Source organism: Chenopodium quinoa, unplaced genomic scaffold, assembly GCF_001683475.1.
Source record: "Chenopodium quinoa cultivar QQ74 unplaced genomic scaffold, ASM168347v1, whole genome shotgun sequence".
Classification (NCBI taxonomy): domain Eukaryota; kingdom Viridiplantae; phylum Streptophyta; class Magnoliopsida; order Caryophyllales; family Amaranthaceae; genus Chenopodium; species Chenopodium quinoa.
The window spans coordinates 820,827-965,005 of NW_018744662.1; the positions used below are offsets into that span (position 1 = coordinate 820,827).

At 35.9% G+C, this 144,179-nt stretch overlaps 12 protein-coding genes, 1 long non-coding RNA gene and 1 other non-coding gene across 16 annotated transcripts; 10 read left to right on the plus strand and 4 right to left on the minus strand.

The window, feature by feature from the left end:
* The first annotated feature begins 14,166 nt into the window (after nucleotides 1–14,166).
* LOC110701841 (putative B3 domain-containing protein Os03g0621600) lies at nucleotides 14,167–17,117 on the plus strand. The gene is made up of 4 exons (XM_021879458.1): nucleotides 14,167–14,354; nucleotides 15,581–16,058; nucleotides 16,382–16,497; nucleotides 16,612–17,117. Exons 2-4 carry the CDS (start codon nucleotides 15,677–15,679, stop codon nucleotides 16,855–16,857), a joined length of 744 nt encoding a protein of 247 aa, XP_021735150.1. The 5' UTR covers nucleotides 14,167–14,354; nucleotides 15,581–15,676; the 3' UTR covers nucleotides 16,858–17,117.
* A 5,799-nt stretch (nucleotides 17,118–22,916) lies between these two features.
* Nucleotides 22,917–24,770, plus strand: LOC110701902 (protein DGCR14-like). Its single transcript, XM_021879508.1, has one exon. The coding sequence runs from the start codon at nucleotides 23,077–23,079 to the stop codon at nucleotides 24,580–24,582; it is 1,506 nt and encodes a 501-aa protein (XP_021735200.1). The 5' UTR covers nucleotides 22,917–23,076; the 3' UTR covers nucleotides 24,583–24,770.
* Nucleotides 24,771–32,387: 7,617 nt separating this feature from the next.
* Nucleotides 32,388–34,886, plus strand: LOC110701903 (probable serine/threonine-protein kinase WNK11). Its single transcript, XM_021879509.1, has 3 exons — nucleotides 32,388–32,570; nucleotides 33,177–33,735; nucleotides 34,195–34,886. The coding sequence occupies exons 2-3, from the start codon at nucleotides 33,232–33,234 to the stop codon at nucleotides 34,627–34,629; spliced, it is 939 nt and encodes a 312-aa protein (XP_021735201.1). The 5' UTR covers nucleotides 32,388–32,570; nucleotides 33,177–33,231; the 3' UTR covers nucleotides 34,630–34,886.
* Nucleotides 34,887–36,169: 1,283 nt separating this feature from the next.
* Nucleotides 36,170–38,288, minus strand: LOC110701904 (thymidine kinase a-like). The gene is made up of 4 exons (XM_021879510.1): nucleotides 37,780–38,288; nucleotides 37,266–37,410; nucleotides 36,903–37,024; nucleotides 36,170–36,814 (listed from the first exon to the last, which is right to left on the minus strand). The coding sequence occupies exons 1-4, from the start codon at nucleotides 37,941–37,943 to the stop codon at nucleotides 36,538–36,540; spliced, it is 708 nt and encodes a 235-aa protein (XP_021735202.1). The 5' UTR covers nucleotides 37,944–38,288; the 3' UTR covers nucleotides 36,170–36,537.
* A 5,788-nt stretch (nucleotides 38,289–44,076) lies between these two features.
* Nucleotides 44,077–51,567, plus strand: LOC110701905 (heterogeneous nuclear ribonucleoprotein 1-like). The gene is made up of 5 exons (XM_021879511.1): nucleotides 44,077–44,625; nucleotides 44,764–44,894; nucleotides 45,151–45,376; nucleotides 45,600–46,800; nucleotides 50,892–51,567. Exons 3-5 carry the CDS (start codon nucleotides 45,155–45,157, stop codon nucleotides 50,903–50,905), a joined length of 1,437 nt encoding a protein of 478 aa, XP_021735203.1. The 5' UTR covers nucleotides 44,077–44,625; nucleotides 44,764–44,894; nucleotides 45,151–45,154; the 3' UTR covers nucleotides 50,906–51,567.
* A 1,721-nt stretch (nucleotides 51,568–53,288) lies between these two features.
* On the plus strand, nucleotides 53,289–53,369 carry TRNAL-CAG. The gene has a single exon. It is a non-coding gene; the product is annotated as a tRNA-Leu (tRNA).
* Nucleotides 53,370–53,836: 467 nt separating this feature from the next.
* On the minus strand, nucleotides 53,837–55,351 carry LOC110701906 (cytochrome b561 and DOMON domain-containing protein At2g04850-like). Its single transcript, XM_021879512.1, has one exon. The coding sequence runs from the start codon at nucleotides 55,180–55,182 to the stop codon at nucleotides 53,974–53,976; it is 1,209 nt and encodes a 402-aa protein (XP_021735204.1). The 5' UTR covers nucleotides 55,183–55,351; the 3' UTR covers nucleotides 53,837–53,973.
* Nucleotides 55,352–59,296: 3,945 nt separating this feature from the next.
* On the plus strand, nucleotides 59,297–64,201 carry LOC110701907 (N-acetyltransferase 9-like protein). The gene is made up of 6 exons (XM_021879513.1): nucleotides 59,297–59,567; nucleotides 61,666–61,737; nucleotides 61,826–61,913; nucleotides 63,112–63,244; nucleotides 63,352–63,390; nucleotides 63,808–64,201. Exons 1-6 carry the CDS (start codon nucleotides 59,393–59,395, stop codon nucleotides 63,886–63,888), a joined length of 588 nt encoding a protein of 195 aa, XP_021735205.1. The 5' UTR covers nucleotides 59,297–59,392; the 3' UTR covers nucleotides 63,889–64,201.
* Nucleotides 64,202–64,295: 94 nt separating this feature from the next.
* On the minus strand, nucleotides 64,296–65,303 carry LOC110701908 (cytochrome b561 and DOMON domain-containing protein At5g47530-like). The gene has a single exon (XM_021879514.1). It carries the CDS (start codon nucleotides 64,880–64,882, stop codon nucleotides 64,319–64,321), a length of 564 nt encoding a protein of 187 aa, XP_021735206.1. The 5' UTR covers nucleotides 64,883–65,303; the 3' UTR covers nucleotides 64,296–64,318.
* A 278-nt stretch (nucleotides 65,304–65,581) lies between these two features.
* Nucleotides 65,582–71,064, minus strand: LOC110701910 (26S proteasome non-ATPase regulatory subunit 11 homolog). Of its 2 annotated transcripts, none has more exons than XM_021879516.1 (2): nucleotides 70,922–71,064; nucleotides 65,582–67,294 (listed from the first exon to the last, which is right to left on the minus strand). In XM_021879516.1, exon 2 carries the CDS (start codon nucleotides 67,261–67,263, stop codon nucleotides 65,998–66,000), a length of 1,266 nt encoding a protein of 421 aa, XP_021735208.1. In that variant the 5' UTR covers nucleotides 67,264–67,294; nucleotides 70,922–71,064; the 3' UTR covers nucleotides 65,582–65,997. The 2 variants fall into 2 exon arrangements, with proteins under 2 accessions (XP_021735208.1, XP_021735207.1); XM_021879515.1 differs by having other exon boundaries at nucleotides 65,582–67,297.
* A 26,449-nt stretch (nucleotides 71,065–97,513) lies between these two features.
* Nucleotides 97,514–104,251, plus strand: LOC110701911 (cytochrome b561 and DOMON domain-containing protein At5g35735-like). The gene is made up of 4 exons (XM_021879517.1): nucleotides 97,514–98,049; nucleotides 99,185–99,415; nucleotides 100,946–101,200; nucleotides 103,739–104,251. The coding sequence occupies exons 1-4, from the start codon at nucleotides 97,666–97,668 to the stop codon at nucleotides 104,048–104,050; spliced, it is 1,182 nt and encodes a 393-aa protein (XP_021735209.1). The 5' UTR covers nucleotides 97,514–97,665; the 3' UTR covers nucleotides 104,051–104,251.
* Nucleotides 104,252–104,820: 569 nt separating this feature from the next.
* LOC110701795 (F-box protein CPR30-like) lies at nucleotides 104,821–111,994 on the plus strand. Its single transcript, XM_021879422.1, has 4 exons — nucleotides 104,821–104,853; nucleotides 107,140–108,521; nucleotides 109,103–109,173; nucleotides 111,598–111,994. The coding sequence occupies exons 1-3, from the start codon at nucleotides 104,821–104,823 to the stop codon at nucleotides 109,140–109,142; spliced, it is 1,455 nt and encodes a 484-aa protein (XP_021735114.1). The 3' UTR covers nucleotides 109,143–109,173; nucleotides 111,598–111,994.
* A 17,485-nt stretch (nucleotides 111,995–129,479) lies between these two features.
* Nucleotides 129,480–134,421, plus strand: LOC110701912. Of its 2 annotated transcripts, none has more exons than XR_002507425.1 (3): nucleotides 129,480–130,652; nucleotides 131,218–131,299; nucleotides 132,454–134,421. It is a non-coding gene; the product is annotated as an uncharacterized LOC110701912 (long non-coding RNA). The 2 variants fall into 2 exon arrangements; XR_002507424.1 differs by having other exon boundaries at nucleotides 134,031–134,421.
* Nucleotides 134,422–140,893: 6,472 nt separating this feature from the next.
* On the plus strand, nucleotides 140,894–142,370 carry LOC110701913 (F-box protein CPR30-like). Its single transcript, XM_021879519.1, has 2 exons — nucleotides 140,894–141,554; nucleotides 141,741–142,370. The coding sequence occupies exons 1-2, from the start codon at nucleotides 141,014–141,016 to the stop codon at nucleotides 141,776–141,778; spliced, it is 579 nt and encodes a 192-aa protein (XP_021735211.1). The 5' UTR covers nucleotides 140,894–141,013; the 3' UTR covers nucleotides 141,779–142,370.
* The last annotated feature ends 1,809 nt before the right edge of the window (nucleotides 142,371–144,179 follow it).

A 144,179-nucleotide genomic window follows, 5' to 3' on the forward strand; every position in this document is an offset into this window, starting at 1 on the left:
ATGTTATTGAAAATTGATGAATGAATGATGTAGATGATGAAGAGAGTTGAAGAACGATTTATTAATAAAAAGAGTTGATTAATGGTCAATGAATATTGATCATGGGTAATTGAAAAAAGTGATTGTTGATGATGAAACCGGAGTTTTAAATACGATATTTATAGAGAAAAACATCCAAAAAAGATAATTTATAAAATAGAGTCTGAAGATCGAAAAACTAACTTGGCGCCTGCCCTGGCTCATTGGCGCCAGGACCAGTGGCTAGCGCCACGCGCCAATGGCTGGCGTCTGGCGCCAATCCTGATTCCAGGAGCCAAGGCCTGGGGTTGGACGCCAAACCGGATTTTAACGCGTTTTCGAAAATCTGATAATTTTACTGTACTGGAAGATAAAATAATATAATTTCAGTCGAAAATGCTATTTGATCTAATTAAAACTCTGAAGAGTCCTAATTGAATTAAGAATGATAAGACCTTCTAGAATGTTCTAGAATACCAAAACCATTCCTAATTGCATTAGGAATGATAAATCATATTAGGCCTTCCCCTAGATCATTGGGCCGTACTTAAAACTCAAACCGGGCCCAGTTTAGTAAATTAGCCATAAATTCCTCAATATTCATCGGAATTGGGCTTATAATATATCGTTGGAAAGGTCTTTGCAAGCCCCATCCAACTACACCACTATCGGACCCATATCATGGACCAACCAAACTGGATTGGCTTTTTTCTTAAAATAAAGTTTTCAAAAACAGAGAGAAGAGAAAAGAAAAGAAAAGAAATAAAACTTTCCGCAACACTAGACCTTTCCACACTTTCGTTTCATTTGATTATGATTCGACGTGAAAGGTACTCATCACTGGGTTTGGTTTTGGGGAGACACAAATGGGTGTCTACACCCTTCGTCCCACATCTTTCTCAAATCGTCAATTAGTGGCGCAAGGTAAACATCTATGTCATTTCTAGGTTGTCTAGGCCCCGTTATAAGCAATGAAAGCATTATATACTTCCGTTTCGTACATAATCAAGGAGGCAAATTGTAGATCACTAAACGAACCGGCCAAGTGATGTGTTGGGTACTAAGAGTGTCAAATGGATTCATCCCGTCTGTGCACAACCCAAGTCTTAAATGTCTGACTTCATTACCAAACTCCAGAAACTTCAAATCAATGTTCTTCCATTGCGGGGAGTCACCCGGATGCTTTAGCATTATGTTTTTCTTCCTTCCCTCGGCATGCCACCTCAAGTTTTTAGCATCTTTTGGTGTTGAGAATAGACGCTTAAACCTTGGAATAATAGGAAGATATCACAACACCTTAGTAGGAGGTCCCTTCGTACTAGGATTATTGCAACTCATGCGCTTGTAACGCAATTGCTTGCATCGTGGACACTCCTCCAATTGTTCATACTCATTACGATACAAAATACAATCATTAGGACAGGACATGTATCTTCTTATACTCTAAACCAAATGGACACATGAGCTTCTTTGCATGATAGTAAGACTTAGGAATTTCATTCCCATCAGGCAACATCTCACTTAATGCGGTCAACAAAGAAGTAAAACTAATGTCCGTCCACCCATGCTTCGACTTAATGTTAAAAAGTGTTAGCACGGCAGAAAGTTTGGAGTATTTTTTGCACCCAGGGTACAAAGGCTTTTTGGAAGCCTCCGATAGTAATTCAAACACATCACCTTCGACATTATGCAACATCTCATCCACGTCCTCATCCTCGACCTCATCCACTCGATGATCCTCAAATCCATCCTCACCACTATCAATAACATATTGCATTCCTCGTCCACATGAATCTCATTGCTTCTATCATGCACATCATTCCCATCAAGATCCCCACTATACTCTCCACTTTCACCATGACAAATCCACACATGGTATTTAAGTCTAAACCCACGACAAAGTACATGATCTCTAATGATTTCAACACTATTGACCACCTTCACATTATTACAATCAACACAAGGACAGTATATGCCTTCCTCACCAATTTTGCGCTGATAAGATAAAGCCGTCTCGCAAAACTCTTGAACCCCATTCCAAAATTCCATTGTATCACGTCTACCATACATCCAACCACGATCCTTCCTCATTTAGTAAAGTGTCTCTAAACAAATATAGCAACATATTATCAATAATGTACAATTGCTACATATCTTATGTAAATCAACTTCAAGTACACACCGTGAATATACCATTCATATAGTGAAAAATGCATGTTTCCAAAGTATCCTTATCACTCCAACCTAACCCATCCTTGAATGTCTACTCTCACTAGTGAATGTATGTCAACTTTCCAATTTTAAGGAAAATCCGGCAGCACTTCCCCCCAGTTCTCCAAGTACAAGATGTAGATAATTACTTACCCACATATGTACCCAGAGAACATGGAGAAGAAATGGAAAGCCAAGATGTTCCTTAAAATCGAAAAAAAGACATACATTCACCACCTAAGTGAGAGTAAACATTCAAGAACAGTCCCAACCGGGGACTATTCAAGACTTTCTCCTAATGAGAAAGCCTTGAACGGGTATCTAGGCATAGCAAACATTCAACATATTATTGTAATTATTTATAATTAAACAAGACACAACTTGTAATATCATGAACAAACTTTTATCAAATGGATAAATAGAAAGAAATATAGCTCCATAAAGTTTATAGTTCATACCAATATATCAATTACAATGGATGTAATGTCTAGAACTTCCCACTTGGATAGCTAATAAACTTGTGCTTCACTACATAATATGAATCTACAAAAATAAAAAAATAAAACAAAAAATAAAAGTTAGTAATTTTGTCAAGAACTATAAAACAACCTAAAATTACACATTAAAACATAATACCAAATTCAACTAATTAAGTAACCAGGTTACTAATAATCTCTAATTTATTCAAAATTTCCTAATAAAACCTAACAATCAATTTAACACCACTCCAACATATCAAATTATACTCCATAATCCATATATTTCCTAAAAGCATTTGGAAAATCATTATGTAATGTAATCTAAAATGGATTACTCCTCAATCTAACTCCAAAATAATTCAATTCATACTATAATTAACCAAAAATTAAGCAACAACAACAAATTGATAATAATAATAATAATACAGTGAAAGAAATTAAAAAATTATTCAAAATAAATTTTCGATGATACTGTTAATTCATGAACAATTAATCAATTTCTTGCATTCTAAAGATACACACAAATGAGGAGATTATTGATTAAATATTGATTTTTAAAAAACACAATAAATTCTCTCAAATTTTAACCCTACCAACAACAAAAAAAAACCAAAAAATGATTAATCAACAAATTAATAAAACAGGGATGAAAAGTTCAACCAACCTTTCAAAAATCGCTGACATACGACGACGAGTCGGCGAATTCGAACACCAAATCACCGAAATCTTATCTTCAAAGAAGTTGTTCTTCGTAAATTAGGGATTAAACCTGCCGGGCCGGGCCGCCGCGGGCCGTGCCTGGCGTGCCACGGGCTGGTTCGTGCCGTGCCCGTCGTGCCGGCGGGCCCAGGATTTCGTGTCGTGCTGTGCCGGTCATTTTCACAGGCCAGCCCACGGCACGTCACGGCCCTCGTGCCTGGCGGGCTCGTGCCGTGCCGGCCTGCGGGCTGGTGCAGTTTTCAAATAATTTATTTTTTTTTTTTTTTTTTTTTTTTTTTATATGACAACATTATAAATTAATAAGTTTATAATGTATATAAGTTATAAAATTATAATTATAAGTTTTATAAGGTTATAACTTATAAGTTTATAACTTATAAGTTATAAGTTATTAAGTTATGAATTTTATAATTATAAGTTGAATATTTATGTTTTATAATTTGTATATTCAATATTTATATTTATATATTTACTTTATACTATTACTTTAAAATTTAATGTTTATGATTTATTAGTAATTGGTATAATTTTATTTTTTTTAATATGAATTTACAAATTGTAACAAAACGGGGAAAAAAGGCAAATTGGACTTTGGATGTGAATAATGCGTACTTTATATTATTATTACTTGAGTTGAGAAAATTGTACAATGATAACAATGATAAAAATCATACAATGATGGTATTAAACAAAAATTGGAAAATGATAAAATTGATATTTTTAAAATCGTACAATATACAATAATTGTCTATTCTTCTTCTCCTTCTTCTTGCTCGTCTTCGTCTTCGTCTTCGCCTTCGCCTTCGCCTTCAAGGTCATCGGCTAGTTGCATAGATTGGGAACTAGCCGAACCCGAACCGGAAGCGGAGGTTCCTTCTTCGTTGTCGTTGTGGTCGTAAGAACGGTCTTGTGAGCGATTTTCCGCATCCAACCAATCTTTGAAACACACGCACATTTCTAGTGTTTCGGGTTTTAGACTTGTTCTTCTATCGTCTAAAACCCTTCCGGATGCGCTGAAAGCTCGTTCGGAGGCGACGGAGGAAACTTGGATAGCAAGAATGTCTCGTGCCATTGCCGCCAAAGTTGGATGCTTCGAGCTTTGTTGTTTCCACCATGCAAGGAGGTCAAGGCTGTTTATCTCATCGTCGTCCATGCCTTTGGTGAAGTCGTAACTCAGGTACATCTGCAACTCCGAGACGTCGCTTTGCGTTCTCCTGATTGATGAATCACCTGAAAACCTTGAAATCAAGTTAGTAGCTTGTGAAAATAAATGTTTGGCCTTCTTACTTACGTTTTTGGATGATTACGAACTTTTTAATTTTTTCCGATATTAGGAAAATAATTAGAGAATTTAAGAGAATAATTAGAGAATTTAAGAAAATAAGGATTATTAGAGATTTAGAGAATATAAGAGATAAGAAGAAGAGATTGTGATTTTGTGATTTGGGAATGAAATGGAGGTGAGTACTTATAGAATTTTTGGGGAGCAAATTGGCAAAAAACTAGCCGTTTTTTAGCCGTTTTTTTGGCTTATTAAGGAGCTAGAATAAACGGTAACATTACCGTTGGCCCGCGGGCCGTGCCTGCGGGCCGGCACGACGGGCCAGCACGGCGGGCCATGCCCGTGCTCGTGCCGGGCCGTGCCTGGGAATTCTCAACCCTGTCCGTGGCACGGCCCGTGGCACGGGAGTTGAACGTCGTGTCGTGCCGTGCTTGAATTCGGGCCGTGTCGGGCTGCGCCGAACGGCGGGCCGTGTCGGGCGGCACGCGGGCCAACCCGGCCCGTGCCCAGGTTTATTAGGGATTAACACCGAAATCTCACCGAATGAGGGAGTGCGATGGCTGTGGGATGGTGGTGCGGTGGCTGTGGCGTCAGTGGTGACAGGTGGTGGAGGGACCACGCACGCTTCGACCCTTGCTTGCTGCTTGTGCTCAGTGGTGAAGGGAGTTCGGAGGTGGCGCATGTGGTGGCGGGAGTGCGGAGGTGGTGGATGGTGGTGCGGTGGCTGTGGGTCACTGGTGGAGTGTGTGGTGATAGGGTTTGAAGGAAAGATTCGTTACTGCTCGTGGCGTTTTGGTCGAAAATAATGAGAAGTGTTAATAGAGAATGGGGAAAGAGAAGAAGAGCCGCGTTTTTTTTTTATTCAAATATTGCCACCGGTTCAAAACCGGTGGCCTTAAACATTTTTGCCACTGGTTCGGTTTGAACCGGTGGCAATAATATTTGCCTAATGCCCGCCCATTTTTTAAACCACCGGTTTACAAAAACCGGTGGCCTTTTAGCGGTGGCATTTTCAATTTTTCTACTAGTGAATATGTAAAATCAAAAGTTTTTTTTCATCCAAATCAATCAAATTGGGCAAATTATAGAGTTTGAAATTTCCAGGAATTTTAATTGAATATAAGAAACTAAATAACAATTCATATGTTTTTGTTACCTTGGAAATCAAGAATAAACTTATTTCGAATCAATTCGTTGTAAAAATCGAATTTCAATTCGTGTTTAATATTAACGAATTATGTTCTAAAAAATTTAAGTATGTTCTAAAAACTGTTACATATGTTCTAAAAAATATTGCATATATATTCAGATTTGTTTTTGAGTTCAAGGTCTTAAAATTTGAGTATCATGTTCCAATTAAAACTATATTTTGAAAAGTTAAGTTTATTCTTCTAAGAACTATTACATATGTTAAGAAACATTGAATCTAGGTTCTAAATTTCTAGGCATTTTGTTCTAAACGCTATGCTACAGAAAGTTAAGTATGATGTTCTAAAATTTTACTCACATGCTCTAATTCTTAAATACGATTTTCTAAATTATTACTCACATAGATGTTCTAATTAAATTATTACTCATATGTTCTAAATTTTGATTTGAGACACATGTTCTAAATTTAAAATCTGTTCTCATATAAGTATGAATTTTCACTTATGGGTCTATTCTTACTGATTAGTATATTTAATCTTTATACGATTTGCTAGATTGTGAAGTATATTATTTTAACCGATTAGTATATATTATAAACGTATGTTTTACGCTTTGAACTACTTCCTTCGTTTAAAAAATATTATGATATAAAAAATAATTTATTTGATAATTTTTTTAATAAAATTATTATTGAATTTGTACATTTGAAATATTGGGATTTTATCGAAAATGAAACTAATTTTATCCTAAAATTCTATCCAAATAGAATTCTAAACTAATTCTTTTATCTTATGAGGTCTATTTAAATCTATCCAACGTGGTGCGACACTTGCCGAAAAATTAGAACGTCAAGTGTCGATGCCTCGTAACCTGGCTAAAAGTTTAGCTTTATATATTAGTTATATGATATATATAGATTTTATTAACATCCACTTTTTATAATTTTATAATGTTGATAATTGAAGTTATTAAGCGTTAAAAACATGTGTTGGCAAGCGTGCTAATAGAAAGGTGTCAACTAAAAAAACAAAGGAAGATAAGTTATAACAATATGATTACCATTGATAATATTCCAATGAGCTTATTACAGCCAAGTGGCCCACATTATTATATTAACTAACTAACAATCTCTTATAAATCCTAATTGTCTAACTTGTTTATGTAACCAGACTTGCAATTGTGCCACTATTCTCGTGATTGGTTTAATTTGGTGAAGTTTCATGTTGGAGGTATTATTGTTAGCACTTACTTTAAACTTTACAGAAGCTTATCAAACCTTTACTGTAGTACTTAATTAGACTGCACCCATTCAATCTATTCGCTTGTTAGACAAGCAAAAGGCAAAAGAGTACATGTAAGAAACTAATATTTGACAACAAAGATTACGACTCTGATCCACTATTGACTTAAAGATCTTAGGTGAGAAAAGTGGATCAATTAGATGGAGTAATTTATCACCAATAAAATTTTAAGTAAATTTTTGTTATTAGATTAAATGAGACCATACCAGATCAAACTAGCTTAAGGCTCGTGCCATGCACGGTAAGGGCCTGTTCTCATTGAATGAACTCGGCTGAACTGAACTGAATTGAGCTGAATTGAATTGAACTAAACTGAATTGAACTGAACTGAGCTGAACTGAACTGAACTGAACTGAAGGAAATTAGGAGCTGAACTGAACTGAACTGAACTGAGCTGAACTGAACTGAACTGAACTGAACTGAACTGAACTGAACTGAATTTCAACATAAGAGAACAGGCCCTAAGTCTAATTTTTTTTTAAGAAAATTAATTATATCCAACAAATAAAATTTGATAAAACATACAAATCAAATACATAGAAATTATAATGTCATAATATATATTAATAGGCAAAGCAACAAATTATCTCAAAAATGGATTTTTTAGTCTGCAGAACTCCAGAATTTTTCAGGCGGGACTTGATTAAGTGTAGTGGCCATATTAGTGAATACTTATTTATAAATGTAATTTTAATAAACATAAAAAAAAAAAAAAAAAAAAAAAAAAAACAATCCAACAACAAACTAAAATCCCCACTAAAATTATTAGCAAAAGTGCAAACATCCACAAAATTACAAATAATATACCACCTTTATATCTAAAAAATCATTTGTCAAACACAACATTTATTCTATAGCTATACTATAATATATAAATCAATTTATGATAGTATATAGGTATAGTAGTAAAATTTCATTAAAAAATTTGTAATTAACTTGAATATATAGTTATATTGAATTGCAATTGAAATAAAATATTAGCTAAAGGTATTTGAAAAAAAAAATTAAGTGATGTTTTAAAGTAACTTCATTAAATCTGTTATATATATGAATCAATTTAGGGTATGTTCACATTTACTGAACTGAACCCATTGGAGCTAAACTGAACTGAACTGAGCCGAGCTGAGCTGAACTGAGTTGAACTGAATATTTTATGAGAGAGAGAAATTAGGAGCTGAACTGAACTGAACTTATTAGAGCTGAATTGAATTAAACTGAACTGATTGGAGCTGCATTGACCTGAACTGAAATTAAGTAAATGTAAACAGACACTTATTATAACTTTTTTTGGTAAAATCTACTCCATTTAAAAGATATTTAAAAAGGAGTTGAAATAATAATTTTTTTAAGAAATAAAATAATTATTTAGGTAAACATATATAGAATAATAATGAACACCAAATAAAAAGAAATATATATTTGTCATAAAGAAAATATATAAGATTTGGAATAATATTATTATAGAATTAAATATTAACAAAAGAAAAAGGTTAAAAAGGAAAAGGGGTTTGGAGTGAAAAAAAGGCACCAGGATGTGACACGTGTCACTTACGGTATCTGTTTTACTATTAAGTTATTGATTGATACGTAGCGGGTCTTTTTATTTATAAATTATTGTTATGTAACTTTCATAGTTATTTGAATTAAATTCATTAAATGAATCCAATGACACCTCTTTTGTTATATAAAGCTAACTTTCAAATAAGGGCTTGTTCTCATTGACTGAACTCAGTTAAACTGAACTGAGTTGAACTGAACTGAACTGAATTGAACTAACTGAAATGAATATTTTATAAGAGAAGGAAATTAGGAGCTGAAGTGAATTTCAACGTATGAGAACATGCCTTAACATTCATAATTATTTGAAAACTATACATTAAATAAATTAAATTATACATTAAGTTTAATTTTTGTTAATTTATTTGCGATTTTGCCACTTGATAAACAAACTCAAGGAGTCAAGGTAATAAAGTGGGGCTTCTTCCATTTTCCCTCAATTCCCGAAATACTTGTAACACGTGTCCCATTTATCTGTATACTTGCAAAACTTTCTATTTTACTTCATCCGTATTTAATAAGTGACACATTTTTCTCAAATACGTATGTCAATGTAAAATTTTGACTGAAAATATCTTTAATTATCAATTAGTAAAAATTATAACAATTATATATTAATAAACAATTTATTAATTGAGACAATTCCAACAAGTACTCACAAACTATATTTATTTTTATGTTTAAAAATCACAAACATTAGTCAAATTGAATTATATAAATAGTGTAAAAAGTTAAAATGTTTCGATTATTTAAATATGAAGAGAGTATTTTAAAACATGAGGATATCAAATCTCGTAAAATTGTATTTGCTGTGGCTAAGTGGTACGAAGGGTTAGGGACATGACGGACTGACATAAATTGTACTAAGTTTAGCATTTATGACGAACGATGACATACTTTCTAATCTTATACTACCTTAGTTTTTTAATTGAGAGCATTCTATTATCACGCTTGTAAACACATGTTTTTAACATTTAGTATATATCTAATTATCAATATTCTAAAATTAAAAAAAAAAAAAAAAAAACCCGGATATTATTAAAATATATATCAAGATGATTCAAACAAGATCTCACATGATCATATTTTATCGTGTATATAATTCGCAAAAGTGAGTCAAAGTGTAGTGTGTGAATAGTGTAAAAGTCAAACGGTATCAACTGAAAAAACAAATGTAGTAATTGCCTTGGTTGTACTGTACACTACTTCATAATCATCCACAAACAACTCTCTTTCTTAAGTTCATATCTTATAATTGCCTTGGCTATAACTATAATAACTAGTGTACACTACTTCATAATCTACCAAATGGAGGTCCTTAAAAACGGCAACAAAAACAAGGGTAAAAAGATTGCATCAACAACATTTCCAGAAATAATCCCTGACAATTTGCATGCAATTGAACCTTGTTTTTACAAAATTTTTGTAGCTCCTTCAACTCAAACTCACAAACTTGTAAGTTCATTATAATTTCTCTTTTTATTTTTATTTAATGTAATAATTTAGCTTAGGTTTCATACAAAATTATATTGTTGCTAGTTTTTAATGATTAATTATCTTATAACTGACATATTTCTTGCTACTTCATTTTATGGGAAGCAGAAAATACCCGAAAAATACGTGAAGACGTATTATGAAGAGCAATTAGCAAATGACTACGTTACACTAAGAGTAAATGATGGTAAAATTTGGAGAGTAGAGTTGTTTAAAGAAGGTGGCAAAGTGTGGCTTAGCAAAGGTTGGGAATGTTTTGTGAAGAAATATTCACTTAAATATGGTTACTTCCTTCTATTTAGATTTGATGATATTAAGTATGAATACCATGTCACTATTTTCGACACGACTTGTTTCGAAATAGAGTATGATCAAGAGTTCGATAATCATACTAAGGGTCAACAATTGATAAAAATTTCATCACAAAAAGAAGGGGTGGATCAAGATGACAATAATGATCATGGTGTCATTTCAACCGGTAATGTGTTTTATTTCCTCCGTTTTTTATTAGTTGCGAGTCTTGCATGTGACATATGGTAAGACCACCCTTAAGGGCCTTAACATTTTCGTATCGTGTCTAAGTTTTTTTTTTTTTTTTTTTTTTTTTTTTTTGATGTAGATGCAAAGGGTGTTGTGGATTTTGATGAAAACAAAAGTATTATAGAAAGTCTTGAAGCTTTCAAATCAGAAAATCCTCATTTCAAAGTTGTCATGGAATATCAGAAAATGAAACTTGTTACAAGTAAAAGTCCAATATTGGTAAGAGAAGCAAGTAGCAGGTTAATTTTTTTTATTTTTTACCTAATTATAATAATTAGGGCTCGTTTGGTTGAATGTAGGAATTGCAAATTCCTTGGAAAATTGATTTCCCATGAAATTGAACTTCCTAGGAAATTCTAAAAAGTGTTTGGTTAACTAAGGGAAGTGGGAAGTTCCACTTACCTAGGTCCCCCTAGGTAATTAACTTCCCCCATTTTGTGCGAAGTGGAAATTCATGGGAATTTCTACTTCCCATGAATTTGTCAACCAAACAACTTCAAAGAATTTCAATTTCTAGGATTTCCAACTTCCCATGTTTTTATTTGTCAACCAAACAACCCCTTAGTATATGAATTAATAAGATTAGTTGATGATTCATCATATATATATCCTTATTTGTGTGTAGGGTGTTCCATTTGCCTATGCCAAAGTGTTTTTTAAAAATAAACATAGACGGGATTTGATTTTAAAAGGACATGATGATGAAAAGAGCTATAATTTAAGGTCGTATTATTACAAGTTCAGTACATCGGCGAGTATTGGTGGATCTGTATGGCGAACTTTTGTAAGGGACAATAAGCTACACGTAGGAGATGCTTGTGTTTTCGAGCTCGTCGATCTTAAGAGCAATACCTATAAGGCTACCATCTTTCGTCATCCGAACCACTAAAGTATTTTCCTTTGAATATTGCTGGGTCATTACTTGTATTGACTTGTTATGTACTCGTATTGTATTATGGATTAATTAATTAACTATTTCTCCTCTTTAATTTGATTTCTTAGTAGATTTCTATTAGAATTTGAAATTATTTGAGCATTTAAAAGTTTGGTTATTCTTATATGAAGCCAATTGGTAAGAGATGATGTATCTTTTGAGTCTCCCTATCGATTACTATAATGCTATCCGCCTTTTGTCATTCAAAGTTAGTAGATCGAATCTGGCCAACTCATTTTAGATATTACTTTCGTTAAATGTTATATACAACTTTAGAATATTTTATATATCACAAATAATACCCCAAAGTTGCACATAACATTTAAGGAAGGTAACAACTAACTTCATTTTCATTTTTTAATGTGCGTAAATAGATATAACCAAACGGGTAGATGTAGTAGTCTCCGAACGCAAGATCCTGATTGCGGAGCTGAATCAGACTTGCAATGTTACCCTCATCAATTCTTGTTTTTTCTCAAGGTATTGGTTAATTGATGGTTGCATGAAATTAAAGTTGCCTAGTTGAGTAACACTCAATTCTGCCCAAGACATTTTATTTGAACAATAATGAAGTAGGATTGCATCACATCTTCTTATGAAATTCAATTTTCCAATATACTGCACGAGTGCATGCAACTAATAATGATGAGCTAGCTAGGAGTATTGTTGATATTTAATATATTAAAAATTGATGATGTTGTCTAATACTCTAATATAATGGAGAAAATTTTGAACTACCAAGTCACTCAATCAACAACAATTATACACTATTATATGTTGAAGAATCTATTTACAACATTCTGATTGTTTCTATGGGCGTACAAATATACCCAGAATCGTTCCATTTTTTTTTTTATTTTTTTTTTTTGTAACATTAAGAAATGGTTAAGAGGTTATGTTATAAGTAAGTCTTATAAGGGCTTGTTTGGTTAGGGATGTCAGTGGGGCGGGTCTCCTCCCATCCCCGTCCTAATGGGGCGGGGATGGGTCTCGGTTTGGCGGGTGGTGGGGATAAAAACCATAACCGCCATGGGTGATGGGGCGGGGGTAGATTTTAAGTTGTACCCGCCCCATCCCCGCCCCGCCCCACTTCGCACCCGCCCCATCACCACCTCATACTCACATTTATATATCTTTTAAAGCAAAGTTACATACTTTTATTCTATTTATAAAATAATTACATGAAATACAATATTAATTATAATACTTTGTACGACACTTATATTATAACACAAAAATGTGTATAGAATGTTTTATTTTATAATTCGTATTAATTATGTAAGATTGTGTATTTGAAATACGGATATTAGGTGGATCTTGGGTGGGGATTAGGCGGGTCTTTGGTGGGGATTAGGTGGGGATGGATATCCAAGTGGGGGGTAAGGCGGGGATGGTTTTGGAGTTGTACCCGGTGGGGCGGGGATGGGGATGAAAATTGGACCCGCCGCGGGGATGGGGATGGAAATATTAGGTGGGGATGGGGATGGGAATGCCAACATCCGCCCCGCCCCGCCCCGCCCCATTGACATCCCTATTTGGTTCACCTTAGTTTTGCTTATTTGATCTAGTATGATCTGATTTGGTCTGGTCTGATATGATATGATCAGATTTGATTGTCTAATTTGACTAAAATTTGACCTTAAATATACGATAATCTATAAGGAAAAAATGTATCAAATGAGATCTTGTTAAATTCTTAATAATGTGTATTTATTAATGTGTAGGTTTCACAATTTTTTTAATTACAAAATTAAAGATATTTAGCGATAAAAAACTACACATAAAACGATGATCTGATCTAGTTGTCTTATTTATTTGATAGTGTCCTAAAATTTATCTTCCTTATTTTTGAATTTTGATAGTGACCTAAAATTTGTCTTCTTTATTGTTTAGTTTTTTAAAAAAAAAAAAAAAAAAATCAAAACACACCTACGTACTGCACAATAATTATGAAATAATGTTCTTAATATCAATACAACCTATGACTCATTCTTTTATAATAAGACAATGTTTTGATTATTTTTTAATAATACAAACTTTAAGGAGTGTTAATTTTCAATAGGACAAAATTAGATAGCGGTGGATTTCGAGATTATGAAAGGGGAAGGGATAAGTTTTTGGTGGTGAAAGGGGATATTCCCTCCTCTTCTATCACCAAAACCCCACTGAATATCCGATTTTAACTTAGTTTAAAATTAATACCCCTAAAGATTGTATTATTCGAAAATTATCAAAAGATTGTATTATTAAAAATAAATGGGCCAAAGATTGTATTAGCAATGACCCATTTTGTTATTAAGACAGTATAATACACATTACGGAGTAGTAATATTGAATATTGATTCATTTTACAGCTAAGTATTAATAATATTAAGACAGTATAATACAGAATAACAGATAAAGGAATACTAAAAATTTTGCCATTCAGCCGACCTTTCAAATACACACTACTCCATAACTCCAGTACTAGTATATAATTAGTCCATATAATTCTTTTAATTTACGGACAAAAATAATAATTAGTTGAAAATCATGAGAAGTAGTCGTCTAATTATGATTAAGAAAAGGCAAGCGCTTGAAGAAAGTAACGCTACAAAAACAGGGTTTGATTCACAGAAAAGAAATCCCTATTTCTTCAAAATCATTGTTTCTCCCCTTGCTCAAAAATCGTAAGTACTTATTTTTATCCATTTTTTTTTTTATTACTTTTAATTTTGTTAGTATTTTTATATACCATTTTTATGTTTAAATTTACTAATATTATGATCTTGAATGTATAAAGTGTGTTTTTTTGTTTTGGGTAAATAACATTAGTGCTGTGTTATCAAGATTAAAGCAAAAATTGCTGTTATATTGACTATTAAGTGTATATTATATGATTTTCTTGGCTTTTGGTTGAATTATAATCTACTGAAATTGATTTACTTCATGTGGGTTACTACATTTTGCCATAAATTCAATTGGGGTTTTACTTTGATGATTGTCGATTTTTTAGAGGTTGTTAAATATTTTGGGGAGTTGAGTGATCCATGTATGATTCTTGGGTTAAAGTGATCCGTAATTCCAAATAATGTAGCACGAAATTCGAAAACGACTAACCCTAAAAAATCAGCCTTTGAAACGATTGGGATGTTGAATTTTGAGACTTCATGTAGTCCTAGAAGTTTCCATGCTTCATGGAGCGTGTCCTAAAAATAGGAGGACAAGGAAATATGCTTAATTTGAGAGCCGCTTTTCTGTTACCAAAAATTGACTAGGATAAGGGATAACCCTTTTTACGCGAAATGATTTTGGTATATGCCTGTGTGAGGAGAGCATAGAAAATTGTGCTCTTACAATGAGTGTGTCAAAAACAATTCCTCCTTTTTACTCATTTTGAAATTAATGGAAGTGGGTGTACCTAGGTAGACGTATGAGAAGTACTTCTAGTAAGATTTGATCTAAAATGTTAGGATCGGGTGTCTTCCTAAATGTACCCTCGGTGGAGAGTTGGTCTTAGTATTGATAGAATCGGGGGTGTCTTTAAGTACTATAATCCATGTATGAGAAATGAGGTGGACTGATTGAATCATTGAATTAAAAACAAATGCTAGTATTACGAGTAGGACTGTAGGAGACTGATGAAATGTTGGTGCTAGAGTGCATTGTTCTTTTTTGTTACTTCGTATTATGCTGATGTTAGTGAATCAGTACAATCTGTAATTTTCCCCTGTATTCTATATAGACTTTTTGGTGTAAATTATGTAATCTCATCTTCTTGTGTGTATGCATGTTGTATTGCTGTAATGCTGTTAGCCTGTTAGACTACACTTGCCTTGCATGATTAGCCAGATTAGGAGACGGTTTTTAATCTTAACAATAATTGAACATGGTCATTGTTTCACCCGTATGACAGAGGATTCCGGTGGTGTTTGTGAAGAAATATGGAGAACAATTATCTGATGACGTGTACCTTAATGTGCCAAATTCTGAAAAACCATGGAAAGTGGAAATGAAGAAAGAAAACACTGATATGTCCTTAGGTAAAGGTTGGCAAGATTTTGTGGAGTTCTATAACTTAGAATATGGGCATCTCTTGGTATTTAGGCTAGATGGGGGTCTGCAATCACATTTTTATGTCGTTATACTTGACAAGAGTGGTACGGAGATAGACTATCCTGTTCGAAACTCTCATGTATCAAAGAGAAGTGCTGACAGTAGGGAGCTTAAGAATGGTGTTAGAGAAGATCACAGCCATCACACTGAGGAGGCCGATGATGTCTCCTTGGAAACGTTTGATGAATCCTCTCCAAAACTCAACACAATCGACTCAGTTATAAATCTTGATACATCAGATTCAGATGATGTAGAAGGTGTAAGCTTCAATAGTAAAGGTATATAGTATGCAAAATTTTCTCATCTCTTTGTCACACTCAGTATACACTATACTATTACAAGCAGTATCTTTTATCTAATACCAAGTGTTTTAACTATCTGCACTACATAGGAAAAGTAGAAGTTTTGTCGGAAAATAATAGTTACATGTACTACTGATTGGTACTGTCACGTTCCTGTCAAGGAACTAATAAATGGTTTCCAAAGTAATTAAACCCTTGTTAAATCCTCAAATACGATAAATTATGTCAATGCAACAAAATCAATTCAGCAGTTGATGTATATTTAAATTATTCTTTAATTTGCGTGTGATTATGTGAAGGGAATGATGAAATGAGGAAGAAAAATCTCAAGAAAAAGCTTGATGGCTTAAAATCACAATATCCTCACTTCAAATCCATTATGTGTCCTTCACATGTTCGTAACAAATACACCCTGGTAAGATTATTAATCTGTTTTTTTTTTTTTTTTTTTTTTTTTCCTTTTTGTGTACACTTTTGTAAAATTATTATAATATCTCATGATTTTAAGTCTAGTCTACATGATGTGTAGAGTGTTCCATTCAACAGCCATGCTTCAACTTACTTCCCGAGTGATAAATCTGAGAAGATCATCTTGAAAGGGCCAACTGGTAAAAACCATGCCGTCGGATATTATTTAGGGAAGAAACATGCACAACTTCTGAGCGGATGGAAGCATTTCGTGTGGGATAATCATTTGAAGGTTGGAGATGCATGTATGTTTGAGCTGGTCAGTCGTAAGCCCAATTTTTACAAAGTTTCTATACATCGTGGCTAGCTAGCTAAGTAGTAAGGCAGGTTAATTTTTGACAATGTAGTCATGTAGAGTTTTTGTGTATATTGTAGTTTGGTAAAGTTCTGAAGACCAAAACAAAGGGCATATTCAGACTAATGTAAAGAAGTTGAAGAGTCTGAAGACTATATAAATCATGAGTCTCAGTATATTCAAAGTTCCCAACTATGTTCCTGATGCTATTTGTCAAACGTACTTTTGTACATTGTTAGTTTTTGTATGTTATATACAAGTATATATGATCACTTGAAACTTTGAAAGTGATACTTATCAAGCTTTATTCTATATATTGTATAAAGTGAAAGGGCTCCAAAAATAACACCTCTCATTTTTTTTTTTATAAAAAAACTACAACTAAGCTTAATAGATACGAGTAACTTACATTCACACGTATGAGTTTTCATACGTCTTTTAGCATTATATGATTAAGGTATGACATTGCTTATTGACTTCCATTATTCTAGCCCGTCTCTAGCTGATAGGTGTGTCGCCTACCTAACAAAAATAACCTAACAAGACCACTACTATGTAGATAGGCAAGGAAGGATTGACCAAAACAATAATGATATTAAAGCGATTAAATTTTAGTAATATACTTCTTTAAATACAATAATCAAGCTTCCTTTCGTGGAATCATATAAATTAAGGAATTCAAGCATATTACTCTAACTTTCCAATCATCCATTTAATTACTCCCGTGATGAAATTCAAATCTTTAATTGATTTATTTAAACCCAACTTCAGTTGCAATAAAAACAATAAATTAATAAGGCCCTGTTCTTTTGAGCTTCTGGGCAGAGCAGAGCAGGGGTCAGCAGAGCAGAGCATATTAAATTTTAGCCGAGCAGAGCAGAGCAGATTTCTTTTGAGTAGAGCAGAGCCGAGGCGAGCAGAGCAGATTTCAACATTATTATTAATACTATTATTAATGGTGTTATTATTAATACTATTATTAATGTTCTTTTGAGCTTCTGCTGCCACTACTGCTGCCACTACTACTACCACTACTACTACTACTACTGATATTATTATTATTATTATTATTATTATTATTATTATTATTATTATTATTATTATTATTATCTCAAAAACAAAAGTCATACAACCTACAATAAATTAGTGGGAAGCCGAGATACAATCTGGGCCCCCACTCCTCTAGCTATTGCAAATCCTACCCTAGTGAAGATATGAGCTGCAGCACGAGCCCCAATATCTTGCGTCGTCGAGAACCTCTGAATCGGCTTCAGTAACGCAACAGCCTCTTTCTCTAATTCCCCAAGCGAAGAAAAGGAGAAGGGTATCTCGAACAACATTATGCCGATGTTTAATACCCACAATACCAGCACAAGACACCGCGTGATCACCGAAAATATCTCCAGCAAAAACCGTCGAACAAGCAGAGCACAACATCGAGATAGAGAACAATGGAACACCCAACCGATAGGACAACACACAGCGATAAGTCTTGGCGTTCATCGTCTGACCCAACCCTGAAATAGGAACCGCCCGAAGCCAAGCAGAGGTGTGATCACCCTGCTGTGATTTCCATAATGCTGATTGTCGAGGAGTTAAAGAATAAGCAGATTCTGCAGAGGCGGTAACCTTTGTGAAATATATATCTGCCAATTTCTTCATGAGTTTAGGGGCAGCGATCTCACTAGGATTACTCAAAATGTCAGACTCCACTGTTCCATTAAACAGACTCAACGCATCCTCAAAGGCTCGTCCAAGACCAACAATGCCAGCATGCCGAAGAAGTTGTGTCTGCAACCCAGCTGACTGTAACCGAGAAGCAAGAAAAGCATAGTGACGAACATCACATGCAGAATAAACACCAAGCCCTCCAAACGCAAATGGTAAGGTGGCAAGTCGTCAGTGCCAATCACCAAACCCAGGCCCCGAAGCAGTAACAATACGCTCCAAGGAAGATCGAAGAGCAGTATCAAAAGTGCGCTGAGCCACCTCAAAAGTACTAGGAGGACAAGTACGTAATGCAAAGTAGAGTTTTGAAACTCCGGTACATGCCCTAAGTAACAACAGCTCACACTGAGGATCATCGAGCATAGCGACCTTATCCATAAGGGCAATGGTCTTGGTCACCCTCTGCATCACAAGCTCACCACTAAAACCAGAATCGGAACTAGCGGTACCTCCAAGGAACCTTACACCACGCAAAGGTCGAGCAATATTAGGTGGAAAGACACCTACCAGCCTGCTTCGAGGGTCTTCTGTAGGCCAGAAAACTTCAGTTTTTTCCACATTAAGACATAACCCAGAACGAGGTCCTTCCTTCATAATCAACTGCAGAACTTACCCCACCACCAAAGTGTCACCAATAATCGTGCCGTCATCTAAATACCAAGCCTGAAGACATACATTAAAAGTCTCTCTGATTTTACACACCAGGGGTTGTAAAACCAAAGAAAAAAGCAAAGGACCAAGGGGATCACCCTGCTGCACCCCTTGAGATGACCATAAGGTATGGTCCCTGTTTAGGGTAAAAATTACCCATGACAAATGGACCAATCCGGACCTGCCACGTGTCCACCACGTGGGCCAATCAGCGTCCGCCATTTGTCACCCTAAGAGGTCCAACATGGATTAATCAAGCCACGCCACGTGGCCTCCCATATGCCAAATAGGCAAAATGGCCACCAAGGCCCAAAGTCCGAGAGAAGCCCAATTTGCCCTGGTTAACCTAAACCTAAAATTGGCACGCTTCTCAAGACTATAAATACTTAATTAATCCTTATTAAAGGGGATTCAGCAAAATGACTCTCACCTAGAGAAAACCAAAACACATTGATCACTCCTCCCCTAGAGGAACCAGATCTCCCACCTTTACTTTCCGCATTTATCACTCCTCAAACAAGTACTAACTTGACCGTTGGAGGCGGAGCTCCCACCACAAGGAGTCTCCGTTGTTTTGCAGGTACAGGCGCAAGGATACCAGTCCCGGAATTGTAACTATCCGCAGGACATCAGAAAACCCCGAAACAGTCCCCATAGTACAACCTGGCTGGATTAGAATAGCAGAATTCTACCCATCGCGAAATGCCCGGACAACGACGACGTACCTCACGTAACATGACCGAACGATCAACCAGATTGAAAGCATTTTGAAAATCCACCAACAACATAGATAGACCAACATCAGAACCACGGTCCTCAATCAACCGATTCATCGCATGAAGAATTGCCTCACCACCTGAAGAAACCCCAACACCAAATTGAAGGCCATCAAAGTAACTCCCTAAAGACTGACCAACCATAACAGCACCCACCTTCGAAACGAGACGCCGCCAAACCGTACCCACAGCAATAGGACGGATACCACCACCGGGCTTGACAAGTGGCGTAAGAGGAGCACTAGCAATGTACTCTCCTAATTCCATAGGACATCTCCCAGCTAGAAAGAGATTAACCACCCCAGTAATAGAGTCAACCAACTCATCTGAGACTGCCACAGCTGCACCACTCAAGCAATCCATAAGATGTTGAGCACGCAAACCATCTCTACCACATGATGTGCCACGAGGGAAACTCCTAATTCGATCCAAAACAACAGCAGAAGTCGTAACGAGATGAAGCTTATCAATAGGTATATAAGGCAAGGATGGAGCTGGAGATGAAGGGTGCTTTGACTGTAAATCTGCAAGAGTGACGTCATTATAAGGTGCAACGCCTGAAGAAGAAAGAACCCGAACTGCAGCAGTGTAATGGCCATCGCAAATCTTCCTACGACACTGCTTAATATTACGCTCTTCCAAATTAATGTCCTCATCATCAACCGATGACAAAGTAGGAGAATCCTCTGCCAAAATTTCCCTCACAAGCTGCAAATTACCACCCGCTACACTCCAAGAACAAATAGCACGGGAAATACTCTCTTCTTGATGTCGACGTCTAACCGAAGACCGAGACTCACGACTACTCCGCGGGCGAAAGATTTTAAGGATGCAAAGAGGTAACACCAACAAAGAGACCCAATTAGAAATGTCATCAGGCTTAGAGATCACCTTATCAAGAGCACCTTTCAGAACCCGAGAAAACCCCAAACGGCACTTGGGAGGGATAGACTTAACAGAGCGAAACCCCTTAGAGAATAAACAATCAAGGAGAGCAACATCAAAACCACTGCTATGATCTCGCACCAATCCATCCCTACGATCAACTCGAGCAGGAGAAGAAGGAGATTGCGGCTTGGTGAAATTATGAAGCACAAAACGAACAACACCATCACCTATATCAGGGGGTGACACATCCTCATCCCCATCATGACGCCACTTAATACGTACCGTGTGCGTTTTATAGCAAACTCCACATAACCAAATCCCCATACGCCTAAAAGTAACTTATGCCTCATTATAAACAGCCAAATTAGAAGTAAGAGAATGTCGGGTGATATCTCGCTCACCGATACAACAATGACGATCACTAAGATGTTTGATTAGAGAACGTCGAGTAAGGCCATTTCCACTCCCATCTTGACAACCACTAAGTCCCACAAAGGGACAATGAAACTTCACAACGGCAGCCGACATAACTGACTTGAACCACCCAAAACAACACCCAAAACTGCACCCAAAACAACACCCAAAACTGCACCCAAAATTGCACCCAAAACAGCACCCAAGAGCTGCCGAAACTGCCGCAAAACAACACCCTTAACTGCACCCAAGAGCTGCCGAAACTGCACCAGAAACTGCTGTAAAAACAGCACCTGAAAATCGCCTAAAATTGCACCCAAAAACACCCCAAAACTGCCCACAAACAGAAAAAACAGCCGCCTGAAAAAGCATGAAACCAGCCTAGAAACTGCCAGAAACCAGCCCGGAAAACGCTTGAAAACTGCCCTTTGCACGCCTGAATTACACCCAAAACTAAACCGATTGCTGGCAACCAGAATACTCCCTGAACACGACCAGAAAATTGCTTGAATCGAGCCCTGAAAACAACCTAAACTCGCCTAAAAAACAGCCCGAAACACGACCACTAAAGGCTCCCTGAATTATTATTATTATTATTACTATTATTATTATTATTATTATTATTATTATTATTATCAATGTTGTTGTTGTTGTTGTTATTATTATAAATAAATGTGTATCATATTTAACATATGTTAATAGTAGAAAGATAAAACAGTACAACTTAACATTTTCAAATGACTACAACCGCATATCAAAATAGGAATATAATTATATTAGCGTCTAACATCGTGCATAATTAACCATCCACTTCCATATGATTGGCATTCTCATCATCTTCATTGTTGCTTTGATCTTGGTTGTTATCACCTTCATTGTCGCTTTCCGATCGGTTAGCCCTCCAAATTCGAAGTGCTATATCATGTCTCACTATGTCCATACTATCTTTGCGCCATTGTGCATACATAGTTAAATCTGCAGCTCCTATATTCGCATCATGTTGAATGATTGGTATGCCAAGCTTATGCATCCGAATAAAATTATGTAGTGTGCATGTGGCAATAATAATTGACATTTGACTCTTTTGTGACGCCTCTGGCATGTTATGTAATATCCTCCACATTTTTTTCAACTGTCCAAACGAACATTCCACCTTCATTCTTAATGATGAATGTAGCCTATTAAAATGTTCTTTTAATCCTCTAGGTGGCATTGTTCTAAAATCAAGCATATTGATTGAAATTAATAATAATAATAATAATAATAATAATAATAATAATAATAATAATAATTTATAATCAAAATAATTAATAATAATAATAATAATACCAACAATAATATCAATCATAAAAATAATAATAATAAAACATTAATATTGATTGAAATTAAAAGTAGAATATTGAAATAATTATTATTATTGAATATTAATTATTATTATTAGTAATTATTATGTGAAAATAGAGCAGAGCAAAGCAGATTTCTTTTGAGCAGAGCAGATTCGATTTGAGCAGAGCATGGCTCAGCAGAGTAGAGCATAGCAGCTCTAAAGAACGGGGCCTACAATACTAAGATTTTTCACTAACGCTCATAAATAAATAAAAAGCAAAAATAAAATAAATAAATCCTCACCGACTTTAACCGCGTAACGCCCCTGAAAGGGCTAAAACCACCGTTACCCACCAATTCAATCACATCTCCTCCATCTTCTTCCCCAATTTTCTCTGATCCCCAATTTTCCCAAAACCCTAACCCTAATTTTTCCCCCAAATTCGCCATGCTTCTCTCTCCAGGCCACTCCCCTCGCCACCTCTCTACTCCATCCCCATCTCATTCTCTCTCCTCCGCCGATCCCCCATTTTCTTCTTCCTCCCAACAACAAAACCCCCCTAAAAAATCTGCAACAGTTCTCGACGAAGACAGCTATGTCGCCGCAATCGAGAAGATCATCGAGCGTGACTTCTTCCCTGACATTCCGAAGCTTCGTGATCGTATTGATTGGCTTGAAGCCGTCAATACTAGGGATCCTGTTCAAATTCGAGATGCCCAGTTGAAGATTCTTGAGCGTCGTCGAGGTTTGAACCCCACTGATGGAGGTAAAATTCGAACTCCTGGTTCAACTTTTTTTAAGAATTCTGTTACCCCTTTTGATTTTGATCGAACCCCTTCTGTAATTGATGGGAATTTGGGTGGTGGGGAGGTGGTTGGTGATGGGAATTCTGTTAATGTTAATTTGAGTTTGGATCAGTTTTTTAGGAAGTATACTAGTGAAGATAATGATAGTTTTAATAGAATTATGGAAAAAGTTAATAGGAAGAGGAAGGAGAGATATGGGTATTTGTTGGAAGGTGAGAAGGAGGAAGATGATGAGGTTAAGGGGATTGAGGATGTGAAGAGGGATAGGATTACGGATGGTTATGGTACTTCCGATCAACCGGTGAGTACGTTGGAGGGTTGGAAGTATTGTGCTAAGAATTTGCTAATGTATCATCCTGCTGATAGGGGTGAAGCTCCGTTGACGGCGGATGAGAGGGCTGAGAGGTTGAAGGGTTTGACAAAGGAGGTTGATCGGTATAATACGAGATTTCATGGGAAGATGTCGGATTCTGGACCGAAAGAGGAGAATGAGGTTGAGGTTCTTTATAACATGGTAGCGGGTGGTACACCGGTGATGTCTGACAGGAATAGGGATAAGACCAAGAAGTATGATTTGGAGGATTTGAGGAAGTCTCCTAATGTGTTTTATGTGGAGTCTGAGAAAAAGGCTGAGAATGGTTACAGTTTTGTGAAGACTCCTTCACCTGCTCCTGGTGGAGATGAATCGCCATTTATCACTTGGGGTGAAATTGAAGGGACACCTTTGAGGTTGGACAACGAGGATACACCACTTGATATTGGAGGTAGTGGTGATGGGTCGCGTTTCAAGATTCCATTGCCACCTACACGGGATTTGAAAGCTCATTCTTTGTCGCGTGAGGCTGCTCGTAAGATAAAGGAAAGGTCAAGGATGTATGAGAAACCACCCCTGCCTTCACCTATGAGGAGTGGAAGTGCCAGTCCCAGTGTGAGAACTCTTTCCCCTGCTGCTCAGAAGTTTATGAGGAATGCAATGGCAAAATCATCAGCTTCCGTTGATGAATCTCTGCGTGCTAGTTATCGAGGCAACAGCCCTGGCCCAGGTACTCCTAAGCCGGGAAGGAGCATGTCAAAGCTTGCTAGAGATGGAACCATTGATTCTGCCAGGTCACCTTCTGTGAGAGAAGGTTTTAATCCTCCTTGGTAATTGGTTTATTGGCTTGTAGGAACTACAACTTAGGGTAACAAGTTCCATTGTACATTAATTCTCGGGTATGGATCTCTTTGTTGTACTTCAGCATCTGTATCTGATAACTTATGTTTCCCTATGGTTTCATGAAATACACGTTATATCATCTTGATCTCTTATTTGTCTATTTTATCTGTTTCTTTGTATTTGCTGAGAGTGCTTGATGCCTTTGTACCTCTGATATATCATCACAAAAATGTATACCTGTTTTCTACCTTACTATGCGTGGTGCTTTAAAATTGTATTATTGTGCTGTTTTCAATTTCGGTCAGCCTTCTGTTGTTTTTCATATGTTGTGTATTCAAGTTATGAAAGTTCTTAACAGGGGATATGCTACAGACTAATACGAAGTATAAAATTTGGTTTCCTTCTCATATGAATTTTTTATTTAACTTGTTGAAGTGACATTTTAATTTCATGCAGTAGAAACTATTATATTTTAAAGTATGGAGTAAGAGCACATTATTCCGGCTATTTACCTATAGATCTAAGGCTGATATTGGCAACCCGGCAGTCATCTGGGGCTGTGGTGGGTGCTGTTAGATAGGAGGTCTCTATGCCCTGATTCCTTTATTAGAACAGAACTCTGCTTACCATAAAAAAACTGTGTTGTTGACCTGTGGTGCAGCGAGATAGTAATGATGTCTTGTTAGTCTAGTACTGTTGGACTGTTGGTTAGAGCTATACTGGAATGTACATGTGTGGCCATATCTTCTTAAGAATGTATGCTATTATTGCAGTAGAGCAGAAATTTTTAAACTGTCTACATTGATCACTTTGCAATGTTCAGGCTTAAGAGGTAATATACCTCTTAAATAGTTTAGTTATTTATCTATAGATCTAGGGTATTGCCAACCTGGCAGTCATCTGGGCCTGTGGGGGTGCTGTTAGATAGGTCTCTATGCCCTGATCCTTTTATTTGAGCACAAAACTCAACTTACCATAAAAATATGTGTTGTGGACCTGTGGTGCAGCGAGATAATAATGATTTCTTGTTATTCAAGTACTGTTGGACTGTTGGTTAGTGCTATACTGCTATGTACATGTGTGAATTTCCTGGGCCGTTTTTTCTTAAGAATGTATACTAGTATAGTAGTATTGCAGTAGAGCAGAAATTTTCAGCCGTCTACATTGATCACTTTGCAATGTTCAGGCTAAGAGGTGTCTAATATGCCGCTTAAATAGTTTAATTTTGATTCCTTTTGAGGGATTTTCATTCTTCAACATTAGATAGAGAACTAACAAAAGGTGAGCGAAAAATTTGGAGGTTCTCCTGCTTGTCAGATCAAACACATCAGGAGCTGGCCTGACCCCCACTTCCTGCATTGATGACCTTGATGACAAACCAGGTAGAGTTGCTGTTTGCTGCTCCTGGAGTTTCAATCTGATGATCTTTTGATATGTTTTTGCTCCAAGATATGTAATCTTCTTTCTGTCATTTTATGTGGCTTCCAAAAAATGATGATAGTTCTAATGCAAGTGCTTGTGGACTACACTGACCGTCCAACACGACTGCTTCAATAATTTTGCACTTTGTGCTAATTCTGCCTGCTTTCCAGTCATATGCTCAGAGTGTCTTATGTGCTTTTATAGATATTTTGCATGTTCCTGTGTTAACTGGGTGTTTGTTACTCAGTTTTCTTTTTGTAAGCTCTGAGTTTTTTCAGGGTTCTGGCTTTTGACAGTATTCGTTAAAGTAGTTTTATAGAGGAGTCAGCCTCTTTAGAGAATATCCACATAAACTTGTTGTAGATTTTAACCTTTATTAGAATTATGATTTCTGCTCACTGTGGATGAGCTTTTACTTGGAGTGAGACTCTGAGACGCCAGTAAACCCATGGAGATTGGATTTTAGGATCTCATTTCATGTCAAGGGTAGTGACAGGCTGCTGTTCTCTAGAACCTGAGGTCAAATTTGGGTTGGGACTATTCTCTCCTCCACCAGTCAGTATCAGGTTAGGAACATGTATGATATATAGTGAATCAATTGTGAGCTGATTGTTACCTAACTCGACTCAATTCGAAATTTTAAAATTTCTCACCCATTCCTTGCCTGACTCCTCATCAAAGCTTTCTTCCTTCTAAAGTTTAAGTGCTTTAAAATATCACGAGCTTATTGAGTTGAGTTAGAGCTAGGCAGCTAGCTCAACTTGTGCTCATTAAAATTTTGAGTTGTGTTCGAGTCAAGGCAACTCAATTACCGAGTCAAGTTCGAGTTGCTTGTGATCTTCTCAGCTCGACTAGCACCTTAACTCTTGACTAATGTTGCAACTTCTTTACACAACTTACCTATGAAATTGTCCTCGTTGGAATCCTAGACCATGAAGGTCCATTTGGAGGATATTATAGCATTGAATCATTAGTTACAACTCTTACAATTCTCCTTGGATTACTTTGTAATCCTTAGCAATGTTTCTTACTGAATTATGTGGTTAAAATGCTCTGCTGATTTAAGGATCGTTGCTCTTTTTATCCTTGTTATATTTTTGTCGAAATATAGAGTACCTAATCATCATCAACTCTGATGGCCTTCTCTTACCTTAATTGTCATTTGTTACTTAATACGTAGTACATGTAATATCACTAGACGCAACCTCTGTGGCTCTGTTTAGATTCAGAAAGAAAAATTATGGAAGATTTAAGCTGTAGTTCCTGCCTAGCATACTTGTGCTTGTCACTGTTGTTTACAAAAATACTCCGTTGTCCCAATTCTATTTTCAGCAGAGACCCTCAGCCATATCCTCTGTAGCTTATATGTGAACTGAACAATATCCCAATCAGGATTCAGAGTGTATGAGATAGCATGCCTTGAGCTGCGCCTGTTTAGATTACTGCTGAAGTTTCATGAATAAGAGTTTCAGTGTTATGTCTGTATGATATTATATTTAGTTTTTATTACATGTGATTCTCGATAGTTTGTGAATGACCTTAACTTCTTAATAATATTGGAAATGTCTATTGTTACATGTGATTCGCGATAATTTGTGAATCACTTTAACCTGTTAATAATATAATAAATGTCCATCTTGCTTTAGCTTAGACGTGCAGTAACCGACCTAACCGCCAGCTTCAAGACCTTTCTCACTTCTCACTCTGTCCAATATAGAACTCTGGATTTAGGAACAAGCAAAGGATAAGTGATAAGTCATTAAGTTGTAGTGGACTGTTTTCCAATTTTCTTGTGCATTTAAATATTTATTTAGCATTTGAGTAGAAATGTATTCTATTTTGAATGACAAACAGTTTCGATATTACTGTCCTTTGTTTATAGATAGATATCCTGTGAGTAATGGCGTATTATTGTATTAGTTGGGTCGGTGGCTTGAACTCATCAATCCGAAATTTCGGGAACTAGCAAGTCAGAGGAACTAATTTAGTATAGCAAATTCTCATCGGGTAGGAAAAAAACATGTACAGCAGGAGTTGAGGAGATTGGGATTTGCCTGGGAAATTCCTTAACGCAAAGAGCTTATTTGAGAGAGGTTGCCATTTTTCTGGAACTTGTTCATTTTGCATGCTGATATACTAATTGTGCTTCTTTATGATTGCGGGTTTTCAGGAGAGTATTAGGTCTTCAAATTACTGATTTTACTACATTCATGAGTGACTACCGCCTTTTATCTTTCATTGATCATGTTCATTAGATAACTCATGTATAATCAATAAACCTGACTGCAGAAATATACCTTTGTGATTCATGTGAAGCATGAGTGTAGGAAATTCAGAGAGTCCATAACCTTTGAAAAGCAGTTTTTTGTGCCCTCAGATTTCGTAGTTGGACCGCATTAATCATGTAGAGATTATCATGGCTGGCTCTGCATATGTTATGTTTCTGTAGTTTGTTTGTTCAATAGCTGGCAAATTAATCAAAAGATTATGAGTTCTAGCTTCCAGTGGTGTTGTACTGTTGTAATTCGTTTCGAAAAGCAGTTAGTTAGTTACTCCATTTCCTGCCTACTTGAGCAGTATCAGTAACTGTTTGTCACTTTACATTTCGTTGTGAATCACTTTACAGTGACAGGTACTGCTAGCTTAACAATGGTTTGTTTAAATGCTCATGATTCCACCCAAGTGGATTGAGGCTTAACTACTTCTTTTACAGTTGTAGTTTTGATCTTTAATCGTACTCTCTACACCCCTAAATATACTAAGACAGAATGTTGTTTACGTGATTCTAATTCATCTCTAAACCAGTGATGAGAGCATATCGACACTATTCTTCAGAAGTTTGCTTTGATCTTCTTTTAGATTATTTTTCAAATATTTAGAGTTAATCAATTAATTCATTCATGCTTGAAGGGGGGGTTCAACTAAGGAAAATCACATGATTTCACATGTTTTGCATTTAAGTTAGAAGCACTTGGACAGCACAATCTCATAGTTTGGTTGATTGCTGATATCTGGGCTTTGGTTTACTTACTTAAGCCTGAAAGTATGGATACATTGTATCTTGTTAATTAGCAACATAACCACGGAAACTGATTCAGTTTCACCTAGATATAATTAGATACAGTGCGTGACTTTGATTTTTGCTTTTTAAGTTGCTACTTTACATGTTGCCACAATATATACCTAGTCCTAGACTTGATTTTGACCATGTTTGAATCAATCATGATAGTTTCAATTAGTTAATTTAAATATCAAATCCAAATGAGAAAATAAACAACACATATCTAGCAACTTTTGTGTGTGTGGCCAGCTAATACACGAGTAACTGGCCGAGTAACCCACGACAGTAACCTCTGACTGCAAAAAACCTGACCAAGTGAGTAACCCTTAACTAACCGAGTAATGCCCAACCAAGTAACCCAAAATTATGTGGCTGGCCACATAGTATAGCCAACCACAAGAAGTTTGTGATCAATTAATGTTGTATCAATCTTTAAAATTAGATTAGTGTTCTAAAAGATGAAGTTTGTTAATCATATAATGCATTCTATCATATCCTATACGTAAATATAGAATTAGTAATAAACTTTTAACCGGCATTTGGAAATTCTCCGAATGCCCATGTAAAAATTTATACACCCAATCTCGATTTTTTCAAATAAACATTACATATATATCCCAGACTCTCCAAATGATCATACTTAACACTAAACTTTCCACCTCTAATTACTAAAATAGTCTTTACTTGTAGATGCTTGTGCGCATCATCACGAGTACACTCTAGCTCTACAAGAGGAAGAGTATACATACATAAAAATCAAAGAAAATATATAACAACAAATCATAGATTAACCCAACTAACCAATTGTAGTACTTGTAAACGTACATTTGTTCACGAGAATTGAAGGTTAGTGCTTTATAGAAAGTTGAAGTGTTTCCAGAGAAATCAATACTGAGTACTGTTAATACCTATAACACAACAAGTAAGAAAGAAAGTCGGCAATTGATAAAATCACAAGCTATGTAATGGGTCTTCAAGCAACTTGTATTTGTATGCCCTTTTTTACTTCTTCCCTTTCTTTGCATCCTAAATCTTGCCTCATGCTAGTACTTCATAAAGAGGATTCTGCGTGATCTTACCCTATATCAAATCTTCACTTTCTACCTTTTTTTTTTTTTTTTTTTTGAATGGATTCACTTTCTACCTTATTAGAACTTTACGATTAATATTCTAAGTATTGATTAGCTAATTGCCTAATTAACATAGTCATAAGCAAAGATGTTCCATAAGAAATTGGCTTACGTATTGAACTTAAAATGTACTGTAGAATTTTATCATCATTAAGAGTAATTAACCAAGAAATGTTGCCAATTAGTACACAATTAACTTGGAATTATATGGCCTTTATTTTTTTATATCATTTGACCCAAAAAGCTCTAACAAAAGATGGGGGAGATGGGTTCATTGTACGAAAAAATTATACTTGGAGTGATGAACTAAACCCTTATAAGCTCTAGCTTAACCCAAAAAGTACTAAAACTTAATTACATGATAGTACAAAAAATGACATGCGGTGTTTGAGACATGGGTAGAGATTCTCTTACTTTCTCCACGATTTTTAAGTGTCTAACTTGTATATGCTATGTGTACAGTCTTGAAATATAACAAGGGTTGAAGTCTAGTATGAAATCCTTCCTAATGGAAAATAAAAAATGTAGAGGCCGTGTATGTACACCAACTCTATGGACTATGGCAAACATAAAATTGGGATTATTCTTATTCCATAACCTCAACACATGGCAATGATGGCATCCTTTAGTATGCGATGATGCGACCTATTATCATCCAAGTTTAGTGTTACATTGTTGTGTAGCTAGGGCTCGTGTTACCAAAACACTTTTTAGCTAAGATGAGACTAATGCTTTCACATCTCATAAAGCATAAGAAGCTCATTTGGAAACAACAACAACGAAAAGAATAATACTTGTAATTCATTGGTTGATTTCAATACCATATCTTGTAAAAATAATGAAGCAAATATACAATATATAAGAGTAACACATGTGGATTGGCAATTCAATCCGGATCCGACCCTACTCCGCCCTGATTCGAGGTAAAAAATCCACTCGAGAAAAAAGTAATTCGAGTTCGACTCCGTTAAAATAATTTGACTCCAAGTTGGAGGAAGGTCGGAGTCGGATCTTTATAAAAATCCGAGAAAAAAATCCGACTCCAATAAAAGTCCGATTCTGACATATTATCGGACTCTGACTCCGATAGATAGTGGATTTTTGTTGGGTCATGGTGGCATTGGGTGTGGGTTGTAAAGGCCCAAATAACCCAATTTCTCAAAGTATGTTGAATAACGAAAAAAACACTCGGAGTCGGATTTAGCCTCTGACTTCCTGTAGGATCGGATTTAGCATAATCTGCTTCGAGTCCGACCCATTGTCATCCTACTTTATAGTTTATACTACTCTGAAACATATTATATCTCATAAATTATACCCCAAATTACAAATAATACTCCCTCCGTTCTTAAATGTAGTTCTCGTTTGACTTTTTACGGTTTTCAAGAGCTCTCAGGAGCTTTATCCGATGTTAAAACGCCTATATCTCTATTTTCATGCGCGTAAAAATTATACTTGATATTATTAATAAAATATACAATGTGACAAATCTAATGATCTCACATGAACCTATAATCACTTACTCCCTCCGTTTTTAAATACTTGCTCCACTTTCCTTTTCCGGCCGTTTTTAAATACGTGCTCCATTTCTTTTTTTAAAAAAGGTTTTATAATATTTAATTCATTTCTCACACTTAGTGGACCCAACATAATACTCTCTCTTCTTATTCTTCCACTACTTTTGCTTTTTACAATTTTTTATTCTCTCAACTACCCCATTACCTCTATATTTTATTACTTTCTCCAATTTCTCCTAAAACTCCGCGCATGGAGAAATGGAGCAAGTATTTTAAAAAGGAAGGGAGTATATATGAACATTTAAATATAATTAAAGTTTTCAAAGTTTGACTCAAATAAAAACTATATTTAGGAACAACTCGTCTTGTGTGTGGCTAGCCACTTCGTGTGACCATTTAAAAAAGTAAAATAACCCTTATAACACTGACCAAGTAACCTTATAACACTGGCTGAGTAATCCCTATAAGTATTATAACACCGACTGAATAACCCTATAATGCTAATAAAGTAACTCATTTAATCCATATTATACTAACAAAGTAATCCTTTGACCAACCATCATAAGAATTTGTGATTTAGGAATGAAGGGTACTCCATATTTTAAAGGATAAAAGAATCCCGAAATAAAGGGGTTGGTTTTAAATACGGAGGAAGTATAAATCCAAGTCTCAATTAAAATTTAAAATAAAAACAACCTTTGTCAGATTGTCACTCTATACAAGTCTATAAATACCTCGGCAGTTAACACGCCTTGTTTCTTCTACATTCTACACCCATCACCCTTCCGTTTCTCTCTCTTCTTTCTCTCTCTTCACTACGTAACAGTATTCTTCTGCCGCCGCCTTTCGGTACTCTTTCTCTCTCCTCTCCTCAATTTCATCATTTTCTTTCTGCTATTTCCCATCATTTTTCCGATTTTTTTTATTTTCACTATTTCGTTTTCTCAATTCTGGTAATTATACTTGTGTTTTTCCCACTAATTTGCTCGTAATTACATTTTTTAAAGATTTTTCTGCATGTTTGTAGAATTTTATTGTGGGGTTTTGAATTTTGATTTTGTTATGAGATGTTGTGGGGTTTTGAATTTTGACTTTGTTCAATATTATCTGTTGACTGTTTATTGTTTGAATTTTCATGTTGTTTGACAATTTTAATTCATTTCTTTGACTTTTTTGCCATAATTTTAGCCATCAATACTACTACAATGATTTTTTCTAGTTTTAGTTTTTATTGCTGTAAAAGTTACATGTATGTTATATATGTAAAATACATATATGGGCATGTGATGATTTTTTATATGAAAAGAGATTATGTGAAAAAGTATGGTAGCTCTAAATTTATGGGATATACCAAAATCCTATTAAACTCCGACTAATCTGGATTCAAACCGCTACCCTTTTGTCTAAACGAGTTGAGCAGTTATTAATGGACCTGTTTGTTTGTGTTTCATGTAGGAGAGTTGTGTGAGAGAGCTTGATATTTTCATTCCAACAATCACATATTTCTGAGATGACTTGTGAGAGTCTTGACCCACCTGAGGGTGATAAAGAACCATTCGAGGAGCTTGATCCTACTGCCCGGTTTGGTCGGTATCCTGACCTTCTTGGAGCGGGAGCTGTGAAGAGAGTGTATCGAGCTTTCGATCAGGAGGAAGGAAGAGAGGTTGCTTGGAACCAGGTGAAGCTAAAGAATTTCAGCCAAGATCCATCAGTGATTGATCGACTAGTGAAGGAAGTTCAGCTGCTGAGCAAGCTGAGGAACAACAATATCATCACCTTGTATCATGTTTGGAGGGATGTTGAGCATAACACATTGAACTTCATTACCGAGATTTGTACTTCAGGGAACCTGAGAGAGTACCGAAAGAAACACCGTCATGTGTCGATCAGAGCTTTGAAGAAATGGTCGAAGCAGGTGCTCAAGGGTTTGGAGTACCTGCATACTCTTGAACCCTGTGTTATACACAGGGACCTTAACTGCAGCAATATATTTATAAATGGGAACGTTGGCGAGGTATATAGTCTATCCTGTGATCCTGTCTCTTAAAATTTTGTTCTGACTGCATCTTTCTGAGTTTGGTCCTTATTCCTGTGTTTTTAAGCTAGCCATACTGCTATATGCCCATAAATAAGCATGATCATTGCTTCATAGTTGTCAGCTGTTCAATGAATCTTGTGAATTGTGAATGGAAGATGCAATACTCTCTGTGTTGGCCCCCTTATGATTGAAATAACCACTATCGAATCTGCTATCTAAAATATGATCAAATGACATATAGCACATGCATAGAAAACTGATCGAATTAAGAAACTGTACCATAATTTCTTCATTAATTTGTCCTTTATGTATATTGATTTGGGGTTAATTGAGACTATTGAGTCAAATTATTGGCCTGTTATGTAACCTTTGATGTAACGAATCTATGTTAGTTTGTGTTTCCATTGACCAGGTTTTTGCTGCTTGTTTATGCAGGTGAAAATTGGTGACTTTGGCTTGGCAGCAATAGTGGGTAAGAGTCATGTAGCACACTCGATACTGGGTACACCAGAGTACATGGCACCGGAGCTGTATGAGGAAGACTATACAGAAGTGGTGGACATATACTCTTTTGGGATGTGTTTGCTGGAGATGGTGACTATGGAAATTCCTTACTGCGAGTGTGATAGTATTGCCAAGATATACAAGAAGGTGACTACTGGAATTAAGCCCCGGTCTTTTGACAAGGTGAACGATCCAGAGGTGAAAGCGTTCATTGATAAGTGCATCGCAAAGCCTAGGGAAAGACCCTCTGCCTCTGAACTCCTCAAGGACCCTTTTTTCGCAGAAGTAGATGATGATGATGATGATGATGGTAACAACTTCGCAGAAGTTGATGATGATGATGCTAGTAACAATAGCTCGTCGTAATTTTACAACTTAGTTGATCAATTTGTCAAAGCATGTATATAAAGTCAAAGTAGCCAAGTGTCTCAATCTATGGATTGATGACCAATAATGTTATTGTTCATGTATGCAGCAATTAATCACAGTAGGATTTAACGATGGTATAATACCAGAACAAGATCTGAATAGAAAATTAGAAATGCATTTTTCTGTGTTGAGTGAATCATAAGTTCAGGAAAAGGCAGATATTACTTTGTATATACTTTCATTTTATCAATCAATCAAATTTAGTGCTATACTTCGTGAATATGATATGTGCTATCTCTTGATGAGCACATAAAGGTTGTTGCTTACTTTGTACTCTAATACTCAACCTTAGCATAAGATTATCTCTACAAGACTCTGCATCCATGACATCATAATTCGTAAGGCCATAAACGTCGTATATCCTATCAATTATCAACCTCAATGCATTTAAGACCTTCTGATTGAGGTGGGAAAGACTAGCCTTTATCCATCATAGTTAGGCTTAGGTTTGAGATCATTTATTAGAGCATTAGTTTCTGTTTAATTAGAACCTACTTAACTTTATCTAGGCCTAATTGTGGGTTTTAAGAGTTGGATTAGGTTTGAACTCCTAATTTACATTAATTAATATTACTTGTAAGTTTTATTTTATGGAAATTTTTGTGATTACGTTTGTGATAAGAGTGATTCTAATTACATGTGTTCAAGTAGATCATTATTAGGTTTCTATCTATTAGTTTTACTTGGTTGTTTCTCCTAGTCATCATAACTCACAAGGGGATTAGAAGGTAAGCATTTGATGGTGTCATGCTATTAGTATTAGGCGGTATGGCCATGTCCCACTGCCCATCGTCAAATAGTAGCAACAAGCAGGAACTTGAAACAATCTGCACGGGCATGCCACTTATGAATCAGGCTTGGTATCCTCCTTTCAGCTTTGACTGTCTCGTGTTCTGACCTTCTGTTACTTGCTATGCGCGGTTGTGCATACAAGCGTGTCTTTTAGCTTTAAGGCCTTTAACCCAAGCCAAAACACCTCATGGCTCCATCACTCCATTAAATTTACGTTTTTGGTGGCTTAGAACTTGGAATTGAACTGCAAACAACACTTAGCCTATTAGACACTCCAAAGTCCAAACTATACATATCAGAGTTCCAATTTTTCTTCTTCTAATATCAGGTTGAATGTTAATTTTTTTTATTTTATTATCTGCAACTTTGTTATGTAGTTAATCTATTAAACGCTGCAACTGAACTCCATATATCTTCCATCTTAGGCTCCAATTGTGGAGCTAGTGATGTAGTTGCCAATTTAGTGGACTGAAATGTTGGTTACCAAAAGAAAGTTTTAAATACTCCGTACTTGAAAGTTAGTATTCCGTACTTCATATTATCTTTGAACAAAATTTGGCAACTTATACATAATTCTTTGACTGCAGAAAAGATCATTTAAAGGTACTCCATAATATTGTCTGCAATATACAAGTACGATCACATTTGAACTCTCAGTAGACAGAAGCAAAAGTACATTAAAAAGGAGAGAACAAAGCAATAGATAGATACTAGATAGAGAGTACTCAGTATTATTTATAACTATTAGAAGTAAAACGGGCACTTCTGCAATTGGATCATCATCTTAATGTACTGACTTCGTGATTTAAAAAGTGAGACAAAAGCTACATACGAAGTATAAGGCTTAATTTAACAATATAACATTAGCTGCAAATGCAATGTGATTAAGAAAGATGGAAGTACTAACTACTTAACCACACAAAAGTAACTTTTCTACTATATACACCGAACTATGAAGAATACTCCACTAGATCAGCAATAGCCGAGATAGCTAGTAGATGCACGCCTTCACACCCTTAAAGAAAAGGGCGCTTATGAAGATGCTTAACCAGATTAGGAGACACATGTTTCTTCCAGAACTTCTGGAACTGTAATATCCTTCTTAATGTGGCTAGTTTCGAGCACAGCTCCAATTACTGCCTGCCCGTTTACATAATGCTGGCGGCAAACAGGCATGTATGACTCAGCTCCGCCTATTAGTTCTGTCTGCGTCTCCCCTACCTTCCGCAGTGTGAAGAAAGCACGCTTCCCACACATCTCGCACCGTGCTGTCAGCTTTGTTACAGTATCAGCAAGCGGTATAACATCCAGCACAGATCCAAAGCTCCTCCTGTATTAAAAAGAAACAGCATTTACATCAGAATTTCAGATCAACTCGAGCACATTATACAGAAAAAATGTTTGACAGACTTTCACACCTCAAGTAATCACCATCTAGCCCTGCAATCACAATGGTTTTCCCATCTTTCTCAGCTGCCTTACAGCAAAAGTCGTAGAGGTCATCGAAGAATTGTGCTTCGTCTATGCCAATTACATCCAACTGCAAACAAACATAAGCTTAAAACACAAATACAATCTAGCCAGTAGCCACAAAGCATATGATATAATAAAAGATTTCAGATATTGCATCAGTTCAGTCATATAATTTCAGGGGCTAACATAACACTTTCATAAAATAGTGTACATAAATATATTCATGAACTATTTAATTGTCAGGTTACTAATTCAAATTACACTATCAACGCAACAATTAATCCAATCGGAAAGAGACAGGAGTATACCTTATCATAAGCATCAAATCCGAATTTCTCTTGGAAAGAAGAGAGATCAGGCAAAGCCCAGCAAGGGAATCTCACTCCATCATGTGTCACAACTGAATCTTTCGCATATCTCGTATCCTTGCTTGATTTAATCATCGCCACAGTTCTAACAAAAATAAAATCAATCAGCAACCAATTTTTTTCATTTAAAATTCACGCTTAAAAGATACACTCTCGATTTTACTTATATATAATCAACACTCTATTAAAAAAAAAAAAAAAAAAAAACCTTATTTATTAATTGAATTACCTAATTCTCTGTTAAATTTGATACAACTTAACATCAGATCTCTGCCAAATTCACATAGAATCTCCATAAATCCCAATTTCTATCATAATTTAATCCTTAACCCAAGAACCCTAACATAAATTAAATCCAAATTCACACAAAATTACAGAAATTTCTAAAATCTAAACTAAGATCAACCCACAAATATAAACTAAAGAAAATAAAAAGAGATGAAAATAACAATACCTGCCATTAGTGCTTTCGGTTTTAACACGACGAAGAAGGGCAGTAGATTTACCAGCAAACATGGGACCCACAATAAGATGAATCTCACCAGGAACAACATTAGCAGAAGCAGCATCGCCATTAACGGCGGAGCTGAGAGAAACGAATGATTTAGTGGAAGACATATTCGGAGAAGAAGGCAAGATGAGAGAGAGAGAGAATTGGAGAGGAGATGGAGGGAAGAATGGAAGAAGATTTGAAAAATAAATAGAAAAAAGGTGTTGGTGTTCGTGTTGGTGTGCTGAGGAAGTTTTGTGAGAGAAGTGAGTTTTTTTTGGGGTTTTGAACGTTTGAAAAAATTGGAGCGATTTATGAAATTTTAATATTTGGGTTTTGGAGGGAATTGTATAAATTTATGTGAGAAGCGGTGAGGTGGGATTTGGGCTTTTTTGAGTCCATTTTCAGCGCCAACTTTTTTATTATCCGTTTCTTTTTTTTTTAATTAAATGCAATTAGTTACAATTGTGTGCTTTCAACAAAAAAAAAAAAAAAACTTTTGTATGCATCCGGTTTACACTAATATTAATGTATATCGAGCAATATAAGGGTAACTTTTAGCTAGTTTTAGGGTAACTTTTTGTCTTTTTTTGGATAACTTTAAACATAATACAATTTTTATATAAATCAATAACAAGAAAAGTTTTATAAGGGTAATTTAATTACATTCAATCACTAATAATTGATTTTAAGTCATTTAAAATTTGATTCTTTACTAATGAAGCGTAGATAATTTTTATTTGAATTGGGTTACTTTAACTCATATTGGGGTAACTTTTATTTATTTCAGCGGTAACTTTTAATCACTTTAGGTTATCTTTATAATGGATGTACAATAATTATTGTACACACGATTTTTTTAAAAATTTTGTGAAAAAAAAAAAATTCAATTGTGTTAATTTAGAATTTGTTATATACATCCGGGTGTAGGGTACACCCGGGTAATTTGCTTATTCAATAATTGAGCAAAAAAATATGATGCTCATTTATTCAATGAACAAAAATTAATGAGTAATTGTCAAAAAAAATTATTAATGAGTAAATTACTGGAGTGTGTAGAACAAGCTTTGAGTATCTGTTATCAGGTGGATTGTTCTAGTGTTCACATTTTCAACATATTCAACTTTTGTAACTATCTATAATTGCAACATTAGAGTAGGTACAGTGTTTTAGAAACATAATCAGGTTTAGATTAAAATGAATTATTAATAATATAAGGTATAATAGTAAGAGGAAATATACTAAAAAATAAATAAATAATGTAAGTTGAGAATTTTAAAACATTTGTGAGTCTTCTTAGACAATTGAAACTCTCAAAGCTTCCTATGAGTCTTCTCAATAACACTCAAACTTTACTCAAAGGCTCAAAGCCTAAACTCAATACAAAAGAACTCCTTATTCACTTGAGTTTGTAGACAAAACTCAAGTTCCATGTCGAAATTCACGAACTTCCTTGAAGTCCTCTTAGGGCATGTTCATATTTACTGAACTGAGCTGAGCTGAGCTGAACTGAACTGAACTGAACTGAAAAATTAAAATGCATAAAAATATATGGAAATGTTCATGAAAATTAAGAACTGAACTGATTGGAGCTGAACTGAACTGAACTGAACTGAAAAATTAAAATGCATAAAAATATATGAAAATGTTTATGAAAATTAAGAATTGAACTGAACTGATTAGAGCTGAACTAAACTGAACTGAAGTGAACTGAAAATAAGTAAATATGAACAGGCCCTTAGTCACACTCAAGCTTCACTAAAAGCCTACACTCAATACATAAATAACTCTCTCGATTAGTTATTTTCAAAACTAAAAGCTTACTACTACCATTTCGTAACAATTGCAATAGAAGACTTTGCACATAGTTTTAGGAAATTTATAGGGTAGGCATTATAGGGTGAATTATATAATATAAAGTTTAGTTAGTGGAGATATATTTAAATGTTACGAGAAAAGAGAACTAATAAAAAAAATACGTAGTAGTTTAGATGAGGTTAATATGGAAGTTTTTTTAGGGAGAGGGGAGATTTTATGGGTGGTTTGCGGGGACAAGGAGGTGCAGCTAAGGAATGGAGAGGGGCGGCATGGGAGGCGGTGGGGTAGGTGGGTGGTGTGGGGTCTTCAAGGTGTCAGGAAAAAAAAAGAAAGAGAATTGAAGAGGTGGTCGATTGTGTGTGGTGGATCCATGGTGGCTCCCATTCCCTTTGTTATTTAAAATAAATAACATTGAAAATCAAAGGGAGTTACATTCTATTATATTATTCTTCTCCTTTCCGTTTGTTTAAATTCCTTTGGTTGAACCAAATGGCCCATAAGTGTTCTAGTAAAGTGGTGATTTGCAGGAAGGATAGAGGAACTCTATTTAAAAACTTGGATCCCACTATCATATTATCAACACTCGACCTTAAAAATATATATATCTCTTCAAAAGGTAGGATCCTTCTACATACTTAGTATCCTAAATCTAAGAAAAGCAATCTTCCTTGCTTCACAAACTAAGCTAATCACTCCAAGCAAATGAGATCCCAATTGTAAGGGAACTCTCCTTACTTTAAAAAAAATAAAAAATTAATAGAATAATGAAAGAGTAATAAAGAAAAAAAAAATCAGATTTACCAAAATATATATATATATATATATATATATATATATGTGTGTGTGTGTGTGTGTATATTGGTAAATCTGAATAATATTGAATAACATCTCCAAAATCCGACTCAAAGTAATCACTTTTTAATTTCTCTCTAGAATTTTATTGTGCTTTATCTTCATGGAAGCCATGATTCATTTAAGGTAAGGAGAAAAGATCTCATTAAATCAATACCTCTCATTGTCTCACATGTTTGTCAATTTAAATACAAAGTCATTGTTTGAGAATATGGCATGGGGGGGGGGGGGGAGATACGAGAATCCACTTCCACGGAAGTTACATGGGAGAAAGGTTAACAAGGAATTAGGTTAGAATGGTATTTACACATTTGGGAAAACATAGAAGTGAAAATAATTTATTGGAAGTCAATTTTAGAATTGAAATGGCATATAACCAAAAGCAAAAGAAATTCTAAGTGTTTCAACATGAGAAACAAAAAATATTTTTCAAACGGTAATATCGTAAATAAATGCATTTTCTTTTTACTGTTCACTAGTAAAACTGCTACTTGAAGTAGTGGTTTTACCCTAATTAAGTTGCTACTTTAAGTTACAATTTTCTCACAATTGTGATTTTGCCTGTAATTTTACAAATTTAACCTTTTGACAAAAAAATTGTATTTCATTTTGAGGAATTAACTAGGGTGACTTCCAAAGGCATTTGTCGTTTGGTAGATTAGTTACTTTTGCAACTTCAATTCTGAATGAGCTTCTAAATGAACATGTTGGCTCTATAGAGTTGTTGAAAAATGTCATTACTTCTTCTCCACTTCTATAATTGATTTCGTGATCATTTATTGGAAAATTATAGAGATAAGCTATCACACGTCACTTGAACATCAACATATAAGTATATCACACTCACTTGATCATCTTTATATAGGTCAAGACTGAATAACAAGAAACAATTGTTGACAACGACAACGACGATAGGATTAAATAGCGAGGTTGCAATGGAAGACGGGAATGGGATTAGAGAAGGTTGGAGGAGTAAAACTGAAGAAAGAACAAAGACTGAAGGAGATCGAGAAAATTGAGGGAAGTTGAGATCAAGGAAAAAAGAGTGAAGATTCGAGGAGGTTAATAGCTTAACTTGATGGTATCAATAGAGACGGAGGAGAAAGAAAAGGGACATAATAAGAAGAAATTTAATAAATAAAAAAAGGACCGAAGATTTAATTTGACAAAGTAGTGAGGAGAGAGATAAAATTAAAAGAGTAACAAATGGATTTGAAATGACAGTTTTTCAAGTAAAACTAGATTAACCCCGTGCGATGCACGATTTTAAAATAAGAATTGAATTATAGACTTTTAACATGTACTGAAAGAAAATAACTTCCTCATTTTTTCTAACTAATTTGTTATTAAATATGAATATACAATTCTCGAAAGTGCATAATTTTCATATTTAATTAAGAAATTTCAATTAAATTATATTATTGACTATTGTTAACAACTCGTAAATAACTAAATAGCATATTATGCGTTGAAAACCCAAAATTTAAAATTTTAAAATTTAAATGGATTATATTTGCAAAGTTATGTTAAATAGGGTAGCTTAAAAATAAAGTTAAAAAAATGACATCATCATTGAATTTTAGAGGGAAAAAATTTAAATAAAAAAGTGACACGTAGACAATTGTGACATCAACGTTTGTTATTTTAGTATATATATAGATTGGTTTTTGGACCGGGCGATGCCCCAGATTTTGACATGGAACTGATCACTAATATACATTGTAATTTATGACTCAATTTTCTTGTAAGTAAACTTGTTGTTCATATTGTCATTTGCTACATGTTAATATTTTGTATTAAAAAAATTGCATAAATATCACAAAAGCTTAGTGGTAAGGCACTTAGTTGTAGAACTAGAGGTTGCATGTTCAAATCTTATGGAGTTTTTTTTTTTTTTTTTTTTTTTTTTATTTTTTATTATTATTTTTTTAAATATAATGATGAGTGCATGAAATACAATGAAAAACAAATAGAAGGAGAGCCACGTGGCGTAATGAGTAGTTGAGTGGTTGACATGGCGTAATGAGTAATTGAGTCGGTGACATGACGTAGTGAGGGGGATTTATTTAACACATGGATTTTGAAACCTCTTAATAAATTAAAAAGATTACAAATTCTTTACATTGGGCTTATTCCCATAAAGACTTGGATTTGTGCTTAATACAAATCCAAATTATTGGGTTAGCTGAACAACCCATTTAGTTCAATTTTAGAATTTCAAATGAAATCCCAAATTCCAAACAAGCCATTATTTAATCTAAAAAACAACCAACAACTGAGATCCATGAACACCAAATCTTCCTTCCACATATGTTCCCCTCATCCTAATTAACAACACAGCCAAGTCCACTTACAAAGAAAAAACACTATTTCCTCTAAAAATTTGACTTTTAGCAAAAAAAAAAAAAAAAAAAAAAAAAAGTTTTTAACCACCAAACTTCTTAAAGTTTATTTTACTACAAAAAAATTTAATACATTATTTTTCACCACATGCCATAAAAAAAACATTAAGTTTAACAGAATGTTAAAAATTCTTTGATTTGATTTTTGTGACAAAGACATGCTATTGTTGGATTGTGGGGGTCATTTTGGTCCTTAGGATCCGATATAAGGTTGAATTGAAAAAAATGATCGTAAATGTCATATTTTGGATGTACACGGTTGTAAACTTGTAACTGGGCCGAAAGAAAAGAAATGATAGAATAATTTTTTTTTTCCATTCACATCAACACTAGAGAAAGAAGATTTGGTCGGGCTAATTAGGTAAATAGAAATATACATTCTTTTTATTTGTTTTGAATTTGGCATAATGATTTCTTTAAATTAGTTCGGAAAGCCTATTTAATATTGTGTTATTTTATCATGAAACAAATCTCATAAAGTATATATTATGTATAACATTATTAATTAAAACAGTGTTTTAAAGAAACCCTAACTTCCAAATAAATGGTAAAAGGAGGATTTCTAGGGGTAAGTTTACAACATTGAAGTATATATTATGTATACTTATACTTAGTTCATTCATCTGATTAGAATATTTAAGAAACATAATATCCTTTTACTTCAATCGGTAGATGTATACACTTTCTTTTTCCATGTATCATCTTCCTCTATTCCATTCGAAGATATTCATATACAACGTTTTTGTTACTAAAATTGGAAACTTTTCACTTTCAATCCATGTGAGGTGGACACTGTTGTTAACCTATATCTTCTCTCACATCCATCCCATCCTATTAAATTCCTTAATATGTATGTCTAAATCTAACAGGGTTTTTATTTTTATAAATATTATTATTATAATAAGAATGGATTATATACATACACAAGCGAGATTTGATCTCATGTTTTGAACAGTACACTTAAATCAACTCCTTTTTTGAACGACCACTAATTTGGAAACCTAAACCCTTATGCAAAGAAAGAGGGCCAATACTAAAAAAATGGGCCAAAAAAGGATGAGCGAAAACCAAGCAAAGAAATGGGCTAAAACAATAGGGATGATTGTGATGGAGCAACATAAGAGAAGGTGTAATGTGTACTATTACAATGGTATGAAATTGCCCATAAGTATATAAGTAGAAGAATGGGAGGACAAGCAATCTTCCCCCATTATCAGATCGAACGTCCCATTTTTCACATCACCTCTATTTCTCTCTCCTCTCTCTTCCTCCTTCTTTCTTACTGTACAAAATCATTTCTTGTTTTTTTGATTTTTTTTTTAAATACCCATTTTCACCTCAAAAACTTCAAAAAAAACCCCCAAAATATATATTTTCATCCACCATTTTTCATTTTCCTACACACAAAATATCCATATTTTTGTCTGTTTTTTTTTTATATTTATTTTGGTTGGCTGTAAAACGCTTCAATCGTCAGTCCAATCTTAATATAATTTTTTTAATTTTAATTAAATTAATAAAAATAGTTGTAGACATTTTTAGCTAATTTTGAATCAAAATTATTATTTGACTTAAAATTGGAAAAAAATAAATAAATTTATAAAAAGGGGACTCCATTTTAATTTTGTTTGGAGTTTTGTATTGAGGAAGATATGCTTAACATGTCCTCAATCTTTCCTCTCATCAGATCTTAGCCTTATTTTTCTCTCAAATTCCGCATCCGGGTCATCTTCAATCGGTGGGTAATTTAATTTGATTTAAATTAGTCTATGTTCATAATTTTGATATGGGTATTTGATCTTTGTTGAGCTACCTGATTTTCTTGATCTGGGATTTTTTTTATATAATTGAAATGTATATGATCGGTAATTTTCAGGGTATTATTTCATAATTCTGGATTTTATTGATCGAATGAAGGATCCGATGCTTTTTTGATTGAATCCGAGAACATACCATTTTGTAATTCGGCATTGTATTTTTGTTGGGGTTTGTGATTCCTTAGGCCAGGTATGCTTCTATTGCATTTCAATTCATTTGCGTAGCAGAATTGAATTTGGTCAATGATAAATGTTGTTTATTTGAGTTTCGAAACTATGTTAGTTGCGGATTATAGCTGAATTCTATGTAAATGTATTGGATCCACGACGAAAGTGTGCTTAATCTTGTTTAGAAAGTTGTGTGCTTGTGTTGGATTGACTTGTTAGCTGCTCGAGTTTGAAAATTCTGTGAGGTTTAATGAAAATATTCTATATTTGGTTTGTAGAAATATGCAATCCGACCTTGGTAAGCTATTTATTGGTGGAATCTCGTGGGAGACGAATGAGGAACGTCTTAGGGATTATTTTAGCACCTTTGGGGAGGTGATAGAAGCTGTGATCATGAAGGATCGGACCACTGGCCGTGCTCGGGGCTTTGGTTTCATTGTCTTTTCAGACCCAGCTGTTGCTGATAGAGTTGTCCAGGAGAAGCACAACATTGATGGAAGAATGGTAATTAACTGGCATATACTTTGAGCTTTCTATACATATTTTTTTTTTGTTGTTTTTTCAATGTATTTTGCAATTAGAATTTGTGTTTTGATGTGGAGGCCAGCTTCTAAGCTTCCAAGGTTTGATTTTTGTCAGTTAATATCAATTTTGGATGAATGCTTAAAGGTTTGCATATATGTGTAGTGCTATGCTTTCATGCTGATTTTGGTTTTTCGGACTTTAGGTTGAGGCAAAGAAGGCTGTTCCTAGAGATGATCAAAACATTCTAAGTAGAACTAGTGGCAGTGCACATGGCTCTCCAGGTCCAAGCCGCACTAGGAAGATTTTTGTTGGAGGCTTGGCTTCCACTGTTACCGAGAGTGATTTTAAAATTTACTTTGAGCAGTTTGGTACAATTACAGATGTTGTCGTGATGTACGATCATAATACACAGAGGCCAAGAGGTTTTGGGTTCATTACTTATGATTCAGAGGAAGCAGTGGATAGGGTTTTAATCAAAACATTCCATGAACTGAATGGTAAAATGGTTGAGGTCAAGCGTGCAGTCCCTAAAGAGTTATCACCTGGTCCTAGTCGTAGTCCAATTGGTGGTTATAATTATGGTCTAAACAGGGTCAACAACTTCCTAAATGGCTACACTCAAGGATACAATCCAAGTGCACTTGGAGGTTATGGAGTAAGAATGGATGGCAGATTCAATGCAATTGCAAGTGGACGAAGTGGGTTCCCTCCGTTTAATTCCGGTTATGGAATGGGTATGAATTTTGAGCCAAGTTTAAATGCTAATTATGGTGGAAACGCTAACTTCGGTAGCAGTCTCAGCTACGGACGTGGTGTGAACCCCTACTTTATGGGCAGCTCAAATAGGTTTGGTAGTCCGGTTGGCTATGATGATGGAAATGGGGGAAGCTCATCCCTGTTTAGCTCATCTAGGAACCTGTGGGGAAATGGGGGACTTAATTATAGCTCAAACTCTTCTACATCCGCTGCTTTTAATGGGTCTGGGTCAGGGACTGGTAATGTTGGAGGATCCTTTGGAAGTGGCAATGTGAACTGGGGTTCCTCACAGGTGTCTGGCCAAGGTGGGGGGAATGCTGTTGGCAGCGGAAATCTGAATTATGTTGGGGCTGATACCAGTTATAATCTGAGTGGTGGAGGCTATGGAAGAAACACTGGAAATAATGTAGCCCCAACATCATCATCTTATGCATCATCAAATGGTGGTGGGTATGATGGGGCATTTACAGACTTGTATGGCAGTAGCTCGATATACGGAGACTCTCCTTGGAGAGCATCAACTCCTGAGAGAGATGGTTCTAGCTCTTTTAGTTATGGGCTCGGGAATGCCGGTCCAGATGTATCTGCTAAAGGGTCTGCTGGTTTTGTGGGCGGATATAGTGTTAATAAGAGACAACCAAACAGAGGTAAGATTTTATGATGAATATTATTATTTTTTGTTCCTTTTTTCAGCTGCATTATGTTATAGACTGATAATCTGATCTGGTATTTTTGATTTAATACTGTAAATGAGTAAAGATTAGATCTTGATATTGTATGAAACTTGTTAATGATCTCTTACATAAGGTAGTAGGTTTAGCCTACAAATCTCAAATTAGTGACTTAAGGTCACAACTCTCAATAGGATTCACTCTAAAATTCTGCCTACCTTCTCATTTCTCCTCTCTCTCTATTTATACTAAGGCTAAAGACTATTAACCTAATAATACCACACTTCCCAAAGTGCCCCTCCTAAGTTAGTTTATTACACATTATAGCCAATGGTGATTTTTTATCCTAAAGAACTTTACCCTCTGAAAGTGTTAGTTTGTATAACTGAAATATCTTGCCAATACAAGAAAATCATGGATATGAGAATTTAAAAACTCACACATTAGAAGCTGATTTTCGATGGAGTATTTTAATGCCCAATAAGAACATATCGTTTTATGCTCACTTCTTGTCTCCTCCTCAGCAACCGTGAACCTGAAACCCCAAAGCACTTGGTGTATATAGTTAAAATTTTATTTTCCTTTTTTGTTAGTTAATTTTCTGTACCATGACCTTGTTATTATATCAATCTAGATTTTTAAATCAATATGGAGTAAAACTTTTTGGCAGTGGGTGCCTGTATATTTCCTTAATATAACCAGATTAATTTGTCTCATTTTAGTGCACTATGGTTTGATGTGACCTTCAATTGTTAGAAGTTAGATATCAATGGCTCATCCTGAAACTCTTTACTAAGAAAGTGCTTAGTTTTGCACCTTGGCTATGCTTCTTTGTTAAATTAACATAGCCTATCCACTAGGCATCAATCGGCTATAGACTTAAAGTGTTTATTTAAACTGAATTAAATTGATGAAACTTTATTATTGTCAAACTTTTTTTTTTTCTTTCCAATTGGTTATCTCAAATTTGGATGCAGAAGGATGATGATTTGGTTTTAGCTGTATCTGATATTCTGAGTGGACAGTTTTGCTAAGTTGGTCTTATATTGCTTTTTCTATATCGGACTCTGATCCTTTTCTAGGAAGGTATTCTTATCATGAACATGGAAGTGTGTTTCTGAATTTCTGATATTCCTCATCATACTTAAAAAGTTAAAAAGATATAACATGATATACATCTTTCATGTTTATTTCTAGAAACTTACTCCGTGGTTAAAATTAAGAAAAGATCTATTGTAGTTCCTTTATCTTCTTGTTGGGAGGTCTGGGTGAGGGTTGGTGAGTATTGTGCTATGGTACACCTGTAGAAAATACTGATATGTTCTCATATATCCACGGCATCCCATTCTTGACGAGGTACAATATGTGTGATGAAAGACCCTTTTCCGTGCCGCTAAAGGTATAGTTTGATCATATTGCTAAGCGGTCATCTACCTATAAGGAATTAAGAATTAACTTCTTGGTAGATTGGTTTACTTGTGCTGTAGTTTCTACGCCTGTTTTTTCCTCTCTGTGGCTCTTTATCAAGAACTTGTTGTATTCTGTAAACCTTTTTCATGAGTGTTGGGGACTGGTGACTTGGTGAGTGAAGACCTGCATCCTAAAAATTGGTGAGTAGAAGTTTCAAAACACTTTAAGGAGTTAGTGAATGTTTAGGATATGGATCAATTAGGTTGATTGTTCAAACTGCACAAATGAGATGTTACTTTAAGTTTGGGTTACTTGCCATATCTTGATTTTGGAGCTTTGCTGAATCTCTGCTGGTATTGGTGGATGGATTTTTACATGTTGGGGGTTACTGTGGGAAAAGAGAAGCTTAATTCGAGGTGCACTTAGTATTTTCTTTTATATGAATTATTTGATATTATGCCAAGCTCAATTTGAGAATTTGTTAATTGTTAGTCTGTTTGGTTCAAGCATCAACTGATGTGTATTTGCTGCTTTTTCTCTCTGCAATTTGTGCAAAATTGCCTGCAGTTGACCCACAGACGTTTCATGCATTAGGTTGATGTACAGATGGACTTGGTGCACTTTTTAATGGCCAAAAGTGGATATTTTTCAAAGAATAAACTTACATAGGTGCTCAATCAATTTTTAGCTGAGCTGATTGATTCACTGTCCTTTGGCCTTTATTTATTATTAATAGGGGGGCATTGTATTAAGAAGAAAGAAAAATGTTCTGCCAAAGAGGAAAGTGTGTTTTTTTTTAGAGTTGAGTACTAATAAGTGGCTTGCCAATTTTGTGCTTAACATTATGAGATCTAGGACAACCTCCACAGAGTGGCATGAAGGAAAAATTCATTGAGTGTGAACCACTAAATCCTGCACATTTGATGATTACTATCAACACAAAACCCAAAGAATAACTAGGCATGCCAATCTTCAAAGGAAATTCCTCCCCTTATTCTTCCAAAACTTACATATGCTATGGATTTATTGTGATGATTTCTTTTGTTAAGGCTTTAATAAGTGCTGCTTTCTTTACATAAAAATTGTGTCTTGATTAGTATTTCTTTATACAATTGGACCAACACAAGCTAAGCTAGCCGTTAGGACGCAATACCACAGCGTTAGGCTCTAAAACAGAACTTTCGCTTGTTGTAGCCATGGATGAACTTGGATAAACCTTGGATGGACTCTGATTTGTTCTTCTTGAAAATAATTCTCTCTCCAAATGCTTTTCAAAAAGATTAGGAGTCAAGCCACCAACTGCAGATGTAGCACTTACACCATCAAGGGTTATATAATGTGTAGCTACTATTTTAGCCTTTTTTTTTTTTTTTTTTTTTTTTTTTTTTTTTTTTTTTTTTGGAATTGGAAGATGTACACTGCTCTGATATCAGTGTTGGAATAAGAAGTGTTTATTCAGGCAGTCACTATTCATCAGTGCTCTCTATCTTGGCCCTAGCAGTTACTGAGGAACATATACTGTTTTATTGATAGAAAGTGGATTCTCTGAGCCAAGGACTATTAATGTGCTCTATGTTTATATGAGAAGAAGTAATGAACACTTGAGATGATTGAGTAAAATTTTTTAGCTGAGGAACAGAATATGGTGTTTTGTTGATGGAAGAGGACTTGCTACTCTTTCATTGACAACACGTGAGTGATGCAAGGGCATAATCACGAGTCTTTTATTATGTGATATAAGAAGTAGATAAAATTTTTGGAAGCATGCTGACTGGACTATGGTAGATGTTTTTATTCAGAAGGTCCTTGTGCTGTATTCTTTTGGTTAAATTTATTTGGAGGTGAGAATTTTAGGTATAATTTTGAGAAGAAAAACCTCTATCAACATGGTGCGCCATAAAGGTCCATAATGTTATTGATTGTTACCTGTTAACAAAGCGGATAATGTGTATATAGCAGCTGCTGATAAGCTCGTATATGTTCCATTTAGTATTCTGACATTGCTGAATGTGGAACCGTAAAATTTTATTCATTCTCTGAACTTACTTTGAAGCCCTGGTGACATTGAGTTCTTATTGCTGAAATTTTTACAAATTAATTAATGTTTAGTATGGGTAAAAAAGTGGTTAAATGGTAAACAATTTATTGTAGGACATGATGTAATTGCATACTGTTGCATCATTGGCATTGGAAAGTATGTCTTTTTGGATACATAGCGTGTATCCACTTACTAAAATTGAAGAGCTTTTGCTTACTAAAGCTGCAGTTCTATTTCTTCTTCTAATGGTTGCATTGAACCTCATACACAATCAGTTATACCCTAGCTATACTGTTTCTTTGCTCTAGAAACCTGTTCCTATGATATTCAGATTTCAATTACTTACAGGCAGTTGTACTGTAGATCTTCCTATGAACTCTAACTGTAGAAAATGTGTACAGATGAATCACTTTGATCTAACTTGAATATGTAATCATGTTTAAGAATTGCTTACATTGATTTTTTTTGTTAATACTACGTATATGTTTCCTTAAGCTTATCAATCATTAATAGTGAATACTCTTGAACATTTTTTGAATTATTTTGATCTCATGTAATTCAATTCCAGAAAGTTGATGTTCCGTATCAATTCTGATTTGTTTTTCTTCTCCCTTGACAGGACTTCCTAGCTAGAAGGCTAAATATCAGGAAATTATTGTAGATGGAGCAATCTGGCAATGCAGATGAAAGGTGACTAAATATAGTCCAGTTTAAATTCTGAAAGTTAATTTACATAGAACTGACTGGAGTGCCTATTCTGAAGATTACGTAGCAATAGGGAAGTTGTAAGGGATTTTGTTTTTGTGGCTTGAGTATTTTGAGTCATCATTCTAGGGTTTTTGAGTGAGGTGTAAAATCAGATTGCGGGATATAGTCAAATTGTATCATTCATCTCCGGGAGGTGTTGGGATACATGGTAAAGGATAGACAAGCCCCCCCTCTTTTTTCTCTTTTCCAATTTTACCATCAATTTTCTTTTCTTTTCTTCTTTTTTTTCCATATATTTTGTTATGTGCTGTAATAGTTATGACAAAGCGCGGGTTCTTGTCAAGTACATTTTCATGTTTCTTTTGGATTGTATGGGGGCTTCTTGTTGATTTACCAGTGTGGAACTATTGAAGGAACCCAACTAGGGTTCTCATGAATAAGGTTCTTTTTATATTTTTCTGATCCTCATTCACTGTAGAAACTTCATGTGGCTGCTGAACTTAATTGTTATTACGATATGACTTGATGAATAATTCTCATTGTTTTCCTTATCTCTTAATAGCAATGGATGAGAATTTTTTTTGCAATGTTTGTATTTTCTGTCTCATAATATAGGCAACTCTAGAGTTTACATGCATGTATAGGTGTTGGTTGAGCATGAAACAGTCTCTCAGTTTCCGTCGACTGTAATGTAAGATAACTTGCATCAGGCTTTGTGACAGTTAGTTTTGAAGAATATGCTTACCTGTCAGACCGGTTCTATCATTATTGATGCTTAATTTCTTTCGTTTGATAAGTTGTTGTGATCTTAAAATGAGAGCATTTTCATTTGTCAAAGTATACAATGGACCTTCAAGGAATCAGGTAAATCCTCCCAAAGTTAGGTGAACCTGTCTTGTGAAAAGTGATGAGCTGGTGATTATAGTCAAGGTTTAGAGAGATTGTGTTAGTAAAGTCCTCAACTCCTCAATATTAGCCACCCATAAAAGACTTGAATCAAAATTACAAAATTCAAAAGATTATGTAGCAGTTAAACAAAAAACACTACTCCCTCTGGAGATAACTACTAAGTACTTATGAACCACTTCTTGGGTGTAGATTACGTTCGTTGATATCTCCCTCCTCTGAGAAGCGCCATCTCTGTAGGAGGACTCCATTTTTATTGGGTTGGATATTTGTTCTTGGCAGAACTGATTAGTGACTTAGTGTAGTTCGACCTCAAAAATACTCGGGCTTGGGTAGAAAATAGAAAATATTTTCAGACATCAGACCCGACTTGACTCACAGATTCGAAAAAAGGGCTTTGGGTTGTTCAAAACTAAATTTTGGTTAAAAGTTCGTCCTGCTGAAAAAAATCCTGTCTAGCTCGAATTGTCGGGTTTGGGCATGAAATATTTGGCCCGAACACAATCCCAGATGAATTGATGCATTGGCCTGAAATGATTTCTCCTCTAAAAACTACTAGGAGAAGACTTTGAAGAATCAAATTATAAATACGGAGTATTTATTAATCCAAATTTCACTTTTTCTATCCTTTATTTAGTTGGTATATACACTCATTTGAAATTTTATCAAATTCGTATTATTTTATATTTTCAAAATATTAACTTTTCTATATTTATACTAATGTATAATTATATACTTTGAACATTATTGATTGTAGGAGAAAAGATGTTATTTTGACATTTTACAAAGAACACAAGTATTTGTTGGTCACCATAAATCATAGAGACACAGAGTAGAGAAACAAAAATTCCAATTTGGAATATTTAAAACTATATATATGTTCTTAGAGGAGTAATAATTTAATGTTGTATTATACGTGTATTATTAAAATCACTATATTTGTAATTTTCCTATAAACTTGTGATCGACAGCTTAGTAATCAAAGTCGAGGAGTTGAAAATGGGGATAACCTAACGATTTCATATAAGAAAGAAAATATAATTACTCGTCTCTATATGAACTCGATTTGGCTTTATTTACACAAATTGATTTAGAAACTTGAAAGTGTAATTAGTTAATTTTGAATAAACAATGTGCTTTAATTTGCAATCAAACCTACTAATATGACGAAAAACTAATAGCATTAGGCATTAGCTTTGGTTGATTATTTCAGAAAGATCAACCCAAATGAGATTAATCTTAAAGATAAATTTATGTGCCAGAGAAAAAGAAAAAGAAAAAAAAAATAATAATAAAAAAAAAACCCATAAATGATTTTTTTGGCGGTAAAAGATTTCGAATACTGGAGAACGTCATAACTATAAGTATATATATAAGTAAATTCTGTAAAACATAACAAAAGGTCAAGATGGCCGAGTTGGTCTAAGGCGCCAGTTTCAGGTACTGGTCCGAAAGGGCATGGGTTCGAATCCCATTCTTGACATTGTTTTTTAAAATTTTGTATTTAATTAGTTGGAAATAAAGTAACTAGATTAATTAGCATCTCATATAGAGGACCAACTTATAAATATATGGAGGAAAAAAAATTGATGCAATAGGCGAACTAGTAGTAATTAAGTTGGGGTAAATGAAGCTTGATTAGCCAAAATATCCGATCCTTGATTCGCCTCTTTGGGCCGTTGTTAGATTATGTAAATAATGTAGTGTATATTATTAATTTGTACTGTATATTACTAATGTATTCTTAGCTTTAACTATAGTGTACCCTTGTATATATATTGATGTTTAATCAATGAGAAAGATCATCGTATTCATTTCCTCCTATCAATAGTTGAATCTTGTAACATACATGGGAAAAAATTAAAAAAAAAATTAGGTGTAGTAAGAAATAAAGAAGAAAGATTATTATTAGGCCCCTTTTTTGTCAAAATTGGAGAAGATTATGGACATTATAGCTTCAATTGATGAACAAAGGAGTAGTAATTTCTTCTCTCGATTATACATTTGTAAAACATAAACCTCAAAAATTGCGAAAAAGAATTTGTTAAAAAAGAAAAAACAAAAAAGTAGAAAGCAAAATTTGTTCATCAATTGAAGCTACCACTAGCTTTCTCCGAGCTTGGATGTGTTATGACTCCATCTCTTTTCAATTTTTCTTCCTCGGCTTTTCTACAAAAAACAACCCAACTATTAACCTCCAATGCTATACATATACCAATCAAGGTAGATAAGCACAAACAATAGGCCAATTTCGCGTAAGTCCGGCTTGCCTCCATTGCTTCAAACCCTTGAAAAACATTCACAACCCCTAAAACCACACAAGCATACCCTACAAAATGATGGTATGACTTCCAATATTTCCTATACTTGTTTGTTGTCTTTGGCCTAAATAATAACGCTAGTGTTTGTAGACTTCCCAAGCATACCGCGATAAACCCTAGCTTCCTATGCAATCCATACACTTTTCCGGGTGATAGCTCCCCTAGTTTAAGCCCTATCGCGAAACCAATGGTTCCTAGGAAGAATCCGGTGAGTTGCATGCCGGCATGCACGTAGAACCACGTAGGGCCTAATGCTTCTATATGTCTTAAGTAACGTGACATGATTATACCTATTGGAAGCATGACTCCCCATGATATTCCATTCATAACACCATGTACTATTTTCAAGGTTTTTAGGTCATTTTCGTGTCTTGCAACACCGGAAAGGAGGTCTATGGTGGTTGCAGAAGAGAGGTCATTGATCGTAGTTGGATGTATGGTAGGTGAATATCCTTGGACATAAACACCGCGATTCCATACAACATGGATCTTTGTTTTGTTAGGGGAGAGCTTGATTGTGGCGTATATTTCAACTTGGGCTCCATCATGTATTGTGGCTAATTTTCCACCATACATTTTTGCTGATGATGTTAACAAGTGGATATGATCAAGAGGGCGTGATAATAATGGAGCCTTTTGGAGTTTAACCGTTGGGTCTAAAATATAAGGGAGGAGGACTAGTTGGCCTGTGTTAGGGTCCGGAAAGGAAATTAGGCTTCGGGTGCCTGTCATCTCTGCAGTAGTAGGATTGATCCCCCAACCTACCCATCCCGAAGGGGATATGAAGTTACCAAAGAAGACAACATCAAGGGTGGCATTATGCGCGTGGTAAGTCCAAGCAAGGGATGCTTGTTGGCTAGGAAGTGTCATACATTTCTCAAAATTTTTGGTACTAGTAATTGTGGTACAATGGGAGGATATAACGGGTCGAAATTGAGGGGAGAAGACTAGGGAAAATAGGAGAATAAGGATCATGGTGGTAGAGGAAGAGCAAGGAGATACTAAAAGAATTGAAGATATATTTAGTGTTCATGATTTCTAATGATGAAAATAAATGTATATGAGTGTGTGTGATAACTAGATGGGAAAATAATGTCTAGGACATGATAATGCATGCTTAACTTTGAAGCCAAGACAATAGTAAAAAAGTTACTTAAATTAGTGGATTATATATATGTTTACATTCAATACAATGATGTTTGGTGGTGTGTTTTAATAATGATGGCTCATATTTATCCTAACAACTTTATTGCTTGGGATGCAAAACTCATGCAATGATGATGAGCTCTATGTTTGTTGCGACATTTGACGCATTTTTAGCGGAAAAAAGATGCATCAAAGCACAATATCTTTATTTTAGGTCGTTTTGTGCTTGGCTTTTAAGCAAGCAAACTTTAAGAACGGATATAATCTTCTCAAAACATTATACACTCGGATCTACACAATAGTATAATAACTTGTTGATTTTTATGATAGTTTATATTAGACATTTGGATCATAAACAAGTTCATAACATGTGAGAGTTTTATCACTTACAAAACTAATAACTGTTAGTGGACCAATTTAACCAAAAGCTTAAGCTGATGGTTGAGGCCCGGGAATATGTTTTATACTCTATCAATAACTGATCGAGCTACCAAGTCCTAAAGTTCTTCGTTCCATCCTAAAATAAATTACTAAAGTAGAATTAACCACTAGTGTTATAATTTGGACATCTTTTATTTATAATTAGAATTTATATAAGACATGCAATTATTATTAGTCTTAAATCACATATAATTGATTAATTAATTGGCTTATTCAATTATGATGGTCTACAATTGAAGGTCATGATACATCATGAAAATCCATCTCTTGGACCTGTTATCAAAGAATAGGTTCAAATACATAATTTTTTTTTAGAAATATATGATTCTTTTATTAGAACGGAGAAATATATGATTCTTTCGTCATAGTATCCTACGTTATTTTACATGATTAAACCTTCAGATTTTTTTTCTCTCTCCAACAAAGCTATTCCTTAGGACTTAGGAGCATTTGGATAAAAAGATATCCATGTATTATTTTAGTATTAAAGGTATTATATTCTTAAATTTTAGAAGACTCGTTATACACAAGTCGTCATAATGGGTACACCAAAAAATTGATTGATGGTTTGTTAACCAACAATCTTCTCCAACAATCATGAAAATATTATTCAACAATCAAAAGTTCAAATTTTATGTATAAAAACGAGCAACAAAAAAAAGTAGAGGGGTGTACAAGTCTAAATTTAGTATTTACACTTAGGGGGCGCTTGGATTGGGAGTATTAAATTAACGGGTAATAAAAGTCAAACCAAACAAAATTAAATTAAACATAGGAGAGGGAGAGCTAGTGATGATGTGATTGTAAGAAGATTTATATAGTGATGGTGTGGTGATAGGTGAAGAAAGGGAACTATTAAGGGCATGAGCAATAGAACAAACCTCTAATGGGTTTGTTCACTTGCCACATCATCATCATACAAACCTCCCATTTAACAAACCTTTCATCAACAATAGATAAACCTATTCAAAGATTTATGTATGGGACCTATCGTCAATACAACTCATCAAAACAAAAAACAAAAAAGTTAAATGTTTAAAGCAAAAAAAATTAATAATTAAAAAAAAAAAAACTAAAAGTGGGCCATGGAAGCCTCCTTGAACCGGTTTGTATATACAAACCTGTTGAAAACAAACCTCTTTCCACAACCTCTAAACAAACCTCTTATTGTGGATGCCCTAATAAAACGGGAGAAGGTGCTATTCAGTTTGTTGATAAGTACAATTAATAAATATATAAAGTTCAAGTATAACCCATTAAATACAGTGAACAAACTAAATAATTAAGGATCATGACTCAATTGTCTCTAATCTTATGTACTATTAATATGACATGTAATTAGGGACCATAATTCAAAATACACATGATAAGTAGTTCTTATGATTTAGGTTGTCAAAAAGTTTTTACGAAGTATAATTGATCTAGGCTATCTCGAGTAGTCTAACATGTACAACAAGACATCACTAATCCGCATTTATTTTCTTAAGATGGATTTATGTGTCTTACTATAGGCTACTTATAAAGTTATAATACTCTAATAATCTATGACTTGTACTTTTTAATTTTTTTTTTAAAAATGACTTGTTTAATTAAATTGTGGGCGATTGGACTGATTGCCTACATTGAATAACACTTGATGGGCTTGGGTGCTTATATCAAGAACTTCACACAATTTTTTTTAAAGCTTCCTTAAGTAAACAATATGTCATCCATCCATTAAAAAATGTTGTCTGTTTTTTATTTAAGCGTTTCAATTTAACTTTAATAGTTAATACTATTCATATGCATCATTTTGGTTAATATTTCTGGCTTATATATAAAAAGTAAACATGGCCATGTACGTCAATATTTGTTAGAATTATCTCAATGTATAATTTTAAAATATTAATTTTATAATTTGTACAAATTGATGATTAAAGAAATTATTAGTAAATACAACTTTGGCAAATACTCCAGTCAAATTGGGGTGTTTAACATACTGATGATTAAAGATATCATTGGCAAATATTCTAGTCAAATTGGGTGTTTATATAAAAAACAGAGGGAGTACATTATTCCCTCCGTTTTAAAATATTTGTTCCATTTCTCCATGTGCAAAGTTTACGATAATTTGGAGAAAGTAATAAAATATAGAAGTAGTGAGGTAGGTGAAAGAATAAAAAAAAAGTAGTTGAGAGAATGGGAGGAAAGATAATATGAAATTAATAAAATATTTTGTCTCTATTTTAGGGACCTATTTGGGTTTTATTGAGAATAATTGAAGAGAGGGAGAAACAAAGTGTTGTAAATTGATGTAAAAAGTCATTATTAGTACAAAAAAGGATGGCAATTCATCAAAAAGTAGGGAATATTCTCAAATAGTAATAACTTCAAAATAAGTCCTTAATTTTGATTTGCCAAACAAGGAATACAAGTCTTTAAAAGACGGAGGGAGTATGAAGTATAATTTATATTGAGTCCACTGGTTGAGAGAAATAAATTAAATATATAAAAACTTTCCAAATAAAGAAAGGAGCAAGTATTTTAAAACAACCAGATTTTAAAAGTGGATTAAGTATTTAAAAACAGAGGGAGCATTATTTTAAAGTGTCTAAACTTACCAAATTTGGTATGTTTTTTTCATTTGCGTTTTTCCTAAATGTACAACTTTATTCGGGCCTAATAATGTGAAGATTGGACATACAAGACAATTTTTGAAGGATGAAGAAAGTAACTAAGGGCTTGTTCTCATACGTTTATTTTCAGTTCATTTCAGTTCAATTCAGCTCAGTTCAGTTCAGTTCAGCTCAGCTCAGTTCAGTTCAATTCATTTCAACTCTTAATTTCCTTTTCTTATAAAATATTCATTTCAGTTCAATTTAATTTAGTTCAGTCTATGAAAACATACCCTAAAAAATGTGCAAGGCACAATTTAAATGAAGAGATGCTAAGAGGAAATGAACCTTGCCTAATAGTTTACCCGTGGATCGGAGTTTTTTTGGTACATCGCTCTCGTCAACCCTACCAAATAAAAAATCGGAAAATTTGTCAATTACTACCGTAAGTTAATATTACTTTGTAAATTACTACCGCAAATTAAAAAAGTTGTGAATTACTACCGCAAAAATTTTTAAGATGTTGCGATTACTACCAAACCCCCATTAAACCCAACTATGACGTCATTATATCACTTTAACCCATGGATAAAGCCCTTAACCATGACGTCATTATATCCCTAATCCATTTTTTTTTTTGGGGGGGGGACTGGTTAAAGCCCTTAACCATGGTCAAACACGGGTTTAAGGGATATAATGACGTCATAGTTGGGTTTAATGGGGGTTTGGTAGTAATAGCAACATCTTAAAAAATTTTGTGGTAGTAATTCACAAATTTTTTAATTTGCGGTAGTAATTTACAAAGTGATATTAAGTTGCGGTAGTAAATGACAAATTATCCTAAAAAGTCATACCTAAAACATGAGCCCAAACATAAAAGGAACGGACGAAGTATCGGACAATAAAGTTGAGCCCGTTATGGACGAAATGGGTCATAGACAAAACATTCTCAATTGATTGCGTTGCCGAGCAGCAGAAGTGTAAAAGTAGAAGAAAATACAACGATGGGAGTAAGCTTGGAAGGAGAAAAGGTGATATTGGTGCCATACATGAAAGAACATGTTCCCAATTACCATCAATGGATGCAAGATCCTTACCTTCTCTTTGTTACTGGCTCCGAGCCACTTACCCTTGATCAGGAGTATGAAATGCAGCTCTCTTGGTCCCAAGATCCCCTCAGTACTGCTTCTTTCTCTCTCTTTCTTCTTTCAATTTATTCTGTTTCCTCAAAATTTTCAGGTTTTTGTTGCATAATACTTGATGGGTTTTGCTAATTTTGTGTAATTGTTGTAATTTTTATACTTGGATGCATTTTCTTGGAATAATATATGGTGGGTTCTTAAAATTTTGTAAGATTCTTCAGTTGTGGATGCATTTTATGGGATAGCTTTTGATTTAGGTTTTGTGGGATTGTTATTGATGTTGTTATGCTGGGAGTTTTATGTATGATTGACTTAATATAGGTTGTCTGCAATTTTATGATTAAATGGCTCAACTAATTAGTTGCCTTAGGATTTATTATTGTTGAACTAGTATGAAATATAGAAGAAAAATGAGGAGCTTTATCTTACTATCCTTGTGAATATTGCAATAACCCCTCAATTTGAATGAGTTTGGGAAGGAACAACCATAGATTGGTTTTAGCAAATGAAGTTTTGTGGTGTCAAACTGTTAAATCTTTAGTCAAAATGTCAGCTTTTTCTCAATTGGTAAACTAATAGGCTATCTCCTGTAGCTCATTTCCATTGATAATGATAGTCGAGAAATTTGTTTGCCATGATGATCATGGAAACTGCTTGTTGAATTATTATATGATCATGATATATCATAGTAAAGTTAGATTAGTGTTGGACGGAAGGACCAAGTTTCAGCTAAAATATGCTTGATCTACGCAGTCTTTGCTACAGGACTTGAAGTTGTCGAACATAAAGCGTCCATGGATGATTTAGGGGCAAAAACCTCCTAGACTTGAAGCATTTTACACCAATGAGTCCTGCCTAATGTTCATATGCCATCTCGATTGTTGATTCAAGCCTTTAAAATGATATTACATATTATGATAGGCCATTCTTCTAGATGCTCAGCAAATACATGCAGATAAAATTAACAAGAAGATGCAAAGTATGGGCGTGTACTGCTTGGAAAACTTACGCATCATACTCAATCGATGGTCTTGTCATTTGTATTGTGGACTATTATCTGAGAGGGATAATGTGTTTCAAAAAGCAATGGCCAGTGGATATAGCATTGTAGCATTAGGGTTCTCTAGTGTGAAGATGAAGGCATGAAGCATACACATGGTGTCAAGAATGTTCATATTTTGAAAAAGAAAATAACAAATTAGAGTGCACTTCTCAGCCTGAATCTTAAGATATTATTGGACCTCACATTTAACTTTATCATTTTACCCATACTTAGGAATCTTTTTGCCATCTTTTACAGGTTGAGTAATAGTGTTGACTTGTAAAAAGGTCGGGATTCATTTCACCTATTTTGCATATTTGTTTCCTTTCCGTGCAGTGTGGGGGTAATAGTAGATGTCCAAGATACTACTTAGATACTAGAAGTATGGAGATGGAATAGTGAAGCAATGGCATGTTTCTGATTATAGGAGATGACCCACTATAAATACAACAAATAGTCATAGTAATGGTTATGGAGTATATGGATCTTTTGAGTAGCTAGAATAGCCCTTATGAATAGTGTATATATAATGAAAGATTTAGGGTAAATACAGATTTGGTTATACCCAAAGAAAGGAACATTGGGAAAACATGTGAGGGGCTACATAATAGAGAGCAAACTTGGATGGAGATCATTGGTATTGAAGAAGTAAATAGAAATGGAGGTGAAATTGGTAGGCATCAGCACTGCATGTTGTGAACTTGTGACAGACAATACACCAGATATTGAGTAGATAATACAAAAGGATACTTCAAATGCAGGCCATCTATGAATTTCAATGAGTTATAGGAGCAGAGAAGAAGTTGTGTGGGTGAAAGAAGAGGGTACAAGAGAAAGGAATCTTGGATTTTTGGTACTTAAGCTGCTTTGACATTCTGATAATATGTGCAAGTTTAGATTGAAGAGTCAAATAATAAAGAGCCCTGGCTGACATTATATAAAAAGGAGAAAGAAAACACATTATTGTAGTTCTTTTCTAATTGATAGATTCTGTTGTTTTTTGTGTGGTTCGTCGTGCTGGGATGTTTGGTAGCATTTCAGTTGCATAATACTCCATTCAATTTTTGTAAGTTGTGGTATGGATATCTTTCAGAGCGCACTTTCATTGTTCTGGATAAGCAGATGATTGAGGGGAAAATTTTACACGGCCAACCCCATATTGAAGGTAGATTTAATCTCTATTTATTCTCATGACTGGAACATTTATGCTCCTGAATCCTGAGTTTTTTTTTTCTTTCTTTCTTTATCATCAGCTATGGTAGGTGATGTTAATATATATATGAATGATCCTGATGACCCTCTTTTTGCGGAGATTGAGATAATGATTGCTGAGCCTAAAAGGTGTGTCCTTACTTATTTACTCAATACATTCGATAGATTTGGAAATTCCTGGTTGACCCCTGCAAAAAGTTAAATGCCATTTACTAGCAGTATATAGATGTTTTTTAAGACTGTTATTTGTGACATGATGTCCAAAAAAGTTGAGGCTTGTGCATGTATATCAATTGTTAGTCTTCTGTATAGATATTAAATATATATATTGCATGATTTGTATCACTTGTTTTTGGTAATTCAATGTTAGAAATAGGTTATACACCTTTGAAAAGAATATAATGGGAGAAACCCTAATTGAAAGGTGAACGAATTCTTTAAGACAGTGCGAGTAACTGTAAAATCTAAAGTAGTTTCAGGATGATGATTTCTTCATAAGAAAGGTAATTGTTGAAGTATAAAACAAGAATAAGTGAAGGTTTTAAGTTGTTTTTCATAGATCTCTAGAATTGGGAAGCCTTATAATTGATACCCAGGTTCTTAGAAGATATTTGATTATATCTGAACCCAAATATCTATACTTGAAATGATAGAAGTGAAACGTATTTTGATGTGGCTATCTTGTGCATATGATGTTTTCGTTACTTAATACATGAAAACATTGTCTCAATGTATTATGTTTGTACCCACCTGGGGTTCTTCAGTATATCCATTTGCTTGAAATTGTGGTAATTATATCCGTAGTAGAACTAATCACAATACTTCTGACTAGTATGCTATGTCTAGAATAAATTGAGTTGTCTTCTTGCCTTACCTCATAATATGTATATGTGCATATAGATTGAGAGCGTTCTGTTGTCTACATGCTGCTTTGGATATGACTGTGCAGTATAGACTTGCATTTTATGTGTATTGGCATATAGATTGGGAGTGTTTGATCACCGTGCTGCCTTGGATTGTTGGGTATGATTATGCAGCTACAGACTTGTATTTTTAATTGCAGTTTGTATTACTGAGAGTGATGACATCTCTGTCAGGTTTCACTTGACACTAAAATAATGCAAAATTGTTAATTAACAGTCAAGAAGCAAAACAAAATGGCTCTGCTGAGTAATACCATTGTAGTATTTTAAAAAAAAAGGCATAAACATGGGCTAGAATTCTGGAAAGTAGAAATCACTTAAGTACTGCAAATGTTTTATTTTATTAACTAGAGAAATTCACAACAAATATATCTTAAGCTATGTAATCTCTCTTGGTAGCATAGTCGTGGCAAAGGACTAGGAAAGGAAGCAGTCATGATGATGATGGCTTTTGCTGTTGAGAATGTTGGGATCCATACATTTCGTGCCAAAATCGGAGAGTCGAACCAAGCATCACTTCTTCTATTCCGTAAATTGGTTTGCCCTCTTACTGCCACTTGCGTATCTTTTTTAATTACTCCTTCACACAACCATTTTTTTTTTTTTTTTGTCTCTTACTTGGTTGATCTCTTCTTTGGCACCAGGGTTTTCAGGACTCCTCGTTCAGTGAAGCTTTTAAGGAGGTGAGATCAGGGGGAACTTTGAGATCTAACATCATGATTATAACTAATTTTAACATTGTTTATTACTAGTCTTGGTGGTTATCGGTTAGGGTTTTTTGGATTTAGACTTTCTACTTTCTGTTTTCTTTCTTCTAAATCTGGTCGATATAGTGACATAAGATGGCTGGCAGTCGATCAATTGCTGTAATTTGGGACGTTGGGGTGGTAACCGAAACTGTAGTAGTCGTCACTGTATCCTCAGGATTGTTAAATCATTTGGCTGGAGTAGTACATATCTTGATTTTTTTGGTTGATTTTCACTACAGAACTATAAAAGTTTCACCAAATCTGGCAATTAGTATCCATTTTGATGTAAATTGTTTTTTTCACAATATCATTTCTGCGAACTGGCACTCAACTTCTTTTGTGACTTTGCAGTGGACATTGGAGATGCCAGTAACGAACGCCAAGAGGGATGAGTTGCTGCAAAGCGTTGGTAATATGGTCACTCATTCTTAGCCTTCATCGCTTGACTGGATACATTCTTCTGAATGGCAGGGAAACTGCAAATTCCCTCTCTCTTGGTCATGACTTATAAAAAGACAATAACTCAATGACAAGAAAGAGATGATTTCTTTTTATGACACACTGAGGAGTCTGCAATTTCTCAAACATTTGTAGAAACTATATGAATTAATTTATCTATTAGTGTAGCTAAAAAAGTCCAGCCAGATAACAAGGAAATTAAATGAGGAATTGATAGCTTTTACACACTACATATTTGAACTTTTTTTTATTTTTATTGTACTAGTGTTTTTGGTGATGAATAGGATATGCTGTGTGTGAATTACAAGGAGTGCTTATAGTAATTCTTCTACTAAGGGTATGTTACAGTATTTATTTGCTTAAAAAAAAACCCTATATTAGGGCTACTACCTCGAGGCTTGATCTATACTGACAGGAAATTCAGTGTTCCAGATGACCTAACATATGGTCCGAAATGTGGATGAGACTGGGGAATATCATTTGACACTGCATTCCCAGCTTGCCAGGCGATGTTAAAAGTTGTTCCGTTGCTTAGCGGTCCAAGAAGAGCAGAGATGATCATCTCATCGTTCGAGTACTCTGCTGAAAGCTCTGAGACCGGGAAACTAAGAGGTTCAGGTTTCATGCTAGGGTTGTAGCTTTTGATTTGACTAGTATAGGCTTTCATATTGCCTTTGAGATCCTGGAAGGCAACTAGTGCTTGTGTTCCAACCATACCGCTTCCAGTTGGGTTAATCCCCCATGCAATCCATCCTCTAGGTGTCTGGCTTGCTCTGTATGCGATGTGAATTGTTTCTGCCGTGGAATTGTAGTTCCAATGGAGATAGGCTTCTAGAACTGGAAGGTCAGCGCATGACTGAAAATCCCTCTGGTTGGAAAACTTGTAGTTTTTACAAGTTTGTGCCGAAGACACAAGAGACAACGAAGCAATGGTACAGACTATCAGAATGGTTCTTTTGATGGCCATGATAGCTACTTCTATAGTTCTATACTGATTTTTTTTTTTTACTTTTATTTTTGAATTTTCTGATGGAATGTATGGAAAATCGAAATTTTTTACTGATGTTTAGAAAATGCTGTTTATAAAAAGGATTTCATGGTTTAAGAATTCAAAGTATAGGTTATCTTTTTCATGTTAAGGTGGTGTGTTCTTTTTTATAAATCAAAGCTGTGATAAATATCATGAAGAATTTAAAATTGAAGTAGTTGGCTGCTTCAATTTGAATGTTTCATAGTTTAAGCACTGCAAGAAATGGTCATCGAGTTTGGAAAAACTCAGTCTTGGGTGCATGCTCCATTATTTGTTGTTTATCATGTCTTTATCATTGCCTTTACTTAAAAAATTAGACATGTCCAGAAGGGATTTACCACTAACAGGCAAAATGTGGGAAAGTCCACAGATTATTACCTTTGCTAATAATATGGACTATGGAGCATTCTGTATTCCTACAGCTGCACAGACGACGTACGTGCTACCGAATAACAGTTACGCAACAAGCTGTACTCTGATAGCTGAAATTAATTTCCTTTCCTTTCAACTTTTCAAGTGATATCATGTACTACAAGGAGATAATCTCTGAAATGTTGTAGCTATCCTAATATGAAACACTACATTAACTGGTATAACATCAATGAGTAAAGGATGAATTAGGGTCTGAACTTCAAATGTCTCAGGAAAAAAAATGGTGATTTTGAAATGACAAATGTAACACAGAATTCATAATTCTTCTGTTAAAGAAGAATTGAAACCATTTGTGAAATACCTATATGCACATCAGCATATACCAGATGTAACACCAGAAATAATAGCAATTCAAATAGAAAGCAAACGTCAAGCAGCATCACCTACAGATATTTATTGCCCTTGCTATTAAACAAAAGCAATTCTTCAAATGCCGTTGACAAAATTAGACATCGACTGGTAAATATCTATTTCAAGCTAGATCTGAGACGATATGCAAACACAGAAATCAAAAAAAGTTTCTACAAATTTTCGTTTTTAAAGACAATGGCAGACTATAACTCCGAATAGCTTTCATAGAACCACAACAGGAGCATTTTGAGACCCTAAGGCTTGTACCCTTACGCCATAATCTTAGCAGATCTGACGAAAAGGCTGTCGACAACCTTTGCAACATTGGAAATGGTATCCAGCGTAGCTTCATAAATAGCCTCGGTCTTGGGATCATCAAAGATAATAAGACATCCTGCACCCTGATCAAGAGTCCCTGCAAATTTCTTATCCAAAATCATCTGAGATAGTTTCCTCTCCACATGATCAAGAGGAAGTTCGATCAATTCAGCAATGTGGGCAATCTCAACCCTTGAAAATGGCTCGATCAGTCTGCAAAGATTCTGCTCCAACAGAGTGTCATAAAGAGATGATAGATGCCTGTGAACAATAGGATCTTCTTGCAGTTGATCCTTAAAGTTTACCAATGAAGCCTCAAAGAGTTTCAGAGAACGCTTTGAATAAGCATCAGCAATAGCTTTCATCGCATCAAGATCAGGGCCCAAGTACTGCAAGCCTGCTTTTGAAGATATTATACCAGCAACATCATCAGCTTGATTCACCATGACTTTGCACAAAAGCATGTATTTCAGACTGTATACTGCTCTGGGATCCTCAAGAGCATTAAAGGCCTCAAAAGCTTCAAAGAAATAGCTGTAGGCAGTTTTATAGTCTTTCTCCTCGGCATGGAGTATCCCACTCTGCAGGTCTATTGTCCCCTGCTGAGCTGGAGGAACGTATATGGCATTGGCTGCTGTTCTAGCTGCAGTAAGGGCAGCCTTTGCTTTGGGAAGATTTCTCAAAGAGAAATGAAGCTTGCTCTCCAGTAACTCAATGTCCACTAAGAGAAGTTTATCATCTAATCTTCTGACCTCCTTTATCAGACCTGAAAGGAGAGACAACGCTTCAGAGTACTCCTTGATCTCCATCAACAAAGCAGCGAGTCTGGCCTCAACCCGTTGGCGAAGGAAAGTTCGTTTCTCGTCACGAGTCCACTGTACCATATCTTTGCAAAGGGAGATCTGGAGTTCAGTTGAATTAGGTATTTTAGCCACTGTATCAATGATTCCTCGCACAATTTTTGCAGTTTTAGCTTTGGGAATCATAGAAAAGTAGGACCTCAACTGGGTCAAAAGAATCCGAAGATCTTCAGCCTTGTTTTCTTGCCTAAGATAATCAGTGAGCTTTGTGATTGCCTGTTCCTTTATGCGCAAAGCATCAGGTGAAGAAGATGGATCTGCAAGCACTCGCTGCAGAATGGTAATAGACTCTGCAGCGCTATTTGCTTCCAGAGCCTGTTCAAGGGATTCTGTGGTTGCAGGCAGAAAATTGGACATTGTTGTTTAGTATTGGTGATCAAATAAAGTCCTGCTACAACAAAATAAAGCAATATTAGCATTAAGTTATTAACAATATATGTATAGGTACAGTCCCCATGCACACCCAAAAAAAAATGAGAAAGAAAGAGGCTGGGGTACGCGCAATACATAGTGGAACTTCAAATGGGCGAGCAAGGAAAACTAATTCTGCATTACATTACAAGATACTAAGAAATAAATATCAATTAAAATGGCAACAAAGTAACAATAGAAGATAGAGAAAAAAAATGGTTGGCAAGGAGGTCAATAACTGATTTCAAACTTTAAACTTTCCAAAGCCTAAGTTGTGGACCATAGAATATAAGAAACATATTGTTGGATCATAAACAAGACAGGCAAGTAACCCCCCACCCCCCCGGGCAGGGTTCTGCTCCATCATCATCCTGAATTCAAAGCATGGTCATCTAAAAAAGCTTTTAAATCAAAAAGAATTAAAAATAAAAGTTTTAATCCAGGAATCCCCCAATAGCACAGAAACCATAGCCTGTTAGGCAGTAAATTGGAAAAGCTGAATTCAGTTAAGAAGAAAAGCTAACAATTGCCTTAATGCATTATCATTATAAACCAAACCTATAGAAGAACACTTGAATACACTAGACAGTGTAAACCCATTTGGACAAACACCCTCCATCAGCATTCAAGAAAAATATCCAACCCAACTCAAAACAACCCAATTGGAGCAAAAATCCGAAATTAAAACTGTCCAAGTACGAAAATTTGTCTCAAACATTTCATCGAACAGGTTCTGGGCAGAATCTAAATTCTTTAAATTTCACTTGACTCAATACATAGTTCCCAACATTCAAATCAACAAAGACCACTCTTGATTAACCTCCCACAAAGGGTATGAAGTATTCGTTCATCCTTCAAATCATCTTTAAAACCCAATAATTCTCATGCTGATTAGAGGAGAGAAAAGGATGGACTTGTTGAATTCATTTCTGGGTAATCTCAATCTGGGTTGCTTTAGAGGAATTAGGGCTTTCAAGGGATTAAAGCAATTGCTCATCAAAGTGACGGAATAACAGAACCATACAACTACTCAGATTCAGACAGCAAATATGTGGAAATCAACCGGCAAAACCATAACACATATTCAGACGGCGATAATTTCAATCAAGAATCTTAATTCAGATCTTAAGAAATGAACAAACATACAAGATCTAATAGAAGAAATGAACAAATAAATCAATTTTCAGCCTCACAAGCTAAACGCATGAAATTCAAATGAATTATACAAATAAATTAATCATAATCCACACCCAAAAACAGTAGTTTGGGACGAAAACTACAAAAAATTGAAGAACTTACAGTGAAATTCAAGATAATCGGTAGCGATTCAGAGGTCAAATCGATCTAGTTCACTTGATCAATCTTAAATCTAGAAATTGAAACTAGGGAAGAGAGAGAGTGGGGAGCTAGAAGCACAAAAGCGGAAAAATGACCCAGACATTAGGGTATACTCGTAGTCTTGTACAGTAAGTTTTCTATATTTATTATTTTTTCATATATATATTTTTAATATTTTTATAATACTTGTACAAAATAAGGAATTTGGCTTGGCCCTAAATTTAAAATCAAGGCCAATATAGGTTAGGTCACAACTCACAAGTCATATCACTAAGGTGAATTCAACGGGTTGAGTTTGGGATTTCGACTTGAACCTGATCAAATAAGTTAAATGGGTTAGGCACTTCTTAGGCAAGTTATTAGTGAGTTAAAATTTTTTCATGTTAAACCTAGCCCATTTAATTTTTAGGCTGGGTTTGGGTTGACATTTGAAGATCTCAGCCAAAACCCATTTTGTGTAAGGTTCAGGTTTTCCCATCCCTACACAAATTGGCAAGCATAAAGGTACATACCTTCAAATTGTTTCAACAAACTCTTATTCAGATCTTTTTACACCAGATATGTTTGAGATGCCAAGATGGCATATTTTGGGACATTTCGAACGCATTTCAGGCATTTCATGTAAAAGATTTCTATAATTCCAAAAAGCCAAGAACTACAAGTTTTAGCGGAAGACAAGGATAATCCTTAACTGCAAACTAATTATGCTACACTTTCAAAATAAAGTTGTAGAAGTTTAAGAAACATTAGCAGTTGTTATTATTTTAATGTTACACATTGTCAACAATCTCAATATCTACAAACTTCATATATTATGTATACTATGTACACAACTTTTCATAACATAAAGCCTTCTCACTACTTATAATTAAAACTGTGGCCCAGTAGCAGCTTATTAAAGCAATATCAGTAGTAATTAGGAAATCAGAAGGGGAAAAAAAAGATATTAGATATTGATGTAATACACTGTTATAAAGCTGTTACACATTTGTATGTCCAATACACTGTTATAAAGGTTGTTCTCAAAGCAATGTTTCATGAACCCATGCCCAACACTTTACATTACAAATAGATAATTCATGCAACGACGCAACTATGAATCCCTAGCAAAGACGAGAGAAGGGTCAATAAAGAAAAGAAGAGAGCTTAGGGGGGAACAATATATGAGTAACAAGTATTGAATTAGTCTAAATACATATTTTTCAAGTACGTTACTAACAATTATACTCATTACAAATATTAATGGGCATAGACTAGTGCATTGAAAAATGTCACTGTTGCAATTATTTAGGAATAGAGGGAGTAGTCGGAGTACTATATTGTATCCAACAAAAGTATCCAATATAACTCGAAATTCTCCATTACCTAAGTTTGAGCCATGACAAGTCATTCTCTTATATGACACTCATACCAATGGTCCATAACTGAAAGGTGATGGAAATATGGAAGATGTTGATTGTTGAGAATAGCTTCAAATGGAGAGTGAATTTGACATCAAATTAGCAGTACAACATCAACAAGTTTAAATCCCTTTTTACAATCAAATACTTCGTAAACATAATCTGAGCTTGTTTTAGCTCTCCTTTGAGTTATCCTAATCCAAAGTTATAAAAAATCCTAAAGATTACCACCCACCATCAGGCCCATCTTTTATTCCTCAGAACTCATATATCACTTGTTGATTTCGAAGTACCCGATAACCTAAATAGAAGTAAAAACTTAGGTCAATTGTCTAAAGTGTATTAGGAGATTAACAAGATGGCCGAAACTTCATCCGCGACTCCCCTCCCCTTAAACTGAGACATTTGCAATCTCCTTAACAGCTTAATTCCTCCTCTTTTAAACCAAATGATATTCGTATAGCAATCAATCCCAAAAATAAAAATGTGACCATATCTTTTGAGATGAACTAGTAACAAATTCGAAAATGACATATTATACTTTAACATTCAATAGATTTGATATACAATTCAAACAAATACAATTTTATATGTGACAAAAACAAAATCTAGGAAAAATAAATAATATAATTATAAAATTCTAAAGCAAATTTTACGAAGTTCGGCTAAGTTTCACAAAATAACATTCAACATTAATTCAATTACAGCTTAAACCCTAAAGATCATGCAATTAAATCACAATTTCTGGAAAATAAAAATGAACAAATGACAGATCTAACAAGTAAATTAAGATTACAAAGATGCAATAAAATTGAAAAATCAGTAGAAATCAAAATGAAAGACTGAATTGAAGAAAAATGAAATACCTGAATTCGAGGAAATCGAGTTGTTCGTCGATAGTGCGTGTGCCGCTTTTCTCTCTCCTGTTGTTCTGGGTTTTGTCAAGTTTTCTTGCTGAAGGAGCAACTGCTGAGTTTTCTCTCACTATGTACAATTGTAGATGAAAGTAGTGAAGTAGTATTATTGGGCTTAAAGAGAGAGGACTTTGATTGGGCTCTAAATGGGGAGATAAAGATTTGTTTCAATACAATACCCAAATATAAGCCCAATTGAGGTATTGTGTTTGTTGGCATGTCTCAAAGGGCTGTCTCGAGTTATTTGAACTCGATTCGGTCAAAATACTACCTTTGTTACAGGTTATGTGCAACGATTAGACATTTTCTCTCTCTGTTTTATGTCAATAGTTGCACATAACATGTAACGGAGGTAGTAATATTTTATGTATCCGGTTGTGCGTAAAGATAGGTATTCAAGATTTTTTTTGTTTTTCTCATTTAAAATATTTTTTTTTAAAAAAACCCTTATACTCCTAAATTAGCAGAAAATTAAAAAAATTCATCAAAATCTAATACAAGTCTTGGGTCCGGCAAAACATAAACTACATTTAACAAAAATATAATGAAATAATTCATAATTGTAGCTTATTTTGTTAATTGGGGTTGTGGTTTAAAAAAAAAAAGAAAAGTTAATTGGGGTTCTATGCTAAATCTGTGATAAAATCTTGTCAATACCATTGTCTATACCAAAAGAAAAATTAATCGTCTATCAATGTGTGATAAGCAAACTTGCCCTTAATCATTGGGGTACAAATTAGCTAGAAGCCAATAATTTTATAAGATCGAGTTAACCTTGCCATTGAGTGAAAAATTGAATGATCTACTGATGTATTTAGGCTCATGACTTAAGAAGTTAAGATTATAACCATATAATTTAACAGATACAATGTGAGTATGATTAAAAAACTTTGGAACACAAAAGTGGGAACACAATAAAACACGCAGGTAGCCGGGAAAAGCGATACGCATATGATTCATTCAACAAATCAATCTACGTAGGTGTAAACACATTGGAAAAAATATTAAGTACTTGGGCCCAAATCCAACTTCTCTATCGGTTGCACCAACTTTCCGAACCGCTTAACGGGTCAACTTCCCACACTTATTTTATATTCGTGGCGTACGTACATTGTACACATGGCGGCATTTCTTCTGCATTGTGGTCTCATTCTTAAATGGATAAAATACTCTGTTGGTTTCAAATTACTTAGGGCTTGTTCTCATACGTTTATTTTCAGTTCAGTTCTACTCATCTCCTAATTTTCTTCTCTTATAAAATATTTAGTTCAGTTCATTTCAATTCAGTTGATTTCAGTCTATTAGAACAGGCCCTTACTCAGTGTTAAAGAGTTTACTTTATCAGTATTATAGGGTTAATTGGTTAGTGGTATAGAGGTTACTTGGTTAATGTTACAGGAGTTGCTTAATCAATGTTATAGGAGTTAGGCCCTGTTTGATTCACCTTAATTTTGCTGAACTGAAATTATTTTTACTGAACTCAACTTATTTTTACTGAATTGAACTTAATTTTACTGAAGTGAAATTATTTTTACTGAACTGAAATTATTTTTACTGATTTTCTATTATAATTCTTCTTTAAGAAAACTGAATTTTACTGAACTGAACTTATTTTTACTGGACTGAAATTATTTTTATTGAACTGAAATTAATTTTACTGAACTGAACTTATTTTTACTAAACTGAAATTATTTTTACTTAATATTATTTTTTCAAGGTGAATCAAACAGGGCCTTACTTTGTTTTTTTTATAAGTAAGTAAGGAAGTATCATAATTTTAATCTTTATTTTAAATTATTTGGAATCTTTTATTTAGTAAGGAATTCTTTATTTAGTAAATTAATTCTGCTTGGAATTTCCGAGTCGTTGTACTTGGAATCTTGGATTGTACTCTAATTTTTAATAAATTGTCTATTTTCGATGACAAGATCATTACTCAACCCTTATGTAACAACTAAGAATCTTCTTATGTTGTACGAGTATGATAGCAAACTCTCTCAATTCCAGTCTTAAATTCTACCAATACTATCTTTGGAATGTCAAAAACTAATTTTCCACTAATAATCCATAGAGGAAGAGATCACAAAAAATTAGAAAAACCAAAGAAGAGAATGAGGTTTTTTTTTTTTTTTTTTTTTTTTTTTGACAAATAGAACTAAGAAAAAAACAAAAGATAATGAAACAAACTAAAAAGACCAGAAAAGAAAATGTCGACGTCGCGCCTGAATAGCTAGCCAATGAGCAGGAGCAACCCAAACTAAAGAAGAGAATGAGTTGTATATGTTAGCTTGAGCAATCTCGTCTAAAACAAACATTGAACCACAGAACATCAAGTTTGCTAGTTTGTTCCAATCTTAAGAAAAAAGGATGAATATAACTATCAATTTTACCAATATATAGCGCAAATAGGAGGTTTAGGAAGGATGCATACATTCATTTATCAAAGGAAAAGCGATTATAGAAATTGTACATGCACCATCGATTCATCGACAATATATGCTCCCAAAAAGATTAGTAATTTCCACTAGTAGAAAAAACGTTATGGGAAGCGGTTCAAACCCCATAATGGGAAGCGGTTCTGAACCGCATGGGTTTAGGGGGCTTGCCAATTGCCATGTAAATGGCAAGCGGTTCAGAACCGCTTCCCATTTGGGGGGAATGGCAAGCGGTTTTGGCGCCAAACCGCTTGCCATTTATATATATATATATATATATATATATATATATATATATATATATATATATATTTAAAAAAAATTATATATATATATTAATTAATAATAATAATATTATTAGTGACCTGTTTTGACATGCACATTAATTTGTAATTTTAAAAATTATTATTATTAATATTATTATTAATTAATATTAATAATTAATTAAAAATATTACAAATTTAAGAATAATAATAATTCAATAACAATAAAATGCATAATAATAATAACATATATAAAACTCATAAATAATATATAGTACTAATTACAATTAAGTAATATAATGTACATATATATTTTAAAAAGATAGTAACTAAATATTATTGTTCATAATAAAAAAAAAACTCAATCTCATTCATTATCTAACTAACACGTATATTATATATTCTACCTAGGTGTCATCCAATGTCACAAAAAAAGCCCACATGTCGCGAATTTCATCAACTTCTTCCCTTGTCAAAGGGCCTTCCCTTTGATTCTTACAAACCTGTGGAAAGAAAAAAATACCAAACATTAAACATCATTCATATATTACATAAAATTCAAACTAATAATTAAAAAATAATAATGTATATGTTAAATATTTCAAACATCATTCTAACTTGCCCGATTTAGCATTCTACTAAGTTTTAGGACGACTTTACCAAAAATCGCCTATTTGACTTCTAACTTGCCCGATTTCTACATTTCTTTTCTAATGAACTATTTCTTTATCATAACATGTCAATTATAGTCTTAGGTGTCTAATGTTTGAAATCATAGTTAATTAGCATTCTACTAAGTTTTAGGACGGCTTTTACCCGAAATCGCCTATTTCACTACTACTTTGCCCGATTTCTACATTTCTTATCTAATGAGCTAATTCTTTATCATAAAATGTCAATTATAACTAGTCTTAGGTGTCTAATTTTTGAAATCATAGCAAATTAGCATTCTACTAAGTTTTAGGACGGCTTTTACCCAAAATCGCCTATGTGACTTCTACTTTGCCCGATTTATACATTTCTTACCTATTGACCTATTTCTTTATCATAATATGTCAATTATAACTAGTCTTAGGTGTCTAATGTTTGAAATCATAGAAAATTAGCATTCTACTAAGTTTTAGGACGGCTTTTACCCGAAATCGCCTATTTCACTACTACTTTGCCCTATTTCTACATTTCTTACCTAATGAGCTATTTCTTTATCATAACATGTCAATTATAACTAGTCTTAGGTGTCTAATGTTTGAAATCATAGCAAGTTAGCATTCTACTAAGTTTTAGGACGGATTTTACCCAAAATCGCCTATTTCACTACTACTTTGCCCGATTTCTACATTTCTTATATAATGAGCTATTTCTTTATCATAAATTATCATTATTAAATAGTCTTAGGTGTCTATTGTTTTAAATCATAGCAAAATATCATTTTACTCAGTTTTAGGACGACTTTTACCCAAAATCGCCTATTCCAATTCTACTTGCCCATTTTTTACATTTTATTTCGTTTGAATTTTTTTTTCTCAAACCATGCCCATAATACCTAGTCTTAGGCATGTAATTTATGATATCACATCAAATGAGCACCCAACTAAGTTTTAGTACGGTTTTTAACAAAAATCGGCGTAAGTGACTTATTTAGCTTTACACTAACAAGTACGCAAAAATTACACAAAATAGCATGAGGTGCCATGAATAGGCCAATAAATTACTCCCCGGGCTGCTTCCCATGGCTTTTGGAGCGGCTCGGTTGCTTGCACGGCTGTTGCAGCTGCCTTGGGTGCTGCCTGGGCTGCTGCAGCAGCTGCCTTGGCAGCAGTCTGGTGGCTGGTGTAGCTACCTGTGCAGTTTCCTGGTGGCTGCTGCAGCAGCCTGTGCAGCTGCAGCAATGGCCTGGCTGCTGCTGCAGCTGCCAAGTGGTTGCTGCTGCTGCTGCGGCTGCCTGGGCAGCTACCTAGGCTGCTGCTGCGGCTGCCTGGGCTGTTTCCTGGTAGCTGTTGCAGTTGCCTGGTGGATGCTTGCAGCTGCCTGGCATAACCCGAGGCTGTTGCCTCGGGTGCTGTAGTTGCCTCGGGTGCTCACTTTCCCATTTTCTGCATTTTGTATCAAATGACCTAATTTTTCCTTAGAGCAAACCCATATTAACTAGTCTTGGGTGTCTAAGGTCTGTAATCGCATCAGAAGAAGGTTTTACTAAGTATTTGGACGGCTTTTACCCAAAATCGCCTATTTGACTTCTACTTTGCCCGATTTCTACATTTATTATCTAATGAGCTATTTCTTTATCATAACATGTCAATTAAAACTAGTCTTAGGTGTCTAATGTTTGAAATCATAGCAAATTAGCATTCTACTAAGTTTTAGGACGACTTTTACTCAAAATCGCCTATGTGACTTCTACTTTGCCCGATTTATACATTTCTTACCTAATGACCTATTTCTTTATCATAACATGTCAATTATAACTAGTCTTAGGTGTCTAATGTTTGAAATCATAGAAAATTATCATTCTACTAAGTTGTAGGACGACTTTTACCCGAAATCGCCTATTTCATTACTACTTTGCCCTATTTCTACATTTCTTACCTAATGAGCTATTTATTTATCATAACATGTCAATTATAACTAGTCTTAGGTGTCTAATCTTTGAAATCATAGCAAGTTAGCATTCTACTAAGTTTTAGGACGACTTTTACCCAAAATCGCCTATTTCACTACTACTTTGCCCGATTTCTACATTTCTTATCTAATGAGCTATTTTTTTATCATAACATGTCAATTACAACTAGTCTTAGGTGTATAATGTTTGGAATCATAGAAAATTAGCATTCTACTTAGTTCTAGGACGGCCTTTATCCAAAATCGAACCGAAAAAAAGTAAAACCAAGTACCTCCTCAATGTGTTGGGCTTCAGTGCACCTATTGACTATGTCATGCATAAACCTCATCACGTATAGGGCACAATCAACGCCGTTGTCTTGTTGTGCACACTAACATAACAAAAAGTTAAAATAGTCATGCATAGCCATAACTCAAGGCAATTTTATTAAATAAATCAATATATCAAGGCTTTACTTTCGAATATTTCCACGTGGGACCCGTAACCGAACGACAATTCAACTTCTTCATAACACTTCAAAAAAATAAAAAACAAACAATTTAGGAACATAGCCACTCAATCACTTAGGTGATGATACAAAACAATATATAGGAAGCGGTATGTACCTATTCAATAGGTTATTCACTAGCAACTTCCTTGGTGGCCATATACGAGCCGAGTCAAAGTAGTAGATTGTGTTATTGGAAACACAAATCACCATAAGGCTCCAATGTAGACTACATATATATTAAAGCAAATATCAATCCATCACTTGTTATGCGTCAACATCTATACTTAACAAACAAATTAAGAGTGACATATTTAAACTTACTCCTCAAAGCAAGGGGCTAATATGAACTTGTTTCCCGCACGCATTGATTCTCTAATACCCCGCTCAAGGTAATCTATCACATCACGAGGGTTATGCAAGCATTTGGTTACGGAGGTCTGCTCGGGGAATAATCACCCAACTACTGCTTCACCATCGGGTTTACTACTTAGGATCTCCTGTAGTGACCTTCAAGAAAGTAATGTGTGCAAGTAATTACTAGTTGCATTGTTTTGGTACGAAAATATCAAAAATACAATATGTTTAGAAATAGTCTCGTTAATTTACCTCATGAAAGTTTGAATGATGGAAATGTTAAGCATGGAACCGGTTAGAAATTCCGTCACATCCTCTCTAGAAATGTATGCGATCGCATCCTCATCATAGTGGAATAATGCCTTAGGCAAGTTCACTTGAATATGTGTACCCGTAGACAACTCATTAACACGGTTGTGAAGAAAAGTACATGCTTTTGAAAGCGACCTAAGGACATTGGCTTCTACCAGTGGAGTACATGAAGCTCTCGAACTCTTCTTCGACACTTGTCCTTGTTCCATCTTCGGAGGACCTTCTTCCTTGGATTTTGGCTTCTCCACCTTCTTCCTTTTAGCGGACTGATTTTCCATAGTAATTTAGTAACATAAAAGAACATGGTCATGATTTGATCTCGAGCAGCCCAGATCCTTTTTGACTCGATTGTTCCATGACCATCAAGTCTCCCTTCATGTCGGGAAGTGGGAAGCCCAATAGATTCGGCAACGGCAACATACTCTGCCACGAAATTCCCAATCTCCTCGGACACAATTCCTTGTATCATACTGCCTTCCGGATGAGCTGGATTTCTTAATTTATCTTGCAGTGTACCCATGTGTCGTTCAAAAGGGTAGCACCACCTCATAAATACTGGACCGCACAACTTAATCTCATGAACCAAATGCAGAATCAAATGCACCATTATGTCAAAAAGTGAAGGTGGGAAAAACATCTCAAATTTGCACAAAGTTACCACAACATTCGCCTGGAGAGCATCAAGTGTAAAGGGATCAAGAACTTTGCTGCAGATAGTATTGAAAAACCCACAGAGGCTTGTTATAACTTCTCTCACGTGCTTTGGTAAAATACCACGAATTGCAATCGGTAGGAAAACTTGCATCATCATGTGACAATCATGGGATTTCATACTTGTCAACTTCAATTCTCCATTTAAGGAAACAAACTTTTTCATGTTTGACGAGAACCCAGATGGAAGCTTAATGTCATACAAACAAGCACAAAACCTCCATTTTTCTTCCTTTGATAATGTGTAGCAAGCTGGAGGTAAATACACCTTTTGGTTCTTTCCTTTTCCATCACCTTTCTTCTTTGCGATACCCGTGGCCTTTTCCTTGCGCTTCCCCTTACGGTTTTGACCACCATCTTCGTTTCCCTTTTCCTTAACCTTCGCCATCCCTACCTTAGCTTGAACCCACAACTCCGGACGAACACCCCACTCTTGCAAATCTAACCGCGCACTCTTTCCATCCTTCATTTTTCCAGGAATGTTCATAATTGTCCCCAGAATTGCATCACAAACATTCTTCTCTATATGCATCACATCGAGACAATGTCTAACATCATGTTCTTTCCGGTACTCAAGCTTCCAAAAGATTGATTCCTTTTTAAAGAGAGCGTGTGGGTCAATTGGTTTCGTTGTTTTACCAAAAACACATGGAATACCCTTCACTCTTGCATAAACCTCCTTTCCACTCAATGGCCTAGGCGCAACCCCCTCCTCAACTTTTCCATCGAAGGCCTTTTTCTGCTTACGATACGGGTGATCGCGCCTAAGAAATCTCCGGGTCCTCACGTACACATCTTTGCCATAGTGCTCTAGGTACACGTTTGGTGTGTCATCAATACAAATGGGACATGCTTTATGCCCTTTGTTCTTGTACCCGGACAGATTTCCATATGCGGGAAAATCATTGATGGTCCACATAAGGGCAGCACGCAAAAGAAACATCTCGTTCTTATGGGCATCATAAACGGTAACACCTTCGTCCCACATCTTTCTCAAATCATCAGTAAGGGGCTCAAGGTAAAGATCAATGTCGTTTCCAGGTTGCCTTGGCCCCGTTATCAAAAGTGAAAGCATTATATATTTCCGTTTCATACACAACCACAGAGGCAAGTTGTAAACCACTAAAAGTACCGACCATGTGCTATGTTTAGTACTAAGAGTGCCAAATGGATTCATACCGTCCGTGCACAACCCAAGCCTTAAATTTCTGACTTCACCACCAAATTCCCTAAACTTCATATCGATGTTCTTCCATTCTGGAGAGTCAGCAGGATGCTTCAACAAACCATTTTTCTTTCTTCCCTTGGCATGCCATCTCAGGTTCTTGGCGTCTTTTGGTATTGAAAATAGACGCTTTAACCTTGGAATAATAGAAAGATACCACAACACCTTGGCAGGGGGTCCTTTACTACCAGCATTGCAGCTTGATCACTTGTAACGCGACTTACCGCAACGTGGACACTCCTCCAACTCTTCATATTCATTTCGATACAGAAAACAGTCATTAGGACATGCATGTATCTTCTTATACTCCAAACCAAATGGACACATTAATTTCTTTGCATAATAATAGGAATTAGGAAGTTCATTCCCATCTAGCAACATATCATCACATAACACAGTGAACAAAGAAGTGAAACTAGTGTCACTCCAGTTATGCTTAGACTTAATGTTAAATAATGTAAGCACGACTGAGAGTTTTGTGTATTTTTTGTTCCCGGGATACAAAGGCTTTTTGGCAGCCTCTGATAATGACTCAAATACATCAGGTCGGTCACCAAATTCACCTTCAACATCACGCATCATCTCATCCAAGTGATCATCACCACCACCATCCTCGGTGTCATACCCTTCACCACCATCATCACTCCCATTTTCTTCTTCAACATGAATCTCGGCACTTTCAACGTGCGTCTCATCGCCGACAACATTCTCCCTATACGATCCCTTCTCACCATGCCAAACCCAAACATGATATTGAGGCCTAAACCCATGACATTGTACATGAACCATGATGGTATCCACACTATTGACCCTTATGACATTATTACAATTGACATAAGGACAATAAAGGTAATTGACACCCATTCTAAGCTGATACTGTGAAGAACTCTTGCAAAACTCGTGAACCCCATTAAAAAATTCCAATGTATCACGTCTACCATACATCCAACCGCGATCCATTGACGCTTTAAATTGCCTTTAAACATACCAACACATTTTAAACAATGATAAATGTAACAGATATTATGTCAATCAAAGTACATAATGTTTAGGGTATTTTTACCCTAGACACGTGGACCAATGAGAGGTCGCCACGTGTCGAGCTCAGGATGGCCCATGTGGCTCAACATCCTCTTGACACTTGGCGCCCTCAGATATGTTTCTGAAATAACGGCTTTCAAAGGCCCAAACTCTTAGGAGCGCCGTAAAACGGCGCAGCCCACTAAACTCTAGGTCAAGTGACCTAGGTAGGGGCACATTTTCCAACGACCCTATAAATAGGGAGATATTTCCCCATTTTGGGGACACATTCAATCATTTATTACACCCTTATTCTCTTACATTAGAGAAAGACCTGAGCTTGGAATCCAAGCAGATACCCACCTAGTTTCCGTTCTTTTTATTCCGTTTCAAGTTACTAACTTGTGCGTCGGAGGCGGAGCACCACCCAACCGGTGTCTCCGTTTGTTTTGCAGGTACAGCTCACTGCGGATCAGTCTTCGTGTTGTAACTCTCCCAAGGGACAAAAACACCAAAACATTTGGCGCCGTCTGTGGGGAGAGTACCTCGAAGATGGTTCAAGAGTCTGTACCACCCTCTCACCGTCTGGGCGATGACCCAGAAGTTTTTACAGACCAGGAGGATGAAGATCCTCAGGTTGAAACCTTTACAGCCGAAGACGGCTCTCTCATAATCAAGCGCATCCGGCCCAGAGAGACTCTGGAGCGGGGTGCCTCCCAGGCGGGTCCAAGCAGATCCACTGGGCAGCCGGAAGGGGAAACCCAAACGGCAGCCGGATCAGCCCCTGTCACTCGGGACGAGCTCATGAGATTCATGACAAATTTCAAGGGCGAAATTAAAGAGCTGATCACCAAAAGCCGGGCTGGCCCAAGTAAGGGTCAGTCGGCGAAGAAGACTCCTCTAGAGAAGGGGAAGTCAGTCAGAAATCGGCAGCCCACTCCTCATCCAAAGGAGAAGGCAGCCGGGACCATTGATTGGTCAAGGATTCTCCTTCCTGGAAAGAATACCAACAACACTCGCCGGACTAAGCAGCCGGTGAGAAGTAAAAAATCAACTCTTGATGCCCGGGAGATCATTAACCGGAAGAGAAACCAGTCGCTGTCTGAGTCGGCTTCAACGTCGAACTTTCCAGACAGCTTCAACAATACCTCTGCCGGGAATGCATCTTCCTTGCATGAGAGTCAGACAGGCGGTAATACCGTCCATTCTGGTCCTCATATGATTGGAGTTGTCCCGTATGTGCCTACTCAGGCTTTCGGACAGTATCCCCCTCACTTCATGCAGCCGACCTTCTTTGGGGGTCAGGCGGCATATCCAAATGTCCAGCCATTGGACTGGCAAATTCGTCTGCTACGCTTGGGTGAACAACCTTCTGCGTTCACCCGGGAGATAACTGAGGCGGCTCAGCCGGCCAAGGTTAAGAACGTGTTGGTTGGTACCTATGATGGTACCACCAATTCGGAAGACCGCCTCATTGCTTACACCAACCTCATGTATCTGCAGGGGTTGGATGATGCCACTTGGTGTCGATGCTTCCCGGCTACATTGAAGGGCATTGCCCAACAATGGTTTGGCAATCTGCCAGCCGGGTCCATCGATATCATCCATATATCGTAAAAATGAATGCTCCCAAAAGGTCCTTATCACTCCAACCTAACCCATCCTTGAACGTCTAATCTCACCAGTGAATGTATGTCAACTTTTCAATTTTAAGGAAAATCCGGCAGCATTTCCCCCCAGTTCTCCAAGTACACGATGTAGGTAATAACTTACCTACATATGTACCCAGAGAACATGGTGAGAAAATGAGAAGCTCGGATATTCCTTAAAATCGAAAAAGAGACATACATTCACTACCTAAGTGAGATTAAACGTCCAAGAACAGTCCCAACTGGGGACTATTCAAGACTTTTTCCTATTGAGAAAGACTCGAACGGGTATCTAGGCAAATGATGATGCAAGCATTCAATTATTTGCATTTATTTGACATTCAACAATAAACAAGTTCATTCATTTAAATAGTGCTAATAATTAAATTAACGTACATACAATCAAACTAAGTTTACTTATATATATATAGCAATCCATTATATTCATACATTGCAATTTACTAACCACATTTAACAAACTAAAATGTTAACTAATATATATTCTATTCGTAAATTTCACTTAAAGCTACTCAAATTCAAACAATATATATATACATATGAAACTTGTGTTAACTACTTGAAACCTGTAGACACCCATTTGTGTCTCCCCAAAACCAAACCCAGTGATGAGTGCCTTTCGCGTCAAATCATAATCGAATGAAGCGAAAGTGTGGAAAGTCTAGTGTTGCGGATAGTTTTAATTTCTTTTCTCTTCTCTCTGTTTTTGAAAACTTATTTTAAGAAAACAGCCAATCCAGTTTGGTTGGTCTATGGTATGGGTCCAATAGTAGTGTAGTTGGATGGGGCATGACAAGAGCTTTCCAACGATATATTATAAGCCCAATTCCGATGAATATTGAGGAAGTTATGGCCAATTTACCAAACTGGGCCCAGTTTGAGCCTTATATGCGACCCAATGATCTAGGGGAGGGCCTAATATGATTTATAATTCCTAATGTAATTAGGAATGGTTTTATTACTTTAATTGTTTTATTGATGTTATGATGTAGAAATCATGTTTAGATTGTTATTATGATATTCCTAGTATCATGTCTAGGGTAATTTTAATATCAAATATGATTGTTACGATGCTTCCTATGTTCTTCCTAATATATATGATTGTTATTATCATGTTAGGGTTAAAGATTTGATTTTTATCGCTTAGTGACATGCTAGGGTTTGTTATTAATCTTGTTAGTATCATGCCTAGAATCTTGCTTTATGCTTTAACATTATTATTATTATTATGATTATAATTATTTTTATTATTATTATGATTATGATTTATGATTATAATTTTATTATGATCATTATGTTGCTTGATATTTATTTGTTATTGCTTGATCACGCCTTTATGCATGTTTAAAGAGAATTGGTACTTGTAATCACGCTTAATAAGATATTAATAATCTTGTTTAGGGTTTAATTGTGATTATAAATTCAAGTGATCGCCAATAATAGTTTATGTGTGCATTATATTCAACCAACATAGATAAACAGGTTTAGGGTAAACCTATTGATTGCATGTTAGTCAGAAAGCGCACATGAATACGATCAGAATAAAGTAGAGGCCTATTATTAGGGCAGGTTCAATCTCTTTTAGGTTGGATTTGTACCTTCATCCCCGAACCCTTATTTGGTTCAAGACCTTATGGAGTTGACGATCTCTTGGATCGTTAAGGGGTGTAACATTCACCCTGTGAACGGTTTACAAGTTCCTAAAATTTGTTGGCGACTCTTTTGCTCTATCTTCTTCCATTTTGGACGCCACCGTACTTTAGTGTATGATCACAGTGGGGTTCAAGCTAGGGGTTATCGCTTGAAATTTATTCCTCACAAAACCCTAACTTGAAATTTTGGAATAACAAACAATTAATACTAATTAATACATATGAAACTAAAATTTAGCAAGAACTCACCCTAATTTGAGAGTGGGAAAGACAAAGATTGAGGGATGAGGATGACAATTGGAGGGAGAGAGAGAGACAGCTAGAGAGTTGTGTGTTGTCCTGCGGCTGCTCGGTTCAACAACACCCACGAACACCACCAGCAACCACCGGCAGCCTCGAGCAACCACCAGCAACCTCGACCAAACACTAGCAGCCTCGACCCACGACCCACTAACTACATGCACCTTCGAAATTAAATAGCCAAATTAAAAAAAAAATAAAAAAGTATATGAATGGAGTGGTGGTGGTGGTGGCGGTGGCCGGAATATGAAGAATTGAGAAGAGAGGTGAGGACGAGGGAGACAGAGAGGAGGAGTGAAGGCGGGGAAATTTTTGGGAAGTGAAGTGGTGAAAATTCAGGGAGGAGAAGAGAGGGTATAGCGCCCGCTTTTTTTTTTTTTAAAATGGTAAGCGGTTCGGGCTTGAACCGCTTGCCAATTTAACTAATGGTAAGCGGTTCAAGCCCAAACCGCTGGCCATTAGTTAAAAGGCAAGCGGTTCGCGCCAAAACCGCTTGTCAATTCACTTCTCTCTCTCTCTTTTTTTAATTAAATGGGAAGCGGATTTTGTAAACCGCTTGCCTATTATGGCTTCCCATCACATTTATCTACTAATGTACAATGGATTTAAGATGGGTCATGGAGAAACAACTTTGAACACAGTCTTTCTTTTAACATATGATCAATCAAGGGTGTGTTCTATATATTCATATGATTTTTACTTATATGAACTTATTTAATCTTATCTGAGAAAATCTAAACTTATTAGACCTTATAAAAACTTATTTAATCCATTCCAATCTTTCTTCACTTCCTTCATCCATTACATGTTGAATAAAGTTTGAATCAAATAATTAACAATGAATATCCCTAAATTCCTTTTCCGCAATACTTGGTTGAGGAGAGAAGGGCGATTAATCAAGGACAACCTCTTTATTCAGGTCTTGCTTTTTGATAAACCGATTCGTCAAAAGAGGAAGGCTAAGAAGATAATGGCAACTCAAGAAGAAGTCAATGAGCTTAGGAACCAATTGGTTACCGTGACTGAGACACTGAAGCTACTCGCACTCAAGATTGATGACCCTGTGAAGCAACAACAAATGAACCTCATGCAAGAGAGTTAAAGCAAGCTATCTAGTGACTATAAATTTCAGGGCATGAGTTCACAAGGGGTCTCAGTGGACAAAGATCTTCTTCCGCAGAAGTTCAACTCCATTGACATCCCTAAATTCAAGGCAACAGATAACCCTTACTTCCATCTAAGAGCTTTTGAAACTATAATGAGTATTAAGAGTATCGATAAGAAGGTTTTCCCCTCTCTGTTCTCACTATCTCTTGAAACCGTTTGCCAACAATGGTACTTCTCCCTTGACAAAGAGAAAACCTCTACCTGGGAATCGATAGTAAACGCTTTCATTGATAGGTACAAGTGCAATATTCAAGTTGAAACCGATCATAGACAACTTGAGATGCTAAGACAAAAAGAGAATGAAGGTTTTACTTCTTTCTTTAATAAATGGAGGGAAACTTCCGCTAAGATGATTGAGGTCCCCACCGAAAAGGAGTTTGTGAGGATGTTTATCAAGAATCTTCAAGAGAAGTATTCGAAGCATTTAAAATATCAACACAATCTGAATACTTTCAAGGCCATTTATGACATCAAAATTGAAATCGAAGATGACCTCGCAAAGCAAAAAGCTACTAACAATAGTAACCATGGTGGCTGGAAAGGAAATAAGAGCGACAATCCTTCTTCTTCCGAAAATTTCCACTCTAGTAACAGTGTTAGTACCTTTGATCTCAGTGAAGTTTTAGCCATGGATAACCAAGGATCTAAGAAGCAACTAAGGAAAGACTTCACCCCCATTGGGATGAGCTACGATACTGCCTTCGATCGACTCCATGCCAAAGGACTCATTACTCCCATTGGACCTATTCAAGATCCCATACCTGAAAAGAGATTGCCTAGTTGGAATCCAGACGAACACTTCAAGTACCATCAAGGTAGGGGTCATAAAACTGAGAGCTGTTGGAAGCTAAAGGAGGCTATCCAACATTTGATTGATGATAACAAGCTTCCCATGCCTCCGGTTAACAAGAAGAGCGAGTGATGATAAAGGAAACAACACAAGACAAGAGGCGAGCTTCAACGATAAGATTTCATGACCTCTTTTTCTATTTCTTTTTCATTTTTTCCTTTCCCCAATAAGTCTAGCATAGGCACCTTTTTTATTCTCCTTGGATTATTTTTGTAGATTATTTTCTTTCTTTTCTTTTAATAAAATGAGCATTTATTTTCTTTCATATGATCATTTCATTAATATTGCATTAAAACATTAAAAAAAAAATCCATGTCGAACTAAGCACAAGGTATACCAATGATTTGAGGCACCCTTGTAGCCACATCATATCTCCTTTCACTTTTCAAATTTACAATCCTTTCTTCGTAAACAACTTTGAGCCTCGTCTAACGATAGACTCTTCTTTTTTCAACCTACATCTACCTAACCTTGGGATGGGATGGTGTGTAACTTATGCAATTCTAAGCTTGAGTAGTTCAAAAGATTAAAATAGCAAAAATAGCAAAAAATAAATAAAAGTGTACAAAAGGGTAAGTGTTCCAATGTCTTTGATATGAAAATATCTTTGATATGAACACGTCTCATATTGCGTCTTTTATCGAGTGCTCGGTAGCGTGCCTGAGAAACATGAATGCCAAGTGAGTGATAGACCGCATGATCGAGATTGCCCACACTTATTAAAATAAAATAAATGCTAAAGCAAAAAAAGAGAGCTAAAAAAAAGAGTAGAAACTCAAGCATAAAACTATAAAAACTCAAAAGCAAGGTTGCACACCTTGGGGGCTTATCTAGGGTCTTGAGCCTTTTTTTTATCCCCTTCTTCTATAACCTTTAGCCTAACCACGTTACAACCCTTAAAAGACCTTTTTGAGGTATACACATTTGTGCGAGGTTCGGCTAGAGCTAACTTCGGCCTGATTCCTAACGGATACGTAGGCAACCTCACATCGAGGTGCGGCCGTAATAAACATGCATTCATATTCACATTCACACACTTACACCATGATCATATCAAGGGATTTCCTATGCTCATCCCTATTCACTTAGAGCTAGACTTGGGGGCTTGATCCTTACATCATTAGCTTACCTAGCCTAAGAGTCACCGTCATTTGACTCTTTTAACAAATAATATCTTTCCACACACTTAGCCCTTGCGGCCTAACCTTAGTGTCACTTTCACACACCGCACACATACATGACCAAATATACTTTCCCTTTAGGAACCCTTTGTCATGGAATCTTAACACAACGTTGAAGCATGCCTTGTCATATCAACATCACTCATCAATCATAATCATCATTACATCACGAAGTACGAAGTGCTTAGCCTCCGTGCCTAAGTTACCTAAATACTTTCATTGAGTCAACAGTTGAGATAGCCTAGGATGGATCAATCCTTGCACCTTGAGAGATAATATCAAACAACATTTGACTAAGCACATTCAACATGCATTTGAAAACTTTGATTCTTTTTCGCGCCTTTCTTTTTCGGGAGAAAGTCGGTACCCTCCACAAAAATGACGGAAATTTTTTGCTTTTTTGCATTTTTGAGTCACACGATCACATTACAATGCACACACGGGTCATGAGTCACACGTGTCATTTCACTTTGAATCGAGTAAACCTCAAGTCAGTTAATCATATCGAGTCAAGTTTATACCTTGAGTCGTGTCAAGTCGATAAGTCTAGCAATGCTAAACTTTAGGTCAACCCTAAGATGGTTAAAAAGATTAGCAAAGTTCTATAGTCAAAATAAATACAGGTGCAGCGGAATAGGGAAGACCCTACTCCAATTCCTGGCGCCAGAGATATTCCAGCAGCGACAGAACAACAATTTCGGGTTCCTTGGTACGCCAGTTAGCCCCTATAAGCAATTTGACATGATTGAGTAGTCGATTTGATTACAACCGCAAATAAGTGATCGACCTGACGAAAGATCGTCTCACTTAGTTTAAAGCGCCTAAGAATGGGCTCATCACATAGACGCCGACATACTGGTTTTTAGCGAAAGCAAAGTTCAAGCGAGCTTTAAAGATCGACAAGTGTTGGTCTTCGGTAATTTTCTTCGGAATATTATCGCAACAACTGAGGATGACTTCAAGTAAAGTTATTTTCGACGGCGTTCGCTAAGATTGTGGAAGTTGTCACTAAATATTTGAGAAGATAGCACGAGATGGGCGGTCTTCGACGGCATTCGCTAAGATTGTGGAAGTTGTCACCAAAGATTTGAGAAGATAGCACGAGATGGGCGGTCTTCGACGGCATTCGCTAAGATTGTGGAGGTTGTCACCCAAGATTTGAGTACGTAGATAGCACGAGATGGGCGGTCTTCGACGGCATTCCCTAGCTTGTGGAGAGTTGTCAAAAAGCAACTGAAGGTGATTTCGAGAGAAATAATCTTCGATAGTATTCCCTTGGACGTGGAATATTATCAATGCGGATAAGGATTGTTTCAAGAGAAACAATCTTCGATAGTATTCCCTTAGATGCGGAATATTATCAAAGCGGAGGAGGATCGTTTCAGGCAAAGCAATCTTCCAAATTTGGAAGCAGTTACAGGCGTAGCGGTTTTCAAGCAGGATGGTATTCTCTAGCTTGTAGGAGGTCATCAAAACAACAGCAAAGCAGCAACAATTGGTTACTTTCAGAGACGTGTGCTCGACGGTGCAAGATACGCGTTTCTTAACTCTTTTATCTGTTTAACTAACGCTAGTTTGCAGGTATCGGCGTTACAAGAGTGATTTAGGATCGCAGAACGTTCTGAATCATTCTCCGTCCCTATCGATACTTTGACTTTCGTTTTCGAAACTTGCGTTTCTCCAAACTCAGTCAAAGTGGGGGCTTCTGTAGACACCCATTTGTGTTTCCCCAAAACCAAACCCAGTGATGAGTGTCTTTCGCGTCAAATCATAATCGAATGAGCGAAAGTGTGGAAATTCTAGTGTTGCGGATAGTTTTAATTTCTTTTCTCTTCTCTCTGTTTTTGAAAACTTATTTTAAGAAAACAGTCAATCCAGTTTGGTTGGTCCATGATATGGGTCCAATAGTAGTGTAGTTGGATGGGGCTTGACAAGAGCTTTCCAACGATATATTATAAGCCCAATTTTGATGAATATTGAGGAAGTTATGACCAATTTACCAAACTGGGCCCAGTTTGAGCCTTATATGCGGCCCAATGATCTAGGGGAGGGCCTAATATGATTTATAATTACTAGTGCAATTAGGAATGGTTTTATTACTTTAATTGTTTTATTGATGTTATGATGTAGAAATCATGTTTAGATTGTTATTATGATATTCCTAGTATCATGTCTAGGGTAATTTTAATATCAAATATGATTGTTACGATGCTTCCTATGTTCTTCCTAATATTTATGATTGTTAGTATCATGTTAGGGTTAAAGATTTGATTTTTATCTCTTAGTGACATGCTAGGGTTTGTTATTAATCTTGTTAGTATCATGCCTAGAATCTTGCTATTATTATGCTTTAACATTATTATTATTATTATGATTATAATTATTGTTATTATTATTATGATTATGATTTATGATTATAATTTTATTATGATTATTATGTTACTTGATATTATTTGTTATTGCTTGATCACGCCTTTATGCATGTTTAAAGAGAATTGGTACTTGTAATCACGCTTAATAAGATATTAATAATCTTGTTTAGGGTTTAATTGTGATTATAAATTCAAGTGATCGCCAATAATAGTTTATATGTGCATTATATTCAACCAATATAGATAAACAGGTTTGGGTAAACCTATTGATTGCATGTTAGTCAGAAAGCGCACATGAATACGATCAGAATAAAGTAGAGGCCTATTATTAGGGCAGGTTCAATCTCTTTTAGGTTGGATTTGTACCTTCATCCCCGAACCCTTATTTGGTTCAAGACCTTATGGAGTTGACGATCTCTTGGATCGTTAAGGGGTGTAACATTCACCCTGTGAACGGTTTACAAGTTCCTAAAATTTGTTGGCGACTCTTTTGCTCTATCTTCTTCCATTTTGGACGCCACCGTACTTTAGTGTATGATCACAGTGGGGTTCAAGCTAGGGGTTAACGCTTGAAATTTATTCCCCACAAAACCCTAACTTGAAATTTTGGAATAACAAACAATTAATACTAATTAATACATATGAAACTAAAATTTAGCAAGAACTCACCCTAATTTGAGAGTGGGAAAGACAAAGATTGAGGGATGAGGATGACAATTGGAGGGAGAGAGAGAGACATCTAGAGAGTTGTGTGTTGTCCTGCGGCTGCTTGGTTCAACAACACCCACGAACACCACCACCAAATAAACCCACGAACACCACCAGCAACCACCAGCAGCCTCGAGCAACCACCAGCAACCTCGACCAAACACCAGCAACCTCGACCCACAACCCACTAACTACATGCACCTTCGAAATTAAATAGCCAAATTAAAAAAAATAAAAAATTATATGAATGGAGTGGTGGTGGTGGTGGCCAAATCTGAAGAAGTGAGAAGAGAGGTGAGGACGAGGGAGACAGAGAGGAGGAGTGAAGGCGGGGAAATTTTTGGGAAGTGAAGTGGTGAAAATTCAGGGAGGAGAAGAGAGGGTATAGCGCCCGCTTTTTTTTTTTTTTAAAATGGTAAGCGGTTCGGGCTTGAACCGCTTGCCAATTTAACTAATGGTAAGCGGTTCAAGCCCAAACCGCTGGCCATTAGTTAAAAGGCAAGCGGTTCGCGCCAAAACCGCTTGCCAATTCACTTCTCTCTTTTTTTTTTAAATTAAATGGGAAGCGGATTTTGTAAACCGCTTGCCTATTATGGCTTCTCATCATATTTATTCTACTAGTGTACAATGGATTTAAGATGGGTCATGGAGAAACAACTTTGAACACAGTCTTTCTTTTAACATATGATCAATCAAGGGTGTGTTCTATATATTCATATGATTTTTACTTATATGAATTTATTTAATCTTATCTGAGAAAATCTAAACTTATTAGACCTTATAAAAACTTATTTTAGTTATAATGATATTGAGAAGGATTTGATAAATGTTTGTGTGGAATACCATGCCCCAAATGAGAGTGAGTAATAAGGGTCATCTAACACCAGAACTATATTTCTAATCTTAACGATGAATCTGGTTGTCGTAACTTTAAACACTATAACTAATTTCTGCTCATCATCAAACTGCTATAAAATGTATAGATGGGTACATGTAAATTTTGAACCGATACATAGGTGAGTGTAGCACGACTCGTACTTTTGTTATTTATCTTGCATGAGAATAAAATATTATGTTAAGTGAGAGATAGATTTAACTAATGTCCACTTATAATTCAAAATTTGACAATTTCTTGAATGTCAAGTCCTTTACTTTTCCATATGTTTTTAAAAATGTAAAAGCATAACAATTTGCATTTGATTGGACTCACCTTACATATTAACAATTTATTAAGAGAAACTCGAACATGACTTACCATTTACATTTATCCAATATATAGTATTATTATATTTGACACAAGAAAAGCAAGAATCAAATGAAGAAGATGAGCACATTCATTTATGGAAATCAAAGGGTTCTTTTTTTTTTTTTTTTTTTTTTTTTTTTTTGAGTTTAGGAAATCAAAGTAATTAGGCGTAAACTCCAACAACATTATAAATTTATACTGTAAAACTTGTAATTAACTTCTATCTTGAGTTATTTGAGTCTAGCTAGTTGTATATTTGTAAACATGCTAATTTTGTCCTTAATAAATTAGACAACTAAAGATAGAGAAGAATAATCAGTCACGTTTTTTCAACTGTTTGGGTCCAATTTAGTCCAATTGGGCTTAGGCATTAAATGATCCAATTAAAAGTCCAAGATCAAGGTTCATCTCTCCAATTGTGCTAAAGTCAAAGATCAGCCCTCAAGGGAAGCCAATTGGGCTAAAGGCCCAACTTCTCCATGTATGAAGAGGTATAAAAGCCATCAATATTACATTTTTACATTAATGCTCATTACTTCAAGAAAAGTCTCAAGCAACTAATTCTCTTGCATAGTCTTCTCTTTCAACACATTGTACTGACTTTAGCATCGGAGGGGCCTTCCTCGGCAACACCCCCGAGGCTAGTTTACGTGTGTTTACTGTGCAGGAAACCTTCGGCCCAACATTACTTGGACCGAATCTAGTCTTCTCCGTTTCATCGGACCTTCGGCAAGGTCCCATTGTTTTCACCCGAAACATCAACTAATTGAATAATTCACCATTTGTCGGAAAGTTTTGATTTCTTGTTAGTTTAATTTATCATTTATAATAATTGGGAAAGTCGGACCAAATCCATGTGAATACGGGAGTTGCCGAGTTGGAGCATATGAGCAAAAGGCCAATTTGACAGGGCATCACCGTATGAGTATGAGTATGACCAAGTAATTACTAACTTTCTTCTCTTTCTTTATTGCTATTTGTAACTTCGAATTTTCATTTTTGTTACTTTTCTTTGTTTTCTCTTTCTGACCATTACTATACTTTGACTTTTTAACAAAATTAAATCCCAAAATCTGCATTTTGTATACCAAATTCAGCTAATTGTCTAAATGATTAATGTTTGATAATGATATATAAAGGTATCTTGCTAACGAGCATCTGGATCGTTAGATAAACTTTTGTATACATCCGGTTTACACTAATATTAGTGTATATCGATCAGTATAAGGGTAACTTTTAGCTAATTTTAGGGTAACTTTTTGTCTTTTTTTGGGTAACTTTAAACATAATACAATTTTTATATAAATCAACAACAAAAAAAGTTTTATAAAGGTAATTTAATTACATTCAATCACTAATAATTAATTTTTAATCATTTAAAATGTGATTCTTTACTAATAAAGCGTAGATAATTTTTATTTGAATTGGGTTACTTTAACGCATATTGGGGGTAACTTTTATTTATTTCAGGGGTAACTTTTAATCACTTTAGGTTATCTTTATAATGGATGTACAATAATTATTGTACACCCGTTTTTTTAAAAGTTTGTGTAATTAATTAATATTAACCTAAAATAGTAGGAGTATTAATTTTGGAATGGATGTCAAAATCACGTGTCGATATAATTAATACTCCCTCCGTTTCACTTTATTAGTCCCTTTGGAATCAATCACTTAAAATAAGAAAAGAAGGAATCTTAGTAATTTGGAATTTGATTGCAATTTTGTAATTAATGTCTTGTCTTTTTTTGTTTTATTTATGGTTATTGACTATGATTAATCGCCTATAATAAATTTTGATTGGAAAATTTGCCATGTCAGCAATCTACTAGCACATACATTAACCAATCAAAATTATTTGATTCTTTAAACACCCAATTAGATTAATTATTCATAGATTATGAAAATTATTCACCTTATAATAATGTTAGGAAATATTCAATATGGGTACATCATTTTAAAATGCCCAAAATAGAATATGGGACTAACAAAATGAAACGGAGTGAGTAATGTTTACTTTACCTTAATATTTTCATTTTTAATTTTATTATTACTTAACGCTTGGGGCGCTTGTTAACTTTTGCAGTAAAAACAATACATAATATAAAACAATAATTACACCGATCATTTCTAAATCATTGACTCTTGGTAGCAAGATTGTTAAAGGCCTAGAGATTGAATTACCCAAAAAAAAAAAAAATAGGAGTGAATATAAAAGGTTCGCAGGTTTAGCAATAAGAGCAACTGAAATGGTAAACTAATTAGGGCCTGTTCATATTTACTTATTTTCAGTTCAGTTCAGTTCAGCTCCAATCAGTTTAGTTCAGTTCAGTTCAGTTCAGCTCTAATCAGTTCACTTCAGTTCAGCTCAGTTGTTAATTTTTTTGTTTTAGATGTTTTTGCATATTACAACAACGACAATAATAATAACAATAATAATAATAACAATAATAATAATAATAATAATAATTATTATTATTATTATTATTATTATTATTTTAAAGTATATTCGTCGTTCAAAATGGTCACATGTTTTTTTATAGTTGAACTCATTGACAAAATGAGAGTACTACACAACAGTTACTAGATTTCATAATCGGTTAGTTCTTCGTCTTCTTTTTTTTCATTAAGTTGCTCCATTACCTCGGCATTCCTCTGAATTGACTCCCATATCTGATCAGTTATTTGGTTTCGTACAATATCCATAGCTGCTTTTCTGTTATCATCGTACATAGTATGATCTTCTGTTGGTCCCATGACTTCAGCTTGGTGTGTGAATGGAATCCCTAGTTCATGTAAACGAACAAAATTGTGTAGAGTACAACAAGCAACAATTGACTACAGTAAAATATTGAAGAATACTTTTTATTTATATATATATATTTAAAATATAATACACAAAAATTTAATAATTTAAAATATAATAATTTAAATTACAGAGTTATTTTTGAAACACTTTTATATTTTTCACAATCCACTATATATATTATCATTAATTTTCATAAACATTTTCATATATTTTTATGCATTTTAATTTTTCAGTTCAGTTCAGTTCAGCTCCAATCAGTTCAGTTCAGTTCAATTCAATAAATATGAACAGGCCCTTAGTAAATTAACTTTCTATATCACGTAAGATTTTAAGCTAATATCTTTTGTACCTAATTTGTGTCCCGATGGTTAGCTACTAACTTGTGATTTAGATGAGTCTTAATTTCTTTATTTGTTTTTAAATTTGATCTTATTAATAAATCAACCACTCTTTGAGCAAGTTTTTTTCTCAAGTAAAGTAGCTTGACCAAGCTAATTTCATGTACTAGTATAACTTTTCTCTTTTTTTTTTTTTTTTTTTTTTTTTTTTTTTTTTTTTTAGAGAGTCACAAGGGGCGGATGACGAGTTTCAATCTCAAGACCACTAACAGTGAGGGAAGCTATAACCACAGAGCTATCCCTCCCACACTCCGTATACGCATAACTTTGACTTCTATTTTGTCTTGATTTTTTATTAGGCATACAACCTTAAAATCCTTCCATACCATTTCAAAATAAAACTTTTTAAAAGGAGTAAATAATTAACTAAATGTCTAAATATACTTCCTCCGTTATATATTATTTGCAACTATTAGACATTTTTCCTCTTTACTTTATGTCAAATCGTTGCAAATAATATGTAACGGAGATAATATATTGAGTTGAATTCCCCGTCAAAAAAAAAAAAAGAGAGTTGAATTCAGAAATACAAAATACATTATACTGTGCAGTAGTATTTATTACTTCCTTCGTCCCTAAATTACATTCCTCTTTCTCTCTATTATGTGAGGAATAAATACTAGAAAGAGGAATGTAATTTAGGGACGGAGGGAGTACTACGCGTTAGGAAAAAAAATATCACTAGTACTATCATCTGAAAATTTATACGGAGTACGAGTAATAGCAAGCATGATTTAGTATCTTTATTGATTGGATTTGTTGACCTTGGACTTTCGAAAATATGCAGCAATTAATTATTTTTATTGACAGAATGCAGCAATTAAATTATAAAGTCAAAACAACATTAAATCCATGTTAATTATATTACGAGTAAAAAATATCACTCGTACTATCATCTGAAAATTTATACGGAGTACGAGTAATAGCAAGCATGATTTAGTATCTTTATTGATTGGACTTGTTGACCTTGGACTTTCGAAAATATGCAGCAATTAATTATTTTTATTGACAGAATGCAGCAATTAAATTATAAAGTCAAAACAACATTAAATCCATGTTAATTATATTACGAGTATTTTAAAAGTTTTTCAAGATGTTGTTACTCCCTCCGTCTGTTGATTAATGTCCACTTTCTCTTTATTATGTGAGTAATAAGTGATAGAAAGTGGACACAAATATAGAGATGGAGGGAGTATTAAAAATTAAGGAAAATACTATACATAATCCTTAGTCGCGTCCTTGAGCAAGTTTAGCCCTAAGTCTTAAGACTTGGAGTGACATCATCATTTTAAGTCTTAAGATTTATACTTAAGACTTTTCCCATTTTTCTTCAAAAATCTCAAGCAGTTAAGCAAGTATCAAGTTGAGTGTTGAAATTTCAAGATTCAACTTAAGACTTGAGATTAGGACCCACTTCACTTTTATTTTTATTATCTTTTATTTATTTATTTTTTTTTTTACACTTTTCTACATATAATATGTCAAATATTTAAGTCTTAGGGCTAAAGTGATAAATTTGTGTAAGTCTTAGTGAGTCTTAACAAGAATTTGATGGCATCATTTTTTGTGGTCATTTTCAATGGGGGGACCACGAAAATTGATGTCACATCCAATAAGACTTGGGGCTAAAATTGCTCTTAGGGCTACATATAAAGAGCTAAAAGTGGAAAAAAAAAATGAAAAAATAACATTAATTACACTGATTTACAAATGATTTTGTCATGCATTTCTAAATTAATAGCAATTAGTATCAAGTTAGGAAAGATCTTAAATGCTTATTCATATCTCTTAGGGGAACATATATCTTTATTTTTTTATTTGTCCTAAAAAAAAGATACATTAAGGGCCTGTTCACATTTACCGAAATAGGCTGAACTGAACTGATTGGAGTTAAATTGAACTGATTGGAGTTGAACTAAACTGAACTGAACTGAAATGAATATTTTATGAGAGAAGAAAATTAGGAGATGAACTGAACCGACTAGAGCTGAGCTGAATAGAACAGAACTGAATATAACTGAAATTAAGCTAAAGTGACATGCCCTAAATACATACACTCCTATCCCAAAATAATAAGCCATAATTATATTTTGATTTGTCCTTAAATAATTGCCCACCTTCTAAGGCCTTGTACACTTCAACTATAAAAATTAATATTCAATAAAAATAATTTTGGTTCAGTGTAGAATTAAAGATAATATCAGTTTATTAAAAATAATCACATTTCAGTAACATTAAGTCTGTTTCAGTAAAAATAAATTTAATAAGATCAATAACTTTAAAGAAAAAATATACTCCGTAAATTACAAAATAAAGATTTTTTTTTTATTTTAAAAAAGCTTTGATTTGGTTTAACATGGTCTAATATGTTATTTGTAAATAGAATTGAACATAGCCTTATATTATAAATAAAGAAAGATTATGAACATTATTATTATTTTTTTTATACTTTTTTTTTTAACAAAGATGAGGATTTAGGAATATTATTAAAATATAAAAACGGGTAGTTGTGGATTATGTTTGGGTCTGAGCCTTCCCCACCAAAGACCAAAGCTTTCCTGTAATTCCAAAACACTATTAGCATGAATTGGTCAACTACTCCAACTCTTCTTCGTGCCTACAACTCAATCAAAACTCCCCAGTCCCCACCGTCACCAAACCCAACACACATACCAATAGAACCTTCCTTTTTCTTACACCCCCTTTTCATTTCATTCTCTATATAATTCCACTTTCCACCCCTTCTTTCCCTTGATCAAAACTTCCTCCCTTTTATTTTGGTCCTCTCTACCCAATTTACTCTTCCCCCCCCCCCCCCCGCCCTCTCTCTCTCTCTCTATAAACCCACAACCCCCATTCAAGCACCCCCTCGCCTGGGCAAAACTGATTTATATCCGATTACTCGATTATTAGAAGATGGGATCAACAACGAGACTTTCGTTGCTAATACTATCAATATCTTTCTTAGTCACAACGGCAATAGCACAAACAGCATGTAGAGCACACACCTTTACAAACAACCAACAATACAGCAGTTGTAGTGATCTCCCTGAATTGAATTCATTTTTATATTGGACCTATGATTCGACAGCCGGAACCGCCAATATCGCCTTCCGAACCACCGGGGTTAGCCCGACCTCGAACTGGATCGCGTGGGCCCTTAATCCGACTGGGTCCGGCATGGTTGGGGCTCAGGCTTTGGTTGCCTACCAAAATTCTTCCAGCAGTAGCGTTTACGCCTACACATCCTCTGTTACTTCTACTAGCACCACTCTTGCTCGAAGTAGCATCAGTTTTCGGGTATTTTACTATCACTCCTTTTTAATTATTCAACAAATTATAGTACTTTTTTTTCAATTAATCCCAATGAAATTGTGTATTTTTAAAAATTATTCACTACATTTTTTTTGAAAGGATTAAATTTCACTCTAAGAAAATTAATAGAGTATATATATAAATCAATTGGATCATCAATTACTTTAAATTTTCTAATTAAATTGATTGGTATAAAGAATCAGCGTGATAAAAATAGCGTTATTTTCTCTCTATTTGATTACAAGATACAAGTATATGGGCAAAAGAAGTAATGTTGCTTTAATACAGAGTATTGCATAAGATATTTACTAGCCAAAAATAAATTGTCACTTTGTCAATAATAGAAACGTGTATTAGCTAATACCGAGTATTATAAAATAAAAGTATATGAATTTCCCATGAAGAATTAATAATAATTAATTGTGATTTTAATGTTAAATATAACAGTCAAACAAAGATTTTTTTATACTGTATTTAATTATCATTTCTAATAAGTTGTGCTTTAGGATGATGTAATTGTTACACTATGATGATATTGGCTATTTGATACCATTGCGGTACAATTGGGTAAAGGTCAATACAAAGTTTTAAAAGTTAGCATTGAATTATTTTTAAAATTCAATACTTTTTCAGTTGAAGAAAAGTCTAAATTTTACAGGTAATTTCTTAATTATGGAGTTAGAGAAAAGAAAACGTGATTTGGTATATGGGTTAATTGTATCTTATCATCAACAACAGGAAAAAGAAAGATTTGATTTGCAATAATAAAAACCAGCTATTTATTCCTTATGTGCATGTTATTGAATTGACTAGTGTTTAGATTTAGAATCAATCAAAATGATCACTAGCCGCCCTGTTTGATTGCAATGGACAGCCTAGCTCATCACTCGTTATTATAGTTGAGTTATAATTGTTACATTACTGGTTTAAATTACATTGTTTGTTACATACTTACAGTATAAACTATACGGTGTTATTTTTATTTTTGTTATATATTTATTCCCGTGCTAATAATTGGTGACTTTTGTAAACGCTATGGTTATATGGATGATGCATAGTTTACAATAGGTCATTATTAGATAATTATATGTACCGTACATAATAAAATTGGTAACCTCAGGTGAGCAACCTATCGGCAACTAGCGGGACCAATGAGATGACAATATTTGCAACTATTCGGCCACCAAGTACGACGGTGAACCAGGTTTGGCAAGTGGGCCCATTGACCGGAGGCAATCCAGGGCAACATTCTCAAAACAGTGCTAACACCAAGTCCTCTGGTTCTATTAACTTCCTTTCTGGCCAAGCTACCGCAGGTGGTGCAACTATTCAAAGACTTAAACAAAAGAATGTAAGTTTTCAATTTCACAACTCCCACTTGGTTTTATTTCTCGTTTTTAATACAATCGACTCCATAAACTTGTAGGGGTGTTAAAAAATACCTGACTAGGCTGACCTTTTATTGACTCGATATAGAGAAAATTGTCTAATGCCATTACATTTACAAATTTACATCACAAAGTTAAGAAAAAAAAAGGCCCTAAGCTAGTTGGGATTAGTTTAGTTCCTACCTCTTTTGAAATTTCAACCAATTTACCTACTCTTCTCTAATTAAAGCTTATTCTATTCTAGCGTATATCTTTGAAAGAGTCATTTAGCATTATGTTATTGCTTGTTTCTAATGTTATAAATTAATGCATAAGTTTTTAGTTGTAAGTCCCTTTTAAAAATTTAAAATCAAGTGTCAAGCATACTTAAGCACATTAATTAAGTATTTTATTACTCATTTGGTTTCAAAATATAAGAAGTTTTAGCCATTTTGAATGTTACTATCAAAAATTTAATTTAATGGATTAGGCATTACACTATCAATATAATAGTTCTTTGTCTTCTTCCATCATCGATATACAATTAACTGAAATAGATTATTAAAACTTATTTAGCTCTAATAAAAGAGATTAAAGTAATAATGCCTACTTTGTGAGTTGTAACCTTAGCACATGTGTTTGGTAGTATTTGATCATGATGAACTGATTATAATTAAGCGAACAAATTTGAGGCTAACATGTGTGCAAGTGTAACCACTGCCTCGTACTAACATGGAAAAATAATTATTGGATCTTTTGGTTGGTGAGCTATTTTCGTGTCAACAACGACATGCTTTTTTTTCAATCTTTTTTTTTTATTTTTTATTTTTTTTTCCGCGTTTAAATCCTATTATGTTGTATTATAGATGCGCTTAGAATTAGGTGCATCGATTATATTTTTCCCTTATTTGATAATTCTTTTATGCATCTAGGTGCATTTAGAGCAAAGATTATCATATATTCTTCATATAATTTGTATCTTTTGATAAAACTTAAATGCACCCGAATATATGTAAGAAGTTTCGTTGTCGAAACATCAGACGCTTAGATATTGAAAAAATCATTCTATCAACGTTTTGAACTAGACAAAGAAAAGAATGTTATTGTTCACCCACCACCAATAAGCATGATGTTGATGTGAAAATTTAGAAATCATTTCTTTCGAAAAACTTGACACTTGAACATCTTAACTTTTTTTTTTGCGGTTATTTAATTCTTAAGACTTTTTTTTAGTCAATATGTTCATGTTTTCATTTTTTATTTTCTAACTAATATTATAGATTCACATGTTTACTTTATAATTTCCTCAAATTTTATGTATTCCACGTGGTCAAAGATTTATAAATGTAGTCAACAAAGGTCAAATAGACATCTAATTAGCCATCGGTAGTTGATACTAAATTAGCCGTATATTTTGTTTTTATTTTTGAATTGTTGTCATGTTATTTGAGAGTGTGTATACTAATATATAGCAAATTGGATAACCGTAATTAAATTGTGGGTGTTAATTGCAGACACACGGAGTTTTGAATGCAATTAGTTGGGGAATTTTAATGCCACTAGGAGCTATAATAGCAAGGTACGTGAAGGTGTTCCCATCAGCCGATCCAGCATGGTTCTACCTTCATATAGCTTGCCAAATCTCGGCCTATATCATCGGAGTTGCTGGTTGGGGTACTGGTCTTAAACTTGGCAGTCAATCTGTTGGTATTGTTTACCACGTCCACCGTAACATTGGGATTGCCCTTTTCTGCCTCGCCACTCTTCAGGTTAAACTCACTTCTCTTATATATCTCTGTTTGAATTGATTATCACATTATCTCAACCGTACATGATATTAATATGAGTATATGACTAACACATTGTTAAATTATATAATATCGTCTCATAGAAATATCTACTTATCAAGTTATAACATGCGTGTAGAGAATCAGTTTTATCAACACAATATACTTTGAATATTTTTATCTTTCTATCTTCTAGAGACTTGTAATGGACTATAAACATGATACATTAAAAAATTCATGTAAGAACACGTAACATAAATTACATGGAAAGTGATGAATTATGCATAGCTTTTTTGACTAAGCTGCCACATTAATGGGGCCAGGTAGGTAAGGTAACTCAACTAACACGGTATGTTCCATAAATCATAAAATTTCAAGGTAGAGTTTGTAGTTACTTCTGAGTTCTGACGTCTAGCTTTTAGATTGTCAATTTTGGTTTAAATGTAAGTTTATGTCTTTTAATGCCGGTCCATTTTTTATTACTACTACTTGCATAAAAAATTATACGGGAACAATTATCTAGTCTAGATAATACATCACCACCTAACACCCTTATTCTAGAATTACCATAGAATATATACTTCGTATGTACGTAGTATTTTTTTTTTTGCCACAAGGGCGGGGATGAGAATCGATCCCAGGATCTCCTGAAACCGGGAGAGAAACTCTAACCACTTGAGCTATCCCTCACTCTCATGTACGTAGCATATATTGATATACTTCATCCTTCTTTAAATAAATGTCTCATTTAGCTGTTTGATAATTTTTGGTCTTAAACTCTAAAATAACAAGACAATGAGATTTAGGTTAATAATTTTTATTTGCAAAATTTATCAAATTACTACGAAGCATAAATTTGTTACTTCCTTCAAAGTTAAAATAATGGCACTACAATGGAAAAAAAGGGGTTTGAAAAAGTGGATTGCTAAACATCGCCCGCAAATCTCCACATAAAGCCCACAAACTTATATTGAAGTTACAATATTGCCCTTGACCTTAAAAAAAACACAACCTCAATAAAAATCAAAGTACGGGGATGTCGAGGCTCGTGGCGGCAAGGTGGTGGTGGCGCCAGGTCCGGCAGCCACGTCCACCGGCCTGGCGTCTGGGCAGGACGCCCAGCCACGGTGAGTGGCGTTTGGGACAGGCGCCAGTCACTGTGGCTGGGCGTCCTGCCCAGACGCCAGGCCGGTGGACGTGGCTGCCGGACCTGGCGCCACCACCAGCCACGGGCCGTCCTGGCCAAGCGCCCCAGCTGCCTTAATTTTTTTTTTTTTTTTTTTTTTGGAAAATCAGAAAATTTTTCTAATTTTTTTTTTAATGTGTTTGATTTTTTTTTAATATTTATTAATTTTATGTGTTATTTTTTATAAGTCTAGTATATATATTTTTTATAAAATCAAATAAAAAACATAAATTTCCACATCCTAAATCAAAACATAAATTTAATAAACACAATTTAAAAAAATAAAAAAAAAAGGCAAAAAAAAAAAAAAATTAAAAAGTAAGGGCGGCGTCCAAACCAGACGCCAGTGCCAGTGCACTGGTTGTGGCGTCTGACCTGGACGCCAGTGCACTGGTTTTGGCGCCTTGCCTGGACGTCCTTGCCATGGTTCCGGCGTCCAAACTAGGCGCCACCTCGTTTTCCGTCGAAGACGACGTATCTCCGGCGACCCTCGCCTCTCCGGCCTCCCTGGGCAACCCAGTACGACTCCACATTTGTTAGATCGAGATTTGTTCACTTTGGGTACGATTTTAGAAATGGGCAAAATTGTCAAACCATGTCTAATTTGTGGGCTTTATGTGGAGATTTGCGGGCGATGTTTAACAAATCCCTTGAAAAATTATCATATTGATATTGTTTAAAGTAGTACCAACTTTAAAAGTCGTCAAAGAATTCTAAGTCTACCTAACAGTCATTTTCTAACTTCAAATTTTTGTTGATATGTTCATTTGTTTCATTTTCTAAGTACTCGTATGTATCTTGGCTCAAAATCTAAGATAGAATTGATTTTTATTTTTTTTTATATTCAAACCTTTGGAAGCTTCTTCTTGTTGTGGAATTATGGAACTTATTTCAACTCGAACATTTTATAATCACACATTCATACCATAAGACATTTTCCATGAACAATAGGAGTATTTGTTTGTGTTAGTTGACTAATGTGCTCATAACTTCATATTGCGCTGTACTAGAAAACTCGTTTTTATAGTCTATATATATTGTATAGGATTATACTACTATATGTGTATCCCCCATGTTTTGTCCGCCTCTCTTATTGAAAAGTTTGGACTTTATTTTTTTGTGACTCAGTTAAATGACTATTTCTATATTTTTAAGAAATTTGAATAGAGTTCATAGAGCTTTTAATAGAAAAGAGGATTTTCTTGTTACTTTTTTTTGTAAAACCTAAGATACTCGCCAACTTAATGTTAAATTACAACTATATACCTACTTGTGACACAATTGGGGTAGGAGAGAAATCGTTTTGACATAGTTTCAATTTCTTTGAATTTCAGGTATTTGCCCTACTTCTAAGGCCAAACAAAGACCACAAGTACAGATTGTACTGGAAGGTCTACCATCACGGCATTGGATACATCGTGATCATCTTGAGTATCATCAACATCTACCAAGGATTCGACAAAGTGTTGATGCCAGAGAAGAAATGGAAGAGAATATACTCAGGCATCCTCATTGCTTTGGGAGCCATTGCTCTTGTATTGGAGGCATTTACATGGACCGTCGTGTACAAGAAGAAGAAGACTGATCAACAGAAACATGGTCACCATGCTAATGGAACCAATGGATTTGCTAACAGTTATGCATAGACTGCATGCTGCTGTTTTGTAAATTTTTCTATACGTTTGTTTCAAATTTAGGCTTATTATTTTAGGTTGTATTATAAACTACAGATTTTGAATATTTTCTTCTTCTTTTAAATCCCTTTTGTATTATTGTTGCCAGTGAGTTATAGGGCATATTTGATTGTTTTTATTAATATGATAGTTTTGGTCCGATCCATTGCCTTTTGTGCTCTTGCACACATTTTTTTCCCTCCTCCCTCCTTTTCTTTTACCTAATAAGTGATGAGCTATTTTTATGCATGGATTAAGGGTCTGTTCTCTTTAGATTAATTTTAGTTTAGTTTAGTTCATAATATCCCCTTTTCATAAAATATTCAATTCAGTTCAGTTCAGTTCAGTCAATCAGAACAGGTCCTAAAAATATGCACTTTCTTTTTAAGCCATATCAAACTTTCTCTATGATGATGTACGCATGTACCAATTTATGCAACTTCGATCTTTTTTAGTGAAGAGTGGATGTCATTTATTCTAATTATTTAAAGTACTAGAATTATGCAAGACATGAGATCAAACTTTTGTCTAATAATAATACTCTAATAATAGAAATGTAACTCCATGGTTTTCAAAAAAAAAAAAGAAATGTAGCTCCATGAGAATGTTTAAAAAAAAAAAAAAAAAAAAAAGCAAGCATTGAGCTAGACAAGTAATGAAGGTAACATATGAAAGGACACTTGTGGAGTTGTGGTCATAGTTAGCCATGACTTTCAAACCTCGATTTACCTTCGATTCGAGTAATGGCGGTGAAAGCAAATTGTTTCAAACTAAAGGTTACCCATATTGTGTTTCAAAAAAGAAAAAAAAACGGCTATTTCATCAAATGTCACTGAGCAATTTAAAAATTCACCAAATGCCATCGGACTTTTCATAATTCACCAAATGCCACCGAGTTTTTAAAAAATTCACCGAGTGCCATTAATGACTAACGGCAGTTAACTCCGTTAGTCATTTAGGCTAATTATGCCACGTGGTGGCTTATGATTGGTTGATTATTAAATTAGTAAATTAATTACTTAATAAAAAACTTAAAAAAAAAAACCCACTCACCATGACCCAGCCCCAACCACCGTCTGTCACTGCCATAGTGCACCATCCTATCCCCACCGCGGCGACCCAGCCCTGAACAACAACACCGGCGAGCCAGCCCGCGCTGACGACGCAACCCAGCCACCCTTCCCGCAATTCGCAACCTTCTATTTCTCCATCGAAAATCCCTCAGTTCCCCTCCCCCTCCCCACCTCCGCACGACCAAAGCCCCCTCCACTCCCCACTGCTGGTGACCAATAAACCCTCCCCGCTCCGACGAACCCAAACCACCCCCCTCCCCTTCCCATCTCCACCCCCTATACCACCTCACTTAAACCCCAAAATTGAAAACCTTAAAATCGAATTAGGGTTTCGATTTTGGATATTTCAATTTTGGAGTTTTAGTGTGTCGAGGATGGTGGTTTAAGGGGGGAAAGTTGATGGAGATTGTAGGGGGATGGGCGAATTAGCTTCGCCGGCATGGCGGCATAGGTGATGGGGCTGGACGACGGTGGGAGGGAAGAATGGTGTTTTTAAAGTGGAGGGAGGGGTTTTAGGGTGGGGGGAAGGTGGTTATGGGAAGGAGAGGGTGGCGATGGCATAGGATCAAGGGGAAGGGTCGCCGCGGACACTGAAGAGAATGTTGGTCTGGTCGCCGGTGGGGGTGGGGGCAAGGGGTTGGGCTGGTGTTGGGGCGGTGGTGCGGTGGGAGTAGCTAGGGTTAAGGTTTTTTTTTTGTTTTTTTTTTTATGTTTTTTTATTTTAATTTTTTGATAAATATAATAATAATAATAAAATGAACCAATAAGAATATGCCACGTGGCATAATTAGCCTAAATGACTAACGGAGTTAACTGCCGTTAGTCATTAATGGCACTCTGTGAATTTTTTAAAAAGTCGGTGGTATTTGGTGAATTCTGAAAAGTCCGATGGCATTTGGTGAATTTTTAAATTGCTCAGTGGCATTTGGTGAAATAGCCGCAAAAAAAAGGTTACCCATATTTGGCATCAACAACTATAAAGCTCGCACTTGAGCTTCAACTTTGCATATAAAAAACCAATGAAACTTTGCATTTGAGCTTCAACGTCTTAGGATTTGTGATCAATTTTTAAGTTTCTAAGATCACCTTAATATTAAATTTAGTTAAAAATGACTATAAATGTTTGGAGTCGAACTAAACTAATCAGTGGGTTGAAGGCTCTTTCTCAATTTCAGTAATTTTCAATTACATTTTGTTTTATGTAAAAAATTTGCTAAGTGCATAGAATATTGGAAGGTATTCATTTTTAGTTAGTTGTATAACGAAAATGTATTGTGTTTTATCTTTAACATAATCATAGTTATTGCAAACATTTCGATTCTTACAAGCTACAGAAAATTATTTAGTATAACATGATACGAGTAATACATTAAAATTCATCTCAAATTCCCAATAACATGATATGCACTGCACTCACCTTTGATTTAATATTTCAATTACCAAGATTAATAAATTTGGCCTTTTGGGAGTGGGTGAAAGGCGAAAGAGAGAATCTCCATCCCAAAATGCCTCTAGTGAGATTAGAATAAACCTTAATCACCTATACAAAATTAAGCCCACAATGTTGGGCCGACCGGTTTTGTGTTCAAAACCCGCCAAAATCTTTAATCACCCATGGGTCCTGTTTGGCAAAACTAGCAATATCAGGTAGGTACCTTTTAGCGGTTAAGTAGCGGGTAGTTGTTAGAGTAACAAGTAGCTGTCAATTAGTAGTGGGTAGAGGTTGCCTGTCAATATAGAGGGTAATAGTATTAGTGTTTGGCAAAAATAACGGTTGAAAATTTAAAATACAATACAAATACATGCATAATATTTACAGAGTAAAGAGTAAACAAAATTTATCAAAAACTACACACTACCTTTCAAACGCTAATATTTTTAATGTTTGACCTAAGCTATCTGAACGCTACCATACCAGACACACCGCTATATGAAACACCACCATACTAGACACACCACTTCCGCTATATGAAACACTTACCATACTAGACACAGTACACACCTAACGCTAACCATTACTTAAAACGCTACCGCCAAAGTGCCAAACAGGGCCATAAACCACGTCGGCTTCAAATTGTGGATTTCCGCACAACAAATCTTCCCCAACAAGCTTCACAAAACGTGACTGTCAGAAAGACAAAAAAAAAAAAAAAAAAAAAAAAAAAAAAATACAACCTGCCTTCCTGTAGTAACAAGAATTCAACATCACAATTAGCTGAAGCTCGAACTAAGGCAACAATGGCGGCACTTCCGACTGAGATGATCACCGAAATACTCTTACGCTTACCTGTTAAATCACTTTTACGCTTCAAATGCGTCTGCAAATTCTGGAATTCCATAATCAAAACCCCCAATTTCATCAAACTTCACCTCAATCAAACCCTAATTTCCAACTCCAATCTTCAACTCCTCTTCTTTTATAAGTCTCTTTATTCTGCAGATTTGGACCATAACCACATCTCCTTCTCGGGGATCCAGCTCCCTCTCTCAACTCAAGGAATTGAGGTATTTGGGTCTTGCAATGGCATCGTTTGCATTGGCAACAAAACTGAAATCTTGTTGTTCAACCCACTTACCAAATCACAGTTTAAACTACCTATTATTCCAGATCTTAACAGGGTTGTTCGTCTGTTCGGATTTGGGTACGACAGTAAGAACGACGATTACAGGGTTTTGAAGTTAGTTCAATGTTTTCTTATAAATGATATGGGTAAGTTTGTTGAAGCGGAATTGTATAGTTGCAATGATAATTCCTGGAAATCTGTTCAAGGTATCTATGATTTTACCCCTGATTATCATCGCCATGGTGTTCTTGTTAGTGAGGCTTTACATTTCAATGCTCGCTCCAACAAATCTGACTACATAATAGTTAGTTTCGATCTTCAGACTGAGAGTTTCTTGTTTTTCGACTACTCCAAATTGATTGATGATACTGAGTTTTATGTGACGGCGCAGTTAACGGAATTGGGTCGATGTCTGTGTGCTTTTGTTAATTATCATGATGAATTAAGGGAGTATGTGGATTTTTGGAAATGCGATATATGGGTAATGAAGGAGTATGGAAACAATGAGTCTTGGGTTAGACTGTTTAGTATTGGCAACAAGTGTATCCTGAGATGCCAGCTAGTATTGCCTATTGTTTACTCCAAAGATGGGAAAAAATTTTTGTTGGGCATAAGCGACCTCATCTTTGGTTGGTATGATTTGGAGTCCAAAAAATTTGATGCAATTAACTTTAAACTTCATGGAATGCCAAGGGATCATTTGATGATGATGGGGCGTTTTGTGGGGTGTTATGTGGGCAGCCTTGTTTCGATCGAAGATAAGCTGCGTTCTCAAAGGGAAACCTTGCCAATGATAAAGAAGAAGAAGTAAGCAGAGTTTTTGAATGTCTTGCTTTTCTTTCATTGCTTCCAAATCCAAATGCACATATTTTCTTAGCATATGACTTTGAATCCTGTTTGCTTAAATGCATTTTCTGTATTGTGTTCTGTGACCTGTTTGGTTGATCTGCAGGGATAATAGTTACTAACCATCTAGTAAATTACAATTGATTTGTAACTAATGCTTATTGCTCTTGGCTAATTGTCACTGCTAATCTGTAGTAAATTACTTACTTTATGGTATTAAGTTAGCTAAAATTTCCATCAGAAGTCTATAAAGTATAGGCGTTTATTGACATTGCTCTCGTCAAACCAAAGTATTGCATAATCTACTACCTGAATGGTGCTTCAATCTGGATTCTGTGATAATTTTATCTGGAGTATATTCAGAAGCTCTTTACAACTCCATTTTTACTTCCTCTTTTGGTTTCTCTTGCTTCTAAAATAGTCTATTATCTACCAATTTTGCATCCATTATATTATGTTAAGCTTTGTTATTATCTTTGAAGAACCATGTTGTATGTAAAATCAGCTATGAAAGGTCTGAATCACTTTCTTCATTTCTTCAGACGTACTGTGGATGATGTGCAAGATGAGGCTATGACATAATTGATGATGCCACTGCCAGGACTTTGTTAATGTAAGTATGAAGCTATCCATATTAATATAGTAGTGTTTTTCTTGCACTGATGTTGGCTGAACACTGAACAATACATCTGAATTTTTCATCCATATTTGATTAATAAAGATACTGTGGAAGGTTTATAAAGAGTGAACCCAACATAGACCTTTGACCTTGGTATGCATTATGTAATCATCGATCCTTCAAACTAGGTGGTCATTTGGGATTCTGCACGAGATTACATGGACTTTTGCTTGCTCAAAAATCTAAATAATTGTCTATATCCCTTTTGGCTGGCCTTTGATAAATTTGTTAACCCAAGAGATTTCTATATGAGCATGATACTTTACAAATTCTAGGGTGCAGGTCAGGGTTCCACTTTTATATGCGATTAGCTGTATCATTGATTCTTCTTCTATTAGTGCAATTAGCTAATGTTTATGAGCTTCCCCTTTAAAAAAAACACAGGGAAATAGTGGAGACTTGGGATGAGAATAGGATAGGAAAAGTATGGGAATGTTTAATTTCTACATGTTATGCTCATTTACATAAAATCTTAACGCTTTTCTACATTTAAAATATAGGTATAGATTTGTGCTTCTGTTTCTTTGCAATTTGCACTTGCACTATAAGTTGACTAAGCACTACTTAAATTGATCAGATCTTATATGCCCAGAAACCTAGGCATTTGTGTTTCCTTGCTTGCCATTAGTTGTAGGGGACATCATGGCTCTAATGAGAAAAGTTAATGATAGGAAGTGCAGTTTGGGGTGCGAGAAAGCATCGAAGTCGTCGTTGTCTCGTGATTGGGTCTGCCTCCTTCACTTGTTCCCTCTTGATGCTCTGCATGTTTATTCTCTCTAATTGCTAGGGTGACTTCCTGCATGATGCATATAGATTAGACAGATCATTGATGCCCTACTTTGAACTGTGGAATCCTGAATTCATTCACATAACTTTTCATGTATAGATTATCTTGTTAGGACAGAGCATTTCTATTTGAAATTCACTGAGAAAGTTAGATTGCTCAGCTAAACTTTGGCCCTATTTATGTGTAATAGGATTTGTCTATCAGGGCATCCATTGTTATTAAGGTCGAATCTAGGATTTTTTTTATTTTTTATTTTTTTTTTGTTGTTGAGGGGGTTCATACAGGAAACTTGGAAAGATAATTTACATCATAGAAAATCTGGTGGATATTCTTGGAAGGTTTTTTAGTTTCATGATCCTAGTTGGTATAGGTAGGATATAATCTTAGACAGTTAGGCCTTGTTCAGTTCGACTTACTTTCACTTAATTAATATGAGTACAAAATTAATTCAAACAATATAAGTCGAATAGAATTGACCGATATAATTTAGGATTTATTTCTTCTCTGTAAGTCTGCAGAACCAAATTTGAGGGTTTCTGACTTGTGGTGTATTACTCTAATGTAACTAATATTGTGTCGTGATGAATCCTTTGTGTTAGAATTCATGTGTGTTTTTCGCCACCTTTGTTATTATTGAAATAGTAATTCTCATTGATTTCTTTTAATTCCCTCTAATAGTCTGAGAGGATTGTGGTCTTGCCAACCATTTGTCAAAATTCAATTTGTGACTCCTTAATTGCCAGTGTACATCTGCTACAATAGTCATGGCTTACAAGTCACGATGGGAAGTTGCTCCTTAATTGCCAAGGGCCCAGTGTTTCAACATCAGTAGAGACATAAGGTTAGGCTAATACACAATTACATCAGTAGAGACATAAGGTTAGGCTAATACACAATTACAGCGCTCTTGTGCAATAACCTTCACTTCGAAAATATTCAAATTGAGCTGGTGGACTGATGTTGGCCTTGCTGTGGGCTGAACAGAAATTCTTTATTACCTTTATAAATAATAATAAAAATAAAAGACCAATCTTAGACCTCTTTATGCATGATTTGTAAAGTATCAAACCATCAAACTAGATGGAAAATCCAGCCCCTCATTCTCCAAAGAAATAATTAAAAAAAATAAAAGATAAGGAAGATAAGGATAGGATAGGACTTATATTCATTGTAAAGCTAGGAGTGGAAAGCATTCCAAAAGAATATTAGATTGCATAGTTGGTTACTCTGTCCAATTGGTTTGTTAATCAGTATTTTGAGAATAAGAAAGTTTCCTATCAATACATGTGATTTGTTTGTGAGAGTATCAATATCAATGTTTGTGTTCTTTTGTATGTAAATTTACGTGCTACGAGTACATTTTAAAAGCTTGGATACCGAATTATTGATTGATACTTCCTCTCTTTTCTTTTAATTTACTCACTTTTACTTTAGGGATTGTTGTTTGTTTGTTTAAGGGTGCCTTGAGTTTGCAAGAAAGTTTAAATCTTTGTAGATTATTTATGCAATTGTGCATGATAATTTTAGGATGGATATGTCATTCTGATATTAATATGTTCGTCTTTCTGCAGTGTTGGGATTTCACATCGTTTAAGTATATACGTTTGGTTGTTTTCATGGTTAATGGATGAGAAGCAGCTGATTTCGCATGAAGGCTATTGCAAGTAGTTTTTGACATTTAGGGTGGCTATCTTTTTTAGTACTTTTATGAATACCTAGTTGAAGTGGTGAATATTTTCTGGTATCTACAGCTTTTTGGTGCTCTTCTATGTGATTGTGCAAATGTGCAATGCATACTGTACTTGTGTGTAGCTTATGGTGTCATTTGACTTACTAGTTCTTTTGAGCTTCTTTAAGGTCTATTACGATGTATGAATGTACCTAGCAGTGAAATTTGAGTAGAATTGAACCAGCTGTTCTTTGCTGAAGTACATGGTTTAACAAGATACTACACAAATTTATGATGTTTTTACTTCACAACTTTTAATTATGATACTAATCATTGTGGCAAGATTAATTTCGTGTTGCTGTTACTAATTTTGCCAAGAATTCTTTTTTTTTTTTTTTTTTTTTTTTGCAATTTAAGATTTGAAATTCAAATTATGGAATTTCTATTGAGGGGGTCAAAATAAGGAGTAACTCTTTTGTCAAAAAAAAAAAAAAAAAAAAAAAAAAAAAGAGTTTACTCATTTTTTTTAGGTAAGATGTTAAAACTCAAAAATTTGATATGTTTTTTGGGATCTTGTGAAGGAAAGATGGAAACTTGAAATGATTTTGAAGGCTGAAAAATGTAATTAGATTGACATTTGAGCTTTAGACATTCAGGTATTAATTGGATGAAATATGCCAAAAATTGTTGTTGATAGGCTATCAGAAAAAAGCTGGTGTCATGTAGCTCTTGTAGTCTTGTAGCATGGTAGGCATACCCGTTCTTCGTTTTTTGAGAAATTGAGACTTGAAATGATTTTGAAGGCTGAAAAATGTAATTAGATTGACATTTGAGCTTTAGACATTCAGGTATTAATTGGATGAAATATGCAAAAAATTGTTGTTGATAGGCTATCAGAAAAAAGCTGGTGTCATGTAGCTCTTGTAGTCTTGTAGCATGGTAGGCATACCCGTTCTTCGTTTTTGAGAAATTGAGGCTATAACCAGTAGGCTGGTGTCATGTAGCTCTGGCAAAAAAATTGTTTTTCATATGCTATCACCAATTTCTGAGTTCTTATTTGCTCTCTGAAAGTGAGGATAAGCTCTTGTTTGCTTTTGGAAATCGGGGATAAGTTCTTGTGTGCTCTCAAAATTCGAGGATAAGTTCTTGTTTTCTCTCGGAAAATTGAGGCTATATGACTCGATAAAAATAGTATAAAACCATGGGATGTAATTTGTATTTGGCTAATGTGGCATGGCCTCATATGAATTACTCTGTAGAATCCAGGTTACTGGGCATGAGACCGTGGTTGCTAAGCTTCTTTAAAATGTTTGAAAAATGGTTTGCTTTGGCTATGTTGTTCAATGAATTCAAGTATGTTTAAAGGATATCTTCTTTTATTTATTTATTTATCTATTTATTTTTAAATATTCAGCTCTAGCATTGTGTTCCTCATATAATCATTTTCCCTAGCAAGATTATATAACCATTAGGAGTTTTCTCTGTTTGGTGCTGCTTGAATGCAACATTTATCAGTTGACTTTTCGTGCAAAAATTGAGCATTGAACTTAGTACAGACCACAGAGAATTAAAATGAGGTTCTGTAGTTTCTTATCTATTTATTACTGCTATGTGCATTTTTGGCTATTAAGATGTAAAAATAATCTATCTTATCAGATTCCTCTCTGTTTCTTCTCATTTGCCTAAACCAATTATGCTCTTAATATACTTTGATAATTGATTCTTATGAGAGTGGACCCTTAGCGTTATCACATTTTTGTAAAAATACAGAGATACATGACTGCATATTAATTTTTTCATCGCATTTCTTTTGAGTTGATTATATTGGTAATTAGTACTTTAACTCTAGCATACATCTTTGCCATGTGCACATGTATTGGCTGTGGCCATTTACAAGCAGTACCCAAATTTGATACAGACTCGAAGGGAATTCGGGAGATGATCAATGCAGAATTGTTTATCGATTAAATTCTTCTTTGTAGAACCTTACTAGTTATGTTTAAAAACTGTTACGGGGCGTTTGCAGGGCTGCATAGTTGATCGAAATGTACCATTAGTTTGCAATGAATTTTTCAGAATAAAATAACCTATTAGAATCAGGGTTTCAAAAAAAAAAAAAAAAAAAAAAAAAAAAAAAAAAAAAAAAAAAAAAAAAACCCTATTAGAATCATTGCATTTGCTAGACTCTGAGATCTGTTTGGTTCTCTAATCATTTTTATGTTCTATCAGTTGTGAAATTTGAGAAAATACAAGTTTGTACTTTATTGGCCTGATAAACTTGTAATGTTTATAGAGGTGATTTTAAAAAAAATTATAATTTTGGTCTATTTTGGCTTCAATAATCAATAAGGGTTTGTTCTCATACGATTATTTTCAGTTCAGTTAAGTTCAGTTCAATTCAGCTCCTAATTTTCATCTCTTATAAAATATTCATTTCAGTTCAGTTCAACTCAGCTCAATTCAGTTGATGAGAATAGACCCTAAGTATGTGTCAATTTCTAATGTGTTTTTAGTTTTTTTTTATTTAAAAAAAAAAATATTTAAGAAACAAATTAAATCTCTCTACATATAAGATATAAATAATAATTACATTTCCCTCAAAAAAAAAGTAATAATTACATACAACTTTCCAAAAAAAAATAATTGACAACTACTTCCTATGTTTTTTTTTTATTGACATCTTTCTATTATCACATTTATCAACGCATGTTTTTAACGCTTAATAACTTCAATTATCAACATTGTAAAATTATAAAAAGTGGATCTTAATAAAATATACATATAGACGATTTAAACAAGATCTTACATGATTATGTTTTATCGTATCTATCAATCACAAAAGCGAGTTAAAGTATATTATGTGAATAATATAAAAGTCAAATGGTGTCAACTAAAGGCTCGTTCTGATTGACTAAACTGAAACTGAACTGAATTTATTGGAGCTGAACTGAATATTTTATGAGAGAAGAAAATTAGGATTAGAACTAAACTAAATTGAACTGAACTGAACTGAACTTATTGGAGCTGAACTGAACTGAAAATAAGCTGAAGAAAACAGACCCTAAAAAACGGAGGAAGTATAACTTTTTTTAAAAAAAAAATCTTAACATAATTTGTGACATATGAACAATTTTTTAGGAAAGAGATATTGTGTACTATATACGTTTATTACAACAAAAGTATTTATTATTTTCTTGATTTTTTTTAAAATTATGTAATAAAAGCTACAAGCTTAAAAATAAAATGTGAATGTCAAATCAACAAATGATACATTTTTTTTGAAACAACAAATGTTACTTTTGTTATTTCCTTGAATAATTAATGATTAGAAATTCAATCAATTAATACTCTATGAAATTATGAATACTTCAATAAAATTTGAAATATAACATAAGAAAGTAAATATATATATATATATATATATAAAGTAAAAAAAAATTAATAGTGTTATTTTTAATAACATTTATTGAAAATTACTGTGCATGGCACGCGATCCAACCTAGTAACTATATATATACTAGTATTATACGTACTAAAACATCAACAATACACGTGTTATCTCCTGCCTCCTGGTGTGTGATATGGATTTTAATGGATATAACCTTCAATCGCAGTTGAAAGGTTTGGAATCTTGAGTCTCGGTCAAGAAACGCTAAGCAACACGAGCTTAAAACCTAAACTAGGCCAAGAATACACAAGCACAAACTTACGTAAAACTTTATAAATTTCAAATCAATCAATCATAATTCCATTAAACACCATCACACATTTATAAGCTAAATAATTAGCCTAAAATCGTGTAAAACAAATTCTAATCTAACTAGCTAGGAAACTAACCCTAACTTGCAAAGATAATATTTTGCAAATATGATCTTTAAAGTTAAGCTTATCTTCTACTAACCGAATTAAACTAACAAAATTATCCTAATAAATTCGGTCACCTATTAATAAAATTAAAAATAACAATAAAAATAATTATAACAACAATATTGATGCCTTGGAACCGCATCAGTGTGTCCTTAGGGTGTTTCTTTTTTTAGTTTATAGAATTCTATCAAAGAAACAACACAAAATTTCGTAAATAACTCTTTTATGTATACTAAATGACACATGTCATCTCCTGAGGTGTCCTTAAGTAGTTTTTTAATTTTTTTTTATTTTTTTTCTATTAAAGAAACAACACAAATTTTCATGTGTGGCTAGCTATACCGTCTGGCCAGAATTGCTTATATAGGAGTAACCCCTTACCATTCGAGTAGCCCTGACTGAATAAATAACTCCTGACCGATTTGATAAGCCCAGACCAAATAAGCCTTGACCGAGTAACACTTGAATACGTAATCCCTGAGCGATCGAGTAACCCATAAATAAGTAACCCCAACCACAAAGTGTGGCCAGCTACACAAAAATCGTGTTGTAGAAACAAATCTTATAAACTCCGTAAAAATAATTCCCTACTTTTTTAAAAAAATGAATCAATAAGAGGTAATAAAGTTATGTGGGTCTTGTTAAATTTATTACAATGTATTTTTTTTAAATATCAACTTATCAAGTTTTGATAATTTTTACACGAATGAAATGAAGTTGTATACTTCCTCTTCCCTAAAAAAAAAGTTATTACCTCTGTTCCTGAAAAATCAACTCACTTACTATTTATGTAGTCAAAATAAAATAACTTTGACCACAAACTATGATATATGCAATAGAAAGAAATTAGAATATGAGATCTTATTAGATCGCCCTTCGCCCACCACCATCCCCACCAGGCCACAACCACTCAAACCCAGAACCCAAAACCACCACCCCCATCCAGACCCAAAACCGTACCACCGCAACCCAGACGCGCCAATCGAGATCATACCCTAACCAACCCAACCCCAAAACACCCTTTGAAAAAGTGAAAACCACCAAACCCTAGGAAAAAGGTTGGGGATCAGAGATCGACGCAACCTGAATCGAGGTACGTACAGGGAGGACAACGCGGTCGGAATAGAGGACAGGGAAGGTCGCAGCACCCGAAAAATGGACGCGGACGGGGTTGGGATCGGTAGTTCGGGATGGGAAAGGGGTTTTCGATGGTGGTTTTATGCTCGCCGCTGCATGGACTTCGTGGGGGAGGGAGGGGTTGGTGGCTCAGGGGAGGGGGTCGGTCGGTTACGCGCCGGCGTAGGGTTGGGGGCTTGCTGGTCGAGCCACGTGGCAGAGGAAAACAGTGGCTTGGGCAGGTTTTTTAAAATTAATTTTTTTATTCTTTAAAAAATCTATAACTTTTTTATTTTTATTTTTTGACCAATCACAGGCTGCCACGTGTTTGGTAATTTGTTATAACAAGTTATATGACCGGTTGGGACCATTTTGACTGGATTGGGTATAAAGGTCGGAGTATTTAAAAATAACCCAAAGGTAGGATTATTTTTTTAGCGGATGCCCCAAAGGTGAGATTATTTTGAGCAATTTTTCCTAAAAATTCACTTACACATAGCCGAATATATTTATGATCAAAGATGATCATTGGAGGCCGCACAAATTGAAAGTGAGTCAAACTTTCAGGAACGGATATAGTATGTACTTCTTCTGTTAATTTTTTTATATATTTTATATATTTTTTTTATTATAGTCATGTTTGCCAATGCGATAATTTACCATTATTATTTATAATTAGCGATAAGAAAAAATTATGAAAAATTGATATTTTGAAAATACATATCATGACGAATCTAAGCAGGTCTAACAAGACTATTTTTTTTTTCATCAATAATCTATTAACTATTACTAAAACAGAAGTTGCTGACGTCATCATTGCACACGTGTTGCTCTCTTAATAAAAATTTTCCCGCCTAAATGCAATGATGATGTCATTTTTTTTTTTGCTATCATATTTTACATTTTTGAAATTTAAATATTAGAAGCTTCTACATTACAACTGGAACCTATCAGTTTATCGTTGGGAATTTAAACAATTTTGAATAGCACATTAATATATGACCTACTACATTGAACTATGAATTAGACAACGTTGATCACTATATCATAATTTTGATGAAAATAAAAAAATTTAAAATTACAAAATATACGTAATTCTTATTTATATTCATATACAATAGTGATTTATTTTTAAAATGTACAAATTAAAAATAGGTTTTATATAAACCGTGCATCACACAGGTTCTAACCTAGTTATGTACTAAAAGATACACCAGCAATGACACGTAGTGTCTCCTTGTGTGTCCTTAATTTTTTTTTAAAAATTTAATTTGTGACATGTGGACTATTTTTATAAGGAAATATACATATATATTATGTACTACATAAGTTTATTACAACAATATTTTTTAAAATTATGTAATAGAAGCTATAGTGAAATGTAAATATCAAATTAGCAAATGATAATTTTGTCATTTTCTTAATAATTTATGATTAGAAAATTCAATCAATTAATACTCAGGATACTTCAGTTAAAGTTTTCAAGTTACTGTTGTTTAGGTCCAATTAAGCCAATTGGGCCTAGTCATTAAATGATCCACTATTCCAAGGTCAAGGCCCAAGCCTCCATTTAAGCCAAGTCAGCATAAGTCAAACGACCCAAATTGTCATGGTCAGCCCATGACCGAGTCCGGCCCAATCATCCTCCTCTTGTCACGCTAAGGTATAAAAACCTTCAATTGAGTCATTTATCATTCATACACATTAAAGCCTCAAGCATTAATTCTTTTGCATAGCTTTCTCTCTCTAAACACTGTTTGACTTTGGCATCGGAGGGGTCTTCCTCGGATCCACCCCCGAAGCCAGTTTTACGTGTGCTTGCTGTGCAAGAAACCTTCGGCCCCGCATCAATTGGACCGGACTAGTCTTCATCCACTTCATTGAGCCTTCGGCAAGGTCCCATTGTTTTCACCCGAAACAATTTGGCGCCGTCTGTGGGGAAGACTTTCAAAAAATCTTTAAGCCAATTAAAATCATCTTGCAAAAATCTTAGTAGCAATGGCTAAGAACCGCAAGAACAAGAGACTAAGTCCAGGAGCGGGCGAAAATCCTAAGACTCCTACACCATCACCTTCGCCGGACCGGAACTCTTCTAAGGATGCCAGTTTTTGGGGGGAGGATCATACCGGGAGGACTCCCTCTCTCCCGTAATTCAAAACTCTCATCATAGACCGAGTCCTCCTCGGTCTAACAGAAGTCAGTCCGATCGTAGGACTCAATCAGTGCCCCAAAGCCAACCTTTGACCATCCGCTCTCACTCTCACACTCAGCCGAGGACCCCTTTAACGGGGCCCAGCTCGGAAGAAGTGGCAAGAGCGCTGACAGTGCTCATGGAGGCGATGAGGGCACAAAATATGCCTCCACCTCGTGACCGAACTCCTCCGCATACTAGGCATCAGCGGAGGAAGCTCGACCAAGAGGGGGGGAAACCTCCTTTCTTCAAGGAGCTGGAAGAGTGGGAAGAGGATACCTGGAGGACCGAAAGGGAGAGGAAAAAGAACCCTCACTTTTTTAAAGGACCCTCTACCTCTCGGCCAGAAACCCACAAGAGCAGCAGCTCAGCCTCGCGGCCGGAAACTGACCGCCGAGGGCGACCTGAGACTGTTCACCACATCGTCCTCGACCGACTCGGCAGCAGGGAGCCGAGTGTGCATAGTCGCCTCTCATTCCCTGCAACCGAAGCCCGAAATTCCCAGCCAGGGACGAAAACCACTCCTACCTCTCTAAGAGGGCAGAGCGCGGTCCCTTCGGCCAGGAACAAAGGCAAGGCCGTGATGCTACCTACCAGTTCTCCATTCGAGCAATGGATTCTGGAAGAGCATGTGCCTACCGTTAAAATACCGTCGCACATTACATATGACAGAACTTCGGATCCTAAGGACCATATTGCCTCTTACGAGGGGCACATGCATCTCTGCCCAAGGTCCGAAGCGACCTGGTGCAAATATTTTCCCACCACTCTCAAGGGGGTCGCGCAAGCATGGATCTCCAAGGGAGTAAAGGAAGGCTCTATAATGGGGTGGGACGACCTGTCCACCAAGTTCAAGAGCAAATTCTCCACGGCAAACCGCCGAGAGAAGACCACTGTAGAGCTCATGGGCCTGCAGCAAGGCGAGACCGAGAGTGTTCGAGACTACCTGACTCGCTTCAGCAACGAGTTATCCAGCGTTTCTCAGCTGGATCAGGGATTGGCCATTTTTGCAATGCAGAATGGCCTTCAGCCTGGAAAGTTCCTGGACTTCATGGTCATGCATACTCCGCAGATCCTGGAGGAAGCTCTGAACGCCTCGGATAAATTCATCCGAGCCGAAGAGTGGAACAAGATAAAATCCCAACCCCAATCTGGGGGTGGGAAGCAAAAACAAGCGTCTGAAGGCCAAGGCCAGAAGGCGAAAGCCTTCGAACACCTTCGGCCAACGAGCCGTCTCACAGGCAGATATGAATCCTATACTCCGCTAACCCTTCCGCGCGCTAAAATCTACAGCGTGACGAAGAAAGAGCAGAGCTATAGGAAGCCGAGATCACTCCCTGAGTGGTATCAGCGTAAAAATAAAAATCAGTGGTGTGAGTTTCACGAATCATCGGGACACAACACTGAAGAATGTATCCAGCTGAAGGACCAATTCGAAGATATGGTCCGGAAGGGATACTTGAAAAAATATATCGCGGATCACCGCAAGAAAAAAGAGGCCGAAAAATCCGAAAAGGACTCTTGGCAAGAACTCGATTTCCCCCGAAAGAACAGCAAAAATGCGGAGGGAAAATTTCCTCCAATTAACGTTATCTCGGGAGGAATATTCTCTCGGAGGGAGCACAAGCGTCACCTTAGGGCTCTGACCCATCAAGTGAACAATGCTAGCATTCAGCCTCCTTAGTCGCCGGTATCGAACAGGGACGTTCACAGCCGCCAAATGCCGGGGGGTGATGTACCCTCACGAGGATCCGTTGGTGATTATCGCCATGGTGGCCAACCACGACGTCAGCAAGGTTCTTGTTAATGGCGGCAGCGGAGCAAACATTTTGTTCCGAAAGGCCTACAATCAAATTAAACTGAAACCCAAGCACCTCACGCCGGTACCCTACCCGGTATCCGGATTTAACGGGGCCTCAACTTATCCAGACGGGAAGGTAACGCTTCCTGTCACCATCGGCTGCGATGAAGCAGCCAGGAACGTCATGACCGAATTCTTGGTCACCGATGCTCCTTCCGTGTACAACGTGATCATGGGGAGACCCATAATTCACGAGATCCAAGGGGTAGTCTCGACATATCATCAGCTGATGATCTATGTCTTGGATGCCGGCTACCCCGAAAGGATCGAGTGCAGCCAAAAGGAGGCCTGAAGGTGCAACTACCACAAGCCATCCACTAGTCATTCCAAAGATGACGACGAGGATGAGGAGGAGAAAGACAGGCAACCAAATGCGAAGAAGCCGAAAGGCCTAAGTGCTTCGGCTCAAGGAGACCTGGCCAAAGTAAAAGGGCCAGGAAAAGAAAAGGCTAGCCCATCATCTGAGCCGAAAGACTCAAAGAGCCGGCCGAAAAAGAAAAAATCTGGAACCCCTGCTGACATAGACAGTAGGCTAGAAGACGAAGAGTCCAGCCCCACCGCAGTGGAGCTGGACCAGCAGACCGAAACGGTCGAGTTGACCGAAGAAGACGCCGAAAAATGTGTTACAATCGGACTGGATCTTGATCCAAAAGTCTGCGTTGAGCTCATCCAACTCCTTCGGGACAACTGAGATGTGTTTGCTTTCTCGGTAGCTGACATGCCTGGGATAAGTCCAGACCTCATCTCCCATAAGCTTAACGTCGACCCCACATATCGGACAGTTAAGCAAAAGAAGCGGAATTACTCCGCAAACAAGAACCGAGACATCGCAGTCGAGGTAAAAAAATTGCTGGATGCAGGCTTCATCGAACCCTGTCAGTATCCAGAATGGGTGGCCAATGTGGTGATGGTTCAGAAGGCAAATGGCACCTGGAGAATGTGCGTTGACTTCACGGACCTAAATAAGGCGTGTCCGAAGGATTTCTATCCCTTGTCGAGGATCGATCAGCTAATCGACTCGACAAGTGGCCATGCCTTGCTTAAATTCATGGACGCATTTTCTAGGTATCATCAGATCTTCATGCATCCCGACGACCGAGCAAAGACGACATTCGTCACGAACGCCGGGGTGTACAATTACAAAATGATGCCCTTCGGATTGAAAAATGCGGGGGCAACATATCAAAGGTTGGTGGACCAAGTTTTTTCCAAGCAAAAGGGCCGAAACATGGAGGTCTACGTTGACGATTCAATCGTCAAAAGCAAAAAAGATGAAGACCATGTTAAGGACCTGGCAGAAACTTTCGCCACCCTATGAAAGCACCAGATGAAGCTGAATCCGAAGAAGTGTGTCTTCGGCGTGAAGTCAGGGAAATTCCTTGGATTCATGGTCAGCAAAAGAGGGATTGATGCCAATCCCGCCAAGGTGCAGGCAGCGCTCGATCTTCCCGAGCCGAAAACAAAGAGGGGTGTTCAGCGGCTCACCGGAAGAATGGAAGCCCTCTCGAGGTTCTTCTCCAGGGCCTCGGACAAGGGGTTACCTTTCTTCAAAGCTCTGAAACTCCCGAAAACAAAAGAGCTCGTCTGGGAAGACGAGCAAAAAGAAGCCTTCAAGCAGCTTCGGGAGCACCTGGCTCGACTCCCAACGCTGGCTAGCCCAGTAGAGGGAGAGTCCCTGTACTTGTACGTGGCTGTCAGCCCAGCCACCATCAGTGTAGTGCTGCTGAGGGAGGAAAATAAAATTCAGCAACCGATCTACTTCGTCAGTCACACTCTGACGGATGCCGAGACCCGCCACTCCTTACTCGAAAAAGTTGCTTATGTAGTGGTGGTAGCTGCTCGGAAGTTAAGACCCTATTTTGATTGTCATCAGATAGTGGTTTTGACTGACCAGCCGCTGGAAAAGGTTCTCGGCAAAGTTGAAAAATCTGGTAGGCTGGCCAAATGGGCTTTCGAGCTCATAGAATTCAGCATCAGCTACCAGCCGAGAGCAGCCATAAAGGCTCAAGCTCTGGCGGACTTCCTGGCCGAATGCTCGTACCAGGAGACGCTAGACGATGAAAGGAAAACCTTGACTGTGTTCACGGACAGATCCTCCACCGTGAATGGTTCGGGGCCAGGGGTGGTCATAACCTCTCCTGAAGGCAAGTCATTTGAGTACGCACTAAAATTTTCATTCAAAGCTTCGAATAACGAAGCAGAATATGAGGCGGCCATTGCCGGCCTAGAATTGTGCATCTCGCTGGAAGCCGAACATGTTTGTCTGAAGACAGACTCTCAGATAGTTGCATATCAGATTGGTGGCAGTTATGAGGCCAAAGAGCCCTCAATGATATCATACCTTGCCAAGATCAAATCAGTTATATATTGCAAAGCTGAGAACTTTTGAAGTTCAGCTGATCCCAAGGGGTCAGAATGCTCAAGCTGATGCACTCTCCAAACTTGCTAGTTCAACTCTCACTGAGCTGAACCGATCTGTTTATGTGGAGGTGCGCCGAGAAAGAAGTGTCGATGAAGCACATGAAGTGTGCTGCGTCGACCAAGAACCAAGCTAGATGGACCTCATCCTAGCTTTCAAGCTTCGGGGAGAAATTCCCGAAGACAGAATTTTGGCATCCAAGTTGAAGCGAACTGGTTCAAGGTTCATTGTCTTCAACGGGGAGCTTCTGAAAAAATCCTTCTCAGCCCCATTACTGAAGTGCGTGGGGCCAACAGACGCAGATTATATCCTTCAAGAAATCCACCTCGGCGTCTGTGGGAACCACATTGAAGGAAGGACTCTGGCCCACAAAGCATTGAGGGCAGGGTACTATTGGTCCACCATGATCTCAAACGCTAAGGAGCTGGTCAGAAAATGCAAAAAATGCCAGAAATTCGCACCAGTCATCCATCAGCCAGCCCAAGAGCTTCAGCCTGTGCTGAGTCCGCTTGCATTTGCTCAATGGGGCTTGGATATCCTTGGCCCATTTCCGGATGTCGCATACCAGAAAAAATGGCAGATAGTCGGTGTTGACTATTTCAGTAAATGGATTGAGGCCGAAGCGGCCTCGGACATCACAGAGCAAACTGTCAGGAAGTTTATCTGGCAGAATATCATCACTCGTTTCGGCATCCCGAAAGTATTTGTCTTTGATCGTGGAAGGCAATTCGATAATCTACCGCTGAAGCGGTATACAAATCAGTTCGTCATCAAATTGGCATATTCAGCGGTATGCCACCCGCAAAGTAACGGACAAGCCGAAGCTGCAAATAAACAGATTTTGAATGCCCTCAAAAAGAGGGTGGAGGATCAAAAGTCCAAGTGGCTGGAGGAGCTCCCAGGAACTCTCTGGTCCCTTCGGACAACCGAAAAGGAGGCAACGGGCCATTCACCCTCTGAATTGGTGTATGGTGCCGAAGCCGTTCTCCCAGTAGAGATTGGCACTGAAAGCCTGCGAGTGCACCACTTCTCGGCCGAGAATGAGCAACTTATGAAGGAATCTATCGATTTCCTTGACGAAGTAAGAGACTCGGCCCGAGTCAGAATGACCGCATATAAGCAGAGAGTCAGTAAATTTTACAACCGAAGGGTCCAGGCGAGGCCTCTCAAAATTGGAGACCTCGTCCTTCGGAATGCTGCTGCACTGCAGAAAGGCCGAATTCATGGGAAACTCTCAGCTACTTGGGAGGGACCCTATTAGTTCTATGATGAGCTTCAGCCAGGAACATACCGGCTTCGGCAGATGGATGAAACTGAGCTGAAAAATCATTGGAATGCTGATGTACTTAAAAAATATCACATATAAACCCTTTGGGGCAGAACAACCTTTGTAAGTACATTTTGAATTATTAATGAAAGGCCTTAGAGCCACTATTTTCTACAATTTGCAATCTTTACTCTCCTATTTTTTCTTTATGCTATCTACTCTTTAAGGGTTCCCTTCGGCCCTGTCCGAAACCTTTTCCCTCGGAGCATCAGGTTTCGGATTGCCGATGAACTCGCCTTTTTTAAAAAGAATTCTGGTCTTTCAGCTGGGGTGAAAGCCTCAGTAAGACTTGTTTTACAAGGCAATGAGTCCATGGACAAATCTGGGATATTGCCTTAACTGAGCCTTGTATCCCAGATAGCCATTATCTGAAACATTGCCTTCAGTTGGCCTTGTGTTTGAGATATCCATTTTTAAGATAGACAGAAAACTAAGAGCAAAAGCATAAACTAGTAGAAAACAGACAAGGAAAACAATAATGATCTCAGAAATCTGAAGAGCAAATCTTCAAATCTCTGGGGGGGGACAAGAGGCACAACAGGCGCAGACTGCCTCAGCTGAGACCTCTAAGCTGAAGCTTTGTACTTAGCAAAAAAAAAAAAATCAAATCAAATAAGTGCAAGTTCAAAGCAAGGCAGTAAGAGGGAAATATCAAATTCATAAATACGAAATCATGCTCGGATTACGAGCTACAAACATAAATGTTCAAACAAGCTAAAAGATAATATCGGCAGCCGACCACAAGCGGAAAATAACAGCTGCCGAAATGCGCACAAGGAAAAAATATAAAATAGTTTGTACACTGAGGCAAGCTGAAGCAAAAACAGAGGCAAAAAACAGTCAGAAGCGGCATCTTTCATTTTAAGAACACGTTGATCCGCACTGAAGACGACTGCCCGAGTCCCTAGGCTTCAGCTGGAGGGTCAGGCATCCCAACAAGGGTGGAGTCCAGCACAGCATCAGCCCCAGCTACAGAAGAGGCAGGCTGAACTGAAGTCTGGACTTCGGCCTCCTTCATTTCAGCTTCTTTCAGCTCAGCCTTCTTAATCTCAGCATCCTCGGCCTGGAGGCGGGCCATCAGATCAATCTTAGCCTGACTGGCTTGCTGCATATGAGGATCCTTGGGGCTTCAGCCTAGATCTCGCATTTATACCAGTCCAGATCAGGTGCAGCATGAAGAGCCAATCTCCGAGCAACCCCATAGCCACTGAGGTAGGCAGCCGAATACTCCTCCTAAGTGTAAACCCTGAAGGCTAGCTGAGCCTCAACATCGGCCAGCTTCTTCTGCACCTCTTCCAAGGCTTTCTGGGAAGACTCTTGCTGCTCCTTCAACTGAGCTTCGGCATTAGCAAGCCTCTGCTCCGTCTGCCCAGCCTTGTCACGAGCCTAAGAAAGATCTTCCTCCTGGTTCTTCAGCTGAACCTCCAGGCTAGTGATGCTCTGCCGCTGAGACTCTAGCTGAATCCCGGCCTCGACCAGCTCCTTCTCCCTCATTTCACAGTCTTGTCGATGTTAATTAATGTTAGCCTCCAAGATCTTGAGCTTCTGCCGAGGTATCTCTTCTCGGGCCAGCACTTGAGATTTAACCTCATCGTCAATTTTGTGCTGGATCTTGGGTTTGAGGCTAGGAACGTCAACCGCGCCAAAAGCGTTAAGCAGGGCCTCACCCTCATCTATTTGAGGTAAGACATCCTTCTCCATTTCATCGCAGAAGTGTTGAAGGAGTCGATCACGACCTTAGCCCTGTGCTCGGCCTTCTCCTGCTTCAGCTGGGCAAGCTTCGCCTCTGTTTCAGCAATGTGTACCCTTCCCTGGAGCGTGTCAATCATCTCACAGGTTAGGGTATGGTTGTAGACAACCTGCAGAACCAGAATGGAATTTAAGTTAATAAAAAATTACAAGCGAGTGGAGTAAACTGGAAAGGCTGAAGGAGCAGAATATTATTACATACCTGCATCAGCAGCCTCTGGTTGTCTCTAGCTGGATCTGGTATTGAAGGACCGGGTTCGGCAATTCTAGCGGTTGCCCGAACAGACCACTCTCGGACTTGCTCTATTTCAGATAATTCGGAGCAACCGCCGAAGTAAGCTTCAGCACTTTCCCTGTGTCTCCCCCAAATTTCGGCCCTAACGCCATCTAGGATAGAGCACTTCTTGGCTGAGAACCCCATGTCCCCATACTGGAAAGACTTGAAGGAGAGGAACGAAGTCGATGGAACTTTGTCCGCTTTCTTGGGCTTAGTCGTTACCCCTCCCCCCTGGATCCCTTCACCCCTTTCTAGGGAGTTGATGGCTCTAGTCACCTCTTCAGCAGCCTGAGTGACGAGTACTTCCTCGGCTAGCAAAGGCCTCAGAGGATCCCGCTTCTCCCACCAAGGCTTCTGCTTCAGATAATCTGCAGCAGCCTCGATCTGAAGGCCTGTCGAGTGTAGGTGCAGCGGACGATCATTCTGAGCAGTGATAGCTGGAGCTCGGTCTAAGATGACCCTTTCAGCATTCACTCCCAGCCGATCGTAATCAATGTCAGAGGTAGCCTCGCTCAAATCTGAAAGGAGAAGTTGAAGGTTAGCTTCAAGATATGGACAAAGCAAATGAAGCAATAACAAAATAAAGTCCTCGGCCCTAGCCGAAGGTACTTACCGCCTCTGTGCTTTCGGCTGAGGCCGACAACTGCAAGCATCTTCTCTTGGAAGACGTAGTGGTTATCGGGAAGCCATCGGGTGGGGATGAAATTCATTCGGCCAATCCCCCCAGGGTTTTTCTGCTTCCCGAAGAAGCTCATCTGCTCATAACTTGGGTGGCTGGCGGCATCAGGGTCTTCGGGACCCAAGTCTTGCTTATTTGGATCGGGCCTGGAGAGATAACGGGGGGCCCCGAAAAAGTAGGGGTGCTCCGGGTCAGCAGGAGCCCTTACCCAGATCCATTGGCCTCTCCATTCCTTATCCGAAGAGTCGTTCGGCCACATGGTCAAATATTGTGGATGGCTCTCAATTCGCCACCAGCCAGCCCCATGGTGACCATATACACTTTGGATGTTCTGCACCAGCTGATGCATCCTTCGGGAGCAGTGCAGATTCGGTTCAACAGCAAAGAACCGGCATACCTAGAGATAGGTCATCACCCGCCGAATGCTAACGGGTGTCAACTGGCACAGGGAAATCCTGTACTTTATCAAAATGTCCCTGACAAAGGGATCTAACGGGAACCTAAGCCCGTATTGAAGTTGCCTAGTATATACCCCCACATACCCAGGGGGAGGGCGATGAATTCTATCAGTAGGCGAAGGCATTCGGCACCAATACTCGTCTTCTTCAAGGATGCCGTAATGCAACTCGATCTGTTCGGCAAACCGATAAGCTTCAGCATGCCTAACCCACCAATAATAGGGGGCATTGTCCCTCATGGCTCTCTGGGCCTCGGCGTTTTGCCATTCAACATGCCCAGATAGCACATCCCAAAGCACAGGAGGCAGATCCTCCTCCTGTTCAGCAGCCCCAACCTCGGCACCCTGCTGAGGGGCTGCGGCGTTCAAAGGGACGGCCGAAATTCCCCTCTCCGGGTCTTCCTGGACGCGTTCCCCATTCCAAAAGTCGGCACGATCCCTAGGATCCCTGACCTGACCTGGCCTCCCAGTCCGGCGACCTCTTAAGCGAGCCATTTATGAATTCGCGAGGAAGGAAGTTGGGAAAAGAGGAGTTCTTTTGAAAAATTAAGGAAATCAAGGGAAATTCGAAGAAAATCACCTTTATGAGAATTGAAACTTGCCGATTCAGTGGGTCGGAGCAACGGGTTTGAGCGCCAAGCTTTGATTTCGGGTGTGGAGTGGAATTTCGAAGTGGAAGCAACGGTTTCTTAGTGAATTCGAGAGTGAATTGGTGAAGAAATGAAGAGAGAAATGGCGAATTTGGTTTTATATTTCCAGAAAATGGGAATTTCGAAAGTCAGAATGCTTAATTCCTCTTAAAAGCCTCCTTAAGTAACCGTTAAACACTCTCTCTCTTGATTAACCGCCCATTATCCACTCAACTTCCCACTAATTATCTTAATTGCAGTTATTCAGTTAATGACTGTTTAAAATTTAAATCTTTTGATTTAATTAAATCATTTACTTCCCTCCATTTTTATTGGATTCAAACCCGACCCATCATCCTTCCAAATCGGGTCTGGGGGGCAAGTTGTTTGGGTCCAATTAAGCCAATTGGGCCTAGTCATTAAATGATCCACTATTCTAAGGTCAAGGCCCAAGCCTCCATTTAAGCCAAGTCAGCATAAGTCAAGCGGCCCAAATTGTCATGATCAGCCCATGACCGAGTTCGGCCCAATCATCCTCCTCCTTTTGTCATGCTAAGGTATAAAAGCATTCAATTGAGTCATTTATCATTCATACACATTAAAGCCTCAAGCATTAATTCTCTTGCATAGCTTTCTCTCTCTAAACACTGTTTGACTTCGGCATCAGAGGGGTCTTCCTCGGATCCACCCCCAAGGCCAGTTTTACGTGTGCTTGCTGTGCAGGAAACCTTCGACCCAGCATCAATTGGATCGGACCAGTCTTCATCCACTTCATTGGACCTTCGGCAAGGTCCCATTGTTTTCACCCGAAACAACTGTGATCTGAATATAACATACGAAAGTCAAAAAAATTTACTAGTGTTAATTTTAAAAACAAGTATTGAAAATTATCGTGTATGTATGACACCGGATGTAACCTAGTTATGCATAAATCATGAAACACGGTCAAATAGGAGTGTGTGAGTAAGGGCCTGTTCACATTTACTTAATTTAGTTTCGTTCAGCTCTAATCAGTTCAGTTCAGTTCAGCTCTAATCAGTTCAGTTCAGTACAGTGCAGTTCAGCTCCTAATTTCTTTCTCTCATAATATTCATTTCAACTCCAATCAGTTCAGTTCAGTTTAGCAAATATGAACATGCCCTAATTGAGTAAATGTGTTAAGACGCGTTTTAAAAAACGTAAAAGGCTAAATAGAGAAAGTATCTGGTCTTTCGTGCCACGAAACAATCTTCCGAGTTCCGGCTTCCCTAACAAGTTTCACAAAACAGATGAAATCTACGGGGTACAGTACCAAATAACCGAGATCCTCTCACGGTTACCTGTTAAATCAGTTGTACGCTTCAAATGCGTCTGCAAATTCTGGAATTCCATAATCAAAACCCCCAATTTCATCAAACTTCACCTCAATCAAACCCTAATTTCCAACTCCGATCGTCATCTCATCTTCTGTAACGGTCTCTTCATTCTGCAGAACTCGACCATGACAACATCTCCTTCTCGGAGGTCCAGCTCCCTCTCTCAACTCGGGAATTTAAGGTGTTTGGGTCTTGCATTGGCATCATTTGCATTGCCAACAATGATGAAATCTTGTTGTTCAACCCACTTACCAAATCACATTTTCAGGTGTCTATCCCTAAGCCTAACAGGGTTACACGATCTATGTTGGGGTTTGGGTACGACAGTAAGAGCGAAGATTACAAGATTTTGAAGTTGTCACATTCAGATGATATGGATTGGAAATCTGTTGAAGCGAAATTGTATAGTCGCAATTATAATTCCTGGAAATCTGTTCAAGGTATCTATGGTTTTTCCTTGATGTTGATTGGCATGTTGGTGTTCTGTTAATGAGGCTTTACATTTCTTGGGGGGCTCCGAGCAAACTGAGTACATAATAGCTAGCTTTGATCTTCAGACTGAGAGTTTCTTGTTTATCGACTGCCCAAAATTGATTAATTATTATAGTGAGTTTGCTATGACGACGCAGTTAACGGAATTGGGTGGATGTCTATGTGCTTTTGTTAATTATTTTGAACTTACAGAGGATGAAATGCATTTTATAAAAATCTATATATGGGTAATGAAGGAGTATGGAAACAACGAGTCTTGGGTTAGATTGTTTAGTATTGGCAATGAGTGTATCCCGAGATTATCATGGATTATGCCTATTGTTTACTCCAAAGATGGGAAAAAAATTTTGTTGGACATATACATATCGGAGTTTGGTTGGTATGATTTGGAGTCCAAAAAAATTAAGGCAATCAAACCTCATGGATTGCCAAAGAGACCAACAATGGGGTATCATGTGGGGTGTTTTGTGGGCAGCCTTGTTTCGATCGAAGACAAGCTGCAATCCGAAAGGGAAACCTTGCCAATGATAAAGAAGAAGTAAGCAGAGTTTTTAAATGTCTCGCTTTTCTTTCCTTGCTTCCAAATCCAAATGCACATATTTTCTTAGCATAAGACTTTGAATCCTGTTTGCTTAAATGCATTTTCTGTATTGTTCTGTGACCTGTCTAGGTGATATGCAGGGATAATACATAAATAGATAATAATCATCTAGTAAATTACAATTGATTTGTAAACGATGCTTATTGCTCTTGGCTAATTGTCATTGTTAATCTATCATACCTTGTGAGCACATTGCCACAATTTAATTGCTATTTGGGGTATTATTTACATTACGGTATTAAGGTAGCTACAATTTCCATTAGAAGTCTATAAAGTACAGGCATTTATTTGACATTGATCTCATCACACCAAAGTATTGTTAATCTATTATCTGAATGTTGCTTCAATCTTGATTCTGTGATCTTTTTTGGTTTCTCTTGCTTCCTAAATACTCCATTATCTACCAATTTTGCATCCATTATATGTATATTGAGCTTTGTTATTATCTTGGAAGGACCATGTTTGTAATATTAGTTATGAAAGGTCTTCTTCTTTTCTTCAGAAGTATTGTTGATAATGTTCAAGTGGAGGCTATGACCTAATTGAAGATGCTACTGCTGGGACTTTGTTTGAATGTGTGTAATGTAAGTATCAAGCCATCTATATTAATTTAAATTTGTTGTTCTTATGCGTAGTTTTGTTTCAGCCTTAAAGTGTTAAGAGTTTTTTTTTTAATCGACTGGGGTGTGCTCTTACAGTTTGAAATAAATGATAGTGTTTTTCTTGGACTGATGTTGGCTGAACACTAAGCTATACATCTGAATTTTTTATCCACACTTGAATAATAAATAGTAAGGTTTATATAGAATGAACCAAACACAAACTTTCAACCTTGGTATGCATTAATTTATCATCGATCCTTCAAACTAGGTGGTCATGGGATTCTGCAATTTGCACAGGATTACATGAACTTTTGCTCGTTCAAAACTTTAAATGTCTAGTCGTCTATACATCTTTTTGCTGGCTTTTGCTAAATTTGTTAACCCAAGAGATTCCTGTATGAGCATGATACTTTACAAATTCTAGGGCGCAGGATTCCACTTTTATACTTCCTCTGTTTCTTTTACTTGCAACACTTCCCTAAAAAGGAAATGTCACAATACTTGCAACACACTATAAAAGGAAAGTTACTTTAGGGAAAAACTATACTATTTCCCTTATTTAAAGCACATGGCCCACTAAATTACACTCCTAACAACCACTCATCCCATTTTAAAGTTTATTATATCATGTGAACCCCACATTTATTAAATATCGTGAAAAAGTGTGTGTTGCATCTAAAAGAAAACGGAGGAAGTATGTGATTAGCTATATCATCGATGCTTCTTTTATTAGTGCCATCAGCTAATGATTTTGACCTTCAAAGAATTATTCCTCTCCCCTTCTTAAAAAATATACAGGGAAATATATGGAGCCTCGGGATGGGGACAAGATAGGACAAAATTGATACAAGTAATTTTAAGGAGTGGATAAGAGTCCAATGTTATGATTTGCTGAAAATAAGGTTTTGTATTTATTCTATTGATTCTTAAAAAATGCTTACTTTAATTAATTGGCGTTCACTTCATGCTCATTTATGGTTGTTTTTTTCACACTTTCTGTATTTAAATTATAGGTATAGATCTGTGCTTCTGTTTTTCTGAATTTGGCTTTGCATTATAAGATTACTAAGAGCTGATTGGGTTTTATATGCACTGAAACTTAAGCTTGAAATTTTTGCTTTCTTGGTTGCCGTTAGTTGTAGGAAAGGACAACATGGCTTCCACGAGAAAAACCATTAATAGGGAGTGCAGTGTGGAGGAGGGGGAAGCAACGATGATACAGTGATCCTTGTTGATGCCCTTTACTTTTGTCTGGTGATTGGGTCTGCCTGCTTCCCTTGTTCCCTCTTGATGATGTGCACGGTTCTCTAATTGCTGGTGTAACTTCCCGCGTGATGCATATAAATTAGACTGACCATTGAAATAGTGATCCTTGTTGATGCCCTTTACTTTCCTTTAATAGTCTGAGAGGATTGTTGGGTCTTGCCAACCATTTATCAAAAGTCATTCTAGTGCCTCCTTAATTGCCAGGGTATCATACTATCATCTGCCACAGTAGAATCTAGGCTTGGCTTACAATTCACATTAGTCAGTTGCTTTGTAAATGCCACGGATTCAAACTTTTAACATCTATAGGGACATGTAGTTAGGCTAATACAAAATTACTGTACTCTTGTGCAATAACCTTCTCTTTGAAAAGAATCAAATTGATCTGTTGGATTGATGTTGGCTGGGCTGTAAGCTAAAAAGAAATTCTGATACTTCGTATTACCTTTACTACTACTACAAATAATAAAAGACCAATCTTAGACCTTTTTATGCATGATTTTTTCAAAGCCACAAACTCGATGGAATGGAAAACATTGTCTCCTCCTCTCATCTTCAAAGAAATAATTGAAAAATAAAAGAGAGGGAAGATTAGGCTAGGATATAACTTATATTCAAAGTAAAGCTAGGAGTGGAAAAGCATTCCAACAGAACATTAAATTGCATAGTGGGTTACTCTGTCAAATTGGTTTGTGCTATAGACTGAAAATCTGGTTTGTATAAATTAATGAATAAGAGTAAATTTAAGGTGAAAGCTTAATTTATAATGGCAAAAAGGGGTTACAAATGATAGGTCCAGAGCTTTAAGCTATTACTCTCTTATGATAAGTAACTTTAGGTTATCACTCTCTTAGTAACTTGAGGTTACCATTCTCTCTTATTTCACATTACAAATTTCATGCCTTTTAATACTATTACTCCTTATATTATCACGCAAGCTACACTAGAATGGAGGAAGTATAAATTAACTTTGTAACTCTTCAACAGAGTATCAAACCAGCAGGTTTTTGTTACTCCTTCCCTTAGTGTTTCATTGATGAGTTTTGTCCTCTGCTTCCGATTACACTTGGGTGGCAAGTCCATTGAGTCTATCACAGCTTGTTGATAAGTAAATTGAGAATAAGATGTTTCCTGTTTGTGAGAGTATCAAATCGAATAGTTGTGCTATTTTTTATTTGTGAATTATCTATTAAATAATTATATGGAATTATTGATTGATGCTCCCTAATTTAACTTCTCTTCAAATTGTGGCTTATGCTTTAAGTTGACATGGATCTACTAGACTAAGAAGGCCCTTTGTTTCAGGGAGTGTTGTTTGTTTTAGGTGCCTTGAGCCTGCAAGAAGCCAAGTTAGTGCTTCCTTGGTAGAAAACATATACTTTTAGATTGTATCGCTAAAATGTTCATGATATGTCTTCCTGATATTAAAAACTTCGTCTTTTTGCAGTGTAGGGAAATTGTATCGCTAAAATGTTCACTTTTAGTTGTTTTCATGACCATTGGAGAAGCAGCTAGATGATTTTGCATGAAGACCATTGCAAGTAGTTTTAAGGTGGCTATATTTTGTTATACTTTTATTATCACCTAATTAAAGGGGTGAATATTTTCTGGTAGCTACAGTTTTTTGGTGCTATTCTAATGTGCAATGGATAATTGGATACTGCACTTTGTACTAGTGTGTAGGTTATGGTGTCATCTAATTCCCTAGTTCTTTTGAGCTTCTACAAACTCTGCTGTGATGTATGAATGTTCCTAGCAGTGAAACTTGATTAAAACTGAACAAGCTGCTCTTTGCTGATGTACAAGTATTTGATTTAACATCACATTACACATTTTTATGATGTTTTTATTTCACAACCTTAAATTATGATAGCAATCAGAGTAGCTGCTTAAATTGGCGTTGTTGCGACTAATTTTGCCAAATAAAACTAAAAAGAAAATGCAAATTGAGATGTGGAATTTTGAACTTTAAATCCCCTAGCAGAATGATGGCGCCACCTTGAGGATGGCCAAATGGCCACATATACCCTAACAGTCCAATTCACCAATCTTCCCTGTGGAGGAGATCTGAGATTACAATTAATCTTCCTATCAATAAATTATTTGAGGTTATCAATTAGCCTTAAATTTTGATTACAAGGTGTCGTTAACGATGGTGGATTAAATTTGGGTTAATATAATTTAGCTTATCAAATTGTGTATTTGTAAAACGTGCTGTTATTTTATTCGCACTTGAATATATTTTTTTGGTATAAATGTGATTAATGTAGGTATTGTTATACTTAATTTGGAGAATTTTTTTTTTTTTCCTTATTGGAACCATAAATTGTTAAGTGTTTTGTGAAAATTACAGAGGATTTTAATCTTATGGCAAACCCAGAGGGCACTTTAGAAAGAATCATCATGGAGTGTGAAGGGGATGATCCTCGTTTAAATTAAAACGTCCTATAAGTGGGAATGACCTTCTAATAAGGACAAGAAAGAGGTTGATTTTATGGAATTGTGGTGCCAAGCTAAATTTGTTGGTGGTGGTAGTGGTGGAAGGAGGAAGGATATTGGCCAAAGCTTGTCAAAGGTTGATAATGGACGGTGGTCTATGTAATGAGAGCCCTATGGTAGATAATCTAGATAATTTGATTGGAATGAATAGGAAATAAGATTAGGATATTGAATACACTTACTAAAATACCCTCAATTTTTTCTTTATTTTCCTTTGTTTTTTTAATTTTAGTAAGGGTAAAAAGGTCTTTTTGTGCTTTATCCCTATCCTTTCCCTAGCATGAGCGGTGAGTAGGGGTGTTCGCGGTGCGGTTTGGATCATAAACCGCAAAAGTGCGGTTTGTAATTTTTTTTCAAACCGCACCAAATCACACTTTTAAAAAAAAAAACCGCACCAAATCTTACGGTGCGGTTTGCGGTTTAACCATATTTTATTAAAATTGTAATTATTCTTTTTAAAACAAAACTTTTATTTTATATTATAATAATTAGTTGATAATTTAAATATTAAACTCTTTTTATTAACCTTTAATTAACTAATAGTAAAAAATTAGCTCATATATTTTAGTTCTTTTATATAATTTTAATGAAAATATAGTAGAAAAATCGCAAATCGCATTAAAGTGCGGTTTGGTCTCAATAATTTTGGAAACGCACCAAACTGCAAACCGCGATTTGATCATTTTAAAAAACCGCACCGCAAACTGCACCAAACCGCAAAATTGCGGTTTGGTGCGGTCTAAACCGCACTTTGTACAACCCTAATGGTGAGTTAGTAGTAACTCACAACACTCTTTCCCCTCATTGTGAGTTAACTCACCATTATGGAAAGTGACCCACAAGTTACTCATGGTAAGGAGAACTCCCCACTACCGAGTGACTAGTGAGTAACTAACATGCTCATAAATTTTTTTTATTATCCAATTATAAGATGACAAGTGTCACTTACAAAGAAAAATATGATTAGGAGAGCGAGTGGTGAGTAACCTTACCATTGTAGGAAAAAAAAAAGTGATTCATAATAATAACTTTAAAATAGTGGAAAGTAAAGTGGAAGATAATTTGGAAGAGAGAGAAATGGATGAGGTAACTTGTAATAGTTGTGATGAGTTACCCATCATTGCTCATGCTCTTATAACACTCCCCTTAGTAGGTACGAGAACTAAAATAGAGAGATAAAAGCCAATTTATCCCTATCCCCTTTCCCTTCACAATGCCTAACCCCTTAAACAAACAAATGATTTATCAAATCCCTACTCCTCCATAGGGTTGTACAGAATGCGGTTTAGACCGCACCAAACCGCAAACCAAACCGCAATTTTGCGATTAGGTGCGGTTTCCAAAAATATTTAGACTAAAAGTGCGGTTTGCGATTTTTATACTATATATTTTTATTAAGAATATATAAAAGAACTAAAATATATGAGCTAATCTTTGACTATTAATTAATTAAAGGATTAAAAAAAGAGTTTAATATTTATTATAAACTAATTATTATAAAATAAAATAGAAGTTATATTTAAAAAAAAATTATAACTTTAATAAAATATGGTTAAATCGTACCGTACCAAACCGCATTTTGCGATGCTAATTGGTGCGGTTTTTTTAAAAGTGTGGTTTGGTGTGGTTTGAAAAAAATACAAACCGCACTTTTGCGGTTTGGTGCGGTTTAGGATCCAAACCGCATCGTAAACACCCCTACTCCTCCATTCTTTCCTTTTTTTTTATCCCTTCAAATAAATATGTCATAAGCTTTAAACACCTAAACCCTTAAATATAAAATTATAAATCTCTAGCCAAAACATTATACATTTATACTAGTACAATTATTCTTAATAGGCAAAAACTAACGAACGCCCCGGGGCGTTGAATAATCTAGCTAAAAGTAGAAAGATTAACATTAAAATTAGGAAAAATTAGAAAAAATTATCCCAACTTTTATGAATTTTGCTAGAATAATCCCAAGTTTAAATTATTTTGGAATAATCCGAACTTTGGGATTGTTATTTTTCTTCAATCCCAAATACCGGTTACCGGTTAAATGAGTTTTTTATTTTTATTTTTTATTAAAGTGACACGTGTCACAAATTGAGTGGTTAAAAAAAATAAAAAAAAACAGCCAAACCCCTCCCAATTACGTCCACCAACAGTTGCCCAACAACCACCACCTTGCGCCGTTGATTCCCCCTTCCCCTGCCTCGTTGATTCCCCCTCCCCCTTGCGCTGTTGATTCCCCCAGTGGCGGAGCCAGGATTTATAATTCGGGGGGACAAATTTTGGAGGTTAAAGTTTCGGCAAAAATCTCAAGAAAAAAATTGATCAACTAAATTGTTTAATATTTATTTGAAATCACATATGCCAATTATTTATATATGGCAAAAGAGGAATAAAAAAGTTTTATTGTATATTAAGAAAATTATCCAACAAAAATGAATAAATTTATGTTTGTAAATCCCGTTATGTAATCACATAATTGATATATACGAATTAATTACCTTATCATAAAGTCAAATAATTATCGTTAGAACAAATTGATGGTAGATATGAAGGGTCTGGGTTTGAGTTACATTCGAAAAAATAAACTCAACTTTCTCAAATCAATCATATTATTACATATGTATTTCGTATGTATTAATAAAAGTTAAAACACAGTTACAAACAATTAATTAATAGTAATCTATTTATTAGAAATGTAAAAAAATAGAGTTTAAGCACATAATAAAATTAAAAATCCTAAAACAAGAAATAGGAAATGAAAAATAAAATTAAAAAGACTATTGAAAATTAGAGTAATCAAAAAACAAGTAGGGGAAAAAAAACAAAAAAGCTGAAAAATAGTAGAGTAGGGAATCGAACCTAAGACCAAGGCACAGCCTTACTAAGGACTCAACCACCAAACCATATTCAATATTGTGATATTTACTGTAAGTATATGATATTTATAGCCTTTTACTGTATTTTCTTGATTTTTTTTTTTTTAAAAAAAAAAACTTTTTTTTCGAAAATGGGGGGACAACTGTCCCCCCTTGTTCTAATGTGGCTCCGCCATTGGATTCCCCCTCCCCTCCGCCGCTGATTCCCCTCACCCTGCGCCGGTTTTCCCTTCCTCCTTTTTCGATCTCGTTTTCTCGTTTTTCGGCGGCCCTTATCTCCCTTGAAACTTCTTCCTCTACTCGCAACCTCCTTTAAACCACCTCCTCCACTCTCGAAAACCACCAAAAACCCCTCCCCCACCATCAAAGACCCTAGCCGCTGGGTTTCGGGGTTGTAGGATGAGCGGTTTGGGATTTTTGAAAGTGGGGAGGGGTTTCATTTGTGGTTTCGTGGGGGGAAACTGACGGTTCGGTGAGGGAGGGGGAGATGCAGTGGTTCGGAAAAGCAGCATACGACTGGTGGGGGACGAGGCGGCGAAGGCTGCTTACATATGGTGGAAGGGGAGGCCACTGGTTTTTTTTTCTTTTTTTTTTATAATTTTTTGACCAATCAGGACTTGACACGTGGATATAATAGGTCATTGATTTTGGTTGACCGGTTAGGGATTGAAGAAAATAATTAACCCCTAAAGTTCGGATTATTCCAATATAATCTCAAGTTGGGATTATTCTACCAAAATAGATGAAAGATGGGATTATTTTCTAATTTTTCCTTAAAATTTATATTAATTAACATTTATTAGATTCTAATATTCTAGGCTCTTATCTAGCGCCCCGGTGTTACCAATCGTATTTTTTATTACAAGTAAGGTATTTTATGTTTGGTTAGCTTATTCAAAGTGGTATTAATTTGGGAAAGCATGACAAAATCAAACGTCAATCGGTGTAATTAATGTTCATTTTAATTTAATATTTCTACTTTTAGCTAGCTTGTTCAACGTCCCCAGGACATTAGTTAGCTTTTACCAAGTAAAAATACGATCCCTAAACTTTGGTATAAGGTTGATTTTTGGTATCTCAACTTTCAAAAGGCTAATTTTGGTCCTTCTACCATTTATGCTGGCTAGTACAACTTCAAACTAGTAGGGAAGTTTTAGAAACCATACCTTCATTACTCCCTAGTACAAGATTCTATACCAATCCATTTCAGTTTAACGAATCAAACAACCCCTTAATATGAGTAATTAAATAAATTCATGATTGGAATGAGTAATAAAATAATAGTACTATATTGGTTAAGTAAGGGCATATATGGTTAAAATAAAGTAGGAATTGAAAAAATAAAAAATAAAAAGTCCCTAAACTTAAGCAGTGTTATTATGTTAGTCCTTAAACTTTGGCCATGTTAGAAATAAAATATGATGTTCTTAAACCTTATTGAGTGATTGTACAAGCCACCACAAATGAATAAATGACAGACTCAATTGTTGGTTGAGGGATCAAAATCAGTCATTTGATAGTTGAGGGATGAAAATCAACCTATAATTACAACTTTACCCCCTAACATATATCTTGCTTAAAAAGGGGCTATTGATATTGGCACACCACTCATTGATTTTTACACACCCCTATGTGAGAAAAGTACAGAAAAATGTGCCTTCAAATTTGGGTGTGCAAAAATCATTACCCTAGAAAAGGGTTGTATTTCCTCATTCCGTGCCAGTGTGCGACACCAATCCGAACCCGATAAGATTTGACCTGAATATAACCCGTAAATTATTGACTTGAATCGAACCCGACCTGAATCGAGATTGACCTAAACCCCATTTAACCCGTAAAAACCCGAATTTAACCCGACTTGCTACTAACCCGACCTGAATTTAACCCGACCTATTATTAACCCGACCTATTACTAATCCAACCCGAAATTCAACCCGATTCATTACTAACCCGACCCAAAATATAAACTAATCTAAAATTGCTTCCTAAAGTGAGTGGAACCAATGAAAAATAGATTAGAATAGGGTCTGAACTTATCTTCCAAAAATCTTAACTAAATCTATCTTATCGGAATTACTATGAACTTATTATATCTTATCTTAAATTTATATGATCGCATTAGTTCGAATTTGAACTTATATGAAATTATTTATTCTAAAATAAGTAAAAAAAAATGTAATCAATGAAGATTTTGATAAGGATTAAATGTAAACGTCAATACATGACTGATAACAATCGACCCAAAAAATGTACTCGAAACCCGATATGACCATACGTGAAATCAACACAAGACCTATATTAATAAACCAATATTTGAAACCCGAATCCGAACATTATGATCCGACTTGAAAATGACCTGAACTATTATAACTTGCAAATTAATTTACTTGAACCGAACCTGACTCGAATCCGAGAATGAACCTAACTCGTTTAACCCGTTAAAACCCGACCTATTATTCACTTGACCTGAATGTAACCCGACTTATTATTGTTTCGACTTAAACCCGACCCAAACCCAATAAGATATATAGTTCGACGTTACCTGACTCAAGCAACCCAACCCGAACCCGACCAGTATAGATTACGATAATAACCCAAATTGAGTCGACCTAGACTAACTCGACTCAAACCCTACTCGTTTACCCGAATTGACACCATTGGTATCACTCATTTTTTTGCTATTTCTATAGTTCTACTGGGTAACCCCTTTTTATTTCTATTCCATAAAATGACCCTAATTAAATTTTTATTCCATCTTATAACCTTATTAGGAGGGGACTGGAACCTAACCACTCAAAACTGATCATTGAATCAGGATTAACCAAAAGGGTGAACCGGGTAGAAAGGGTGAACCGGATGTATCACCAAAAATAAATAAATAAATAAATAACCTTATTGGATTAATTTTTTTGCTGCATTACCCAACATCCAGGCCAACAATTGCTTATCAAAGCCACCTTTATTCAATTTTTACTCAGAAAAAATTGAAGAAACCAACAAAATAAGAACCACTCCTGTAGCTTGTAATTCTGGAGCTAGAGCGTGAGCTAGGGCAACAATGGCGGCACTTCCGACTGAGATGATCACCGAAATTCTCTTACGCTTACCTGTTAAATCACTTATACGCTTCAAATGCGTCTGCAAATTCTGGAATTCCATAATCAAAACCCCCAATTTCATCAAACTTCACTTCAATCAATCCCTAATTTCCAACTCCGATCGTCATCTCCTCCTCTATGATGAGTCCATTCATTCCGCAGAACTCAACGATAACCACCTCTCTTTCTCGGAGCTCCAGCTCCCTCTCTCAACTCAGGGAGTCCAGGTGTTTGGGTCTTGCAATGGCATCATTTGCATTGCCAACAAAACTGAAATCGTGTTGTTAAACCCACTTACCAAATCACATTCTAAGGTACCTATTACTCCAGATCCTAACAGTGTTAAACCTCCTGTTCGTCTGTTCGGATTTGGGTACGACAGTAAGAGCGACGATTACAAGGTTTTGAAGTTGGTTCAATGGTGTCCTAGAGATGATATGGGTATCTGCGTTGAAGTGGAATTGTATAGTCGCAATAATAATACCTGGAAATCTGCTCAAGGTAACTATGGTTTTACCCTTGATAATTATTCTAATGGTGTTCTTCTTAACGAGGTTTTACATTTCAATGCGTGCTCCAAGAAATCTAACTACATAATTGCTTGTTTTGATCTTCACACTGAGAGATTCTTGTTTACCGACTACTCGAAATTGATTCATAATGGTGAATTTTATGTGATGGGTGCAGTTAACGGAATCGGGTCGATGTCTGTGTGCTGTTGTTAATTATTATTTAGCAGAAGATATGGATTTTTGGAAATGCGATTTATGGGTAATGAAGGAGTATGGAAACAAAGAGTCTTGGATGAGATTGTTTAGTATTGGCAATGAGTGTTTCCTGAGATGCAATTTAGTATTGCCTATTGTTTACTACAAAGATGGGAAAATTTTTTTGTTGGGCATAAGCGACCTCAAGTTTGGTTGGTATGATTTGGAGTCCAAAACATTTGATGCAATCAAACTTCGTGGATTGCCAAGGGAACGTATGAGGATAGAGTGTTCTGTGGGGTGTTTTGTGGGCAGCCTTGTTTCGATCGAAGATAAGCTGCAATCGGAAAGGGAAACCTTGCCAATGATAAAGAAGAAGTAAGCAGAGTTTTTAAATACAAATGCACATATTTTGTTAGTATAAGACTTTGAATCCTGTTTGCTTAAATTCATTTTCTGTATTGTTCTGTGATCTGTTTGGTTGGTATGCAGGGATGATTAATAGTAATCGTCTAGTTTATTACTATTGATTTGTAACAGATGCTTATTGCTCTTGGCTAATTGTCACTGCTAATCTATCGTACCTTGTGAGCACATTGCCACATTTTAATTGCTATCTGGGATATTACTTACTTTATGGTATTAATGTAGCTATAATTTCCATTAGAAGTCTATAAAGTACAGGCATTTATTGACATTGCTCTCGTCACACCAAAGTATTGTTTAATCTATTATCTGAACGTTGTTTTAATCTTAATTCGGTGATTGTTTTATCTGGAGTATATTTAGAAGCTCTTTATAACTCCATTTTACTTTTCGAAATTAAGCTATTGTTTACTTTTCGAAATTAAGCTCTTTATTATCTGGTGATAAGCTATTGTTTACTTTTCGAAATCAAGGATAAGTTTTTGTTTGCTCTCAAAAATCGAGGATAAGTTCTTGTTTTCTCTTGGAAAATTGAGGCTATATGACTCCATAAGAATAGCATAAAACCACGGGATGTATTGTTTTGTATTTGGCTAATGTGGCTATGGCCTCATATGAATTACTTGAATAACTCTGTTGTATCCAGGTTTCTGGGCATGAGACCGTGGTTGCTAAGCTTCTTTAAAATCTTTGGAAAGTGGTTTGCTTTGGTTATGTTAATCAATGAAAGCAAGCATTGTGTTTCTCATATAATTATTATTTTTTTTTTTTTTTTGGTGAATATTCAGCTCTGGCATTGTGTTTCTCATATAATTATTTTCCTAGCAGGATTATGTAACCATTAGGAGTTCTCTCTGTTTAGTGCTGCTTATATGTAATGTAACATTCCTCATGGTCTTTTTGCAAGAATTGAGCATTTAACTTAGTGGTGAAGGATTGATTTAGTATGCTAAATTTACTGTGGTTCTGTAGTTTCTTATCTATTTACTACTGCTATGTGCATTTTTTGATATTAGGATGTAAAAATAATCTATCTTATCCGATTACTTTCTGTTTCTTCTCTTGAGCCTAAACCAATTATGCTCTTAATATTCTTTGATACTTGATTCTTATGAAAGTGGACCCTTATCACATTTTCTTAGAAATCAGAGTTACATGACTGCATATTAATATTTCCATCACATTTGATTTAGTACTTTAATCTATGTTTCCTGTTCAATCTGAAGTAACTCTAGTATACATCTTTGCCATTTGCACATGTGTTGGCTGTGGCCATTTACAAGCAGTACCCAAATTTGAAAGTGGTTGTGCTTTTGGACCATGGATAGATAATGGATCTTATAACTGATACAGACTCGAAGGGAATTCAGAAGGAGATGATCACTGCAGAACTGTTTATCGGTTAAAATTTTCTTTGTAGAACCTTACTAGTTAAGTTTTAAAAACTGTTAGCTCAAGGTTCATAGTACAGAATTAAATCCTTACAATTACATCGTCTGCTGGGCTGCATAATTGGTCGAAATGTACCACTAGTTTGAGATGAAGTTTCCAGAAGGAATAATGGCTTAGAATGAACCTTACAAACTGGACATTTGAGTAGTACTTGGTATGAGATAGCCCATTATAATCATCGCATTTGCTAGACTCTGAGATGTGAGATCTGTTTGCTTCTGTAATCATTTTTATTTTATGTCAGTCGTGAATTTGGTGTTAAATATTAATGATTTGCTGCTGCTTGTTACCCATGTTATGTTGCGTAGAGTTTTTTGTTTTTTTTTTTTTTTTTTTTTTTTGGGGAAAGTAAGAGCACTTATGGAGAATTGGACCAAGTAATAAAATGTGGAGGGAGTATACCGTAGTCTACAAAAATGAGATCGAGAAAGTACTATTATATTACAATTTCTATTATTTTCTCATAGCAAATATCACACTTGTGCCACAAGTAGCACTTTAATATTCATGTGACAAACTTTACATTTATGCAACGAGTAGC

Coding starts and splice junctions, on each gene's coding strand:
- LOC110701841 (XM_021879458.1), top strand. CDS start 15,677: ATGAAGAAAGAAAACACTGATATGTCCTTAGGTAAAGGTTGGCAAGAT. Junction 16,059..16,381: donor TGTAAGCTTCAATAGTAAAG/GTATATAGTATG, acceptor GATTATGTGAAG/GGAATGATGAAATGAGGAAG. Junction 16,498..16,611: donor TTCGTAACAAATACACCCTG/GTAAGATTATTA, acceptor CATGATGTGTAG/AGTGTTCCATTCAACAGCCA.
- LOC110701902 (XM_021879508.1), top strand. CDS start 23,077: ATGCTTCTCTCTCCAGGCCACTCCCCTCGCCACCTCTCTACTCCATCC.
- LOC110701903 (XM_021879509.1), top strand. CDS start 33,232: ATGACTTGTGAGAGTCTTGACCCACCTGAGGGTGATAAAGAACCATTC. Junction 33,736..34,194: donor TAAATGGGAACGTTGGCGAG/GTATATAGTCTA, acceptor TTGTTTATGCAG/GTGAAAATTGGTGACTTTGG.
- LOC110701904 (XM_021879510.1), bottom strand. CDS start 37,943: ATGTCTTCCACTAAATCATTCGTTTCTCTCAGCTCCGCCGTTAATGGC. Junction 37,025..37,265: donor GATTTGATGCTTATGATAAG/GTATACTCCTGT, acceptor GTTTGTTTGCAG/TTGGATGTAATTGGCATAGA. Junction 36,815..36,902: donor CTAGATGGTGATTACTTGAG/GTGTGAAAGTCT, acceptor TTTTTAATACAG/GAGGAGCTTTGGATCTGTGC.
- LOC110701905 (XM_021879511.1), top strand. CDS start 45,155: ATGCAATCCGACCTTGGTAAGCTATTTATTGGTGGAATCTCGTGGGAG. Junction 45,377..45,599: donor ACAACATTGATGGAAGAATG/GTAATTAACTGG, acceptor TTCGGACTTTAG/GTTGAGGCAAAGAAGGCTGT.
- LOC110701906 (XM_021879512.1), bottom strand. CDS start 55,182: ATGATCCTTATTCTCCTATTTTCCCTAGTCTTCTCCCCTCAATTTCGA.
- LOC110701907 (XM_021879513.1), top strand. CDS start 59,393: ATGGGAGTAAGCTTGGAAGGAGAAAAGGTGATATTGGTGCCATACATG. Junction 61,738..61,825: donor CGGCCAACCCCATATTGAAG/GTAGATTTAATC, acceptor CTTTATCATCAG/CTATGGTAGGTGATGTTAAT. Junction 61,914..63,111: donor ATGATTGCTGAGCCTAAAAG/GTGTGTCCTTAC, acceptor TTGGTAGCATAG/TCGTGGCAAAGGACTAGGAA.
- LOC110701908 (XM_021879514.1), bottom strand. CDS start 64,882: ATGGCCATCAAAAGAACCATTCTGATAGTCTGTACCATTGCTTCGTTG.
- LOC110701910 (XM_021879516.1), bottom strand. CDS start 67,263: ATGTCCAATTTTCTGCCTGCAACCACAGAATCCCTTGAACAGGCTCTG.
- LOC110701911 (XM_021879517.1), top strand. CDS start 97,666: ATGGGATCAACAACGAGACTTTCGTTGCTAATACTATCAATATCTTTC. Junction 98,050..99,184: donor GAAGTAGCATCAGTTTTCGG/GTATTTTACTAT, acceptor TGGTAACCTCAG/GTGAGCAACCTATCGGCAAC. Junction 99,416..100,945: donor AAAGACTTAAACAAAAGAAT/GTAAGTTTTCAA, acceptor TGTTAATTGCAG/ACACACGGAGTTTTGAATGC.
- LOC110701795 (XM_021879422.1), top strand. CDS start 104,821: ATGGCGGTGAAAGCAAATTGTTTCAAACTAAAG. Junction 104,854..107,139: donor CAAATTGTTTCAAACTAAAG/GTTACCCATATT, acceptor TTACCATACTAG/ACACAGTACACACCTAACGC. Junction 108,522..109,102: donor CCAATGATAAAGAAGAAGAA/GTAAGCAGAGTT, acceptor TCATTTCTTCAG/ACGTACTGTGGATGATGTGC.
- LOC110701913 (XM_021879519.1), top strand. CDS start 141,014: ATGGCGGCACTTCCGACTGAGATGATCACCGAAATTCTCTTACGCTTA. Junction 141,555..141,740: donor TACCTGGAAATCTGCTCAAG/GTAACTATGGTT, acceptor TGATGGGTGCAG/TTAACGGAATCGGGTCGATG.